The sequence below is a fragment of the Anolis carolinensis genome, chromosome 2 (genome assembly GCF_035594765.1).
Source record: "Anolis carolinensis isolate JA03-04 chromosome 2, rAnoCar3.1.pri, whole genome shotgun sequence".
Lineage (NCBI taxonomy): Eukaryota > Metazoa > Chordata > Lepidosauria > Squamata > Dactyloidae > Anolis > Anolis carolinensis.
This window is the reverse complement of record NC_085842.1, coordinates 145932887-146077065: the sequence shown is the minus strand read 5'-3', so window position 1 is coordinate 146077065 and position 144179 is coordinate 145932887. Positions and strand designations below refer to the sequence as shown.

At 42.0% G+C, this 144179-nt stretch overlaps 4 protein-coding genes across 10 annotated transcripts; 2 read left to right on the top strand and 2 right to left on the bottom strand.

Moving 5' to 3' along the window:
* The first annotated feature begins 10988 nt into the window (after positions 1 to 10988).
* On the top strand, positions 10989 to 21447 carry pcp2 (Purkinje cell protein 2). Its single transcript, XM_008104345.3, has 4 exons — positions 10989 to 11320; positions 16663 to 16789; positions 16987 to 17150; positions 21281 to 21447. Exons 1-4 carry the CDS (start codon positions 11162 to 11164, stop codon positions 21284 to 21286), a joined length of 456 nt encoding a protein of 151 aa, XP_008102552.2. The 5' UTR covers positions 10989 to 11161; the 3' UTR covers positions 21287 to 21447.
* Positions 21448 to 31891: 10444 nt separating this feature from the next.
* LOC100567767 (protein PET100 homolog, mitochondrial) lies at positions 31892 to 39845 on the bottom strand. Of its 2 annotated transcripts, none has more exons than XM_003217061.3 (4): positions 39707 to 39845; positions 37271 to 37357; positions 36736 to 36768; positions 31892 to 36658 (listed from the first exon to the last, which is right to left on the bottom strand). In XM_003217061.3, the coding sequence occupies exons 1-4, from the start codon at positions 39731 to 39733 to the stop codon at positions 36581 to 36583; spliced, it is 225 nt and encodes a 74-aa protein (XP_003217109.1). In that variant the 5' UTR covers positions 39734 to 39845; the 3' UTR covers positions 31892 to 36580. The 2 variants fall into 2 exon arrangements, with proteins under 2 accessions (XP_003217109.1, XP_016846770.2); XM_016991281.2 differs by lacking the exon at positions 39707 to 39845 and adding an exon at positions 39427 to 39675.
* Positions 39807 to 60708, top strand: xab2 (XPA binding protein 2). The gene is made up of 19 exons (XM_003217062.3): positions 39807 to 40061; positions 42066 to 42214; positions 42835 to 42958; positions 44634 to 44831; positions 47915 to 48049; positions 48190 to 48354; positions 50590 to 50734; positions 51082 to 51233; positions 51838 to 51957; positions 52255 to 52386; positions 52789 to 52920; positions 54332 to 54445; positions 55578 to 55740; positions 56139 to 56329; positions 57198 to 57320; positions 58362 to 58533; positions 58622 to 58748; positions 59405 to 59514; positions 59599 to 60708. The coding sequence occupies exons 1-19, from the start codon at positions 39807 to 39809 to the stop codon at positions 59658 to 59660; spliced, it is 2769 nt and encodes a 922-aa protein (XP_003217110.2). The 3' UTR covers positions 59661 to 60708.
* A 284-nt stretch (positions 60709 to 60992) lies between these two features.
* camsap3 (calmodulin regulated spectrin associated protein family member 3) lies at positions 60993 to 120457 on the bottom strand. Of its 6 annotated transcripts, none has more exons than XM_062970745.1 (19): positions 120325 to 120457; positions 90568 to 90833; positions 84007 to 84141; positions 81587 to 81685; positions 80884 to 80916; positions 79847 to 79894; positions 78066 to 78204; positions 77809 to 77948; positions 77177 to 77270; positions 75825 to 75873; positions 73225 to 73301; positions 71840 to 71912; positions 69168 to 70896; positions 67742 to 67878; positions 65448 to 65674; positions 64913 to 65009; positions 64514 to 64632; positions 64121 to 64239; positions 60993 to 62689 (listed from the first exon to the last, which is right to left on the bottom strand). In XM_062970745.1, the coding sequence occupies exons 2-19, from the start codon at positions 90772 to 90774 to the stop codon at positions 62387 to 62389; spliced, it is 3825 nt and encodes a 1274-aa protein (XP_062826815.1). In that variant the 5' UTR covers positions 90775 to 90833; positions 120325 to 120457; the 3' UTR covers positions 60993 to 62386. The 6 variants fall into 6 exon arrangements, with proteins under 6 accessions (XP_062826815.1, XP_008102439.1, XP_008102440.1 ...); XM_008104232.3 differs by lacking the exon at positions 120325 to 120457 and adding an exon at positions 111019 to 111475; XM_008104233.3 differs by lacking the exon at positions 120325 to 120457 and adding an exon at positions 111019 to 111475 and having other exon boundaries at positions 73225 to 73298.
* Between the last annotated feature and the right edge of the window lie 23722 nt (positions 120458 to 144179).

The window sequence follows — 144179 nt, the reverse complement described above, 5'->3', positions numbered from 1 at the left end:
CATTATTAAATAACGATTACAAAATTTATACGAAAATCCTTGCTGAAAGATTTACAATTTTTTTAAAAGACTGGATCTCAGAAGACCAAGCAGGTTTCCTACCCAACCGTAGTACTAAAGATAATATTAGAATTATTCTGGACGCTATAGAATATTATGACCAAAACCACCAAAAGGAAGTGGGATTTCTATCACTAGATGCGGAGAAAGCCTTTGATAACATTAATTGGGAATTTTTCAAATTTTTATTTGCAGAGTTAGATATGGGAGTTTTTTTTCAAAACGGGATAAATGCAATTTACTCTAATCAATTTGCAAAAATTAAAGTCAATAACATGTACACTGAAAATTTTGTAATACAAAAAGGAACAAGGCAAGGCTGTCCGCTCTCTCCCCTAATTTTCATATTTACGCTAGAAATTTTGATGAGAGCAATAAAAGAGGATAAAAACTTAATAGGCATTAAAATTGGAAATCAAGAGCTAAAACTACGCGCCTTTGCCGACGATGTTATATGCATATTAGAGAACCCTAACGAGACTATTAAGGACTGGCTAAGAAAGATTGAGGAATTCGGCGTATTAGCGGGCTTCAAAATAAATACTAATAAGACAACAATACTTACAAAAAATATGACAAAAAAGAGACAACACGAACTAAAAGAGATCGCGGGATTAGAAATCGTCAATAAAATCAAATATTTAGGCATTTGGATTTAGGCATTTGGATTACAAATAGAAATAACCAACTTTTAGAAATAAACTATAGGACAAAATGGCAAGAGATAAAAAGAGACATAGAGGGCTGGAAGCATTTAAAGATATCACTCATGGGTAGAATAGCTATTATTAAAATGAACATTCTGCCCAAAATGCTATATTTGTTTCGTAATATTCCCATTATTAGAGGGAAAAAACTATTTGTTGAATGGAACAGAGAAATAAATAAATTCATCTGGCAAAACAAAAAGCCTAGAATCAAATTCTCCACCATGATCACACCCAAAGAAAGAGGGGGCTTCGATGTACCAAGTCTACAATTATATCATGATGCCTGTGCACTAGAATGGACAATAGATTGGGTTAAATTAGAAAAAATTAAACTACTAACAATAGAAGGATTCAACTTGCGTTGGGGCTGGCATGGATACCTATGGCAAGAAAAAGAAAAAGTAGATAAACAATTTGGAAATCATTTTGTAAGATCAGCCCTAATTGGAATCTGGAAAAAATATAAGAGATATCTATATGAAAAAACCCCCCTCTGGTTTGCTCCCTTAGAAGCCACACAGCGGAGACTACTAGGGTGGCAAAAATGGCCCACGTATAGAGAAGTCATTAAAATAGGTAACATGCCGGGAATCACACCCCCCTTAAAGGACATAGAGGAAATTAAAAAACAGTACAAGAACATTACATGGCTCCAATTCTATCAATTAAAAGAGTGTTATAAAAGAGATAAGGAAATTGGCTTCAACACAAACATAATAATTCCCCCCCCCCCCCGCAGGTGCCATCTTGACGTGGTGGGGGGGCTTAACTGCTCCAATGATGACTGAGGGCTGTGCTGGCAGTAGTGTAACTACCAGCAGGTCCAACCAAGCCAGAGAGGCCTCAGCTGAGGAGCAGAACCAAGAGCACCTAACCCATTAGCATTATGGAGAATCACACCCAAACGAAGTCTATACTGGCTCGGTCGTCGCCCAGGATAAAAAGGACCGCGGTGGATGCTGCTTATTCTGGACATCCATCGACAAGTGGGCTACGGAATCATCAAAACCCAAATGAACAGTCACAGAAGCGGCAGAAATATACAATGCCAGAAAACCGCACAATTATGAAATGCTACTACAAATCTGAACCTCAAAGGCGTGGCTACCAAAAAAGGATGCATCAACTGTGGAAACAAGAGTACCCTGACTCACAGATAACAGAACCCCGACTGGCTGACCAACAAAGATTCATAATCAGAAACAAAGTGTTCAGTGAAGTTGAACTCAAAGAAATCCAGAAAATTTGCAAAGTAAATTACCATCAGACCACAGCACAGACAGCAGCAGAGACTCCAGCAACACTTGGAATGGTGGAACAGATTGAACCAGAAGAAAGGGTGGAGCTTTTGCAAGAATTTGAAGAACCAGCACTTGAAACATCTGCTGAACCACCAGGAACCTTGACAGCAAGACAACAAGAGCTCAAGGATAAGATCATGGCTCATGCTGCAGCAAATGCCATAAGAAAGCGGCTCCGAACTCTAAAAACAGTGCCCAAGAGACACCTGGTGCCTCTCATGAAAGATGTGAATACAGTACTCTCCACTATCCAAATAACATCAATTGAACAAACAAACCAGTATGCCTACAGTGCAGCAGTGATAGTAACAGAAGAGCTTGGGCTCCTACAACCAAGGCAGCCCCAAAGAAAATCGACTGGAAAACCAAAGTGGAAGGTCAGGCTAGAGTTGAAAATCAAAAAGCTTAGATCAGATGCAAGTAACCTGAAAAATATGAAAGAGAAGAAACTGAAGAATGACAAAATCAAGCAATACCTGATCCGAAAGTACTGGCTGAACACCAGAAAAATTGAAGAAGCTTTGGAAATCGTGAAAGAACAAATTACAGCAACAGCCAGAAAAATTGAAAGATATGAAGCCAGAATCATCCAGTACAGACAAAATCAACTGTTTCAATCAGACCAAAGACGGTTCTACCAGAGCCTGAACCAAACAACAGACACAGTAACCATAAAGCCAGAGAAAACTGCAACAACGAAGTTCTGGAAAGAACTTTGGGAAAATAATAAAAACTACAACAAAAATGCTGGGTGGATAAAGGAGTTCGAAGGAAAATTCTCACAGAACAAAATGAAACAGATGGAAATAACAACTGAAATGATCAGCAAACGAGTGCAAAAAGTCAAGAACTGGACATCGCCTGGTAGTGATCAACTTCATGGATTTTGGCTCAAACATCTGATTAGTTTACATGGAAAAATGGCCCAACAATTCAATGAGATGCTGCAGAAAGGAAGTATCAGTGAATGGCTAACAACTGGAAGAACATACCTGATACAAAAGGATCCAGCAAAAGGAGCAGCACCAGGAAACTACAGGCTAATAACGTGTCTGCCCACTATGTTTAAACTACTGACTGGCATCATAGCTGACAGAATTCAAGACTATCTTGAAGAAAAAAACATCTTGCCAGATGAACAGAAAGGCAACAAACGGAAAAGTAGGGGCACAAAAGACCAGTTATTGATTGACAAAATGATTCTGGAGAACTGTAAGAGCCGAAAAGCTAATCTTCACATGACGTGGATTGACTACAAAAAGGCCTTTGATTCACTCCCACACAGCTGGATCATCAAGTGCCTGGACGCCATCGGGATTAGTAAAAACGTTGGCACCTTCATTGAAAACATGGAGCACTGGAAAACTGAACTGTTTGTTGGAAATGAAAGCTATGGACTTGTCAACATCAGAAGAGGAATTTTCCAGGGAGATTCATTGTCCCCTCTGCTTTTCATTATTGCCATGATCCCTCTGTCAACAATCTTACAAAAAACAAATCTCGGCTATCAAACATCTAAGAATTCACACAAAATTTTGCATCTGATGTACATGGATGACCTGAAGCTGTATGGGAAAACGGAAACAGAAATCCAGTCTCTGACCAACACTGTCCGAATTTTTAGCACTGATATCAACATGGAGTTTGGTTTGGACAAATGTTCGACAGTGGCATTGAAGAAGGGAAAAATCATTGAAAGTGAGGGCATAAATATGCCCAATGGCCAAACAATAAGGTGTCACCAGCCAGAGGCCTATAAATATCTGGGCATATTGCAACTGGACAACATCAAGCATGAACATGTGAAAACTGTGGTCAGCAAAGAATACACACAAAGGGTCAGAAAAATTCTCAAAATCAAGCTCAATGGAGGCAACACCATCAAGGCCATAAACACCTGGGCCATACCTGTCATAAGATATACTGCTGGCATCATAAACTGGACACAGATGGAACTGGACAATTTGGACAGAAAAACAAGAAAACTCATGACCATTCATCATTCACTGCACCCTCGCAGTGATGTTGACCGGCTCTACCTGCCTAGAAGATCAGGGGGCAGAGGACTCTTGCAAGTAAAACAAGCAGTCAAAGAAGAAGAACATGCCCTGGCAGAATATGTAAAGCAAAGTGAAGAACCTGCTTTGATTGAAGTCAAAAATCAGAAACTCCTCAAAGCACAGCAGACAAAAAACCAGTACAAGAAAGCCACACTACAAACTAGAGCTGACAGCTGGCACAACAAAACACTGCATGGAAAGTTCCTTGACAAAATTGAAGGAAAAGCTGATAAGGAGAAGACCTGGCTCTAGCTCACGAATGGGACCCTGAAGAAGGCGACAGAAGGCCTGATCCTTGCAGCCCAGGAGCAAGCCATCAGAACAAATGCAATCAAGGCCAAGATCAAAAAATCAGCTGATGACCCAAAATGCAGACTGTGCAAGGAAACCGACGAAACCATTGATCATATCCTCAGCTGCTGTAAGAAAATTGCACAGACAGACTACAAACAGAGGCACAACTCTGTGGCCCAAATGATTCATTGGAACTTATGCCTCAAGTACCACCTCCCTGCAGTAAAGAACTGGTGGGATCACAAACCTGCAAAGGTTGTGGAAAATGAACACGCAAAGATACTGTGGGACTTCCGAATCCAGACTGACAAAGTTCTGGAACACAACACACCAGACATCACAGTTGTAGAAAAGAACAAGGTTTGGATCATTGATGTTGCCATCCCAGGTGACAGTCGCATTGAAGAAAAACAACAGGAAAAACTCAGCCGCTATCAGGACCTCAAGATTGAACTTCAAAGACTCTGGCACAAACCAGTGCAGGTGGTCCCGGTGGTGATGGGCACACTGGGTGCCGTGCCAAAAGATCTCAGCCGGCATTTGGAAACAATAGACATTGACAAAATTACGATCTGCCAACTGCAAAAGGCCACCCTACTGGGATCTGCACGCATCATCCGAAAATACATCACACAGTCCTAGACACTTGGGAAGTGTTCGACTTGTGATTTTGTGAAACGAAATCCAGCATATCTATCTTGTTTGCTGTGTCATACAACGTCGTTGTGTCAATAATAATAATAATAATAATAATAATAATAATAATAATAATAATAATAACAACTTTATTCTTATAGCCCACCTCCATCTCCCCGAAGGGACTCTGGGCGACTTACATTGGGACCAAGCCCGGAAAACAGTGTACAAGATATAAAAATACAACACATACAACAATACAATTAAAACAATTAAACCACAAAATAAAAACATCATAAAATACCTCAGTGAACATCAAGGAACCAAAAAGTGGGACAGATAAAATTGCAGGGGAAGGGCAGGGCTTGTGCAAAACACAGGACAGTAGGACCAAGAGTGGGAATAAATTGCTGAATAGTAGTACTTGTTCAGTACATTTCCGTAGAACTACAGAATTCTGAAATGCGATGTCATTAAAATGTTTGAGACTACAGTGATTGGAGGAAATCCTTTACAGTCAAAAACAAAAAGAAAGAATAGACTTGAAAACTGTTATTGTTATTTTTTTATTTTATATTTATTTAGATCTTATTTTTTCTCTCTCTAAAAAGAGCCAAACAGTTAACAATACTAAAAACAATACATTATACAATTTGGAACCTAAAAAACATGCAACCACTATAACAGACTACTCTACTCTACTGGGCTCTGAATCATAATCTGACAGAGGGAGGATGTCCCTAGAAAGCTAGAGTATAAATACTGTTTTTCGCCAAATCTAAGATGCACTTTCCCCACACATAAACATAAACAGGTGCTTTTATATACCCTAGTTCTACAGTTCTAAGATGCAGTTTTCCCGGATTGCATCTCAAAATCAAGGAGATCGTTCGATTGATCGATTGATCAATAGATATCCTTTTTTGTTGGTGGTACTGAAATTAGGGTGCATCTCATAATTCATGGTGTTTTAGATCAAAGAAATATGGTATAAACAAAACTTTTTCTGTTGGTAGTACTGAAATTAGAATGTGTCTTGGAAATTATGAAATCTGCTATTACAGCAGTGGTTTTGCTAAGGGTTTTTCTTTCTACGTACTTACATTGCCCTACTATGATTGCCTTTCAGTTTACCTGATCCTAGGCCATCATTTCAAGGTAATATCATTCCTGCTTAGTGTGGGAGAATGTCTATCCAGGTAAGTGTCTTTCTGTACAAAAGGTTAGTCAAGGATTTCTCCTGATATCCCAAGAACATAGTTGGAAATTGTCTCAATGCTTTGTCAGGGAACAGAAAACAGCAGCTTTGAGAAGCCCATTCCTGTGACCAGGGAGCTATGAGAGAGCCCAGATAGCTAAAGGGAAGTGTGAGAATGAAGAAGAAAAACAATTGAATAAAAGGACTAAACAGAGATAATGGGGTGTGAAAGAAAGGAGTGCAATAAGAAAAAATAGATATACATTCATTCTTTCTCCAGTGAAACCTTTAATACTTTACATTTGGGAAAAGGTATTAAAAGTGTCAACCAAAATTATTCAGGGAAAGACGCAACCCCTTAGGAAAGGTTATTATCTCTGAGGCTGTTAGCTTAGAATTCAAGTTGAATAAGAGGAAACATGATAGATGTAAACATATGCACAACATGGCAAAAATAGATAGATGCTATCTTCCCTCTCATAATGTTGTACTAAAACTCATCCAAATGGCAACAGACACAGGTCAGATAAAAGGAAATATTTTCTTTTCACAGTGGCCTACTCACTGACATAAAACATAGTGATAGCTTACAGCTTGGATGGGTTTTATAAAAGGATTGGAGGTTAGGATCTTCCATGGCTATCAGTCAGGAAGGTTCTATATTACCTCCATTAACAGAGGCATGGGTATCTCAATGCCTATTAGTAGATAACAAATGCTGTTGGGCAAAACGTTCTGATGTACGTATCCTGCTAATGGCTTTCTTGTTGGGCAACTGGTTGTATATTATGTGAACAGAACATTGGACTAGATTTGCCTGTACTTTGATCCAGCAACGTGGTTTTTCTCATGTTCTTATTTTCTTAGGTGATGATGAAGAAGAGGAGTCTTGGAAGTGCTAAGTGCCCACAGTTGTTTTGCTGCTCACTTCGGGCCTTATCTATGCCAGGTCACCAGTATCAGGCTCTGCCTAGCACCTTTCTTGGTGACTATGATTCTAGTACTCGCTATTCCAGTATCAGGACTACGAAAATGCCTCACAAAGTGAGTGAGAGTGGCACAACGCACCAGGTGCTTCCAGCCCCCTTTCATCCTGTTGGCCTACCTCACTGTAGTCTACCTTTGCTCTTGTCCCAAGAAGTGGTTGTCATTAGTGTCTGACCTTCTCCTCTGCTGCCCTTCCCAATTATAATATGTTACCCTGGAGCCTGCTGCCAAGATCCATTGGGCACATCGCCTGCTATAGCAATAGAGCTCAGCCTTAATCTAGGGCCAGGGGTTGGTGCCACAGTTGAGCTTGCAAAACTATACTAATCCCTTGGCATCTCCTATGCCCTCAAAGATTCATTTACCACCTGTTGGACTTAAAGCCTGCCAACAGTAATAGATGGGCAAGGTCAACCTTTGACACCCAACAGCCCTTCCTCGTGCCGTGACTGCGGAAGTCTTAAGCTTGGTGGTCAAAGCCTGCTTCCCAATCTACCTCCCTTTTCTTTCCTCCTGTTCTTGTCTATAAATTAGATGGACCACTATGGCCCACTATATGTTTGAATGACAACTCCTATCAACCCTAGCTAGTAAAGCCGATGGAGAAGGAACTTGGGAGTTATGGTGTACCAATATCTGTTGCCCCACAATAGTTGCTCACCTCTTCTGCAAATAGTGGGCAGTTAACAAATTTCTATGCATTAATAGATCTTCCCAACTAATAATGCCCACCTTTTCTCACAATCACTATAACAACTAGTAAGAGTTGTTGTTGACAATCCCTTCTTTAATTGCTGCACTATCAAAGGTTCTCAAGGTTTTTAAAAACCCTATAATTTCTATGTGTCAGTAGAGTGGGGAACCTTTGATGCTCCAGACATTTTTTATTTCACCTTTCAGAAAACCCAATCAGCATGACAACTAATGGGGTTATTAGTTGTGTAGCATAATACATCTGGGAGGACAAAGATTTCCCATTCCTAACAGTGGTTCTCAACCTGTGGGTCCCCAGATGTTTTGACCTTCAATTCCCAGAAATCCTAACCGCTGGTAAACTGGCTAGGATTTCTGGGAGTTGTAAGCCAAAACACCTGGGACCTACAGGTTGAGAACCACTGATCTAGAAGGTGTCTATCCTGTATTTCTGATGCTTGCTGTAAAACATATTAATTCTACACTTGGTTTTAAATGTTAGGTAAAGGTAAAGGTTTTCCCCTGACGTTAAGTCCAGTCATGTCTGACTCTGGGGGTGGGTGCTCATCTCCATTTCTAAGCCAAAGAGCCAGTGTTGTCCATAGACACCTCCAAGGTCATGTGGCTGGCATGACTGCATGGAGCGCCGTTACCTTACCACCGGAGCAGTACCTATTCATCTACTCACATTGGCATGTTTTTGAACTGCTAGGTTGGCAGGAGCTGGAGCTAACAGTGGCCGCTCCCGCCGCTCCCGGGGATTGAACCTGGGACCTTTCTGTCTCCAGCTCAGTGCTTTAACGCACTTCGCCACCAGGGAAGTGCGTTAAATGTTGGGGATCCTTTATTGCACATCTGTTAAAACTAGGAAAAAATGTTTTAAAAATGTTTTAAAAGTGTTTGTGGGGGGAAATGAGCATTATTAGTCAAGGATGCTCTGTGAAAGCAAAGAAAGTTGTTGGTAGGGAACGGTTTACTGCAAGGATAGGTAACTGTGGGTCTCTAGAAGTTGATTAATTTTACCTTCTATATTCTCTCACTACTGGCTATGTTGGCTAAATCTGATGCAATTCAAACATCTAGAAGGTCATAGCTACTCATCCCAAATTACAGAAAAGGACTGGAAAAGAGAGATGGCAGGGACGTTTCTTTGACCCATCAGGCATTTTTGACTACAGATGCCATAATCCCTTGCCACTTCATGATGCTAATAAGAGCTTCTGGGAGATTAAGTCCCAACACACCTGGAAAACGCTGGATTAAAACATACTGGAGCACTATAAGGTAGGGTGGTGAATTCCTAATTTTGCTGAACTGCAATTCCCATTCTCACTAGCCAATATAGTCAAGAGTAAGGATTAACAGGGGTTGCAGTTTAACAATATCTGGATAGCCACACCTGGTATAAGCTATTTTAGGAGATCCCATAACTTTTATACAGATATGCCCAAAAGATCTATTCTGACACCCTAAAATGTAACGTTCTTGGTCTGTGCTTCAATGCAGCCTGTTATCCAAAGAGACAATTCCTGTTTTACCCCTTGAGTCTGAAATGCAGTTCTACCCAAACTTGTCATACCTCGTTCGCTTATCCCCATATCCACCACAAATAAGTAAAATATAGATTACAGGCAGTATGAAAGGATGTTGGTTGTATTTCCCATGGCCCTTTTGCAAGGATACACAGTATATCTGAACAACAACAGAATTGTTCCCTCATTTTTTTGTATGTGGTACATATACTGAATGAGAGAGATGGGACTCTAGAATACAGAAAGAGATTAGGTCATAATCAAACCAATTGCATTCATGCTCAGATATCTGATATTGAAATAACATTTTAAGATTGCCACTTTGAGTGACTGGTAAGTTTGAGCTACATTATGCCAATGAATTTCATCTTTCATTAATATCCCAAACACTTTTTAACATAAAGGCCCATTGAAGTTCTATAGCTCTACAAAAAAGTGATAATCTGATGTTTATTATCAGTGGTTCTTAACTTGTGGGTCCCTAGATGTTTTTGCCTTCAACTCCCACAAATCCTAACAGCTGGTAGACTGGCTGGGATTTCTGGGAGTTTTAGGCCAAAACAGCTGGGGACCTACAGGTTGAGAACCACTGGTTTATGTAATATAGATAGCAGTATATTTCTAACTAGTCTAAGTTTGGTGGTACTCATCTCACCTGCTTCAACAAAAGAGCTGAGAGGTTCCCTCAGAAATTTACCATTTCTGGCTAATCTAAGAGCCAGAGCAGAGGCAGCAACTAGATCCAAGTCTGAAGGATGTAGTAGAGAAATATGGAATGTCTGGCCCTCCAGATGTTTTACAATATCAGGCCTTAGTCATCCAGGTCTACAACAAAGAGTTTGGGGGGTTGATGTCAAAAAAGCCAAAAGTTCCCTACCCAGGGTAGTGTAATATCCAACTTGCAATGGAGGCTGATGATCTTCCAAACCCATGAAACATTTGATCATTGCTGGACTAGGGCAAGGAAAGAAAGACTATGTAATATTTTTAGGAAGAGGCCAGATCCAAAGAATGCCTATATACAACTGGGATAGGTGAAATGTGTTTCTCCATGTGTTGTTGGAGTGCAATTCCTAGCATCCCCCAGCATGATTATGTTTATTGGGGCTACAGGGAGTTTCAATTCAGTGATATATGGAGTGCCACACTGTGTTTATCCCTGATGTACAACCAAACTAGGGGGGGAGGGGAGTCCACTTCCTTTGCAATACTCCTGCAGTGCCACCACTGTACATGCACACAAACACACACACACATGTGGTAAATGCCTGGCATGCATGCACATACATACACGCATACCTACTAATGAAGTGTGTGTTGGCTCTCCTGATACAATTATCCGGGATAATCTTTATGCAGATTATGGGGATCCAATGGACAGAGCAGATTGGACGCCTGTGTTTATTAAAATATGAATTTTGATCCCTGTGCGGAGTGAGGCTGTGCGGGGGAGGGGTGGCACTGAGCCGGGGAAGGGGGAACGCACGCTTAGTGTCGTGGCAAGTCTGTATAAATCACTAAGAGCAGCATCAGGGCATCAGGGCTGTCATAGTAGCCAGAGGGTGTGCAAAGTGCACAGTGCTGAGAGAGGTCCTGGGCAGCCCACTCGAGGGGGATAAACTGCTTTGTCACTCGGGCAAGGCGAAGGGACCAATTCTGAGCAGTGTGAGTACCAAAAAGGTGTCTCACGATGACAACAGTGGAAGCCAAAGCTGAAGAGGAAGAGAAAAAAGAGCCCGATTCAGAGCCTGCACCTGCTCCAGTTTCAGAAGGAGCTCCTCCGGAGGCAGCACCAGTTGCAGATCCAGAAGCAGTGCCAGCTGCACCAGCTTCTAACCCATCTAGCGGGGTAAGACTGGTTTAAGGGGTAAAGACATGAGGGAACCTTAGTGCGGGGCTTCCAGTTTGAATGGTTCCGCAACTTCCACTGTTGTGTGGTTGGGGCTAATATCTTCAGTGGCCATAACATTTGGCCCTCATATCCAGCAAAAGTAAGAAATGTAGAGGTTAGGCAGGATAATAAGTTCCATTAGATTAAAAGAGTATCAGTGGTATTTTCTATGATTCTAAGACAAGGTTGGTTGGGAGTTATATGGAGATAAATGAATTCAAAAGGTTGGGAGTTATATGGAGACAGGTGATACCTAAGATTGCTGTATACCTCTTGAAAGGAAAATGCGTCACTCACTCTGGTGGGTTCTCTTCTGCCACCTCTCTTCTGGACCTTTGGTTTAGTATTCTGTTATCACCTTCTGGTACCTTACTTAATTTTCTCTGCCTGTTCTGCTCTGTCTGTTCCTTCATTCCTTAGCAAAGGCTTGCTTTCCTACTGCACAGAGTAATTTGGATGCCATATAGAGCGGATTTGGGATGTCCTGAAAGAAGAACAAATCATTCAGTGCTTATTATTATTGCACTTGGCTCTCACTGAGAGATGCTTTTAAAGTTGTATGCCACAAGAACCAAAATTCCTTCGTCAGCTTTAAGATACTATGAAGCTTGATTTTTACAGATGGAAGGAGGGCACATTTCCTAATTCAAAGTGTTTTGGGCTGCCTGGGTGGCTTCAACGTTCCTACTATATTATGTGGGGTATTTTTAGTATGTTGTGTCCATTAATACATCAGCAGCATCTATTGGTCAGTAATAGAGTTGCCAAATTAAAAACTTGATTGGACTCCTATACCTTCAAGCGTTGTGTAGAAGAGGAAATTTCATCAGGTGTTGCTACTCATGGAACTAGGCAAGAACCAACAGCTGCTGAAAATCCCTTTTCTACACAACAACACTCTAGCAACCCTAATGCATTTGTTTCATTAGTGCCCATATTTTCTTCTAGATTTATTCATGCATGTTACTTAAACTCCCTACTTTTCAGAGACATCACCTTGATGTACTGAGACATTCATTTAACCATTTCAAAAATTAGACAAGAATTTGCTACCAAGCAAATGTGAAAAACACCATCCTATTTCCTTGTGTCCTTCAGAAATTCATTAACGCTTGCCCCTCGCTCCAGCCATCTTCTCTCAATTGTTTTAGGGTTAGAAAATAAGCAAACCTGATAGTGAGAAACTAAATAGAGAGTCTTTGGTAAGTTCATAGAAGAAAGGGAACCATTTGCATCATTTATGAGGAAAAAAGAAAATGCAAACAATCTTGTGGGTTTTGAAGGTTTAGTAAAGTATTGGGATAGTATGGAAGAATATATTATTTAAGATAGGAAATTAGCAGAATGACAGTAATATCATCATTACATGTCTTTAAAGTGGAAGGTGAGAAATCCATTTTAACATTTTATTTTATGGTTATTGTGTTTGAGTGGAGGAGGGTTGGGGAAAATTAATTTTAATGGTATTGGTAATGGTAATGGTGGCATAAGTGATGAACTGGAAAATGATTGTACAATGATAATTACATTGCTGAAAATAACATTTTTAAATAAAGCAAGTTACTTAAAGAACTAACACCAGGTTGGGACACTTGAAACCTTTAAGACAAATGTTAAATAGCTGTCCTTTTCCATCAAAAGAGGAACAGCCAAGGGCTGCCAGCATCTGTTGCCTGAGACAGTTGCCTCAATCTGCCTAATGGAAAGGGATGGCCCTGTATGCCACTGCTGGGGATTGTGTTTAACTTTGCAGATAAATCATGCCGTTATCTGTATCCAAAAACTTTGTTTTATTAGGCTTGGATTCCCTATCACTGCCTTTCCTTTTCTGCAGCAGCAGACTAGACCACATTTACTACTAGCCTTGCCCAGAGAAGATTAATGCCTTAAATCTAGACGCTTCCGGGCTTCCCTCCATCCTGAGGGACATCCTTTCCTCCCTCCCTCCCTCCTTCCCTCCCAAGTTCTATCGCTTCCTCTTCACAAGCCTAATAATTTCTGCAAATGTTTAGCAGGGTCAGTTCTTACTTGCTGATTTCCAATAGGGGTGTTTTCAATTTCGATGGAGGTGTTCTTAAATTCAGCCTCAGTAAAGTACAGGCACACATCTCAGGATTTACAACAGATTCCCCAGATAGCTTTGTCTGCTCTGTCATTGCTTCTTAATTTATTTGATGTGGGAATTGGCATTTTTTTTCTTCCAGTGTGTGCCAGGGATTGGTACCATGTTTGTACCCATAGGCTCCAAATGCTTCTTTCTTTCCTGGAAACTCTCCAACTCTCCAACGTCTGGCATTTGATGGCTCATGAACCATCACTTTGAGTAGCACTTAATTCCTAGACTAAAAATTAACTTTAAATATGTATTTTCTGTTCAAGATGGAAACATGGCTCTGGGAGGGAATTTACCTGTGAGAATGTTGCCATGGTATATTTTAATGGACTACCCGTATATACTTGAGTATAAGCCGATCCGACAATAATCCGAGGCACAAAAAGGTGGCAAAACTTATTGACTCGGATATAAGATGAGGGTGAAAAATGCAGCAGCTATTGGTAAATTTCAAAAAGAAAAATAGACACCAATAAAATTACATTAATTGAAGCATCAGTAGGTTAAATGCTGTTGAGTATTTGTATAAAACTGTAATTTAAGATAATAATAAGACTTTAATAAGGTAAGAGTGTCCAACTCTGATTACCTGTATACTCAAGTATAACCCAACCCAAATATAAGCCGTACAGGACCCTCACTCGAGTATAAGCCAAGGAGAACCTTTTCAGCCCTAAAAAAGGGCAGAAAAACTCGGTTTATACTCGAGTATATACGGTATTTTAGTATTGTACCCAATATGTTGTTGATTCAATAGAACCATTGCTTTATATGATAAATTCCCCATATAATTCTGAGGAAAGCACACAGGAAACCCTGGAGAACTTCTGCCAATCAGAGGAAATAATATTGAGCACAAGGAAGCAAAATCTGATACGGTGAGGACAGCTTCTTTAACCATCCATCATGATTTGATTATCATATATTGATTCCCACTCTCTTGTCTCTTCTTCAACCTTTTCACTCCCTCAATTTTTATGGAATATGATCTTGTTGTATAATACCCAAAGCTCTCTTTTTCCCAGACTCTGTCCCATTACTGTCCCAAATACAACCTTCATATTTCCCTTTTCAGTCGGCTTTCTGTTCATATACTTTTCTCAGGAATTTACAGAGTTTGTGGAATTTAAGATCTGGAAAGGACCAAGGATATTTGAGCTTCAGAATATAAATATTTCTTAATGTATCCATGTATATGAAGGATATATAACTTGCTTCCTAAAAAGGCCCCAGCAGTGGTTCACATATATATAATCATCACACACAAAAATGAGAAAGGCTGGAGAAACAATTTGTGGAGAGTGCAAATGGAGGCATTAGGTTCTAATGTTAAATGGCTGGTACTGTTGTGGGCATATTTCAGCCTTTAATGATGGTGTTTTGTCATGTTGAGCTGTCAAGGGAGGAGGACCAAATCGCTTAGCCAGAGGGGCAAGGCTAGCCATTATTTCTACTAGACAGGCTCCTCTCTTGGAAATGTGATACTTCTGGTTCAGAAGAGCAACCTGATTGCTTGTATAGGCATGTTGAAAAAATTAATTCTGGAGATCAAAATCAGCTAGATATATCTGCAAGTTATTTTGCCATTTTGTTTAGTCACTAAAACAGATACCCCTTCCTAATGTTGCCAAGTCAACGGTACCTCTTGTTGGAGCAGAAGCTGCTGATCTAATGCCCTCTGACTTTGAATCTTATCTATTGGCTTATGTTTGCCTAGATAATCTCCCGCCGCACTCGTCTGTGAACTGGTAAATACTTTAATACTTCTGCAACATACATTACAGTCAGAGACTAGCCAAATTATTCTGGAGAACAAGGAAAAACACGGTGATAATGTTTGTTTCTTGAGTGCATGAAGTATAAAGGTTTTTACTAATATGAAAATAAAGACACACAGGTTCAGTGCTTTCTTGAATCCTGTGCTTGCCTCCCAAAGCTTGGAAGAGCAGATGGGAAGATGATCACAACTACTTTAAAGTGGAGAGCTGAGAATATTATACTGGTATCAGGAAATCTTCAGTATTTGTGGTAACGGTTTATAAAAAGCAATTGTAGGTAATCTCCGCATGCTTGCATAAAAATATTTAATTCATGTCTACCTGTTTATATAAGTGAGCAATACAATGAAAAAAATATAATTTGCTACAATGTTGAAACAGAGACATATTAAAAAGGCTCTCCTAATAAGAGAGCTAAATGGTAATAAGCTCTGAATTAATAAAAGAAAAGAGAGATGTGAAGAATTCCTTGCAGATAGCCATAAGCAGATACAGGTATGTTGTTATCAATCCTAAAAATAAGCAGAAGAGTGCAAAAATTGCCCCAGACATTTTACCTTTGCCTAATGAAGGGCATGATGATACCTTCTCCCCAATCCACATACAGAAATGGACAGACTAGCAACTGACTCTTACCTGAACACTGGTGATAGAATAATATGCTCAACTAGCTCATACATCAGAAGCAGACATCTATTTCTTTTGAACCCCTCATCTGTTTTTATTTGTATTGGTGTTCTTCTATTGAACATGGAGAGGTAGAGGCGAAGCCAAACAATCTGTATGTACAAGTCTCCTAAAGAGCCTGCCTTGCATGCGGTGATCTCCTGCTCCCTTTTGACAGTGATGGGTTTTGGTTTTTGTTCTATTTTGTGATTTGGATCATCTGAATCTGAATTTCAGACCTCGGTGTATAAAAATACTTCTAGTGAATATTGCCTTTATTGTCCAGCCTCCTCTCGTGTTCTTGCATTGCTTTTAAGTTCAGAAGGTAGCCTTTCTGTAAACCCAAGGCAACCAGATGTATTTTGCTGAATATGTTCCTTTCTCCCCACTAGTCTCAAAGATGCTACAAGATTATCTACTAAGCCTAATGTTATTTCCAATGAAAATAGTCCTGATGAATCAATGGAAGTTTCAACTTTCTAAAGTTACAGTTGGGACTAACAATTACATTTAGGCCAGTATTTCTAACTTCTTGTTAGACAAAGAGCGAAGAAAAGCCTACTGAGGTATCAACATGTACCTCTCTTCTCCCAGTGTTTTGCCAAATTGCTTGCCAGACCAGAGAGATTCACACAGCTTTGTTTTCTCAAACTGCTGACAAGTGTTGTCAGGAGCAGTAAGGATATTGAAGACACTGGGAAGACGGTGTCAATCTTGGCTCAATTACTCTCTTTGTTTTGTAGACGGGCTCCCCAGAACAAGAGGGGTTCTTCAATCTGCTGAGCCATGTACAAGGAGGACGCATAGATGGGCAACGCTGCAACATTCAGATTGTGCACAGCAGCAAGAGTGGCTCAGATTCTCAGAAGAGTAAGTTCAACATGACTGGGATGAGAGGGACGTGTAAAGGGGGAAGTCCAGGGATATCTTGCTTGGAGAATGCATCTTTGTAAGAGAATGAGCAAATCTCTTGATCCTACCTAAACCCCAGAAAGTTTATCTGCCTTTGAAGGTCCAAGAAAGCTGGTGAAGTAAGTAACTTCTGTCTCTTTGCTTCTTTTATACAGAGGACAGCCCCAGCCCACCACCAGAGATGGACAACTTTATGGATATGCTGGCACAAACACAGAGCCGGCGTATGGATGATCAACGCGTCAGCTTTAACTACCTCCCAGGCTTCCAAAACACTGACCGCAATAGCAGCAACAAACCAGCCTCTGGAACCACAAAGGTGAGGGGAAATGAAAAGATGTGAAGGGAAAGGTGAAATTGTAATACTTCGGAGTTTAACTGAGTTACCTTTTTACCGTGTTTCCCCGAAAATAAGACAGTGTCTTATATTAATTTTTGCTCCCAAAGATGCTCTAGGTCTTATTTTCAGGAGATGTCTTATTATTCCATGAAGAAAAATTCACATTTATTGTTGAACAAAAAAATGAACATTTATTATATACTGTACAGTAGTTGTCATCATAAACCAACATAACCAGACAAACTGTGAATCCTATCAAGAATTTCTTGTTACTACCAATATTTGCATGTACAACACTTTATGGTACGTACATTTACTGATTCTGCATGATCTGGTGTTCTGTTCGGCGGGCATGCTTCCAAACAAAATCTTTGCTAGGTCTTACTTTCGGGGGAGGCCTTATATTTAGCAATTCAGCAAAACCTCTACTAGGTCTTATTTTCTGGAGATGTCTTATTTTAGGGGAAACAGGGTAGAACAGAACTGTTATGAATAATTTTTCAATAACTTTAAAGCATAGGTTCTTTTTATTGCAATTTCAGTGTGAAAGGTATATCAGAACTTTTACAGAACAACAAAGAACATTAGACATACAGACATACAGATTCTATGCAACTACATTGGATTCACAAACAACCTACTACAGTTACATTGGTTAACAAAAAAAAGAGGGGGTACATTTTCACTCAGCATTCACACACAACATGCATCCATCTTCATGCATACCAAATATTACCAAATCCTTTCTCCCTTCTTGGAGAAGCACCTGCTTAGGCCAGACCCAGCTTCCACTGCCAACATATAGTCCCAAAACGCCAAAATGACAAAACTTAAAAACTCCAAAAAGAACATCTCCAAAACGCACTCCTTTCTCTTTCCATGAGAAAATTAGCCCTAAAGGTGACCAGAATCCTGCTTTGCACTACTGTACATTTCTTCTATAAAACCAACAAGGAGACTTACATATGTGAATAAAAGACATAAAAATGCTTTTGAAATATTTAGAAAATAATAAAATTAAAATGTGTACTCACATTTTCAAACTGGTATAAAATGAAAACTACAAATAAATCCCACAAGCCATATAAACATTCACTACCTTTTCCTACCTTTGACCAGCATTGACAACACCAACAAGCTGTTTTGCGAGCATTACAAAAACCTGCAAATCTTCTTCCTTGGAGACAATAACAAAATTTTCATAAATTTCAAAATCTATTATCATTTCAATGCTCTGAAAGAGTGTTGCCTCTAGAGAAACAATTATTTCATCTGCACACACAGCAGTCAAGACTAAAAAGTAATTCTTTGGCTTGTCCCCACTAGGGGGCAGTGTTGCTTGCCTTCTCTACCTAAGCACCGCAAAAGAACTCCCAGGATGGCATCCTGGGAAGATCTATTCATCTGTCTCAGACAGGGGAAAACTCATTCCTCCAGGTGTTTAGGACTTCATCTCCCACAATTCCTAACATGCCCGATTTATCTGGAAACTTGGGGGTTATGTCCCATGGAATTCTGCAGGACAGCCTGAGCTATTTATTTTAGTGTTGCTGTCAGTGGTCTTAAAGTGAAGGTCACTACTATTTCCATTTAAAAACCAGAAACAAAAATTGTTATAAAGACCACTCAGGACATGACTAGACTCAGTGCAAACTCAGCCTCCCAAGCCAAACAGTACAATGGCCACTTTGACTTTTAACAGTAATCATTATAGTTTTCATGAGTTACAGTTTAAAAGGTACATGCAGTGCTTATGACAAACTACTCAAGCGACTCAAGTTGCTCCTGATACGAAAAATAATAATGACAAACTATGAAACAGTGTTCAGAGATCCCTATTCTCATTCATGTGCCAACAATTACCTGCATTTCATAGATCTATGGTTCTCATGCCCTCTTTTTCTGCAATAACACAGGTTTTTGAAGCCACCACTTATTATTAACTAGAGCCAATGCTGTGCAATGGTTTGAGCGTTGGGTTATGACATTGGAGAAGAGGATTCAAATCCTCACTCAGTCATGGAAACCAACTGGGTGTTCCTAAAAAGTCACACTGTTTTGGCCTCAAGGGAATACAAAGCAAACCCTTCTGAACAAATTTTGCCAAGAATCCCCTCAATAGTGTCCTTTTGGTGTCCCACCAAAACTGACTTGAAGGCACAAGAAAAATAACAATCTCAAAGACAAAAATCTCATTTTCCACAACAGTAACCATTTGTTTTCATACGTGGACTTATATCATCTTTTTCACATTTAACTCCTAACATTAATGTAAAAGCTTCCTTGACTGGGATATAGTTTCTTCTTAATTATTACTCACTTTGATGCATCCAGGTGTAATACAAAGAACTCAAAAGGCATGCCGAAATGTTTTAAAATCTAAGAGCGATGGGAATTTTCCGACATCTGCTTACAAAAAGTTACGTTAAAAGCAACAATGAGAAACCAATGATCTTGACCTTTCGGGATATGTGTTGCGGCTATGGATTATTCCCACTTTTGAAATATTATAGATCAACCCTTCCTCTATTTCCTTATCTATATTTTCCAATCCTCTGTAGCAAAATAATCAACAACTTCTTCCAATATGGAAGAAGGAACTGGGTTTTTCAGGTACAAGCACACATTTCACAGAGCAGAGCCCTTCTACTTAGAGGTCCACACATATAAATATCATGTTTATGATGCACCCTTTTTCTCCCTCTTGATGAAAATTATTAATCTTACTTGGTCTCTTCGACAGACTGTCATTAACTTTCCCCTGATAGAGGAGGTCTTAATGATTCAAGAAATTAACTTTCTGTTTCTTTCCTTTCCTGTTTTCTAACCGGATTAATCCAAGGACTTGTTTGTGCTTTGGCTGTTTCATGTTTAGGGCCTTCGAGAGAAATTTGGCAAGGCAGAACAAGACTACTTTCAGACTGGAGGATTTGGAGCGGCGGGGGGGGGGGGGGGGGGCTTCTCTCAAACAGCTAAACATGAGTCTAAAAGGACAGAGGGTGGTCAGGTATTTCCAGCCATTTCCCAGATTGCTGTTTCGATGCCCACCAAACAGAGAAATTAGGCTGGGAGGCAACCTTGTTGATATTGAAAGACGGGTCCAGATTCTATAAAGGGAAATACAGAGACAACATGTTTCACTATCATTATGACAGGAAAAATCTGGCTGAGTCGATTTGTATGCCCCAATACATGGAGGGCCAGAAGTCCCCTGCCTGTGTACTGGTGGTACTAAGGTCATATGAATTATGCATCACAGGAAGTATTTCCAGAGCCAGATGAGCTACTGGGCCACATGGAGTCTTTATGGATGGATCCACCACTCTCCATAGAAGAGTCTTCATCACTGCCCACTAAAATTATGGAAGAGACAAAGTTTCCTTGTCTATGCCCTGATTTCTCCCTCCCAACCTGATATAGGAAGAGAAGATGTCCCTAATCCAATTTTGATTTGCAGTATAAGGAATGTTCAGAGCTCTTTTATAATGTCCCAGCCTTGTAATTAGAACTCCTCATGTGACAACTCCTCAGCTGCTCCCTGTCTACTCACCTGAGTAAGGGATGGCTGGTGCCAAGCTTGGAACCTAGTAGATCACATTACTTAAAAAGCAGGATTAACTGAACTGAAACCTTTGTCTAACACTGCCCTTTACCTTAACATACATAATGCGGAATTGCAAATAATGCACTAATGCATTATAGACCTTTAGGTTTTCCAGAGGTGAGTATCAGACACATTGACAAAGGTAAGTTATGCCATTAGAAAAGTGCACTTTTAACTAAAGTAAAAGTTCCTTTAGGAAAGCAATGCCTGCCCACCTCACAAGTCATGGGCTACACCTGGTATTTGCAATTCTCTACAGTAGCAATAGACATTGACAGCCCATACTGGGAATTTCAAAATAAATTCGAGAGCAACAGGAGCCTATGTGCTACCCATGTCTTATAGTCGTGATGTGTGTCTTGTTCACTGTGTTATGTCAGTATTTGTGTGTGTGCTTGTCTCTCTCTCTCTCCATGTGTAGTAGAGCAGCTCCATTGGGAAGAAAAACACTCCCACCCTTGCTGCTCCCAACCATCGACCATCGTTTGTTTGTTCTTCTTTGCAGAAATGAATACTTCCCAACCCGGGTCAGGGAAGGCACAGACAGACATGGGCCTGATGCCGCCAAGCACTGCACTCCACCACTCGCCCTATAGCACCCCTCACTGCAGTACCTGCCCCACACATTCTCTGTAAATGTCCTGCCACTTCAATAAAGGCTCAGATGTTTTCCTCCTTGTTAATTTCATTAGCAAATGACCCTTAACAATAAACTGGGGACAGCCATGGTACGCTACTACTGCTGCATGGAATGGTCATTGCTAGTAGCACTACATCATGTTATAAGATGGGGAAAGATTGCCAAAGCAAACAGATAGACAGAGGGACAAAGTGACATATAACAACTGTACCAGCTAAGATGCACTCAACAACTCATGAAGAAGTTAAGAAAGATCCAGGTGCTCTTGGAAATCTTGGTTTGAGTAAGCATTGTTGTACGCTGCAGAAAACAAAGCCATGTTCTGGAAACATAATCCACAAGGACACATTTTTTGGTCCATACTCTCCTCAATAATTGTAACTCACATACAAGGCACACAGGCTTCCTTTCTGTATGTGAGTAAACCACACCAGTGTCAAGGAATCAGAATTGGGGCTCATCCACCCATGGATTGTGAGCAAAGTGTGTGATTGTTAGCTGCCTTGAGTCTCCATGGGAAGAAAGGTAGAGTATAAATAAAATAAAGATATAAAAACAAAAAGATGCAAAGGTTAAAATGACACATGCACACACAAATACACAATTACAGTGAAATCAAATTGTGTGATAGTTGAATCTTATTGTAAAAGGAGCAATGGCATAGCAACCAAGGGACATCATGCGCGGTTATGGTTGCAAGGCATCTTTTTCCTCCAGCACTTCCCACCCCCAACAGTCAATTCCTGGTCCAGTCTTCATGTGTTCTAATGCAAGGGCATGGACTGTATGGCTCTCCAGATGCTGGGTTGCAAGTCCCATGAGCCCTATCTGTTTCAGTCAATGTGAGTAATCATGTGGGTTATAGTCAAGCATTCCAGAGCTACAACACACTCACCTTCTGCACAGTGTAAGTTTTTATAGTGATGTCTCTTTTCTTGCAATAAAACTATGTGGGAAGAAAGATAAACAGAAGGAAGACATCCCTGGTTGTGCACATATAGAAATACACTGAGAGTTCATATAACTCAAGATCGATTTTAAGACAAAGACAAATCCAAAGGTATTCTGGCATTTGAACTCTTCCAAGTTGATCATAACTCAGACTTCTATGTGCCCAGTATTGTAGTTCCATGGAATAAAGTACAGCAATGGGAATCAAAGCACAACAGAACAAGCAACGTCAGACGTGAACAAAAGACTGCTTTTCACAGCTTCATATTAAATATTTTTTATAATTCACTCATTGCAGCCAATACAGAAAGGCACACGTCCACAGGCTGTGGACCAAACAATACTGAATATGCACGTCAAAATATACCGAGATTAGAAGAGATCTTCAGAGCTCAGTTCTGAGGGACTAGTTGAAAACAGTTTTAGAACTTTAACTCTCTAACAACATCATTTCCATTTATCTGGCCCAAACTTCCCCTGCTTCCTCAGATCCCTTTTGCCTGTTGCCTTCTGCAAGCCCATCCTGTCACAAAGCCCTGTAGGAGGCTCTTCCTTGGCCTTTGCACTTCTCTTATTCAAGTCCCTTCTCTCCTCAACTCGTCCTTTTCTGCTTACCAGACTATTACCTCGTCTGCTTCTTTCCTTCACCTTTGCCTTCTGATCTGGGCTCGGCTCCTTATCTTCTGAGACCTTTCCCAACTGTTGGAGTGGTTTACGAAGACATACTGCAAACTCACTGAGCTGTGCGAGAGTGTGCTGTCTCAAAAGGAGTGCAGGAAGCTTTAGAGCTATGAGTGGATTTAAATTTGTCTTTGTAACATCCAGGCTGAAGGATCCTGCCAAGATCATTTCATCACACACACTTCTTGGAAGCACAGAAAGAAAGAAATTGGCTAGCACTATGTACAAATGATTCCTATTGTTGAGGAGCAGTGTTCACCTACATAGTCTATTACATACCATTTTCAATGTCTTTAGGGACACATCAGTTACTTTGCTGTGTACATTTAAAGTTCATTCAGAAATATATTCTGCATCAGACTGCACATAGTTTGCACGTGAGAAAATTGTACAATAATTTGAATTTATTCTACACCATTCATATTTTGAATTGCAATGCTTTTATCAAATATTTCTTTATCCTGGTATTTGAAATGACAGAAGTAAATGCCGCTGGAATTACATTCTTCCAGCCAAAGCAGACAATCCAAATGTTCGTGTATAATACACAAATACAGAGAATTGCCCTATTTGGAAAAGTGCAGCACAAACTAACTCACAGTTTTGTATGAAGCAGAGAATATACACACACATCCAAGAAGTTGGATCTGTAAGCATATAAAGACAATATGTTGCTGTAGTTAAATCATAATATTTGAACAGAATACAGCAATTAAAACTGAAAACAGGAGCAATAGGTAACATTTGTTACAACCAAATCATACCAACTTTGGCCACAAAATACATATTCATCCAATCTATGTCTTTAAATAAAAAAAACCTAAAAAATAAAGTCCAAATTACAGAGGACAAGGAAGAGCAGTTCTCCTGTGACTGCCAGTCAGAAAGGTAGGCCCCCGCTCCCTTTGTGTCATAGCAACCTCCTAAGCCACAATGGCGCCTAGGGGACAAGAAGGGTTCACTTAGGCTTCTTCCACACTGCCTATAAAATACAGATTATCTGATTTGAACTGGATTATATAGCAGTGTAGACTCAAGGCCCTTCCACACAGCTATATAACCCAAAATGCCAAGGCAGATAATCCACAGTATCTGCTTTGAACTGGATTATTTTGAGTCCACACTGCTATATAATCCAGTTCAGTGTGGATTTTATACAGTTGTGTAGAGGGGGCCTCATATAATCCAGATCAAAGCAAATAATACAAGATTATAAATATAATATATAAAAATTACTGTGGTATAATGAAACAGAACAATATAATCTCCAAAATCATAGAATCATAGAATCGTAGGGTTGGAAGAGACCTCATGGACCATCCAGTCCAACCCCCTGCCAAGAAGCAGGAAAATCTCATTCAAAGCACCCCCGACAGATGGCCATCCAGCCTCTGCTTAAAAGCCTCCAAAGAAGGAGCCTCCACCACAGCCCGGGGGAGAGAGTTCCACTGTCGAACAGCCCTCACAGTGAGGAAGTTCTTTCTGCTGTTCAGGTGGAATCTCCTTTCCTGTAGTTTGAAGCCATTGTTCCGTGTCCTAGTCTGCAGGGCAGCAGAAAACAAGCTTGCTCCCTCCTCCCTATGACTTCCCCTCACATATTTGTACATGGTTATCATGTCTCCTCTTAGCCTTCTCTTCTGCAGGCTAAACATGCCCAGCTCTTTAAGCCACTCCTCATCGGGCTTGTTCTCCAGACCCTTAATCATTTTAGTTGCCCTCCTCTGGACGCTTTCCAGCTTGTCAACATCTCCCTTCAACTGTGGTGCCCAGAATTGGACACAGTATTCCAGGTGTGGTCTGACCAAGGCAGAATAGAGGGGGAGCATGACTTCCCTGGATCTAGATGCTATACCCCTATTTATGCAGGCCAAAATCCCACTGGCTTTTTTCGCCACCACATCACATTGTAGGCTCATGTTTAACTTGTTGTCCACGAGGACTCCAATCAGGACTAAATAAAGAGCAACATTCTGAAAACAGAGGAATTCCAGACAGAAAACAATCAGGGCCAGCTAAAACCTCCCAAGAAGTTATTTCTCCAGGCAGAAAGCTGAGGAGGGAGAGAAGTAGCGTGTATTATCAGAATAATAATAATAATAATAATAATAATAATAATAATAATAATAATAATAATACGTTGCTGTGAACCATGAAAATGAACACAATCTAGCTCCAAGTATTTAAAAAACACTAAAATGAAAACACTAAATAAAGAACACCATTCTGAAAACAGGGTAATTCCAGACAGGAGACAATCAGGACCAGCTAACACCTCCCAACACAGGATTCCCCCAGGAAGGAAGCAACCAGGCTTTGAACCTGGAAGGCTATTAAATGCCAATCATTCTGGCTAATTGCAGCATTCATACTTCACTCCAACAGACAAGATTTCTTTCTCCCACCCTGGACATTATTCCACAGGGATATAAACCCCACTTGCCTGGCTGCTTCCTACTTAAGAGAATCCATTGTTGGCCAGCACAAATAGTACTGAATAGCCTTGCATCATCAAAGCCTGGCAAATCCTCTGTTTTCTGAGGGCCACAGCCTTTCTTTTTGAATGTGTGCACTCTAGCACTGCATATGGGTACTTCTTCATCTACAAAGACAGTAGAAGAACAGAAAATATTTCAAAGAACAACACTCTGAAAACAGGGGAATTCAAGACAATCAGGGCCATCTAACACCTCCCAACAAAAGAGTCCCCCGGGGAGGAAGCAGCCAGGCTTAGAAACTGAAAGGCTATTACATGCTAATCATTATGGCTAATTGCAGCTTTCATACTTGTCTCCAACAGACAAAAAAAGGAACAACCAGAAATATTGTATATTCACAAGCTTTAGGAAATAACATACTAACTACCACCAGTTCCTCAATACTTTATTTCCCATACCACCACACTTCGCCACAGCAACGCGTGGCTGGGCACAGCTAGTTCTATAATAAATGTGATCATCATAAAGGTGCTGGAGGACCTTATTCCATTTTGAAAACACATTTCTGACAAATGTCATCTTCCAATAGCTAAAGGTTCGGCGGGAAGAGATCAAAAAAATTAAATGCCACGACCATTTAAAAAAAATAGGATGACTATTAATGAAAATAATTTTTGATTACTTGACAAAAGTAAAGCTTACTATCCAAACACATCTGCAGACTAGGAACTGTGAGACAAAGGCCAGATTTTTAGCTATGTTATTGCATTCTGTATGACCAGAAGAGTCCTATGAGCAATGTATTATTTGCAATCAGCAACCGAAAACTGTGGAGAGTGAGACTTACTCCTAAAGCCACTGGGATGATAAAGGATCAGGGCACTCTTTGTTCAATAATATTATAAATCCAATCCCTTTGATCCTTTAATTATCAAGCTGAGTCGTGACCTTCTACAGATTTTAGACCAGCTTTTCAGATAATCTGTTGAAATACCTATCCAATACCTTCTTGCTTTCCTCTCAACCAGCTTGCTTCCTGCCCATGCGATAGGGCAGGAAGGTCTATAATTTGTGTTTGACAGCAAGAAGATACCAGGTGAGATGGAAATGAATGACCAACTAACAGCTATAATAATAATAACTTTATTTTTGTATCCTGCCTCCATCTCCCCGAGGGGACTTGGGGCGGCTCACATGGGGACAAGCCCGATCAGCATGGATTAAAACACAATCAGCAAAATTAGAACATTATAACCTCATAAAACGACATGAAACAACATTAAACAGCATTGGGATTTCATTGGAGCAAGACAACTTGCTTGATTGCAATAACTCACACACGCATTTCAGATCACACCTGATCTCTATGCTAGAGCTATTTACCTTTCATATACAGGGCAGCAGGACTCCTGGTTTGCATTACAAGTAGATGAGCGAGCAGGAGGAAAATCGATCTTCAGCTGTTTCATGTTTCCCTCCTTTCTCCTTCTTTCGCTACTCATAAAATACACAAAGACACTATATGTACCAACAAAATTAAACATCTGGGATGCTCAAGGATGCACAATTTAATTCCTTGGAATAAAATTATGAATTGAGAAGAAATGGGAGTATGGGAGGTGCAGGCATAACTACCTCTCATAGCTGAGCAGTGCTATTGTTGTTTTGCCTCAGTAAATATGGGGACTCACTCCTAAGCATGGCTAAGAAGAAGCTCTGGTCTTCCCGAACATTGGAGAATGGACTACATGTGGGAATAAGGAGAATGAATGCTCACATATGAACATATAGTGATTGTGATTGTGCTGACATGCCTCCTGGAACAAACATATATTTATTAGTCCCAGTGCAACACACAGCTACCCACCAAGATCAAGAGGCTTCAGTATACAGTATGTAACTTTTTGTTAGATAGTATTAGTTCTTAATGATGGACTTCTTAGGGTCCATCAGCACTGAAGAATTAATGCAGGTTGATACCACTTTATCTATTATAGCTCAAAGCTATGGAATCATAGGAGTAGTAGTTTTATAAGGTCTTTAGCCTTCTCTGCCAAAAAGTGATAGTGCCTCACCAAACTACAATTTATTTATTTATTTGCCCTATTTATACCCTGCCTTTCTCACCCCGAAGGGGACTCAAGGCGGCTCCATGGTTCCATAGCATTGAGCAATGCCAGTTAAAGTGGGGTCAATTTAATTAATTTTGCAGTCTCACTGTGAAATCGAGCTAGAAAGAAGTGGGACCTGGAACCTCCCCATGGGTCCACTGCTTCTGGCGAGAAGGAGAGAGCCGCTGCGAATCAGAGATTCCCCAATCCCAAATAATTCTCACCAAAAGCCGAAGAAGGAGCACCGAGATGTTTAATTCAATCCAGCTGGATAGGATGTCAAACCGCAATCATTCGTCAAGCAAGTCATATCATACAACAGAAGATAGCACCCTTTATAGTGAAAAGACAGGGCGGAGAGGTTTGAATTTCCCACCCCGCCTCCCTCCGCCCGCTCTGCGTTGATTGGTTGTTGGGGTGGAGGCATGAACGTCCTGTCCAATCAGAGAGCTATCCCCGCTTCGGCTCCTCAGCCAATCAGAAGCGAGGGGGCGGTCTGAGTCTTTGACAAAGGGCGACTGAGTGAATTTGTGGGTGAATCAGTGGTTTTAATCTGTACATGATGGCACCGATAGCTTAAAAAGCTCTCAAGGTGTCCAAATATTATTTCCTGGGGTAAAAATATACATATTGGTCTGGCGTAGCTTGCCAGATTCTGGTTGTCAAATAGCTGGAGGCAGATCAGATGGGCGAGTGGTCTGTCAATATGTTGAGCCGGGTAAATAGATAAAAGGAATAATCAGGTGGGGCGATCTTGGCTTTCCAAAGGCTAAACCACCCCAGATATGAATGTGACAAGGAACCAAGTGATCAAATCCTCTCTTTTGAGCAGTCTGCTCCAAGGCTCAAAAGGGGAGACCAATGTCTATTGTCCATGCAAGGGATTTGGTGATGTCCTTTTGTGAGAGGATTTCCCTTCTCAGGAATGCGGATGATTTTCTGCCAACCTGGTCAAACAGAGGTGGCTCACAATATTTTCATACATTGGGGGACATAAAGGAAAAGGGGACACATGGGGGTACATAGAATACATTCATAAAGTCAGAAATCATATTGCCCACTCCCACCCACCCAAAGGTCCAGGGTAAATCCATAAAGTTCATAGAAAAGTTCAGAATCCAAAGGGAAAGGATAAGAGGTTTCATTGAATGTTCATAGCATGGTCAAGCTAGTCAGAGTTCAGTGCAAGGAGGGGCCGATTGGAGATTGGGGTCTCTGCCTGAGGCACAAGGAGACCCCATGGTGACCCTCTCTGTGTTCAGCATGCAGTCCGAACTTGGCGATCCACGAAATGGCAGCGTGGCAAACGGCGCACCGGAAGAGAGGCTTGAATTGACAATCAGCTGTTGTCTCTTTAAATTTTGTTACTGCGGTACTAAAGATGGTTTTCCCAGAGCGGAGAGATTCCGAATGTAAAAGCAAAGTAGCAGTTATGCTTAGGGTTAGTTCAGAAAGAAGCGGTTTGAATTTGGGGTCAATCCATTAATGCGTGGTTACGGAAACCCAGGGATCTTTGTAACCACGGTTTAAGGGAAAGCATTCCAGCTTGCCAGCAGCTTGAGAAGGGAGGGGAAACATTGTAGAAGGTTAGTCATTATTAAGAAAGGAAAGGTTCCCATGCCAGAGTCAAGAAAGGATACAAAATGACCACTATGAGAAGGGAAGGTTAGAATGAAATGATACTTTTTATTTGGGATTAGCTACATTGTTAGGGATAGGGAGGGAGGCAAAAGGAAACATGTTATAAACTGCTGCTCGAACACACATTTCATTTATTGATTGATTCAGCAGGGCTTCTTTCTGTATCTGTAGAACTCCCTGCTGCAGGTCAGATTAGGTTGAATGCAGGAAGCATTCTGTTTGACCTCAACTGGGTTCAGTTCTGACTTTAAGAAACCTGTATTCAAGGAGATGGCCCAATTGTCAGGTCAGTAATGGCCACTGTAATCCTGAATCAAATGCTACAGACACCATTTGCAAGATCGGGCTACACATGCCAAGATCTACTGCTTTCATACTGATCAAACAACTGCCAGCCTGGTGATTAAGTACCAGGCATAGCTACCTCAACCCCCATTCTTTTTCTTTCTAGCCAGGAGAGACTCAGTCTTCAACCTACTAGAGCTGGTTTGGAAGCATAAATATAAGAGTGAATCAACCAGTATTTTAAAATAAACACAAGGGGGAAAACAGAGTGTAAATAATTTGGGTTGCTATGAGTTTTCTGGTCTGTATGGCCATGTTCCAGAAACATTCTCTCCTGACATTTCACCCACACCTATGGCAGGCATCACAACCTCTGAAGATGTCTGCCATAGATGTGGGTGAAACATCAGGAGTTGAAGCCCAAAACAACACGAGGACTGGAGTTTGCCCATGCCTGGTATAGCCCCATCCAGCATTGATAATTCAGCAACAGAACAGAAATACAGGACTATAATCTTTCCCTAATGGTTATTGGTTTATTAGATGATTCTTTAATTGGATCTTCATAATCACTACAATATAAAATTATTTTGATCTACATTAATTGCTTATTTGTCACAATAGCATGATACATGTGTGTGTGTGTGTGAATAGTGCAAAAATAATGCAAATGCAGATTGTTACTCTGGGTGGACTTTCTTTCTGGGTAGACTTTCTCATGGTGCTGTTCTTAGACACTGTTCTTAGACACTAAAAGAAAGCACACAAATTGCCCCTCCTTTATTTTACAAGTGTTTACCTCTTCCTAGGGAAGATTTTATCACTTCCTGGAAAAGTGAAGCTAACGTCTGCCTCCATTTAACAACACAGCTTGAATACATTTCAAAGAACCATGAATCACTTCACTTAACAAAGGGACCCATTTTTTGCTCAGCAAAATTTTCTAAAATTAAAGCATTTATCTGAATATCTGCCATAAATCAGCAGCTTCCAGGTCTGAAAACAGGATCACAAATTTTTCCTGGAACAGTTGGAAGTGCTGAATTGTTTTACTCCTGCAGAACAGGAATGAAATAATTATCTGGAAAGTAAAATTCGAGGTTATTAGGACTGAGCCCTCCTACAGCAGATTGAATCATGGTTGGAAGAGACCATAAAGGCCATTCAGTCCAACCCCTGCCATACAGGAATATGGAATCAAAGTACACCCAACAGATGACCATCCAGCTTCTGCTTTAAAACCTCCAGGAAAGGAGACTTCACCATTCTCCAAGGGAGAATATTCCAGTACTCTTACCATCAGGAAGTTCTTCCTAATGTTTAGGTGGAATCATTTTTCCTGCGATTTCAATCCCTTGCTTCATTGTGTCCCTAGTCCCCAAAGCAACAGAAAACAAGATTGCTCCTCAATGTGACATTCTTCAAATATTCAAACATGGCTATTATGTCTCTTCTCAGCCTTCTTTTTTCCAAGCTAAACATACCCAGCTCCCTCAGCTATTCCTCATATGGCTTGGTTCCCAAACATTTGATAATTTTGGCACAGGAACACTGGTTGACCACTAGTGTGTGTTGTGGTAATCTCTGAGTGGTTAGACTCAATTTAACCCTCTCTGTGGGAGATTCCACCAAAAATCAGCAGAGTAGCAAAAACAAAGCTTTTAAATGCAGCAATTACTTACACGGGGTGAGCAAGAGAAGCCTTTGACCATTTAGGATTGCAATGGACTGCAGAGTCTCAGTAAAAGTTCAAAAAGTATTTATTCAGGTAAAAATAACTCCATTGTAGATAGAAAGGCTTGGGAGCTGTCTAGTCTACTCTAGACTAGTTTCTAAGGAAAAATAAGAAAGTAAAAATAACAAACATCTAAATAGTTACATCTTGCCAGGAGAGACAGCAAGATGCTTCTTGTTAGCTAGAAGAACAAAGGGAGAAGAGAGAACCAAAATGGTTCCAATCTCATGGTCCAGTTTATTGGGGCCATAAAAGACATTCTGACCAATGAGAAGTTACTGTCCCTAGAGATTCACATTTCTACTAACTTCAAAGTAAGGGATGTGACGTAAACAGGATAGAGTGAAAACACAGTAGAGCCTATCTAGGCATGCTTTGGAAACAGGGAAAGGATTCCCTCAATCTAACTCTATCATCTATCTAACTACATCTAGACTTGAGTAGTCCAGGATAATTCCCAACAGTGTGGTGTAATGGTTTGAGCATTGGACTACAACTCTGGAGACCAGGGTTCAAATCCAGGCTCAGCTTTGGAAACCCACTGGATGATGTCAAGCAAGTCACTCTCTCAGCTTCAGAGGAAGCAAAAGCAAAACCCTCTCTGAACAAATCGTGCCAAGAAAAACGCATGATAGGATAGTGTTAGGGTTGCCATAAGCAACAAGTTTATTGAATGAAAAAAAATAATTAAAATTGTACCTCTGGAAATAAAAGAATATAATTAACATCTGGGGGAAACACTCAGATTTATACATAGAGGAGATGCAGATTCATTTTATGAGGCAGAGATTGACAGGAAATATTAACTCTCTCCATACCCATAGCCAAAACAAATTAACAGCAATTCACTTCACAAATTAGCAAAATAATTTGAGGTACATTAAATCTTCTTGTTGGTATTGTTTACAGGCATGGTAAACAATTATTTCATTTTTCCCTAATTACATACCAGACTGGAACAATCTGTCCCCAAGTATGATCGCAGGCAAATGGCTAAAAAGGTGCATACCTCCTTATTATTCAGCAATGTTGTTGCAAAAAACGAAAATACACAAAGAACTGACGTTTCTGTTTGCTTTAACAGGAAAGTATGACCTTGGCTTTATCAGAAGGTGCTGCTTCAGATAATCCATCTGTCAACATCACACCAATGGATGATTATTTCTCTTTCATCAACCGCATCCATGAGAAGCATTTGGAAGCTGTTACAGGCCAATTAAAAAGCCCAACTTCCAAACATGCCAGTACTCAGGATCCTAGCACCTCTTCCTAAATACCTAGATCTGAAAGACCATCTCTACCAAATTTACCATGCTTGGCTTCAACCTTTCTTCACCCCAGTGCTAGAGACCAGGTTTTCTCCACCCCAAATTTACAAACATATTTTCTATCTAGAGACCTCTCCTGAAATGTATTTGGTTTCTTGCAATTCCATTAAAAGCAGAACTGCAAAAAGTTGCTTCCTGGACCCCAACTCCCAGAATTCCCTGGTCATAATGATGTCTGGGGAAGTTAGCAATTCGGATCTAAAATAAGCAACCGCAAAATAATAGACCACCCTCAAAGCCTTCTCTGAATCTGGAAATACTATTTGTGGGACTAAAACTCCCAGAATCCCTCTGCAAATGTTGCCAACAGGATTCTGGGAGTAAGTCGAAAAACCAACTTTCTGATGCTCTGAACTGAGATTATGATATGGCTTCTCTTCAAGATGTGTTGCCCTTAGAAATAAGCATGTATCTTGTTTCTCTGATCCATCTAGTGTATTAACTTCCCATTAAATATACGTACTTCTACTATATTCACTTCTACCTTTCCTAAGGACTCCCTCTTGACAAGATCTATTTCAATATATAATTGAAATAAAAAAAACCTTTTTCTTATAACTATACGTATAATGGGTGGTTATTTATGTGATGACATCTGAACAGAACTCCATGAAGTATTGATATCTATCATGAACATTATGAAGCTCGAATCTTCTATGCTTTGCATTAAGAATGAGCTGGAACCCTAGTTTAAACACAACATTCGTTTGTTTCATATACACCTTATACACACAGCCTGAAGGTAGAATTTTCAATAATTTTGTGCATGAATCAAAATTTGTTTCACTGAATTATCAGAAAACAAAGCTGCCACCATCCCAGCCATCCATGTAGATATTTGTGGTTATTTGACATCACTGTCATTTCTGACTCTGAATGTATATGCTATCAGGTAAGAAATCAATTCTTACACTTATTAATACATACTTAACAATAAAAAAATATGAGACACAATTAGCACAGTGAAAAATAAAGTGTTCAGGTAATTATGCAGCACAATAGCATCCCTAGAACACAATTTAAACAACTGTAACAAAAAACAATGATAGGAGTTTGGCCTCCACCTACAATGCTGTGTTTTGATTAAAAGTTTACTGAACAATTTTTTAAGGTGAGAAGGAATATCAGTTGAGTAATCTGGAAAGAAATACTCTAGGGACAAGGAGGCATTCTTCTGGATGGCTTTTTGAGCCCCCCCCCCCCCCCCGACATCTGCCTCAATCATAATTTTTTTGTCTTAGAATTCTTTTCAGTTTTACAAACTTTTTGTTTTTACAAATGCTTGCTGCTCAAGGCTTGTCACACATTTTTACCATGTCATTTATAGGCACTTTTTATGCAGTGTTCACTATGTCATCTTCACAATCACTATCACAATCACCCTATTTCAACTATTTCACAGTCAGCCAATGAATGAGCAACAGGACTCTAAATACCAATGCTAAAAACTTCATTACCGACTTCTTCCAACTTACTGATGGGCTTTGCTGTTATGTTTTTTGTATATGCAAGGCCAGGAGTCACTGTTTTCTCATTTGATATATAGCATCCTTCAAATTCATCAGCTTGCTCATCATCAGCACAGACGATAGTTGTGCCAGGCCTGCACAACTGTATTTCTAGTCGCTGTGTTCCAAGCATTGGTAACAACACGCACATCCTTCATACTGAACTCCTGAAAACCTTCCACACCCATGCCTTTGTTCACTGCTGCTAACATGCTGTTCAGGAAAAGGGTTTTATATTTAGTCTTCATTGATCTAAGGATACTCTGATTGCATGGCTGAATTCCTGAAGTCACATTTGAGGGGGGAAATATGGCATGAACATTGTGTTTTATTAGAATTTCAACTAGAGGAAGAGCAGAACAGCTGTTAAGGAATAACAAAATCTTGCAGTCATTGTTCAGTCCAGTTTCCCTGCAGTGAGCATGAGCTGCAGGTACACAATGTTTGTAAAACCAATCAGAAAAAATACCATTGGTGATCCAAGACTTTACGTTAGCATAGTCACGAATTGGTAAATAAGTTACTCCTTCAAAACAGTGAGGATGCAAACTTTTGCCTATCACAAGTTTACACTTGTGCCTGCCTGCTGCATTAGCACAACCCAGCACATTTATTCTATCCTTGACATCCCTAATTCCTATCTCATCAGCTGTTGTCAGTGTCTTCTTGGCGCAATAATGCCCAAACTGTGATGTTTCATCAGCATTATGGACTTGTTTGGGGGTCAGATTTTTATCAGTGATGACCTCGATAAACTTGTCAACAATTTTTTCCGGAGCTTTGTGATCAGATGTTTTACCACCCTGAATCTTTAAAAATGTAATGCCATGCCGTTTCTTAAATTTCTGCAACCAGCCCTTTGAGTATTCACAGTTCCCTTCAATTTTCAGTTCACTGTGATAGATCTTTGCTTGTTTCATGATCAGCATACCATTAAGTGGCAGGTGTTCGGTGCGACGCTGACGGATCCACTCTTTCAATACACGATCAAGATCTTCATTTTTAGCTTTATGTAGTGTTTTTCTATTTTTCATTAACTTTTCTTCATCACTTTCAGCATAGAATTTCAACAGTTTATCCTTCTGTTTCTTTAGATCATATATAGTGGTCATTCCAACACCATATTCTAGTGTAAGGTGTTTCACACTTACACCACTATCCAATTTCTCCAACAGCTTAACTTTCTGCGCTATAGATAAACACAAACGCTTCCTCTTTTTATTGGTAGAGAAAGTCCTGTTGGTCTGCACATGTGCCATTTTATTACACTTTGCGAGTGTGCTTGCGTTCCTCTCCAGATTTGGGTCTTCTTTGTTCGCTACTTGTGTTCTGGGTGAGATGTGAGGGTAGAGAATGAAGATTTGTAAGATGGCCAGAATCCAAGCAAAATGCTTAGTGTAAATCTGTACCTCTCGTTATTGCAGATTCTCTCATTTGTTCTGGTCTTGAATCTCTACCCAGCTTAGTGTCTTTCTCCAGTCTCTTCCTTGGAATTTGTCAGCCACCCACATTCAGCCTACAAACCAGCAGAACCACAACCGTTGCCTTGAAGGAGTGGGTAGGATTTTGGAAGATTTAGTGATCAAGATATTCAGCCTGTAGTTTTAAGTTCTATTCTAATTATGACTGTGGATATTTTTATAGCAACTGTACACTGGGTTGACACTTTCTTGAAGCTATCTCCTAGAACACTTTCTCTTGATCAGTCACTGACTGTTTTTCTTTCCAAATTTGAATAATATTGCCTTTGCTGACAATAAATCTGAACCTCATTTGCTATTTTGATGCCAATGCTCCCACTTCAGAGTTTTTTAGAACTACTTGAAATGATGTAAATATATTTAACAGCATTGTGCCATCAATATTGATCATATTATTATTCACCCACAACCCCAGATAGTTTAAGACACATTAAAAATCACCACTACCAATATAGCTCATGGGAGATTTTTCCCACTGTTTCAGTTTGAGGTACAAAACAGAGGCAAAGCTTGGTTTCTGGTTGCTATGCTGGCAATTGACTTGGCTGGGGTGATGGGGGCAGCCATGGTTGTGGCAGTTGTGCTGATAATGGCTGTATTGCTGGTAAACTATTTCTCATCTAATAATCCAAGTGCACATCAGAAAATACCAGGATATGCACTGCTTCAGTCTTCTTGTGTAGTGCTTTTATTCAAAGTCACTCAATAGGGAGAAGAGTCGAACTGAGGCTAAAATGTCAAAAGCTGTGCACATCAAGAGGCAGGAGGAAATGACAGAAACAGCTGACCATAATCTGTGTCCTCCTCCCACTCTCCAATATTATCCCCAAAGGCTCTAGTCACATACAGAATCATTACTGGGGAATATCATGTAGATCTGTATTGTGAGTCCCTTCATTCTGTCATCACAGTCTTTAGGAAGAACACAATCAGTTTAAACTGAAAAGGACTATAGTGATGGGAAATTTCTTGAAAGTGCTTCAAATTGTAGACAGAACAGGCCACACCATTACTCCTTTGCCATTTGCAGCAGCCGCTCCTCCCGCTTCTTCCTCATGCGCTCTTTGAAGTCTTCTAGCTCTTTTCTCTGCCAAAGAGAGAAATGTCAATTCTACTAGAAATCTGTTATCTAGATAATGCAATTCATTGTTGAGGTACATTTACCTGGTAATCATCTTCAGGTGGATAGATCTCCCTCTGTGGGAAGAAAAGAAATAAGAGTACATTGATAGCCTTGTTTTACATTTCACAAATTAATCTAAAAGTATCTATTCTGGATTATCTCAAATAGAGGAAGGGTTGGGAAGTCAGAATGTTAGGGTTCTCTAAACTTCATCAGTCTGTCACTGTCCCACCTAAGAAAGCAAGTACAAATTACAAAATGCTGTGCTCAGGTGTAAAGCTGAACAGGAAGAAAGAACAGCCATTAGTTATATGAACTATTTCCTGAGATAGAATAGACATTCTGACTCCCATGTTAAAATATTCTTATCCCTCCAAGGGCTTCTTAGAGCCTTGTCAGAGCCAAGCAAGGGTTTCAATGAAAATACAGTAAAAGAACAACAGAGGGGTTTTTTTCCAATTCCAAACTCAACGCTGAAGCCAACAGCACTACCTTAGGACAGAAAGAAAAAACTCCTGGAAATCACTATTCTAGACCACACTTTTACTCCATTTCTAATTGTAGCAGAATACTAACCTTTCGTTTGACTACATATTCTTCAAAATATTCTGCCTGGTTTGAAATCCAGAACATAGCAACAGGGAATGACAGATACAGCATCATCTAGAGAAGAAGGAGACAAGTTAGAAGGCGATAAAGATACACTGGTTATATCAGTCCATAAAGGGGTAACATGCAGTTTCATTAGACTGCATCCAACTTTCTCCATGAGGACAAAATCTCTCCCATCTCTCCTCTTCTGCTAAAGAAACTGGTTAACCCCTATGGAAGAGGGGGAAACATACCAATATTCCTAAACTTCTAAAGGTGCAGTTGTTTCTGCATAAAAGACCACCATCTGATGCCACACATATTAACCACTGGGGCCTGAACCCAATCTGCATTATCCCAGGAGGTGTGACCCCTCTTAAGCAACAAAATTTAAATAATTGTGGGTTATCATTTGGCAATTCATTCAAAGGGTTTACTGCACTTGAGAACAGCCATTCATTTGGCATGACCTTTGTAAAAGGAAGAACCAAATCAGCAAGCAACCAAGGGCAGCAGAAAGCATTGTGCCCAACAGCAAGACAGGCGATAACAAAGCACCATCCTGGGCACTAAATCAAGATTGCATTTTATTTGTCCTAAAATCATGCATATATAGGCAATGCACATATTCCAGACATTCATTTTGTGATTAAATCAGGTCAACTCTAGCAGTCTTGTGGATGCTCCTTTTACATCCTCATCCTGATTATTATATATCTTTCGCTCCCAAATTGAGACTCATAACAGACCACAATTTTAAAGAATACAATATAATTCAAAACCCATCACCCCACAGACAAAGCAACTGGATGGGAAGAGGAGTGTCCAGAACACTCCCACCATAATAAAATAATAATATTCCTTCCCCCCCCCAAAAAAAATTGAGGATCAGCGTATAAAATGAAACTGCAACAATAATATGAGAAAAGAGTTGATATAGAGAGGTCTAGAGGGTGAAGCATATGATATTATGATATCATAATATCATTGTAATTAAATTGGGATAGACCAGAGATCACCTATATCCCCCCTCTTTTTACCCTCCCTATTTTTATTTTTTCCTTTTTTAAAGAGAAGGATGTATAAAAAGAGAGGTGCATATAAAAGCAATGTTACATGGAAATGGAGTGTGTAAATATGAGCACCAATGGAAACTAAGATATTGTAATGTTGAAATAATATGAAATATTGCAAAAAAAAAATGCAATCCAGAAGCATTCTCTCCTGACGTTTCACCCACATCTATGGCAGACATCCTCAGAGGTTGTGAAGGCTGGGTGAAACTAGGCAAGTGAGGTTTATATATCTGTGGAATGCCCAGGGTGGGAGAAAGAACTCTTGTCTGATGAAGGCAAGTGTGAATGTTGCAATAAATCACATTGATTAGCACTGAATAGTCATTCAGCTTCTATGCCTGGCTGATTCCTGCCTGGGAGAATCATTTGTTGGGAGGTGTTAACTGGCCCTGATTGATTTATGCCTGGAATTCCTTTGTTTTCTGAGTGGTGTTCTTTATTTACTGTCCCAAATATGAATCAAGGAACACGGGATGCACTGCAGACTAATTCAACCAGAGAAGTCAGCCATAGAAGAGCACTTGATGAACCAACCTGGACACAGCATATGATTTGAGAACACAGAAATGCTGGACTACTTTAACAACCACCATGTCAGGCTACACAGAGAAGACATTAAAACCCAACTTCAATAGAAAGGAAGAAACAATGAAAATGAACAAGATCTGGCTACCAGTATTAAAAAGCCCTAGACTCTGGACAGTAAATAAAGAACAACATTCAAAAAGCAGGGGAATTCCGAACAGGAAACAATCAGGGCCAGCTAACACCTCCCAACAAAGGATTCCCCCAGGCAGGAAACAGCCAGACTTTGCAGTTGCCGGGCTATTCAATGCTAATCAAGCTGGTCAAATGCTACATTAACACTTGCCTTCAACAGACAAGAATTCTTTCTCGCACCCTGGACTTTCCACAGATATATAAACCCACTTGCCTGGTTTCCAACAGACCTCACAACCTCGGAGAATGCCTGCCATAGATGTGGGCGAAACGTCAGAAGAGAATGCTTCTGGAACATGGCCATACACCCGAGAAAACTCATATGATGATGGTGATGATAATTACCGTATGATCGCCATTATTTTTATCATCATCATCATCATCATCATCATCATCATCGGATTCCATCCCCCGCCCATCACTGGCGCCCAAAGGGGCTCACGATTACAAACGCATCCCTCCACAGCCGAAGCAACGCTGGAGGCAGAGAGGTGTGCCCGCCCCGCAGGTCCCCTCCCAGCCGGCTTCCTTCCCCTCGGGCCAAGAGGCCGCCAACGGACTTCCCGCAAAGGCCAGCGGGCCCACGCTTCCCTCCATCCTTCCCCGAGGAACCTGGGCCACGGACCCGGAACACCTCCAGCTTCACCCCCATCGAGGCGGCGAACAGTCCCTGAGGCGCTCACGCCCCCGGCCTCCATTAACTCCTCCCCGAAACCCTTTCCAAGATGGCGGGCGGGACTAACATGGCGGCCGTAGGAGAGCTGCGAAGAACACGCCCTCCACTCGCTGGCGGCCAATTGGATCGGGGGGGACGCCGCGCGGCCAAACCGAAGGGGGAGGGGGAGGGGGAGGCAGAGGAGAGCTGGAAGGTTGACGGCCAATACCTCGACGTCATTTTTGCGCGCCGTGTTTGGACCGAGCAGGAAGAGGCTGCGATGCCGGAGCTGGAGACCGTGCTGGGGAAGCGGGATCTTTTCTTCGTGAGTGGGCCGCGGGGAAGCTGTGAGGGGGCGGCGTGGTCGGGTTTGATCACTGCCTAGTGTCCTTTCTGGAAATTGAAACGATAGACCCGCCTGGAGTGTGTGCAGAGTACTGCCTTCTAGTTATTAAGCAGAGACGATTGGATAGCGCGAGGAGGAGACTGGTAGAAAAGTTGTGGCCTTCAGAAGCACGCTGTGTTTTCAGTTCCTCGGGAAACACGAAGTCGCAACACAAACTTTCGGTATCCCCTGGGGTTTTGCTCCAGCCCTCTGGAACCCAACATCCGTGGGTGCTCAAGGTTCATTCGATACAATGACATTATAAAACGGGGCCCCGTGTTTAAAATGGCAAAAGCAAGGTTTCCTTTTGGAATTTTTTGGAATATTTCAAACCATAGGTGGTTGAATCCGTGAATTCAGAATCCGTGGACAAATAATAATAAAGTTGTGTTGACGAAGGCTTTCATAGCCAGAATGACGGGGTTGCTGTGAGTTTTCCGGGCTGTATGGGCGTGTTCCAGAAGCATTCTCTTCTGACGTTTCTCCTGCATCTATGGCAGGCATCCTCAAAGGTTGTGAGGTCTGTTGAAAACTTGGCAAAAAGAGTTTATATATCTGTGGAAAGTCCAGGGTGGGAGAAAAAAAACAACTCTTGTCTGTTTGAGGCAAGTGTTAATGTAGTAATTGGCAACCTTGATTAGCATTGAATGGCCTTACAGCTTCAAGGACTGGGCGCTTACTGCCTGGGGGATTTCACAACAGACCTCACAATCTCTAAGAATGCCTGCAATATATGCAGGCAAAATGTCAGGAAACAATGCTTCTGGAACATGCTCATACAGCCCAGAAAACTCATAACAACCCAATCATAAAGTTTATTTATATCCCACCCCATCTCCCCAGGGGACTTGGAGCAGCTTAAAACATAAATAATACAATAAGTGCAATACAATAATATTCAGAAAATGGAATAAACATTAATAACATATCAATAAATATAAAACACAAAATACAACAAAATCAAATACAAAAATTAACAGTTAAAATCATGAACATTGAATTAAAACAGATGTTCCTAAGCTAAAAAGAGCTTCCACCATAAATCCAAAGAGGATTGACTATATTCCTGCTAAATGGCAAACAGCTGAGTGACTTAACTATAAAAAGGCTAATCACGATATAAACACCTTTATGATTTTGTATCAAAAGAGGTGGAACTGCCTATTCTCTGTAGGCCTGTTCTGTTGCAAGATTTCCTTATGAAACATATACTGAAAGATGACCAATGAGTTCTATGGCTATGGCAGTATGTTAAAGCCTCTAGCTCCTGTCAGGCAGGGATTTATCACTGTGTTGTTGCAAATTATTTAACAGCAGGGTCAGACCACTTTAAAAATGCGGTTCGAATCTAGGCAGTGGGATGAGCTCCCGCTGTTAGCCCCAGTTTCTGCCAGCCTAGCAGTTTGAAAACATGCAAATGTAAGTAGATCAATAGGTACCGGTCCCGTGGGAAGGTAACGGTGCTCCATGCAGTTATGATGGCCACATGACCTTGGAGGTGTCTACGGACAATGCCGGCGCTTCAGCTTAGAAATGGAGATGAGCACCAATCCCCAGAGTCGGACATGACTAGACAATGTCAGGGGAAAACCTTTACTTTTACCTACATTGCAAATTATTTGACAGCAGGTTCAGGCCACTTTAAAATTTTAATTTGGTGCTTAGTAACACTAGAAATAGTCCTTTAGACTGAATTGGTATAATTGTTCCATATTGTAGTTAAAGTTGGTGAGTCACAAAGGCTTACTAAAGTCTACCTAATGATTTTGTGGTTGGGATAAGATTGGTACAGTGCAATCTTCACATTCTTAACTACTTGCATGTTGAGTTATGAATTTTTCCCTTTTCCTAGCCAGGATGTAGTTCTATTGATATATCAAAGCAGTTTTTTCTTCAAATCTAATGATGTTTCCTCTTCCCCCTGCCCCCTCTTTGCACATGCAGGAGGAGGAAGACCTGCAGTATGAGGAGGAAATCCTGCGTAATCCTTTCTCTGTCAAATGCTGGATCCGCTACATTGAATTCAAGCAGAATGCTCCCAAGCATATCCTGAATCTGATTTATGAGAGAGCTCTTAAAGAATTGCCAGGGAGGTAAACAGTAGCTTCATTAATTTAGAAAAATGTGCATATTATATACGGGGATTGGAAACCTTTGCGCTCTAGTGGGTGCAGCTCTTGGTTTCCATGATCATGGTTCAAGCATAAGGGCAGGACTTGTCCAGTAGTGAGTATTTAAGTTTTAAATGTTATGCGTGGGGCCCAAGCATTCAGATAGAGCTGTTCATTGGGGCTCCTTTCTGAATAAACATCCATATAATCAAGCTATGGTGTTTGTTTCAGAATTTGTCAGATCTGATAATTTGGCCTCTTGGGATACAAAAAGGTTTCCCCCATCTATGGCAGGAGAAACTTTCTTGTTTATTTTTATTTGAAAAATAATTATTATGATAAGGAAAAAAGATAAATGAAAGGATAATTGTAACTAATCTTCAGTTGTCTGAAATTACTTAACCATAATCTAATTCTCTTTTTTGTTGGAAGGTAGTTGACAAAACCTTGAGAGACGGAGCCTCTTGTTGTCCTAATAAAATTCTTCATAGAAATTGTATTTGCATAAAGATAGTAGAAACAACCAAACCAAGCTAGGGAATAACACAACAAAATCTTTTACTCAGATATTAAGAAAGTCTTTCATCCATTGTATTTTGCAGCTACAAGCTATGGTATAATTATCTTAAGCAGCGACGGAAACAGGTGAAGAGCAGGTGTGTAACAGACCCGAGCTATGAAGAGGTGAACAATTGTCACGAACGCGCCCTGGTCTTCATGCACAAGGTACAGTGGTGTGGGATAAGCCTAGAGATGCAGTAAAGCTTTTGAAGAGCAGCAAAATGATGATGCTTTGCTTGTGTTTATATCTTATTTAGTAGGAGGCTGGAATTTTTTAAGGTACACTTTATGATCTAAAAGCCCAGTATTGCTTAGGTCCAGACTTTCCAAAAGATCCCACCTCCCTGTGTAAATATGCCAGAAGGAAGGCTTTCTCTTAGGGAGCTTCCAGACAGCACAAAAATGTGGGTTTTAAATGGAGGAGAAAAAAAAATTGGGACCTGAGAACATGTTCCTACACAGACCTGTGAATCTTGGGATTTTTTCCCCTGCCATCCTTACAGACTTCCTCTGTATTGGAACAAAATGGAGGTGGACAGGGGACATCTGGTGGAATATTTTGGGTTTTTTTAAATCACTCCATTATGCACACATGTAAATATCTTAACATAAATACAGCAGATTCACATGTGCACATATGAAGTCCAGCGCATAACTATTGGATTTTTTAAAAAAAATACTTCAGCCAGATTTCTTCTTTCCCCCAAGTATCTATTTAAGCTCTGTTTAATATTATAAAGTTTAAAATAAAGAGTTTCAGAGAGTTCTAATTGCTCTCTTTTCATGATTCCTTAAAAGCAAACACTTGGTGGAGCAGTCACCATAGATAGGAGGGAAGGAAAGCACATATTTTTCATGAGTACAGGGATACACAGTAAATGCGAATATTCACATTTTCCGACTAGAATCATGATAGAAGGAAACCTGTTTACCATGTGTTTTTTGTCCGTTGCAGCGAATTAATGCAGATTTATTGCTACTGTCATGTAGCCACCCTCACCCCTTAAACTCGGGAAATCTTGTGTTTTAAGTGCTATGTTGATGGGCCCTGAGTCCTGCTACTACTACAGGCCCCACCTGCTTAAGGACTCAGAAGATAAACTTTTCACTGTTTGTTCCCAACTAGTGCACCCACTAGGCCAGTGGCACTTTTCAATCCTTTCACTAGCTTATTTATTTATTTAAACAAGCTTTTAGTTGGTTGCAGGGAATCATTTATGGTGTATGTGTTGTATTTTTAACTAATTATGTTTTTAAAAATTAATGGTGTTTTAATGGGCTGATCATTTAATTGTGTTTTCACATTTTTGGTATCAGTTTTTAGTTTGTCTTGTTTTTAAGTTTTTTTCTATACTGGGAGAAAGGCAGCATTTAAATTAAACAAATATGGTACATTAGGGGGAATGAATTGAATGGTTTTAAAATTAATAGAAGCATAAAAGACTCCACAAAAACTATTTAATCCAGGTCCCTGCCACCCAGGAATGCAAAATGAAAGTACTATTCAAAAAATGAAGTCTTCCACTGAAACCCATTTAAAACAATAGGCTTAGGATAGCAAAAGGAATAATGGAACATACAATGACTGACAGAATTGTGTAGGGGGAATATGCAGTAGTAGTAATAAAGCTAACTGGGTTGTTGGACTGAGAATTAGATAAATTAGTGAAAGACAGATGTGTGAGTGCCCATTATACAAAACAGCTAAGAGTGGAATCTATATTCAGAAGCAGTTCCTTGTGGATGACTGCTTGCTGTGTATTTCTCAAATGGCAATATGGACTTTCAGTCAGATCAAAAAAGGATGTTGTTTCATTCTAATTATCCTGTGTGCCCATAGATGCCTCGCATATGGCTCGATTACTGCCAGTTCCTCATGGACCAATGTCGGATCACTCGTACACGCAGGACCTTTGACCGGGCACTCAGGGCCCTACCCATCACACAGCACCATCGTATCTGGCCACTTTACCTGAAATTTGTGCGCTTGTATCCATTACCTGAAACAGCTGTACGAGTCTACCGCAGATACTTGAAGGTATGAGGCCATCTTGTTTAAAGATATTTGTCTTATCTGGGAATTTTCACCTCTGTGTTATGTAGTTAGTTACACTCCTCAGGAAAGACTTGTACTCTTTGTGCTGTGACCAACTTTTCTGTTCTTTTAGACTATGTTCTTTTACTGACATTGGTAAGGAGTAAAATTTTATTTTAGTTTGTAGTTTGACACACTTAAGGGAGTATGGATATGCAGAAATATTGAATGACCTTCAGGTACTGAAGAGGATGCAGCAAGATCAGAAGAAAATGATTTCCTATATTGAGAATGAATACATGACTCACTTAGCTTCTGAAAGTAAAATGAAATGATTGTTCCAAATCAAAGTCTTTTCTTGCAGGAAGCATGACAAAAGTCTATTTGACACATTTCTAATTCTCTTGGATAAGAATGTACATTTAACAACTTTTACTTTTTAAAGTTGGACTTAAATAATTTTATGTAAGTAGATTTGTGAGTTTTAACATCAAATGTGACCCAGAACTATTTAGAACTGGTTAAATGAAGTAATGTTTGCTGAAATGGAACATTGGACTTCATCTGTAGTCTTATGATTCACATATTAGTTTTACCATTCCTGAATTGGTTTGCACCAATGGCATCTCCTAGTTTTCTATTCTTTCTCTGTATGTACAGACACTGGGAGATGAGATGCAGAGGAGGTCAGAGTTCCTAATTTTTTCAGATGCAGTAAGTCTTACAGAGAGTAGCCCTACATAAAGAGCATCATCTTCTTTAATTCCCTTTCAGTTACTGTTATTAAAGATACAGATAGGGAATTATATAATCCTCCAGATGTCGTAGGACTATAAGTCTCAATAGCTTTAACCCAGTCATTCTCAACCTATGGGTCCCCAGGTGTTTTGGCCTACAATTCCCAGAAATCCCAGCCAGTTTACCAGCTTTTAGGATTTCTGGAAGTTGAAGGCCAAAACATCTGGAGACCCACAGGCTGAGAACCACTGTTCTAACCAATATGACCACTAGTGATGAATGATGAGGCTTGCAATCCAATAACATCTACATGGTACATAATCCATTCCCCTGTCTTAAAGAGAAGAGAAATGGAAATAATATTTTACTAGATAAACAGCTCCTCTTTTGTAGATTGAGATTAAAAATTGCTTCTGGATTTCAAAATTTTGGTTGAACACACCACTTTATGAAAAATTGCTACTATAAACTCATAGTTGGCTGTCTTTTCTCTTGTGACTCTTTCAATTGGCGTAAATCTAGTTATTACTGAACTAAAAACATGACAACGTTCCATCAGTACTTAATTAACTTTGAGTGACTAACTGTAAATAAATGACTATGAGGATTCTGACAGATAGAGCACTTAGAATCAGACTAATGGTTGGATCTTTCTCACATTTCCCCCCACTTTTGTTTAGAATAGTCAGGATGCAATTGCATTTTGTAGGAAAGGAAATGAAAATATGGTTTGTAAATGGTTTTGAACTCCAGTTTTATTTATTTCGTGTCAAAAGCATTGCATAATAAATAAGTTTCAAAGTGATAAAGAAATCACAAACAGATAAATAGTTTTGGACCAAAAGCGGGCAACAGCAATTGCATTGTCCATAGCTTTAAACAACTCCTGCTTGCATGAGGCAGGGCCTTGTGGGCAAGCATACATATGAGGAGTTGTTTGTTCAGCTCCACAGTCACACAAGGTGGAGGATTCCTCCAGGTAGTGCCATCTTACCAGGTTGTCTTTTGATCTGCCCACTCCACTTCTGAGTCTCTTTAGGGACTTCCAAGTTGCCCGTTCTTGGTTTGCCCCTGGAAGCAGACCCTCATGGGGGGCCATCCAGTTGGAATTGCCTGGTTTAGCTGCCCAGAGGGATACTCTTGCTGTTGCTGGGGGAACATCAAGAGGAGTGGTGGTTCTCATGAAGCTTTTCCTTGATTTGAGTCTAGTCAGAGGGGGTTGGTAGTCGTGCAGTGGATGGCTTTCACAATGTTCGACCTTATTTCTCTCACAATTAGCAGCAACTTGCCGTCGCACATCAGGGGGCAATGCCAACTAACTTATAGAGTTTATCAACAGGTGTAGGTTTATGGCATCCTGTGATTATTCTACATGTTTTGTTCAGTGCTATGTCCACTTGCTTCTCATGGGCAGACTTGTGCTAGACAGGACAGGCATACTCAGCAGTTGAGAAAGACAAGGCCAGGGCTGATGTTCTTATTAATTGTGGGTCTGCACCCCATGCACTACCAGTAAGTTTCTGCAGGATGTTGTTGCATGCAGCTACTTTGTGCTTGGTGTTCATGCAGTGTTTCCTATATGTTAGTGGTCGTTCTAAGGTGACACCAAGATATTTAGGATGCAAAACAGTGTTTGAGCTCTAGGCCTTCCCAAGCAACTTTCAGTTTCCTGTTGGCTTCATGATTACGTGGGTGGAAAGCACACACTTGTGTCTTGGCAGGGTTAGGCTTCAGGTGGTTATCTTTGTAGTAGCTGGAGAGATCTTTCAAGGCATTAGTGAGCTGGTTTTCAACTGTTTCAAAAACTTTTGCTTGTGTTGTTAGGCCCAGGTCATCAGCATATATAAAGCTCTTTGTGCGTGATGGTTTTGGCTGATCATTTGTGAAGATGTTAAACAAGGTCGGTGCAAGAACGCTTCCTTGGGGTAAACCATTCTTTTGCCTCCTCCATCTACTTTTCCTGCCCTGAAACTCCACATAGAACCTGCGGTTTTCCAGGATTGCTTTTGAACTCCAGTGACTCTACTAATTATGTTTGTTTTGGGGTTTGTTTGGTTTTTTTTTTTTAAAAAAAAACACTGTTGGGATTAGACTTGCATAAAATCTGGGGATAACTGAGAGCAAGAACTCCTGAGTTCTTTTCTTGACTTGTCCTTGCTCTGTTATGTGCTGCTAGCAAAATGTAGGTTCTCCAACGGAAGAGTTATAGTCTGTTTGACTAGTCTGCTGTATGCAAAGAGGTACAAAGTGTTTCATGTGTTTCCAAAATCGGCACTTTCATCAGTTTGCTCTGTACTATTGTATTGGTATACCAAGGGTTCTGATAATTGGATACATTTATGTTGTAGCTAAGTCCAGAGAATGCTGAAGAATATATTGAGTATCTGCGTTCCATTGATCGCCTAGATGAGGCTGCTGTCCGTCTTGCTGCCATTGTGAATGATGAACGCTTTGTTTCCAAGGAGGGCAAATCCAATTATCAGGTGAGGCATATTATTTTAGCCTCCAAAGATATATGGAGCATCTCTCCTTTCTTCCATCTCAAGATGCCTCCTGTGATATCTTTTTTCCTGCATCTCAATGGCGTCTCGTGCTTTTTGACACTTTGTGCTCTTCTTTTCAGCTATGGCATGAGCTCTGTGACCTCATCTCACAGAATCCAGATAAAGTGAAATCTCTTAATGTGGGAGCCATCATCCGAGGTGGTCTGACTCGTTTCACTGACCAGCTGGGCAAGCTGTGGTGTTCCCTGGCTGACTACTACATTCGCAGTGGGCATTTTGAGAAGGTAGGCACCTGTACCAAGAGGTTTCCATTATATGTCTGGAACATGATTGGAGGTGGAACTTGCTGGGAAATTCATAATGGCACAGATTATACTATGCAACTTTCAAACACTTGGAACAGTCTCTTTGAGTTCTTATGAAGCTGCACAATCTCTTAGATCTTCGGGGGAGGGCCTCCTCTCGTTCCTGCCTCCATCGCAAGCACGACTTGTGGGGACAAGGGAGGGGGCCTTCTCTGTGGTGGCCCCTCAGCTCTGGAACTCCCTTCCCAGGGAGATCAGGCAAGCACCCACCCTGGCAGCCTTTAAGAAAGATTTAAAGACCTGACTCCTCCAGTATGTCTTCAATAATTGACTACAATGACAGTTCTCCCCCCCGCACACTCACACACATTATAACCGCAGTGCCCAATGTATTGTCTCTCTGCCCCTTTTGTTGATAATAATATCTCGTTTACCCTACCTCCGAATCTCCCAGCTAACACTGCAGCACTTTATTATCTACCTCATCAGGTTTTTAATTACAGTGTTCCCTCACTACTTCGCGGTTCACTTTTACCGGATTCGCTGTTTTGCGGTTTTTCAATAAACTCTAAAAGAATATTATAAATCTTTACAATTTACAGCCTAAGGGAGGGAGGAAGGAGAAGCTGAAGGGAGAGAAAAGGAGCCCAAGCGGCAACGGGAGGAGGAGGCGATTTATCTACACATGATTGGTTGATAAATATTTAAAATAGTGTATAACTACTAAAATAAAATATTAAATATTTTATTAAAATAAATATAGTGTCCCTACTTCACGGATTTTCACTTATTGCGGGTGGTCCTGGAACGTAACCCCCGCAATAAGTGAGGGAACACTGTATATGCTCCTCACACTTTTGCCCAGTCCTCTTTTATTAATTGCTGTTTCACTCTTATATGGTGGTTTTTATTTAATTACTACATTACTGTTTAGTATGGTGTTTCATTCTGTTTAATTTTTGTTGATGATGCTCGTTTTGTTCTGTATGTATTTTATCCTGTTTTATTGTGATTACCTGGGTTTGGCCCCATGTTAGCCGCCCTGAGTCCCTGTGGGAAGATGGAGGCAGGATATAAAAATTATTTTATGATGGAGGCGGGATATAAAAAGTTATTATTGAATTCCTGACCTATCTGGTCTGACCAAGTTCATTTTTGTGATCAGAACAGGGAAACATGGGGGGGGGGAATAATCTACACAAAAGGAAAAATTGTAAAAACCTGAGAGGTTGCTGAAAAAAATTAAAATGAGAAAAACTAATGAACTAAGAAGAGTCAAAGAAGAGATTAAATTTCAGCAACAGTGCCAATGAACACATGAGAAAGATTTTTTTTTTTTAAAAAAACCTCCAGCTTGGATATAATTACATTACATTATAGGTTGTTTTTTAAACACAATTTCTATTTCTTTATGGGATGCCCAGTGAATTTTTTAAAAACTTCTTGGATTTTGTTTGATGTTGAGATCATCAGAAGGGTGGGGAAAACCATAACAGATGATGAGCAGAAGTAGGCTGCCGAGAATTGGTACTGAGTAATAGAGTCTCTCTTTTGTTGATATATGGACAAAACTCCACCTGTTCCAGTTTAAACTTTGGGTAATCCTGCAATTCCTCTTAAAATGAGGATCAAAAATACAGTTTTTATCAGTGGATGTTGAATTTGGTACATGAATAAATCCATCATTTTCTCCTTTTAAATTGTTTGAACTCTGAACTCTGATCACTTTGGGAAGAGATGGGTGACCTATCCATGTCGTTCAGTCTCAGCCCAGAGGCAGTTTCCTCTTTCGGTGAATCAACACTAAAATTGATGTGGTTTGACATCACTTAACTACTATTGGGCAATGCTATGGGAACGTGGAAGCTGAAATTTTACAAGATATTAAGCCTTCTCTGCCAAAGAGTGCTGGTGCCTTTTCAAACAACAGATCCAAGGATTCCATAGTGTTGAGTCATGGCAGTTAAAGTGGTGTCAAACTGCATTTATTGTTCAGTGTAAATGAACACCCTTGGACCACTGGTTCTGTTTGGCCTCCTTAGAGACAGATGCCTATCCAAGTTGCTGACTGTGCTTCCTTAAACCCAGTTCCTTTGAAAGTTGTTGTACAAATGAAAACTGCTGAATGGTTGATGCTGAGAACAGAGGCACCTAACAAGCCCACCTTTGTGAGCTGGGCCACTAGCAGTGACTTCTTCATGCTGTCTCTCTTAGGCTCGTGATGTGTATGAAGAAGCTATTCAGACAGTGATGACGGTGCGGGATTTCACTCAAGTTTTTGACAGCTATGCCCAGTTTGAAGAGAGTATGATCGCTGCAAAGATGGAGACCACATCAGAGATGGGGCGTGAGGAAGAGGGTAAGAATGGATGGAGGCTGATGCTGCTCCTTTCCTTTAGGAAGAGAAACATGTCTCACTTTAGGGAGTGAGAGCATATGCCTGAACTAGTGAGATGTCTTGAAGTTATCCATGAGTCTTATGAAACTTTTGCATTATAGTGAATGTTTCTTCTGAAGGTGTCATCATTGAAATAATTTTCTGTTTAACAGAGAAGACTCCACCACACCCCAAAAACTACAACAATTCCTTATTCCCTTTTTCCTAGTTGGATACATGGGACTAGGGATCACTAGAATATATCTGTAAGGAAATTGATGACTTCCTACCCCTTTTCATTCCTGTTCCTTTTTTCCATGGGGAAACAGATGATGTCGACCTGGAACTGCGCCTGGCACGCTTTGAGCAGCTTATCACACGTCGGCCTCTGCTTCTCAACAGTGTCCTCCTGCGCCAGAACCCTCACAATGTGCATGAGTGGCACAAGCGAGTGAAGCTATATGAAGGCAAACCTCGTGAGGTAAGAAAACTTAGGAAAGAAGGGCCTGTGCTAGGATCCAGGAGGGGAAAGCTACAGAATCCTTTGGATAGCCAAGATTGGAGTACACAGTCCTGTTAAGTACTGGAACTTTGTATTGTATAACAAGTTAAGTTTCTGAGACTGTGGCATGAACAGTGAAATTCAGGTTTTGGTGTTGATCTGAGCTCCATCCCTGAGCTGGGAACTGCTACAACCCAAGTACAACCAGACCTAGGGAGGTATTAGCTCAGCATTTGTATTCGTGAAAAAAAAGGAGAAAAAGAGATGGAAAATAGCTGTAAATGGAACATAGCTGTACTGGGGATTTTAGTTTGAAGACTAGGCAGCCATGTTGTGGTGAGCTAGACATATAATGAACCTCTTATCCCTATTTGTTGCTGTTCTGTGATCCATGGCATGAGAGAGTGGGAGTCTCTGTCTGCAAAGAAGCAAACCCATACCTGGAAGAAATAATTGGTTACATGAGATGATCTTTCTTAATAGTAGTCTGCTGTGCTTCACAGCAAGGCCCATTGAGCTGTGGGGGAAGAAAGATGTAGATGAATGCTTATTCTCTTTTACTACTCTCTGGTTCTCCTTTCAGATCATCAACACGTACACAGAAGCAGTGCAGACCGTTGACCCGTTTAAAGCCACTGGGAAGACACACACGCTGTGGGTTTCTTTTGCCAAGTTCTATGAGGTCAATGGACAGATAGAAGATGTGAGTGATGCCTTCCCTTTGCCCTTTTTTTCAGCACCTTAGCTGTTGCCTACATTCACAACAAAAAGGAGTGGATTCTAGGCTGTAAATACTCCACAGTCTAATCTGTACATCCCTTAATAGGACCATTGGGGCTGTGGAAAGGGGAACCGTTCTTAGCGATGCAACATTACTCCAATAAAGAGCCTTACCTTTCATGTGTAACTTAGCCCAAATAAAAGAAAAGCAACCATTGGTAGGAAGGAGGCTTTTCAGGGCTGGATTTTACCCTAACCTTGCCTGCTTCACTTGTCCCAGGCCAGAACCATCTTTGAAAAGGCCACCAAGGTGAATTACAAGCAAGTAGACGAACTTGCCAGTGTGTGGTGTGAATATGGAGAGATGGAGTTGCGGCATGAGAACTATGACCAAGCGCTGCGTATCCTACGGGTAAGAAAAACAGTGAACAATGGAAACAGCCCAAAAAGTCTGATAATAATGTAGGAGAGGTTCTTTAAGCTCTTCATAGGATTAGAGTTTGGTTTGCTGTTTTGTTTTTTATTGAACATCCAATTACTTATTTAAATTTATGCATAGGACATCTCTATCCTGTGCATATCTTCCTAGAGAGAAGAATCTAGTGACTGGGTTATAGGAATGAATTTTTCTGTGCAGAAGGATAAAGCAAACCGCCTGGTCTTCCTCCTGTTGGCAGACAAATGTGTCTGTCCACAAGAACTGAGTGTGTTTTTCTAAATGAGCCCAATTCTTAGTCTTCACCATGTGCTACTAGGAATTGTTGTATCACATACTGTTTCTTGCACTTTTGCCTATTTTCTCTTGTCTCCACAGAAAGCTACAGCCATCCCAGCTAAGAAAGCAGAGTATTTTGATTCCTCAGAACCTGTGCAGAACCGTGTATACAAGTCCCTCAAAGTTTGGTCCATGTTGGCTGACTTGGAAGAAAGTCTGGGCACTTTCAAAGTAACTATGGCTTTCTTGGTTTCTATTGTTTCTAATCACTTTGTCCAGACAGTAGAAGTACAGGTTAAGTAGCTCTTGTCTAGCATTCCAAAACTGTTCATGTGTGTGAGTGAGATAGTGACACTTTTGCTTATATATATATTGTTCCATTCAAAAAATAATAGATATATTGACCGTGTATGTAAGGTAGATATAAAACATAAATTAACAATGTGTTTAGACTTGGGTCCCATCTTCAAGATATGCAAGTATTCCAATACATGAAAAAATATGAAACACTTTTGCTCCCAGGCATTTCAGATAAGGGATACTGAACCTGTATTCATTGTGTGTTCCTAACAGTATTATTGCACTACTCCATGGCTGATTTATTATTTAATAATCTTTAATCTTTTTCTGATTGTGTGTATGGAAATTGTGAGAGGAAGTAAATCCTGGAGAATAAAGATCAATATCTGGGGATTAGATTCAAGACAAATTAGAAATCTGTTTCCGGTTTAGAGTGGAAAAGAATTCATTATTGGGAGAAGCTACTGTCTGAGGGAATTACTTTGCTGCTTGAGAATTCTGAAAACTAGAAAGAGTCTTTTAAGGGATGCGTAAGCCAGGCACAAATAAAGAAATAAATTTGAACTTTATATTGTTTTTAATTTGTACTGAGTCAAAGCTTAGATGTTACAGTGACATCTTAATTTGTTAGTTACCACTAGACCAGTGGTTTTCAATCTGTGAGTCCCCAGGTGTTTTGGCCTACAACTCCCAGAAATCCCAGCCAGTTTACCAGCTGTTAGGATTTCTGGGAGTTGAAGGTCAAAACATCTGGAGACCCACAGGTTGAGAACCACTGCACTAGACATATAGCTCATATAAGCCATTCAGTGTAAGACACACTCACTGTTTTTTGCCCTCTTAAAGGCATTGAAGAGGTGTTTTCCTCTTCCTATTTCTTTTTTGGTATTGTATAGTTTTGAGATAGCTGTTGCTGAAGCACTGAGGCTATCTGCTTCTTTCAGAGGATAATGAGGAACAGAGAACTAGTGTCTATTTCCCCTTGTACCTCTGATTATATCAAACTACTTAGCATGAAGTCCACTGCCTGTGCCTTACTTACATTAATTGCTTCTAAATGCTCCCACAATCTAGCTGGGAGCTATTATGCGACCCCCTTTTGGTGTAATACAAGCCTAGGGAGTATCTACATTGACAAGTGATGAGCGGCAGTAACCTGTGATTGAAAAGATATTTGTTAGCAGGGACACAAGGATATGATAAGGTGTTTCTTCCTTCGTAGTCCCCTCACTGCCTTGGAAAATGAGAACATGACTAAGGGACCTTGCAATGCCTGTAATTCTGATATTGTAGTGATCCGGGGACCCTAGTATCAAAGCTTCTCTTGTGTTATCCTCTTTAGTCTACTAAAGCTGTGTATGATCGCATTCTGGACCTCCGCATTGCCACTCCCCAAATCATCATCAACTATGGCCTCTTCCTGGAAGAGCACAACTACTTTGAGGAGAGCTTCAAGGTGAGTTGATGGTGTCCCTCCGCTTTCCATTGCAGCCAGGATAGTAGAAGTTTACCTGGTTAGGAGCTGCTGGTGTTGCAGAGGAGAAAACTTCAAACTTGAAGCAGCTAAAATATGCTTAGCACTGTTGTTTGGATAACAGAGGAAAACCCTGCAGAACCTGTAACTCTAGTATCTTTGGACAAATTAGGAAGGAAATAGAAATCAGGTTATGCCACAAGGGCTGAGTGAAACAGAACGGCAACAAAAAACATGTATGGTTTACCATATTGACTCTAATCTAATGCTCACTCACCCTTTTTGGTTAAATTACCTTCCCAAAATTAGGGTGCGCTTTAGATTTGTGTACTATGATAATCTTAATAATGAGCTAAAGCAAAAGGGGAAACTGCTTCAGGAGCTGCACCTGGAGCTCCTCTTTGAGGGATGTAATCTGAAATTTAATTGCCTTGGCTCAGTGCTTGGATATGTAGTTTGATGAGGCATCAGCATTCTTTGGCAGCCCCCAATGACCACATAGCACTGAATCAGGGCAGTTAAAGTGGGTTCATTCTACAGCATAGATGCCCCCCAAGTTTATCTTTTCCATTGCTGAAAGTTTTGGTGCTCTAACACTTTTGTTTTTAAAGAAGAAATTCTTAATAGGCAGGCACTGTAATGTGAACCTTTTTTGGCCAAATTACAAACAGTGCACTTTTTGCCGCTGCGCATTACATTTGCCAGCAAATAGTTTTGGTTTCACGGTTTTGAAAACTGAGGTGCGCATTAGATTCAGTGGTGCATTAGACTCGAGTAAATACAGGTATATTCTACAGTATGTCACTAAAATGCTGAACAAGCTGAGACTTTTGGAAAAGAGAAGTAGAGTGTGGAGAACAGAGGCTCATAGTTATGTGCTAGAACACACAATTTGCATGCAAGCAGTTCCTGGCATCTCTGATTAAAATGCCTCTTTTATTAATAAGACTAGAAAAGGACCACTCTGTTCTAGAGACCTTGGATGGCTGCTGGTGGTCAAAGTAGATGGTACAGTGATTTGATTTAGTGTGGCACTTTTATACATGCATGCAAGTAATGGCAAGAGCTTTCTGAGACAAAACTCCCAATTCCCATTGTCCATTCTTTCTGGCAGGCATACGAGAGAGGCATTTCACTCTTCAAGTGGCCAAATGTGTATGACATATGGAATACCTACCTAACTAAATTCATCGACCGCTATGCTGGCAAGAAGCTGGAGCGTGCTCGGGACCTCTTTGAACAGGCATTGGATGGCTGTCCCCAGAAATATGCTAAAAGTATGTGATTGTGTGAACAGGATGGAGACGTTAATCCATCCCAATGAAGTGGGTGGACAGGGGTTAATATGTGATCAAAGAAGCTGAGTCTTGTGAGAGTGCAGCCAGAGTTATATCCTGTCCTGATCAATTTCATCTGGTAGCTGGCCAAAGGGGATTTTTTCTTCCTTGGGGCCTGATAAACACTTCTCTTTCAAGCGGTGTAAGTGAAAAAATGCTTCTCCATCTCCTCCTCTCTCAGGATTTGTTTATATCTTTTGCTGTAAAGGGTTCCATAACTCTACACCCATAAGCGAAAAAAGAATGATTGAAGAGTCAGCGAGGGGTAGCATTCCAAGGATGAGAGGGAATGTAACTTGACTTGCATTTCTTAGCTATCTATTCTTATCTATTCTTAGCTATCTATCTCCTGTATGCAAAGCTGGAGGAGGAATATGGCTTGGCCCGCCATGCTATGGCAGTGTATGAGCGGGCCACTCAGGCTGTGCAACCTTCAGAGCAGTATGACATGTACAATATCTACATCAAGAGAGCCGCTGAAATCTATGGTGTCACACACACCCGCAGCATCTATGAGAAGGCAATTGAGGTTAGTTTTTTCTCTCCAAACAATGCTAACTGCAGGTCAGATATCGTCCCCCCGATTATAGAGAAAGTAATTTGTCCCATAGTGTTTGAGTAGATGAGAAAGGGGGATCAGTATGCACTTCTGAGACCCATTGTGAGCTGCACACCAGCTCTAAAAATTGCCAAGAGAAGAAGAAATGGAACGGAAAGAGTCTAGAAGGTCTAGTGTTGTTAATTCCAAGGTAAAACAAATCATGGAAAAGGGATTTTTACTTTTAAAGGAGTATTGCTGCACTTGGGGCCTTCTAGGAGCAGACATTTTTATTTGGGGCAGTTCTTTCCCAACTGTATGTGGGTTGGTATCAAGAGAAAGCTAGGCACACAAAAATGACACTTGGGGGCATGGTGCCTACCTTACCTTGCAACAAAAGAGGTGTGTGCCTTGTGTCATCACCACTAACCAGCCTGAGGACATTGTGCCATGTGTTCCTGTTGTCTAATACAGTTCCAAGTGTTGGGTGCTATTTGACAAAGCCTTGTTCATTTGAGACTGCCTTTCCCTGTGAACATTGCCTTGGAGCCTTCTGTGGCCCATTCAGTGATGAGGGCAGTGGGAGCTGTGGGGAGAATTTCTTCTGTGTTGATATCCCACCATCTTGCTTTAGGCAGTCTGCCCAGGGGGCTCATTTTCTTGCTCACTTTGGGTTTTTTTTGTCACTCAAGAGCTTACCAATTTCTTAACACTGGCGCTTTTTACTGTTGATAGTGTAGTCTTACTGCTTATGTGCATGATCATTTTATCTGGGACTGCATTTAGCTGCTAGTTATTAGCTGTTCTTGAAGTAGAAAAGAGTGGGGTACAACTTTTAACAAATGACCTTGTTCTCCAGGTGCTGTCAGATGAACACGCCCGGGAGATGTGCCTGCGTTTTGCTGATATGGAGTGCAAGCTGGGTGAAATCGATCGGGCTCGGGCCATTTATTCCTACTGTTCACAGATTTCTGATCCCCGTGTAAGTAACCTGTTACAAGTATAGTAGTCTCACTTATCCAACATAAACAGGCCGGCAGAACATTGGATAGCAAAAATGTTGGATAATGAGGGATTAAGGAACAGTCTATTAAACATCAAATTAAATTATGATTTTACAAATTAAGCACCCACCAAAACGTCATGTTTTTCAACAAATTGACAGAAAAAGCAGTTCAATACATGGTAACGTTATGTAGTAATTACTGCATTTACAAATTTAGCACCAAAGCATCACAATGGATTGAAAACATTGACTACAAAAACACTGACTACTAAAAGGCAGACCGAGTTAGGTAATGCAGAATGTTGGATAAGCGAAGGTTGTATAAGCGAGACTACTGTACTAGATAGCTAGTTGGGCATCTTCACACAATTGTTCTTTATTTCCAGGAAGAAAAGAAAAATAGATGCTTTTTTGGATGAGCTAAGTTCGAATGAAACCAGGTTAGAAATAGGTGCCAGCATCATGGTGATTCTGGGAGACCAGGGTGGAATCCCTGCTTAGCCACTGAAACCAACTAAGTGGCCTTTGGGAAGCCACATTCTCTCAGTGTCAGAAGAAGGCAAATATTAGGCCCCTCTGAATAAATGCAAAGAAACCCCTGTGATATGTTCATTGTAAGATTCCCGTGAGAAAGTACTTGAAGGCACACAACAGTAACAAAGGTTAGAAATCCTAGCTCTTTATACCCTTCAGATATTGATTGGTAACAGTATTATTTTTGCAAAGATATAACCTCTGATAACTTTTTATATATTTGGGTATGAAGACTTCAAGGGGAGGGGGTTGTTCCCTCTGTAGCCTGTAGCTTAAGGATTGGCCAGATCTGATGCAGATAATATGTAGAACAGCAGCAACTGACTCTACATTTCTGCATTTAGCCCCATATTCTCTGTATTGCTTTTGCCATGATAATGCAGAGGTGAAACACATCTGAAATGGGAAAGATAGATTTTGCTCAAGCAATTAATGCCTCTTCCCCAATTGCTCCTGAAACGCCCACCTACTTCTTCTCTCTAGACCACTACCAACTTCTGGCAGACATGGAAGGAATTTGAGATCCGACATGGGAATGAAGACACTATTCGAGAGATGCTGCGCATCAAACGAAGCGTGCAGGCGACCTACAATACTCAAGTCAACTTCATGGCCTCTCAAATGCTTAAAGTTTACAGCAATGCCACAGGCACAGGTAAGCTTTGCTGTGCTACCTGACAGAAGGCAGTGACAGCTGTATCTCCTCTTCCTACTCCTCCCTTCTGCTTCTCTTCTGCTTTCAGTGTCTGACTTGGCACCTGGACAGAGTGGCATGGATGACATGAAGCTCTTAGAGCAGCGGGCAGAGCAGCTGGCAGCTGAAGCAGAAAGAGATCAGCCCCGAGCGAAGGAGAAAATCCTGTTTGTCAGGTATATATTGATGTAGGCAAGACTGCCTTCCTCCATCTTGGCAAAACATCCAGGGCAGGAACTGGGCTCTTGAAATCCCCTTGCCCAGGGCACCTCTCTGCTGATGCAAAGGTCAAGATCACAAGATCAACCTCTCACACAGCTGATGGCTTTCCTTGCACCCATAGGAGCTTATCGGGAATTCTTCCTCTGGTCCCACCTACCCTAGAGACCGTATTTTGTTGGAAGTGGATAAATAAAACTATGTGTATCAGTTCTGCAAATATGAGGGCTGTATAGTATAGCTGTTAGTAAGAGGTGCTACGAGGGAAGGATTAATGAATAAGACTTTCATTTACTTATGTTCCCATGGGCCATTTGCCTATGTAAACCACTTGGCATTGTTATTGTATTAATTGTGGTCACTCACATAGCTGTGCTTGTCATGTTAACACTTACCTAATTATTTTGTATGTTCTGATATCCAGCGTAACTTGGAGTTACATTTTGAGGTAGAGAAGAGTGATAGGAAGCTGGGTGGATAGCTTGATCTCCTTATTAGTGAAAGCCGTATGTGTGAATTTTGCTTTTAAGAACAAGTGGATCCCTGAAGAGGGAACTGTCAGAATACAGCTGTTCCTTTTGTCAGATACTAATTTTCCCCTTATTATTTCTAGGAGCGATGCTTCCCGCAGTGAATTGGCTGAACTCACCAAACAGGCTAACCCTGATGAAATTGACATTGACTTGGATGATGGAGATGAGAGTGAAGACAATGAGCCTGATGGTAAGAGAGGACTGCTACTGGGTATGGCTTAATCCTTTTTTCTCCTTGTCCTCCATACCAATTCCCATTCCTTCTTTCTTACAGAGGTTCAGCTGGAGCAGCAAAGTGTCCCTTCTGCTGTCTTTGGAGGCCTTAAGGATGACTAAGTGTTCTGCTATCTTTGGAGGTCTTAAGGATGTCCTTAGTGAATGAATTGCTTTCAATAAGACTACAGACTATGTCCTGTGAATAAACTTGCCCATAATGTAAGCAGCTACTTTCTTGCGATTGCCTATGCTACTGCTCTATTCTGTCCAAAAATGTTATTTATAAAATAATTTTGTCAAATGGCTGTTGTAGTTTTTGTGGTGAAAGATAGGAAGTGACATTACTTGCTGTGCTTTGCATATGTAAGCTTAATTGCCAATAGGTTCTGTCGGGTTTTTTGCTGCCTCTCAGTGGGAATCACAACCTCAGAATGAAGGTGCTAAGTATGCATGGAAAAGAAAGTGAGGTTATATATGAAGCTACTCTTAAGATGAGAAAAGTACTCTTTGTGAGAAGTTGAGTTCTCTTAACAGAATGTCCTTACATATTTAACAGTTTGTTTCACAGTTCTAAAGGGATAGTCTTATAACTATATATATCTTGAGGCAGTTTTTGTCCCTTCAGTGTGAACTACAGCTCCAATCATCCACAACTAGCATGCCTGTGTTTCTTGGGGGATGAAGGGAATTCTAGCATGACTGATTTTCTGTATCTGCATCAGCTTCTTCTGTTGTCACTAGTGACTTTACAAAATAGCAGTAGGTATTGGGGTCAATAAGTGTCAATTGAAGCATCAATTATGTTTTCCTTCCCAGCAGTAATAACTTAGGATAGGTGTACCTTAAATGTTACTATACCTGCTATAGTAAGTTGTGTGAAGCCTTTTTCACATCAAAAGAAAACACAATTTTATACTGTAAAAGAGAGGTACAAAACTATAGTTCTGGAGCTATGGTTGGGTTTCATTCCCATCATGCCCTGCATTTCCAGATGAAGGATAAGAACTTTGTCAGCATTGGCAGGAAACTCAATTCCAGTATGGATCAAGATAGGTCACCCCCAGGCAGATATGTATGCTACACATTGTTCTTAATAGCAAATAAAATGATGCAAGTTGAAGAAAAGGCTTGCCACCGATGACCAATTAATAAAGTGCGAAAAACATTACAGTTGTAGTGGGTATCTGTATTTATAGTGTGTGTGTAGGACTGTGTTAGGATTTCTTCCAACTCTAGGATTTTACTATTCTAAGAGTCATCCAGTCCAATCCATTTCCTTATGACATCCTTTCAAATATTTAGACATGGCTGTCCTTCCTTCTCTCTTTGGATGCCAAATTATGGAAAGAACGGATCACATTTGCTCACCATTCTTGGGCCATGCACCCTTATAAAAGTTGAGTGCTTTGCTTCTTGTTCCCCCAAATTAACCAAGTAATGACCAGAAACAAACTCATTTAAGTTACTTTATTAAGCAGCCAGGGCAAAGTCCCCACCTGCTTTTTACACCAACCCAACCCAACCCTGCACTATACTGAACTCCCAAACACCTACATGACATTCAGTCAGCAACAAGCAACCACAAAAGACCAGGAATCAAAGACAGAATTAGGACAGGGAATCCAAGTTGCATGACAGTGCCCCCCACCGCACGCTCTGCCTTGAGATTAAGCAGAGGTGGTTGGGGGAAAGAAGGGCTTGAGAAACGTGGTGATGGGACATAGCAGCACTCTGGACCAAAATGTCCTCTCTCTCAAAAGGGATTAAAGGAACAACCTACATTCACTGCCTACTAGCCTTGGAGCCACAGCTTGAGACTGGTGCCTAGCAGCTGGGGAAGGAAGGTAAATTAGGGGCGCACTGTTCCCCAGAGTGGTAGGTGTCTCCTTTCTTTTGGCAGCTTAGATTAAGATCCACAGAGGCCTGCTCTGGGACTATATCAACAATCAGCTTCCAGGCATTCAACACAAAGTGGCCAGCTAAAGCATGCTGGGCTTCACCCGAAAGACGGACTCCTTATCTCCAAATGCCTGCTTAAAAGCCACCCCAAGTTAACAACCCTTTCCCCATCCCTACGCCAAATAGCCCTTGTGCACAAGAAGGAATAGACTAAAAATGTTCAAGAGGAAAAGACATTCAGTGAAAGATACTGAAGGAAGAAACATACATACACACACCCTGCTGTGATACCCCACCATGCCAACCTCATATACAAATTATTACCCAATCCCATTGTTCGAAATGCAATTTGCTCCTTTTTATATACAAATAATTGAAAAATCATTAAATAGCTCCAATATATATATATATGTATAGTATGTATAAATATAAACAAGGACAGCCAGGGAATGAGAAATCCACCATAGAACCAGGGAGGGCCTGGGGACCTGTCCCTGGGCAAGTAGGAGTCAGAAAAAGAGCTCTGTGGTTTCTCTGGCTGTGGCCTGACATTCAGATGGTGGCTGGAGGCAGACCGCGCACGCCCACCCCCCAAGGCCTATGTAGGGCAGCGTCACTATGGCAACTCTTAGCCTCTAGCTTATCATGGGATTTGGCAGTTTCCAGAGCATCTGTCCTTCCTTCTCCGACCCCAGTGCTGATAGTCAATGGTTGCCTCATGCTGAGAGCAGGTATCAGAACTATAGAAAAGGTTCTCAGCTGGTTCTAATCCAGCCAGACAGCAGTGGTCCATGCCAAAGTGTACACCCATGCTTGGAAGCCCTGTCTACTCCAGCCACTCATCATGGAAGACCCCATGTATCTACACTGGGTGAGCAGCTTAACAGCAGCCCGAAGTTCAGGTAGAGACAGAGAAGACAGTAGACACCAAGCTTGGAAGGTCCTGGTTATTTTGGAGTACCGGGTTTCTTGGGGGTGCCTGGCTTCTTGGTCTGCCAGAGGTGGCCTTGGATGGTAAAGGCATCCACACTCATGGACATGGTCTTGCTGGGAATCTGAGTGAAGCGCTTGCGATCAGAGCTATACTTGTAGATGCCTTCGATCATGGGCAAAGTGATGGTTCGTGGACCATAGCCTGCCAAGCGCGTGAGTTCATCTGTCTCCCCTGAGAGCGTGTAGAGTGCGCGGAACTGGCAGCTTGAATCACGGAAGAGAATGAGGAAGTGATTGGCTTTGCTCTTCTCAACCTCCTAATATTGAGAGAAAGAGAGGAAAGGTGTAATTTGCAGTTTTGTAAGAGTAAAATGTAGCATTTGAAATGTACTTATTTACCACTGATATTCTGAGTATCCTTCAATAAGCTTAAAAGAAGTTGGTGGAGTTTCTCTACCTTTCCCCCCCACTTTATTTTCAGGACATCATGTGAGCTTTGTCAGGCTAAAAGAATGTGACTGCCCCAGAGTCGCTGAGCCCAATGGCTCAGCGCGATTTGAATGTGGGGTTCCCAAGTCTTAGTTTAAAACTCTACTACACACTGGCTCTCATCTGCCCTACAAGTACTAGAAGGACAGTTACAGGTTCTTATGGATAACTACAAAGCAAAACAGATGATATTTTCCTCATATTCATGAACAGAAGGAGAAACTTGTGCTACTTTAAGCTATGATGGATATGCCACCACAAAAGTGGCATCTCTTCTCTTCTGGCAGAAAGTTCAATTGCTTTCACATCTCAACCAGCATTCTGTCCAAACACCTGTTGTTTATTTTCATTATACCATACATAGGGAATGTAAGGATTTGAAAGTTACACAACATTTCTTTAAGTGATAATAGGGTCAGTGTCTCAGGCTTAACTACAAGTGTCATTGTAATTGGGATGTGGTAGTTTGTCTTGATGGTTAAGTGGTGTTTTATCTGTCCTAAACAGGGTTGTAGTCCTGTGAAAGAAGGTCTGTAGCCTGGAGGGGCTCACGGGTCCAAATGGACTTTGTGGCAGAGATGATGTTTTACCAGTTTTAGCTGGTCTACCAGCTACCACTCAGACTGAGGTGGGCATGTTGTGACCTTCCTGGTGATGATCTGGGAGCTGTAGATCAACAGCATCTGGAAAATCACAACTTGCCCCCCTGTAACCTGGTCAGAGATAGTTTGGCTGCAGTTTTCCATGCACTGCTAAATTCACATGTGGCATATGCAAACTACCTTTAAATATATGTTCCAGATGCTTCAGCTGCTGCAAGACAGAGCATCAAGACTGTTCAGCTGAGACTCCCGCACTGTTTAACTGCACCAGTTACTACTCAGTTCCTGGGCCCAATTCCAAGTGTTGGTGCTAATCTTTAAATCTCTAAAAAGCTTAGAAATAATTTAATTGACAGAGTGTCATCATATTTCTTCTTAAAATCATTCTTCGAGGCTCCAGAATACATAGTTTCTCATAGTGCTTTCTTTCACATCAGATTTGGGGGAAATGCCCTGCCAAATCTGCCTAACGTATTCATTATATACAAAGACACCATGGTAATATGTTTCTTTTATGGGAAGAGTTTCAATTCTAATTTGTTTCTTTGAAGCAAATCTTTATAGAGACCTTCAGAAAAACATACTATGTACACTACCACTCTTAGGAACAACTCCCAATTACAAACATATCCACCATCTTAGTTGCCTCCAGCTTACCTCCAGGATGCGGTTCTTCTGGGGCTCATTGACTTTGCCAGCAAGGCAGCAGTGAGACAGGGCATTGTGGATAATGTATTTATTAGACTTGGCACTGGGCTCCTTGTACAGCTTTGGCCCTGCAGAGAAAAGGGAGGGATCAGCAGTGGTAACAAAGAAAAATCTTCCCTATTCCTCAGAGGAAAAGATGTAAATGTGTATTTACAAATACCTTGGACAGCATGAAGGTGGATTTTGAATTTTTCCCAAGGCCCCTATGCCTACAACAGTAGTTAATGTCATCTGGTTTTACTGGGGCATGTTGGATTTAGCCAAGCAATGTGAGGGACAAAGGAGGAAAGCCAGGAAGCAGAGTGGTTTTGGAAAGTGAAGGATGGAACAACAGCGACTTACCAGTGTATTCTGGAATGGAAGCGGGTGAGGAAGCGGTGGAGGCATTCTCCCAGTCCCGCTCCCGACTCTGGTTCGAAATCAACCGGCTGGGGGACATTGGCCCTGAAGGGGATGCAGCTCTGTAGAAAAGATAAACATTTCACCTTTGATTCCACAAAGCTACAGCTGTACAACCAACCCAAATTTCTAAGGCATTCGACTGCTTTGTGTCTTAGTTGCAAGATAAAAGCAGAATACAAATAAAAAAAACAACAACAATAATAATAAAATAATCAGACAGAAGGCCCTCATCTCAGAACTAAAGGCTATCCACCAGCCACCTGCGTGCCAGCTGCATTGCAGGCTTCTTGCATCAGAGGAACAATATCTGAAGGCTGAAGAGGAGCACTGCATACTCACCGAGAAGATCTTTTGATGGAAAGTGAATTGCCGGGATCATTGGCTACTGTTGAAAGTGAAAGAGTTGATTGGGAGTACACCTTGCTGAGCTTGGATCCTAAGAAAAATATTGACAGATAGGTGTTGACTTAGCACCTACACCCTGAAATAAAACTCCACTGACAACCATATATTTGCCCTGCAGTAAAAGCCAAGTGCAAAATATGCCCATCTTGGCAGACAAGTAGACAGCAAAGGAAACAGATATGAAGTCACTAGGATAGCCATGAATGTTTGTGCCCTCTCTACCCCTGGAGCCTCAGAGAGGGCATCAAAGATTCCCCACTAGCACTAATGTCTTGCAGGAAGGAGATGAAAGACCATCACAACATCTCCTCTTCTCCCCCTCAGTTTTGGTTCATTCCACTTTTAAAACATCCTGTATTCATATTCCTTAAAAAGAGAGCATCCTTGTTAAAATATAAAAATAAAAATCCGGCATTCCTGTCCTGCCTTTCCCTCCACACCGCTCAAGCAAGGCGGATGCGCCCCTTACCAAGGAGTCCTTTCACTGGGCTGCGGGCGAGAGCAGAGTCATCACAGAAGACCGTCTTGGGCCGCCCTTTCTTTAGGGCACGCACTGTGGTGGGCTTCTGCCGCAGCACCTTGTCCAGGTCTTCCATCAGCTTGAGCTGATGGCGCCGCAGGTACTCCTGGCGGGTGAAGTCACCACGGCGTGTCCCAACTTCCTCCTCCTGCCGCGGACGCTCCTCTGCCTGCAGCCTGAAGAAAAGTAGACAAATGCATACTGGGGTTATAAGCACTGACAAACAAGTTCCATCCAGGGCAAGAATCTTTGTACTATTTATTTTATTTATTTTTATTTACAACATTTATATCCCGCTCTTCTCACCCGAGGGGACCCACCCCGTCAATATGCCACCATAATGTTGACCAACAATTGTTGTCATAGCTTAAGGATGTAGCTTTCAAACTAGTCTTTTAAAAATCCTGGAAATTCCTCGGCCATAAAAATCAGTTGTTTGTTTATAAAATAAACCGTTATAATTGCAATTAAAGTGGTAACTATAACAGACAAACACCTCTGCTAAAGCCCCGAACTCCTGCTGCATTAAGCAACTAAATATGTTGGTTCATTTTCATGTCATGCAGGGCAACAGCAATGCTCAAGAGGTCAGGCTAGTATCCTGCATCAACTGAGTACATGCCCTACAGTTGGCATCTTTCACCAATGCATGAAGATTTCACAAGGGATTTATGGGATTCCTCAGCAGTCTGTCTTAAAAAGGAATGCCATGCTCACTAAAAGTCAAAACAGGTTTCTCAAAAACAAGTCATGCCATACTAGTTTAGATTTTTTTTTTATACGAGTTAGAAACTTGGTAAATGAAGAAAATGCTATGGATGCAGCATATTTCAATTTCAGTAAGGCCATTCACTAAGGTTCCCTGTGACATTTCCACAAAGAAGCTAAATCAATGTGGACCAGATAATGCTACTAATTAGGTGGACTGGCAAATGGCTGACTGGCCAAACCCAATGCTGGGAATGGTTGTTCAACAACATCTGGACAACCATATGACTCCTCCCCAACATAAAAAAGAGATGACAACAGGTAATATCCATGCCTTGTTCGTATCTGTATTCTAAAGACATCAGGCACAAGTAGATGGCCTACAGTCTGGACTGATAAGCATTATTTTTACAATCAAATAATCCAGTGAAACTGCAGTTCTTCTAAGTTGCGAATTAAGACTATTGGGCAATCAATTCAGACAGAATTGCAACATGCTGCTATGGAACAGGACTGGTGGCTGCATGTGGCACAGCTGGCCAGGGGCCCACTAGCACATAAGCTTAATTTTCTGCCCAGTCTTTCTCCTAGGTCAGTGGTTCTCAACCTGGGGTCCTCAGATGTTTTTGGCCTTCAACTCCTAGAAATCCTAACAGCTGGTAAACTGGCTGGGATTTCTGGGAGTTGTAGGCCAAAAACATCTGGGGACCCCAGGTTTGTGAACCACTGCCCTAGGTTTTTTTATTTATCAAGGGATATTAAACTAAACAGCCTCGTGTAACTCAATGACACAGAATGTTCAGTAAAGGGGCTGGAATACTGATAACTGAGGAGGGAAGGTATGGAGAACTTCTCAAGGAGAAGATGACAAATAAAAGTATCAAAAGGAAAAATTGCTTTCAACATGTGCCTTGTAATGAAATTGAAGGCTATCCATAGAAATCAGTGGAAAAATCAAATCCATGAATGTCGATGAAATTCAGTAGAAATTACTACTCATCTAACAAATGAACACAAGAAGAACTAAATGCTCCCAATCAGCATGGGATATCAACTCATTTTGGGGGCAGGGGACTATGGAGGGGTACCTGTCTGTGACCCCAAACAAAATCACTCCACTCTGCCACAAGTTATTGCAGGGCCACTTGTATTACGTCAATGGGTTGAGTCTAACTAAAACTCTTTTTTGCAATAGTGAGGCAACCCCAACCAGGCTATCTACACGTGTGGTCAGGTGAACAATTTCTCCAGGGTATCACTGTACAACTGTGCCAGGCATACAAACAATTAATTTGTGTAATTAGAGCCAATTGCATGAACTTCTCCAAACCTGTTGTCAGTAAGACCAGAGGAAGGGCAGTTACAAGATGGAAAGTCCCATGCAATGTGACTGTATCTGCTTGGTCCCAATGCACACAGACTAGCTAGATGTGGACAGTGTTACAACATAGCAAAACAGTCTCTGTGCCATTTTGCTCTTATTCTAAGGTGGCCAATAATAGGGAGAATAATAGATTCGTCCCATCTCTCCTCACCTGGCCTCCTCTTTCTTCTGCTCTTTCTCCTCTTCCTGCCACTGTTTTCTGCGCCGGGCCTCATCAGTACGCCGTTGCTGTCTCTCTAGGAAGGTGGCCCGTTTCTGTGCCATCTCATCTTCAGCCTTCTCTTCATCCTACACAAACACAGCTCATCAACATGGAACAAGAGGTCCTAGCAGATAATCACCTTCAATTCCCCAGAAAGGAAGGCACCCCCCTTTCCCAGATCAGCATCAGACTGGAGCCAACCACTGTCTTCCCTTCTATACAAAGGTCTGAAACAGTAGCATCTTGCAGTGGATCCTTGCACTATTCTTGCTGGGTCTGCATTGTCCCTGCCTGCTATAAGCCCCCACTGAATTGTAGCTCATATCATTTGCAGGTGGGGCTAGTATTTCAGGAATAAACATCTGGTGTCACAGGATTATAAAGACTTGAAACAGGATTAAATTGGCCAAAGTCTCAGTAATGACCTCAACCAACCCCCAAGCAGCTCCAGCAATTGTTGGCACACACAGAAATTGAACTCTGTGATTTTCAGTCAGGCTCAGCTTTGGCTCCAGAGTTCAGGCGGCTCTCTTACAACTAGCTCAAGATGCTGCAGAAATGTGTGCCACCACTAGAGAGCAGCAGCAGCAGCAGGCTCTCCAGGTGGGATCCAAGCTGGTCAGTGGCAGAACAGGCAGAGCTTGATATACCTTTGCTTTCTTAACCCAAGAGTTTAAAAAGTGGGAGGAGATGTAGTTGTTGGTCGGACCCATGCACATAATATGCCAGGAGACTTCCTAGTACACTGCAAAGCTCTCCTCTATGCCAAACCCTCATCTGGGGCTGCTGAGAAATTGAACTGGGCTTGGGGAAAGATGCCAAATTGGGCCCTTCTTCCTAAATCTTCATACAAACCAAACATGACTCTTTTCTTTTAACAAGTTTTGAAGTGACTCACATTTTGTTATTCTTGTGGTTTATGCTGGAGTCTAGAATTTCTTGTCTCAAAGTGTTTGTTACGTATACTTTGGCATATCTGAATCATACTAATAAGTGATGGTCAGTATAAAGGACTTGGGTATGCTCCCTGGGTTGCTAAGACATCATATTGGTTCAAATAAAGGACTACAGCTGCTGTCTAGGCTGCTAAGACATCACATTTATTTTGTAAATTGTTATTTTTTTCCCCTAAGTCCAGGCTCTCCAGAGATCTGGGACCTAAGAATTTAGTATACACAAAAACACATATCCAGTCTCATTCCCATCATCTTCAGCTAAGACCTAAATCAGCCCTCCTCCCTGCAGTTGCCCGATTCCAGTTCAGGACTGGTTGGTCCCACAGAAAAAGCTATTTCAAAACCTCATTTTCTTCAGAAAAATTCTGCTCAAAGTGGAAAGTTCAGGTGTCAAAATAGTCAGAGAGTCTCGTTCTCACCTTGAAGAAGAAGCCGAGACCAGAACGGGGCTCAGAATCCAGAGTCTCAGCAATGGATTCTTCCAGAGAGTCATCGCCATCGACATCATCATCCTCTTCCCCTTTCAAGCTGGTCAAAGGGATTTCAATCAGGCTACTCCGGCGGTCACTGGGTGAGGAAACATCACTGGTGCCATCACCTGAAACACGGGGATTACCCCCCTGGGGAGGCACTGAGGCCACAGGTCGTAGATTATTCTGAGCCTCTGCTTCTGGTATAGGCAGTTCCTCATCCTCAGCAAAATGGATCGAGGAACGAGTCTGCACATTCACTTGGCTGGGTGAGAATTTGCGGAGGTGTGGAAGGGTGTCCACATTGTGGGGAGGTGTCAAAACCCGTGTGAGGGGTGGTAACTTTAGCTCTACCGGCCGAGTGTGTTTGGGGCTCTTGGGGGGAGCAGGAGCTGGAGACTTCTTGGGGGTGGGCTGAGGCGAACGAGATTTGCGGGAAGGGGATGGTGAAGGTGACGGCGAAGAGAGCTCCACAGAGGAACGGGTTGGAGCGCCCTCCCGGCTGGGCCTTGGGGCTGGGATCACCCAGGCTTGGGCACTGGGCTTCTTGTCTTGCATGAGGCGCTGTTGCTGCTCACTCAGGCGCTGCATGTCCATCTGCAGGGAACTCAGAGCCGTGTTCAGTTTGGCCACTGCCCGGTTGTAATCACCCAGATTCTCATCAAGTCCTCCCTTCATGATCTCAGGGGAAAAGGTCACCTGCTTGTTCTCCAGGCGGGTCCGGGGGCTACCAGCCTCATCCTCCGCCTCCAGTTGGGCAAGACGCTCCTCCAAGGTGAGCCGGCTGTCCTCTGACTGGGTCTGGGAGTCAGGCGCCTTTTGGAGCTGCAAGAAGGCACTCTTGCCCAAACGCTGGCGATGCCGAGTAAAGATGGCTTCGATGCGCTTCTTCTGAGCCTCAATAGCACGACGCTTCTCCTCCAGTCGGGCACCCAACTGGCTCATCTCTGAGCTAAGGGCAGGGCTTTGGGCAGGGCTTTCATCTGGTGGCACAGGTCCTGTCTCTGAGCCCTCGGAACTGATTCCACTGGACTTGCTGTCTGTTGCTGCCAACTTCTTCTTACGCTCTGCAAAGCTGGTCATGCGTACGCCAGAGGCTGACGATGCTGTGCTATCAGGCTGTGAGCTTAATGAACTCACGCAAGAGGTGGAGTCATCTGGGGCACCTGGGGGACGTGAGACCTCCTCAGCATCAGAATCCAGACTGCCATCCTGAGTTAACTCTCCACCATTAGGTGGTCCATTGTGGCAGCGGTAGACTGTGGACATGGGCACCTTCTCTGGCGCAGAGGCTTTAGGTGGCTCTGGTGAGTGCAAATAGAAGCCATCAGGCGCTCCCTCAGGGAGCAGGCGTTCACTGCTGTGAATGATTTGCAAGGCCTCCTCAATGGTGGGTAGGTCCGAGTATCCGTCAGTTAGCCCATTCTCCAAGGGAAGCCCCTCTTGGCTCTTGTGCCCACCAGCCCCATGAAGGGATGGAGTCACTAGTCCATTGGGGGTCTCAGCAACTTCACTGGCCCGTGGGCGAGGAGAACGAGGCAGCGAGGAGTAAAGGGCAGGGGCCAGGCTATCAGAACTGACAGAGCGAAGGATGCCCACAGGATTGCCCATCACAATGTCCACATCGCTGTCCAGGCCAAAGGGGATGCTGAATGAGACTGCCTGGGACAATGGATGGCTGCAAAAGGAGGGCAAGGGGAAGAACATTACATGGGAGCAATGTGGGTATCCCACGTCCACTTTCCACTCACTGGCCTTGCACTACTTCCTGCCACCACAATCCTATATTAATGTATTTCTCTGGATTTATTATTCCTCCCCTTGCTTACTGAGAATCTTGGCTCATGTTATAAATTAAAAAAGCAAAGAACAAGCATCCCGCATCTGTTTTTTCCATCCTGAAAGTCACCCACCTCACTTTTTTGTACCTGAATGATAGAGAAGGAACACAGTTCTTCTTTAAACAACACATACATTTCCCATGTACTTAGTTTTGTGTGCCCACCCAAAAAGTTTTCATAAAGATTTTGTAAAAAGCAGTAGTGAACATTTCAGGCCAATATCTGTTTCAACACAGATGGAACTATGGGTAGGGGTCTAATTATTTCTTTTATCGTTCATTCCTTTAATTGGTCCCCACATTTTTTTAAATTACCCACCGCTGCTCTAATATATGGAAACTAACTTGTGAGAGGTGTAGGCAACAATTAATCATATGTCAAGAGCCAGTGGAATAGGATAGCTGAACCTGAATGGTCATTGCCTGCCTCTTTTTCCTCCTTCACCTCCTACTTAGAGGAGGGCAGACTGGCTTTGAATATTCTTTAAACCAGTGATTCTCAACCTGTGGGTCCCCAGATGTTTTGGCCTTCAACTCCCAGATATCCTAACAACTGGTAAACTGGTTGGGATTTCTGGGAGTTGTAGGCCAAAACACCTGGGGACCCACGGGTTGAGAACCACTGGTTTAAACTATAGCCAAGAGCGTACCATAAACCTAAGCACTCCTCTTGAATTATGTAGAACCAGCCAAGGATGCTATATTCTTGCTAAGAGGCTCAGGATCTTCCTTCTTGTCTTCCCACACCACCATCCCCATGAACCCCCCAACACCTCCTCACCTGAGCTGCTTCTTGGTCCATGCTTTACCAAAACCTTCCACATGGGACATGGAGGTGGAATGATGCAGGGAGCCTATGGGAACAAAGAGACAAAAAGTCATGGAGGAAGTTCTGAGGGGGATTCTAAGAGGCAGGTGAGCAATATTCAAGGCCTGAGGCTAGAGAACTCATACGGATCACTACCTAAAGGTAGTGACATCCCATGTCAGATCAAAATAAGGCAGTGAATATACTTGGAAAAAAGAAAAGAAGAGGCGAAACAATACTCTACATTAGAAATGCACCACTTTGGCAAAAGAAGTTCTTAGCAAAGCATACATTTGCAAGAAAAAACACAAAATTGAAGGCAACCACATTTTTGCCTGCAAGCATATAAACAAGTGACACAAACTGCCATTCTTTTTTGTATTTCAAACTAATATCAGAACAATACTCTGGTTTCTCTCCAGATGGTATAAATCTTTCACCTTTTACAAAGGACAATCTTTTGAAGTCAGATTTTTATTAAAATCTAATTTCTCAGGCTGATTTTGTTTTTGCTGAAAGCCACTTGATAAGCAATCCTATTCATATCTACTAAACACTAATTCCCACCAACATCCCTGGCAGTTTCTTCCAGCCACTTACACTTTTTGGGTAATTTTTCACTCAAACCTATTAATCTCCCACATAAACATGATTCTTTTGCACACACACACCCCCCCCCCCACAAAAAAACATCATTTTATACTGAAACCCTATAAAAATGAAACACATTGGCCTATGAGGACAAAAACCAAATCCAGAATTGGCATTACTCAGGGAGGCTGTAAAGGAAAATGATAATGGACCCTTTTGGTGCTGCCTACCCTCTAATAAATTGATAGGAAACATGGGATCCCCCAGGAACCACAATTACCACAATCCCTTGTCAAAAGCCACAAACAAAAAACACACATTTTTGGAAATAATTTAATAAAAACTATGCCTTTTGAAGTAGGCTTGCTGTTACTTTTCCTGCTAGTATGGGAAAAAATGTGCAGCAATTGCTCCAGTGGACTAGTCCACTGCCACTCAGACTCCCTAATGTGGAGGACTATAGTGTTTCCTTTTCTCCCCAAATAAACAAGAAACCAATAACATATTTATGCTTATTGGCTACAATCACTTCTTTTACCCCCCCCCCCCCCGCTAGAAACATGCCAGGGACCAGCAGCCAATGGCTCAAGGACTGACACCTGTCCAGTTTAGTCAAAATAAGACCTACAAGAGATGCTGATAGGATCAAAATGCCTCAAGGGGTTTTGTTGGCTTTGCCTAATTTTGCTCTCTAACAGAATCAAGTAAATCCTTCTTCTACATCACACTGGCAGTTGCTGGGGAAAACAGAAGGTGAAACATCTCACCTAAAGACCCACAGAGTGGAGACTGCGCCTGACCCCCAGGCAGAAGTGGGTGACGGAAGTTGAACACTGGGGAGCTGCTAGGAGAACAAGAGACAAGCAGAAATCAGATCAAGACAGGGACATGGTTACAAAACTTGTAAGCACATACAGGAAGACGGTAGCTCAGTGGTTAAAGGGGCACAAGCTAAGGCCTGAGCTCAGAAAGATATAGCAAGCTTTCAAATACACAAAAGATGCTTGCAAAGAACAAGCACGTGCTGAAGCCAACCCTAAGCAAAATGCCATACTTGGCGAATAGGGCTGGTGAGAGGATCCTGGGATGAATTTACACAACACTAAAATTACTGCACGATATTAAATGTGGGATAAGAATACATATATATTTGTATGAACAGGAAAGTGTCAATCTGTTTGTTCATTTGGCAAATAAAATGAGCATCTGCTTACAGACTTGCATGAACACATTCCGCTAATGTGCTGCCTAAAGGCATTCCCATAACTTGCAAATGGAACAAGACCTGTGCTAATCTTAAGATCAGAAGCTTCCTCTGTCCCCCCATAAAGAACCATTCTCTCAACTGTCCCAGCGCAATCTGAGAGCCACAGCTCTATCAAGAAAAGTCTTCCTCTTTCCCCGCTGAGTGAAACTCAGTCCAGGTACCTCGAGGGGTTTCTCTTGATCAACAGCTACAGCTGATCAGGAAAGGGAGTGCCTCTCTCCCACTCTAGGAGACAGGACTCAAGTCCCCCCCCCCCCCCCCAAGCAGAGGAAGATCATAAGGAGGCACTAACTAAGCCACCTCAAAAATACAAGGAGCTTTATCCACCCTGATAGCAGGAATAGCTCCTTCCAGATCAGGTTGCACCAAACCATTTCTAAAGTGCAAAGGGGCCCTTGGGCAATTAAAGAAATAACCACGGCCATCGAGTAGAGTCTTGTAGCCTGGGAAACTGCCACAACCAAAGTGATGTGGAAGGACATCTAGCTTATTTATGAGGGCAGAGATTATAACATCCATGAGCAGAGAATAAAGGACCTTTAAGGAATGTTTAGTTCAGTTACCCCCAGTGGCACAGCAGATTAAACTGTTGAGCTGCTGAACTTGCTGACTGAAAGGTCAGCGGTTCAAATCCGGGGTGAGCTCCTGCTGTTAGCCCCAGCTTTAGCCAACCTAGCAGTTTGAAAATATGTAAATGTGAGTAGATCGATAGGTACCACTCTGGTGGGAAAGTAACAGCGCTCCATGCAGTCATGCCAGCCACATGACCTTGGAGTTGTCTACGGACAATGCCAGCTCTTCAGTTCAGAAATGGAGATGAGCAACAACCCCCAGAGTAGTACATGTCTAGACTTAATGTCAAGGGAAAACCTTTACCTTTGCCTAGCTCAGTATCCTATCCCATTAACTGTGTGGCTTCAGCTCTTTGGACCAGCTGAAGTTTCCAAACTCTTCTAAGCCAGCCCCAAGTAGAGCACATTGTTATAGCTGTTGTTAAATGCCATTAATTCATCTTCAACTTATGGCAACATATGAGTAAGAGACCTCTACGTCACCCTGTCATCTACAGCCTTGCTCAGGTCTTGCCAACAAAGGGCCATGGCTTCCATGATTGAGTCTATCTGCTTGGAATGCAGTCCTCCTCTTTTCCTGATGCCTTCTATCTTACCAACATTATTGTCTTTTCTAGTGAGTCATGGCTTCTCATGATATGACCGAAGCATACCAGCCTCAGTTTAGTCACCAAATGAGGTAAGGTGTAGGAACTCCGGGTATGTCCCAAACCTATTTGTCAATTTTCCATACATTTGAGGATGACTTTGAAAAGGAGAATGAAGCCACCAGCAGCTTAGCTTCAAAGGTCTGACAGTGGCTTAACGTTTTTAGTCAACATCACTATGGCCAACAGACTTGGCAGATTGTGGTCTGGGCACTGTACTCTTCCAAGCATTTGTGTAAGGGACCCATATTCAAAACCTCGGCAGACACAGATGCTGCTAACGGCATGTACCAGAAAGGCTGACTCGGGGTATTTTGTTCTTTGGACAGAAGGACAACATGATTGTCTCATTCAAAAAAGCTGACTACATTGGCTCTTGAATCTTCAATACTAATGATGGAACAACTTCCTCTAGAGTACCCAAAAACAAGCAAGGAACTTAGGGGGACACGCCCTCAGCATCTACAATTTGAAGTATCTGAGTTCTCACACCCGCATAACATTAGGTTTGGAACTGCACAATATAAGGTAATTTACTGTTATGGGCACGAACAAGAGTTACAATGCTTTTAGTTGTGAGCTGCTTTGAATCTCCGTATGGAGTGAAAAAGAGGGATACAAATAAAAATAATGATGATGATGATGATGGCATAGCAAAACTGGGGTGGGAGCAAATCAACAATAGGATACCACATCCCGGTAGACCAGCATCCTTCATTCCTACACTATACAAACTCAAACTGGGAGTCAAATCCCAAAGGGGAATGCAACCTTTGTGAAACCCTGTACAGGGAAACAATGTCTCACTCCCAACACAGGCAAAAGGGGCTGTGCCCAGCACCATCTGGAAATGGTGGTGAGACTACAAGAGGCTCACTCACCTGTTGTTCCCACTGTTTGGCGTCAAAGGATCATTCACCCCAGGGGAATCTGAAAAAGAACATCTACTTTAGTGGACAGGCAGGAGGGGGAAGAGCAGAAAAAAATTGAAGATTATGCCAACAAAAGGTCAGGAGAGAGTGGAAATGCCAGCCACATGTATCAAGGTGGAGGAGCAAAACCTGCTCCGATCTCCACTCACAGAGGAGCTCATTGTTCCTAGACTGGGACATGCCAGATCCCAGAAGGCTTTGCTGCAGCTCCATTTACACAGGGAGTCAGTGATTTGGGGGAAGTAGTAGCTGTGAAGGCTTGCTATCAAAAAATAAAGCTCCGTTATTATGAATGTGTGTGTGTGTGCACATATAAGCTGTATGCAAGGTACGTAGCTGAATACACACTCTGCTCCTTCATTACAAATTAGAAGATGAAAGAGAGGATGCATAAAAAGTCCCAACCAAACATACAAAATTCACAAGAAGATGTTCTCTATCCATAGGACAAGACTACAAAAATTCAAAGAAAGGCCAAAAATTTAAGAAATGCTGATTTGTGAAATACTGGGCAACATGAATCCAGAATTTGGTAAAAAGAAATATGAGTGCAATGAACCTCTACTGACAGAACCCACCGACAAATGAAGGAAGAAACTGAAGAAACCCTTAGTACAGACACATTAAAATAGGTGTTTTGTGGTCCATTCGCTTCACACTTGACATATCTGGAAGTGTTTGGTTTCTGCAACAAAATATCTCACTCTCCACCTTCTTGTTAGTGAGAGCAGGATACCAAATTTCTCATCATTAACTCCAGAAATCTGGAGAAACCGGATCTGATCTCTTTACCCCCTCAGGTCTGAGAAACTTAGACTTAAAAAAAATGTTTGCTTTTTTAAAAAACAGGAACTGGAACTCCAGGTTGTCAAAAGTCTGGAAAACATACAGCTACTAATAATGTCAAACAACAAGACCTGGCTTCAGTTATGATGCTTCCACACCTTTGATTATTTTCCTGGTGTTTACACTCTCTTCCCATGCCATGTTTTTTTTCCTCTACAGTACTCTAAATGCTTTAGAAATCAAAATTCTCATATTAAGAATCATACCAATAAAAATGCACACTAGCTACATTGTATCAAATGCTCAATGCCCTTATTGGGAATTACTAGTCCATAATGTACCTAATGACTGCATTAATATGCCTTCTTCCTTGGTGTATAGCAAGGACAGTAAAAGCATGATAGCCTTCTTTGCTGGGAATAGACTGCATTTTCCTCATGCTGAGGGAAATCTTCTATTCACCTCATCAGTACAAAAACTAGGCTGAGAGGAGCCATGCAGAGACATCTCCTTACCTTGAAGTCCAGGCAGTTCCTTTGGGCGCACAAAGTCTGGCTTAAGTACCTCGAAGCACAGAAACAACTCTGCCAAGAACACCCCCACATTTATCTGGAGAAGCAGAAAACTTTGTTAGGCAAGCACTTTGGAGAGAGAAAATTCCCTTTCCTGGGCCAGAGGCGGCCCTTCTCTCCCCTGCCTCTTAGTATTTCATCCTCCACCAGCCATAGGACCCTGAATCGGGTCTCTCCCTCACTGCAGCCACCACAGATGATAAGACCTCCATCCTACTACTGCCTGAATCTTTTCCCACCGACCCCCCCTCCCTGACTTGTCAGCGTCACTCTACCACCCACCACAGAAGGAGCCATTGTCTCAGGCTCTAATTAGTGCAGCTAGAGGACCCAGCCAAAGCTCATTAGGGCCATGGCAGGCTGGGCACTGGCACCAAGTTCTAATCCCCACTTGCTTCACATGAGCAGCAGTGTGGGGCAGGCGCACAGACTTTTAGCAAAGCTTGACATATTCTTGCTTCTAGGTAGATGTTGTTGCCTGAATCTGGGCCATCCTTCACTGCAGGTCCAGCATCAGTGTTCCTCCCCATTGGGAGACTCCGTATCTACTGTTCTCCCCCAGTTACAGAACTCACCCGCAGCGCAGGCGGCATGTAGAGCAAGTCTTCCAAGGAGAGGAAACAGGCACCACCCAGGTAGTCTGAAGAGAAGCCTTGGATTAGCTGCAGGTTATACAGGCTGTCTGCCACAGACATAGTCTCCTTCAGGCATACATCTGTTAGGTAGGGAGAAGGGCACAACTGTTAATGGTGACCAGGAGGAAGGAGGCAGAAAATGGTGATTCTGTTTCCCTCCCAACACATATAGATGCTCCAACCCAAAGTTGACTCACCCTCAAGGCGTATGACCTGGGGACAGTAGTAGTGGATGGTGGCCGCAACAGCACCTCCACTGGAGAGGTCCTTCATGCCCGCAATGGCAGGGAAACAGGGAGTCTGTTTGGGCAGGGCTTTGTCTTTCCGATAGCGGATCTGAGCAGAACAGAAGGATAGGAAGAAATCAATACACTGGCAGGAGCAAGCCCCACATACAGGGGGCAGCTTAAAAAATGAACCAGCTCTCACCCATGGTTCCCCAACCTCCGCTCCTCTGCCCTTAACCAATATCATTATGCAGCAGCCTTCCTGAGAATTGATACCTGGTGGAGCCAAGGACCAGCAGGGAATAGGGTCTTCCCCAATTAAATAAGAAAACCAATGTGCATACGCAATGTGATCCTTCTCTCCCTCCCTTCCCCACAATGACCCCAAGAGCAGAGTGCATGCTGGGAGGGGGAAAGGGGTATAAAGCAGGGAGGAGGGAGGCAAGCCAGAGCCTCAGCAGGAGCCCTTGGTGAAGCAGCCAAGAAGAAAGGAGAAAGGGGGTGAAGGAAGCAGCCATGACAGGAATAGCAAAGGAGACACTCTCCCTTCTATATTGCCCCTCAGAGACCCAAAAATAGCAGAAGTTCCTCTCAACCTCTGTTCCACACTTGGTCTGGGGCATTAAGCACCACAATGGCTGTAATGGAGAGGGGTGTTCGATAGGATGGGGAGAATATGCCCTGGACAGTAGAGAGGGCAAAGGTGCTGTCCATCAGTTCTCCAGCCCCAGCACTAGGCAATCATTGCATGTTATCATTTCCCCTCCAGACATGCTTGTCCTCACCCCAGGACACAGCAGACAAGACAACAAAGGCAGCCCCCACACCAGAGAGACACACACAGAGCAGGGCAGGCCGTGCGTAGGGCAGAGGGGAAGGAAAGGAGAAGGTACATACAAACACACACACGCACACACACCAACAACCAGAAGGCCAGAAAAAAAGAAAAAAAGGGAAAGGAAAGAACAAAATAAGAGGAGGCAAATGGGGCACCTCCATTCCTGCTGCAATGAGCTGGAGGGAGGATCAGAGAGGACGTGTTGCACCTCTGTGCAGGGCACAAAAGAGTTTGCCATACACAGAAAGTACTGCACAGCAAATTCTGGCCCTACCTACTGCACCCAGTAATTCTTCCCACTCCCCGATTGATAGTTGGAAAGGAAATGAGGAAAGTTTCCAAACAAAAAGAGAGAGAGAGATATAGAGACCAAAAAGTCCCCACTGCCAACACAAAAGAGCATTTTTAGGTGAACATGAATTTAACCTATGTCTGTCCTAGTGTCCATATCCACCTGATCAGAAAGAGAAAACATGAACAAAACTAAAAGTTCTGAAAAGAAAAGCAGACAGAAACTCAGACGAACATAAGTCTGGAAAAACAGGGTGCTTAACAGACGGGGAAATGCAATCTGAGATTTCATGAGTGTCTGGAAAGGCATTGACTGACTAAATGGGTCCAGACACCTTCAGGGTCATAGGAACAGCATGAAGCTCTCTCCAGAGCTGTACCCAGGCAATAGGACTCTCACACTGCTGAGTGATGTAAACATGCAAATAGGCTGGGGGAGCGGGCTGAGAAAATGTCAAAGGGAACAGGAGTTTTCCACTTGAAGCTCCAAGAAGACTGGAAAGGATGGGGCAGGCCCATTGCAGCAGGAACAGCTGGAAGTTCTAGAACAGCAACCCAAGTGGATAGAAAGGTGGTGCAGGTGGGCGGGCGGGCGAGTGCGCGCGCCGATGGGATACATTACCACAGGAGGCTTATTCCCCGACTCCTTCAAACAAAAAGCGATGGCATGCTGGATGCAATAGCAAAGAAAAGAGAGAGCCTGATCAATGCACCCGCAAGAGGGGGAGAAAGGACGGAAGGGGTGCTGCCTTGCAAGACTGGGGAAAGGGGGGCACAATATTTAAAGGGGCACTGGGGGACCCTGCGCTGACCTCATAGCCTAACTTGATGAATGCCTCCGAGCATGCACTAGGACTCTTGAGAGACCCTCTCTCTTCTGGAGCATCCCACACCTCTAAGCACTAACACACAGGGCCCCATCCAGAATTTCTAGACAAAGTATTCTTTGGTCACATCCTTGACTGCACCAAGTACTGCAGGGCAGCAAGCATAGGGAAAGGGGGGTGGAAGGCAACACATGGGGGAAAGGGGATAACGGCAAGTCATGTAAACTAGCATGCTATTCCTACTTGGCAGCTCCAGGCATGAGCTGCCCTGCTCTGGCTGTCTCTTAACCCCTCCACGCAAAAGACACATGGGGCTTCCCATAGCTCTCCCAAGGCAGCCTGTCCATCAGACCCCAAGGCGAATGTGTGATCCTGAAGGAGGCCCTTTTATCTGAGTGGGAGAAAGAGACATATTAACCTCACCGCCCCACACAACTAGCAACCTGCCCCTCAACTACCCCTGTAGGAGGAGTCACGGAGCTAAGAGAGACCAAAGCAGGCACAGATTGTGGAGGAAAGGGAGATGAGAACAAAGGATGCTGGGATATACCAGCATCCCAGCAGCTGGTGTCTCATAAGGGGACCACTCCTAAGGCCCAGGACAGGAGCCCCCTCTACCCTCAGTCTCCCAGTTCAGGGACAGTTATTCCATAACTCAAGGGAGCAGAAGGATTGCCACCCAATCCATTCCTCAAGGGGAGCCCCTCACTGCACCAGCATGCATCTCTGCTCCACGGTCCTAAACCCCCAGCATCCTTTGCTCTGGGTCCCCCTGGCATGCAGCACAGGTGCCGAGGCAGCAAGGAGATAATAAGTAAAGCCACCCACTTACAGGAACCAGTTTCCAGTACCACCTTGTGGGACACTGAAGCAGAGGAAGGAGAAAGGCCATGGGGAGAAGAGGAAAGAGATGCAGAAAAAGACAGCTCTGTCATATACCACACCTTGACAGTATAGCATTCACAGCATAGGCAGCCAGGGAGGCAGCTTGGGCTGTGAAGAGGCCATCGTGCCCATCAGAGAAGGCAACGAGATGGCTTCCCAGGTAGTCACCTCACCCCACCCCACCCCTCACCCCCAGACATTCAACAGACCCAGCCTAGCAGAGCCAGCCCCACAGAATAGCTTTGAGAACAAACAAATATTGACAGGCAGACAAATGGACTATACCCAGGGCCTGGCAGGGAGAAAGCAAACAAAAGCCATCTCACAAGAAGGTGAAGGTGGCATAGCAGTTGGTGGCATAGTGGGTGGGAGAGGTGAACCCCCAACCTTGAGCCTCAGGATTAGGAGGAAGGGAGCAATGTTTTCTAAGGCACAGGATGAAGAAAAAGGATGCAGCTTGTCCACATAATAAAGCCAGTGTGGAAAAAGCCACCCCTTTTCCCTGGCCTCCCCATAGTCCCACTTTGGTTAATGAGGCAAGGTCTGAACCACCTGCAACTCCTTCCCCAGATACTGGTCTCACCCAACACCATTCCGATGCCCCACTTCACTCCACTCAGGAGAAAGCCCTAGTGGCAATGCACACGCACCTTGGGACCGCTACTGCATGCCTGGTTCTGGCCATCTGTACCAGGAGCAGATCGCTGGGAACATTCCTGTTCAACATGTTGTTGTATCTTGTGGATGATCTGCAGGGATGCAACCAAGGAAATGTGGTGAACAGGCAGTATCAACACCTTTTCAGTCCTCACAAATTCCTGTACAGCTGAAGCATCCTTCTCTCCTCTCCTCTCACCCACAAATAGGTCACAGTACAACAACCCAGGTGTCCTCTTATTCCCAGCCCGAACAGAGTTTTAAAACTAACCCACCTTTTTTTATTTCAAAGATATCTGTTATCCCATTATTGTGAGGTCATATTCAAAATGGTCACGAATTTTCATATTTATATTCTACTAGCTGGGGCCCCGGTGGTGCCTGGGTTATTTGAAAAAGGCATTAATTGTCTTTGAATGTTAGGTATTCTCAGTTTGCAGTGGGTGAACTACAATTCCCAGAATTGTGGGTCAATCCTCCCCAAACCCTGCCAGTATTCAAAGTTGGCCATTTTGGGTCTGTATACCAAGTGTGGTACAGATCTGTCATTGGCTGGTCATTGCCTGGCTGCAGTGCTCTCTGGATGGGGGTGAACTACTACAACTTCCAGATTTCCGGGACAATTGTCCTGAAACATCTGTCAGTATCCACAGCAGGCTATGTTGTGTCTGTGTGCCAGGTTTGATCCAGATCCGCCGTTGGCTGGGTTCAGTGGTCTTTGGATACAGGTGAACTACAACTCCCCAAATCAAGGCCCATTCCCACAAATTCCTGCAGTATGTTCAGTTGGTCATGAGGCTTCTCTGTGCATTGTCGGTGGGGGTCACTGTTTCTCTGGATGCAGGTGAACTATAACTCCCTTTTCCCCAAACTTGTCCAATATGTTCTATTTGTTATGGGGACTCTGTGTGCAAGGTTTGGTCCTGGTCCATCATGGGTAGGGTTCAATTGCAGGTGAACTATTAATCACAGTACCTACTACTCCCAAATGTCCAGGTCAATTCTCCTCCAAACCCACCAGTATTCAAATCTGGGCATATCGGGTATGCAGGTTCATAGCGTTCTGGGTGTAGGTGAACTACAACTCCTATAAATTCCCCAGTAGGAGTCACAATGCTCTGACTTGATGCTCTGACAACTTCAATCCCCCAAACTCCTCCAGTAAGTTTAGTTGTTGCTCAGTTCTGCTCTGTGTGTTATGCAGAGATTTGAAAGGGAAGAGCAGGAGGTAGGGTCATGCAAATTCCCCAGCAATGGAGAACCCTGGGATGCCTGTCTGTGGTGGAAAAAGCAAAATCTAGGATGAAATGGTCCCTAAATGAAAGCATTCCTTGGGTGGTGGGCCGTAATGTTTGGGGAGGACATTGGCAAGGGTTGGGCTACATGTTCATGGAGCTCGCTGTAACCGCAATGTTAGTGGAAAAGAGTGACTTGCTGGCTTCTCAGCACTGGAAACTATAAATCCCAGTACCTACTACTCCCAAATGTCCAGGCCAATTCCCCTCCAAACCCCCCAGTATTCAAATCTGGGCATATCAGAGATGTATGGCAAGTTTGGCCCAGACCCATCATTGTTTGGGTGTAGGTGAACTACAACTCCTCTACATTCCCCAGTAGGAGTCACAGTGCTCTGACTGGATGCAGGGTGAACGAGTCAATCCCCCAAACTCCTCCTCTGCTGTGTTTGTTCAGCAGACATATTTGAAAGGGGAGGGCAGTAGGCGGGGTCATGCAAATTCCACACCAATCCTGGGATGCCTGCCTGTGGTGGAGGACAAGGCACAATCTAGGATGAAATGGTCCCCAAACAAAAGCATTCCTTGGGTGGTGGGCCATAGTGTTTGGGGAGGACATTGGCAGGGGTTAGGCCACATGTTCATGGCGCTCGCTGTAACCGCAATGTCAGTGGAAAAGAGTGACTTGGTGGCTCTTCAGCACTGGGAACTGGAGCCTGTTTGTGGAGGCTGGAGGCTGTCTATGTGAGTGGACACCTGTGCCATATACACACATACGGGTTTTCACTTTTATTATGGATATAGATATAGATATATAGATATAGAAAGAATAGAATATAGAATAGATAGATATAGATAGATATAGAATGGAATATAGAATATAAATATAGATAACTATTCTGGTAATTCAGGGCAACTTGCAGTATTTTCATCACTATCTGAAGACCTCACAATCTATTTAACTCACAGTTTCCTGAGCAGCTCATGCTTCACATGCCTGAGGTGGTACAGAATTGGCTGACCAGAGTTTAAAAATGCAGCCACAAAAGTCTTAGTCTTAATCTCTCTCACATAAGGCAGAGGTACAGGGAATTTGGGATAACCCTACAGATGTCACACTCTGAACTCCTTTCAGACAGGACTCAAGGTATGCATGACAAAGCAAATCAGTACATTACCAAATCTATCCAGTGCAGAAGTTTCTGATCCCATGAGATGGCAGCTGAATCAGTACCCGGTGCAACACTCAAGGAGCTGGTGGCTTCCACGGCATACGCGGTCATCAGTGAGTCAATCAGTGCCAGGTGTGCACCCTAAAGTTGTGGCAGGAAAGAAAATGTAATGAGGTTAAGTTAAATAAACTATAGTAGCCAAGAGGATTTCCTTTTTCACTAGATGGAGTGTCTCTCTCACATACAATATATCCAGCATTACAGAAAAATACAAGAGAAAGGAGATGTATCTTCCTACTAATATCGAGGCAGATGAAACCCATTGATTCCTTCACTCATAAGGATTATCAAGTTAAATTTGGTATTTCATACTGCTCTCCTACATTGCAACTATATAAGTAATGTGATACACTTTGGTATACTGTATACTCTTTCCCCGGGCAGAGCAGAGCTCCAAAGCATGCACTGCATGGGCTCAGTCCTGAGTGATCAACAGGAATGATTGATGCAGTTTATACTGGATGAAGCATTGGAAGAGAGGAGGATATGAAACCCTCAATAACTGAAACTCTGTCAAGATCTACTTGTATTCACAACAATATCCTCCTTTTGCATGACCAAGCAAACTCTGTCCCACCTTAACCCAGTCTTACACTACAAAAGAGCTGGATTAGTGGATATAAGCTTTTAATGCTGTTAAGATGAACCTGGATGAAAGCATCAAAGGCAACTAGCTCTTGTTGTCAATATAGGGCATTTTTTTAATTACCAGATTAACCTTAATGTATGGAAAATGCTTGTCTCCTGCACCCTTCCCAATTTTGCATGAAAGCTCTCTTAGTGCAGACACAAACTATCCAGACAGACCCAAGAATATCTCAGCCAAGATCTGCAGCCTCCTCAGCTCCTGGGCAGGCCTAATAGGATAGTCGACAAGCCAATTATATCTGTGAGGACCCTGGCATAGTAGTCTGTGCTAAGGACATACAGGTATCAAAAAGCGGCAATAGAAGATTATTTGCTGCTCATATTCTATCAGGAGATTCTGGTCAAGCAAAACCTAGAATATCGAATCTAGCCTCCTCCAGGCTGGTGTCTCCCCCCCCCCCCCCCCCACACACACACACACAGTTTCTAACTTGAACTCTCATCAACTGCAAACAACATGGGAAATGCTCTGAAATTTTGGGATTTGTATATAAAAGGCAACTTGTTGAAGAAGGAACATCTCCCTCAGTTAGCAAGCAACCTATTCTCTAATTACTATATAGAGAAATGCCCCAAACATCACAGTCAAAACCAATACATCTAACAAAGCAGCATCAAATGTTCAGGGTGTCAAAGGCCAGAAATAATACTTACTTAGAAAAATAAAATGCAAACCTTATTGCCTGCAGGAAAGTATAACCTAACATCTTAATGTTACTAAAAAGAACACTGAGTGGATTCCCCAGATAGAAGTGTAGCCTTTTAAAATAGATCTGCAGAGGGAGAGTACATCCCTTATTCATTTGAAAAGCCAGTTCAACCAGAAGAATGCAATAGTAAATCTCACAGAGTCTAGACCAGGGGTCCCCAAACTAAGGCCCGGGGGCCGGATGCGGCCCATCGAAGCCATTTTCCGGCCCCCACAAGGGCAGAAGGGGGTTGGGCTAAATTACCCAAGGGGCCTCTTACAACCATTATTATTATTATTATTATTATTATTATTATTATTATTATTACTATTAACATCGAGGCTGGGTGGACATCTGTCAGGGGCAATACTAATGGCTTTTGGTGCACAAAGGCAGAAGGGGATTGGACTAAATGGCCCAAGCAGTCTCTTCCAACCCTCTTTATTGTTGTTGTTGTTGTTGTTGTTGTTGTTGTTATTAACATTGAGGCTGGGTGGCCATCTGTCAGGGATGCTTTGCTTGTGCTTTCAGTGCACAAAGGCCGAAGGGGATTGGACTAAATGGCCCAAGGGGTTTCTTCCAACCCTCTTTATTATTATTATTATTATTATTATTATTATTATTAACATTGAGGCTGGGTGGTCACCTGTCAGGGGTGCTTTGCTTGTGCTTTCGGTGCACAAAGGCAGAAAGGGATTGAACTCTATGGCCCAAAGGGTCTCTTCCAACCCTCTTTTTATTATTATTGTTGATATTATTATTGTTGATATTATTATTATTACTACCACTATTATTAATTATTATTGCTCGGTGGTCAACTATAGTCCGGCCCTCCAACGGTCCGAAGGATCATGAACTGGCTCCCTGTTTAAAAAGTTTGGGGACCCCTGGTCTAGACTTTACTAGATGAGAGCAAGGTGAAACAAAAATTAGGCTGAATTCCTCTCCTTCAAATCCTTGTTTTTTACATGCAGAAGATATGAGAGAATGCTACTCAATAACATTCTTTTATTATTTTGTACTGAGGGCTGCATGACTTAAAACATGTCATGAAGTCTTGCTAAAACCCCTGGACAATCTCTGGGAAGACAGTCCAAACTTGTAAGGCAATCTTCTTGCATTAGGGTAGTTGATTCTTTCCATCTTTAAATATAATTCTCACTGCCACGGCCACATATACCACTAGTCTTCCACATTTTCTATCAAGTTGATCATCCAACAACCCTACCAAATGGAGTTCAGGTTTCATCTCAAATTTAACTTTAACAATTTCTCTAGAATCAGATATATTTGCACCCAGCATTTCCGTATCTTTTTACATGACTACCATACATGATATGCCGACAGTGAGGGGGCAGGGAGAGACCACTATCTTCATTCAAATAGTACATAGCATCAATGCATCAGGAAGGACTAGCTCAGAGACAGAAAGACCAGCAAGGAAGTCTGATGCAGGCTTCTGGGTACTTCTTTACCACACCCAGGCTTTCCTGGAAATTTGATATTCCACACAACAGCAGAAGGAGCTGCAGCAGCAAAAAGAAGGTGTCTATTCAGCTGTTAATAGAGACTGAGAGATGCTTAATGGGGAGTTCCTTGTTCCCTAACATCTTGTTCCCTAAATGGGAGGCTGAAGAGAATGCATGGACATGCCAAGTGAGGAAGGCAAGCCCTGAGAAGTTCTCTCTTAACGAAGTTCTGTTCCTTGCTGCTGCTTCCCTGCTTCAAAGGACAGGCCCACTCCCACTAAGAAACAGGCATAAAGGCTCCCAGCCGTCCCCCCCCCCCCCAATAATCCTACACCCAGCCAAATTACATGGACATAAATAAAAGCTCTCTGGGATAAATACATACAGGCTGTGTCAGATAAGGCCAGGGAAGTCGGATAATAGCCACTGCTCCATTCTGACTGAGGTCTGCTTTCCAATATTACTGCTGGCGATGGGCCAACAAGGCTGCCACTACCAGCTCCCTCCACAGAGCAACTAATCCACAGCTTTGCTCTCCCATCCTTTCATCTCGGGTTGGCGGCTACAATGCAGCTGCCCTCTCAGCAGAGAGCCTTCTACAATCTCTAAGCATCCTGCCCCGCAACCAGTGTTGGATTTACCAATGTGCTTAGGTGTGCTTAAGCACATGACCGGGGAGGGGGGTGCATCTTCCTGCCATTTTTTATGATGAATTTTGCTTATGTGGTGCAATTCTAAATTCAAAGGCTTTCTGTTTTGGGGTGATCCCAGACATAATGATAGAGTTGATAGCTACCGAAGTGTGTCACAAAGAAAGCAGTATAGGCCTACCGGGCCCACCTCCTTTAGGACACAAGTAAGGAGCCTCGTAACTTAACTGGCACTCATTTGGGCCTCGTTTGGCCTAAATCCAGCACTGCCAACAGACACTCTTTTCTTGAATGGCAGGGGTTGGCCCATGTGATCTCTTCCAACTCTATGAGTCTACACTTTCCTGCGACAAGGGCATAAGGGAGGCTTCCTGAAATTATACCAGAACCAAGAAAGCCACCACCATCATTTCCCTTTGGCTCAGATTAAATCCTTCCTGTTCCAAAGGACAGTATATCCCAGCATAACAGGAAGCAAAGGAGAAAAGGGCATCCCTCCCTGCAGTCAACCAGAACTCTCATCCTTCCTCTCAACCCTGGCAGACTCAGCAAAGCAAAATTAATAGCTACCAGCGAATCCCACTCAGGGCAAATCAATCCTGTCAGGTACCTGTTGGCAGAACCATCACAGCAACTGGGATCCCCCCTGGCCTCCGCCTCCGCCTCCTCCTGCTACACACACACACACACTAATGACAGAAGACCTGCAACTGCTGGGCCACAGAGAATTGAAAGCAGAAATCCCAACATGAGGTGCATTAAGAATTCCCAGCACAGGCCAGGAGGGCCTCATGGAAGCACTAGTAACTCTGGTTAACGTGGCACTATATGAACCATACCTCATCACAGCAGGAAATTCAGGGCTTCAGCGATGTTGCCATGTTATTTTGGACTTTAACCTCAAAGTTTGTTTTTCAACCTCTTACAGGAGAATGAAAGAAATCCAGCCACTGCTGCACCAACTTGTTACTCAAATATACCTACATCCCTTTTCCTGTTTGTTTGTGAATTCCTGCCCAAAAAGTCAGCCTTTTCCATGCCTCTCCGCCTACAATCTGCTACCTGCCTGCACTCAATACAGTTGTGATGGAATTGTAGCTGAGAGAAAAGAAATCAGCCATCCCCTGTCTAGTATATAGATATTTCTAAAGACAGAAGGAAATGCAGCCCTTTTGTTTGCCCCTGCTTTAAATAACAATGGTAGAAGGTAAAACGAACTTGAGGTGTATTAAGAATTCTCCAGCACAAGTCATGCTCTTGTTTTCACCTCCCCAATCCCACTAGGAACCACAACTCTGCCAGGAAGGTGAAAGTAAGCTTGAATTTTTCTGGAGTTTAGGGACCACTGGGTAGAAGAAATCTCATCTCAAACTGTGGAACCAAATTACAACAAATGGCACAGTCCTGGTAACAGATGACATGTGATATATATCACACATCATTCCAGCTCCTCAGAACATCTCGGTGCATCAGCAGAGCAGAAGCAGGCTCCTTTCTCTCCTGACAGGTAATATAAAGGCCTGGGAAAAGCTAATCTTGGGGTGACTTCAACCACACCCCAGCCCTTCCCACAGAGAGAGAGAATGAATGAAAGAGAGAATGAGGGAACGGGGTTCCCACGGGGTGGCTGGGATCTTAAAACTTTTAAAGGCCCAACCCTGAACCTGCAGCGCCACATGGGGCACTCCTACTATTAAGAGAAAGCAAGAAACAAGTAAGGCAGAAGGTTTGGGCACTACAGTATCGCCCTTAGGGCATCCACCAGTCCCCTCCTTGTCCGTTACACTCCTGAGAAATGTCTTACCTACACAAAAATCAGAAAAAGTTTTAAATTTTGCTCCTCCTCATTAACTATAGCTCTTACAAAATTCCATGGGGGAAGAGATAGGGAGAAGAAACATTTCATAAGAAAACTTCTTTCTCCCAATTCACCAAATTGGGACAACCAACACTTCTGTGTTGACAGAAACCTCACTATTATTTCAATCTGCATAATAGACCTACCATAACCAGCAACTCGAAGAGAAGATAGATGCTCCCATATTTTCATAACTTAAACATTTGGATTTGGTAGGCTAGTTTTTAGAACAGCATAAGTAGGGCTGGTTGTAATCGTGGGAAGACCAAATACACTGAACGTAGCTCTAGAGAAGAGGTGGGCAGATGCTGCCTGTGTGTCATGCATAAGCCCTCTTGGGGGTTTTTGGCACCTGCCCAAGGGACCTGATATATGTACTGTATGTATTTATTTTATGTGTTTTTCAAAATGCTGTTCTTTCCCCTGAAATGGGGTCCTCAAAGCACTACAAAAATAGAAAACTAGTTTTTTTAAAAAGCCACCAACTCTAAAACAGCATAGTAATTTAGCAAATTGCTTCCCGGTGCCCCAACAACCCAAGAGGAGGCTACAGGAGTTCTTAAAAAATAAGGGATTTCGGGAAGACTAGTGAGGCTCTCCCCTAGACCTCTTAAAGTTGCTCATCCCACTTCTAGAGAACCCAGAATTTTTGAAGAGACAAAGTCCTTCAACCAAGAAAGGAGAAAGAATGTTGTCTTCAAGAACAGAACTATTATTCTTGACCACTGGCCATCTGGACTGATGTTTATGAAGTCATGATCCAAAATGTCTGGAAGACACCAGCTTTTCTATCCTGCATTCACTATTCTCCAGCGTCCCATAATAATTTAGAAGAAACCTAGCCCTGTACTTCCAAGAAAGATGTTATTGTGCCCTTCAGCTTTATTGCTGCTTTAGCTGATAATTTGGAAAACGTTACAATGATACATTCTGTGCACCAACTGCCCTATACCATCAATTTATTCTAAATGCTTTTCTATGAGATGAATTATTTTATGTTGTCGTCCTTTCTTACGCCTTGAATGCTTCTCCCCTTCATTTAAAAACTGAGGGTAGGGAGGTTGACAAAACAGCCTGCCCTTTCTTCTCCCACACCACAACTATTTTCAGACAACTACTCTGTATTCTTCAATAAACAATACTCTTTTGAGCAACCTGAAACACATCTCCTGTTTTTCTGCTTGCAGACTTACCAGCCTGATCGGTTTGTGATGCAGGTCTGCTTCTTTTACAGGCTTGTCTTGGAAGGTGGGCACCAAGCCACGACGAGTCAAAAGTTGCAGCAAAGCAGCATTATCCTTGGGAGATGGGTTGCCATCGGGGCCTGGGGGCAAGGCCTGGCGCCAGGCACGGCAGTAGATATCAGATGAAAGCAAGAGGCGGATGAGGGGAGGTTTCATGTGCTCCTGTTCATACTGGTCCGTGTAGAAGGGTTCACGTAACTCAGCTGGGACATGCTCTGTTAAAAGGGAGAGAAAACATTTATACTATTCCTTGTGCCCGTTCAGCTTCTCAGACATACCACATCTAGTCAAGCCAGGTCTTTTGTATGGGAAATTCCAGAGCTTCCTCAATTGCTTTTTTGTCATTATCTCTGTTTCAAGTCATTGGTCAGAACACTGGCTTTCAATGCTGGAAGCACAGGTACAAACCACCACTCAGCCATGAAACTCAATAGGCATGTCAACCAGTCTAGCTTCAAGCCAAAAGAGTACTGTGTGAATAAAATGAGATGTCCAGCATACAATCCCGCCTGCTCTCCTTGGAAGAACTAAAGTAAACATACTTGCAATGAAAAATAACCTCATGCCAGGAGAAGTAATGCTACAAATTTGCTACTGCCTGGCTCACTTGGCCTTTTCTTCCCAGTACTGTAGCAACATTGGCAGCAGCTGGGAAGCTGTCAAGGGAAGGCCATCTGGGACTGGGCATTTGCAAAAAACACAGCAGGTGTATAAGGGTGCTCTGCTGGCCTGGTTGGCATTTCCCACTTCAGGGCTAGCAGCAAATCTGTCAGGAAAACTAGCCATAATTTTGGTTCTCTCACCGGGTCCAAAACATAGTCGCTTGGAACGTTGTGGAAATGAATAAATGGCAGGTAGATCCCCAAAACAGTAAAGACATGTAAACCCACAACTGGGTAGGCAAGCAAGAATGTAAAGCCCTGACATGAGCAGAGAAATGCACTACAGGACAGTTTGGCCCTCTAAGCTGGAATTTGCCATGCTGTTGTATTTGCACATGCCACATGAAACCCTAGGATCCACATACCTATTTTAACATTCAACCATTTTCCGTATTCACAAATATGCTGTGACAAGTGACCTGTTTCAGATGCTTCTCTCACATACCAACCAGATGATTATCTGAAGGCACCTGTACACTTAATCTGAAAGATATGCTGATGCAATATGAATTAATATTCTTTTTGTAATCTATTAGTTGTCCGTCTATATAAAACTAATCTTAGGAGAGAGAAAATCTCAGGAATCTGGGTCACATTCTACAATTACTATACAGTGCTGTGATTGCATTTGGCCATAACATCCCATGGGAATTCTGGCAAGGAAACTGATAATAAAACCTAAAAGATTGTATGGTGCTAAAGAGAGGGGAGATCTGGGATTTCCCAATATTGTGAGGCCATTGTTTTATGTGGCTAAACGAACTGATTTTGTTTAAAGCTGAGAAAGAATCTTGGAACTTGGAGGTCATGATTTAGGATTCGCATGGCACAATTAACTTTGGTAGGATAAAGGTAAAACTTATGCTGAATTTTTAAAGCATTGTACACCAGACTCTCAATTATTTGGAAGCCAAGCAACTGGATCTCTCAAGCAAATGGCAAAAAAATCAAAGGAATAATTCTTTAAATAAATAATTTTAGTGGACATTTTGAAATAAGTTACGTTTCTCTTTGTCTTTACTTAGTTTTGCCATATTTCAATATTAATATAAAGTCAATGCAGAAATTATGATATGATGGGGGTATAGTTAGGCTTATCTTTAATAGTGGCTCTCAAGAAACCAGAAACTACATTTATCTGGTACCTACCAATCCCATTGATGTTGATTAATTGTGAGTTTGCTGTATTAGAAAGGCCCGTCTATGAGTTTGGCATAAATAGAGCAGAGATTTTTTCCTAAGATACCATTAGCCATAATAACAAGCTTTTTTAAAGGAAAGAATAAGTTCAAAATAAGAGTTGTTCTACTGCAGTGGTTCTCAACCTGTGGGTCCCCAGATGTTTGACCTTCAATTCCCAGAAATACTAACAGCTGGTAAACTGGTTGGGATTTCTGGGAGTTGTAGGCCAAAACACCTGGGGACCCACAGGTTGAGAAACACTGTTCTATTGTGATGTTCTTTACCTTGAAAAGACAGCTCAAGAGCAACTGCTCAAGGAAGGTAAATATTTTAATTGTTTGCTTACATGAAACTTAAGGATAGTCTTAATCAGGGCAGGAGAGATTTAGCAATACAGTTTGGAGAAAATGAGTTTCATTCAGAATTGTGTAAGGATGATGGCCATGCAATTTAAAAAGTATATAAATACCTTGCAAAACTAGAGACAAAAGATAAACCAGCAAAAGATTGTACGATAAGATTTGCACCAGATTTTGGATGCAAAATTCAAATGGATATATAGGGAAAATGTGGATTAAAAATAGCAATTTCAATCTGTCTAGTATTCAAAAAGAAAACATGCATAAAATGACCTCCAGGTGTTAGCGATCAAGAATGTTTCAAATAAATGCTGGAATTGTCAAGATAAGGACTCCTTTTTCAGTATGTAGTGGACTTGTAGGAAAGCAAGTCTAAGATTTACATGTAAATTCAAAAAATTAGAAAGATAGGTTTTGCAATACCATCAGATATGTTTTTGTTGGGTGTTACCGATTAAGAACTGGCTAGTACATATGTAAATACCACTTCTCCAGTGTAGGATAACTGCAGCAAGATTAATCTATGCTCACGCTCAGGCTTGGAAATGAACCAAAGCACTGATGACACAAGCATGGACAGTTAAGATTGCAGAGTTAGCCCAAATTGCCAAACTAACATGGGTTTTAAAGGATAAACCAAACCAATAATGTATACACTTTTTAAATAAATAAGAAAGTTGACAAAATAATCATCTGTGGTTGTGGGCAATAGCAACTCTACTAAAATTACTTAGTTTAATCTGTAATAGTAGAAAAATATATTTTTCCTTTCTATTTTTTTCTTATTTCATTACTTTTTGGATTTGGGAGGGTCAGAATTATATTGTGGTTTAGTTAGCATTTAACGATTTAGTTAACTGATGTTTAGTATTGTGTATTTTAGTTTGTTTTTAGTTGCACATATACTAGTATGTGTGTATGCTTATACATTTTTTGAATGTTTTATTGCTTTAGTTGTGAATTGTATCATATACCAGTATATTTAAATAAATAAATAGCTCCAAAATGTCCTATGGGATTCTGGGATTTGCAGTTTAGAATTCTCAGCCAAACACCTCTGCTGCCTCATTAAACTACAAATCCCGTAGGATAGTGCAATGGTAATTAAATGGTATCAAAGTTCTATAACTTTCTAATGTTAAAGAGTACCTGGGCATGTACTCATGCCATCACCCTGCAGAGGACTCAACATGCTCAGAGCCTTGACTGTCATGAGTTGCTGCCTGGATATCACCAGTTGGGATTCGAAAGCAGATTAAAAGTGTAGCACACACATCCTATGGATCACAGTCCACTCCTGAGACCCTTCTGTGTGTTCCCTAGAGCCCCAGAAAGGTTCAAAAAGCCTGAAAATTTTTTAATCATTTGAGACAAAAAAAATCAGAAACCACACAAACTGCCATAAAAACTTTATGGCAGATTGGGTCCTATTAGTCCCGCAATCCAAATATTTACTGTATTTCTGTCAGATCCCAGAATTGGTGATAACATAATATGCCTTGTCAGGAGCAATGGCATGGCCCATGGGAGAATCATGGCAAGTGTCCTTCTTCCTTGACAGTTTGTCCACTCTGGACACATAAAGACATCCAAAGGGGCAATCTCTGCTTGCCCTCTACATACAGGGATAGTGGCATCACAAGTATACAGGAGAACACATATTGGCACAGCATATCCATTCCACAGGATTTAGCAATACCTATAACAAAGACCTGGGGGTTCCCCTACTTTTTTTACCTTCATATCCACTTCAGAAGCCCTGCACTATTCCACACGTTTCCCCTCCAGGATGAATGATGAAGGCAAGCAGAGACATAGCTCGGAAGTTACCAAGATGAACTACTCCCACCTGCAGGGCTATATGGTGGGGCATTTGATTAGACAGGAATAGTTCAAGAAAAGTCACAGATACATGGGGCAGAAGCCAAAAGCAGATCCCTACAAGAGTATGCTCAAAGTTTATTAATTCATTAGGGTGGTGGTATTCCAACATAAACATCGGCATGGTACATGCAAACTGATAGCTTAGGGATACTACTGCCCAAGTTGGCATCTAGCCACCAGAGAAAGACCTTAATTAACTACCCTGGTAGCATGATTGATATGCTTCAGGCCTGTCTGGCCAGTTCACATCAAAGTCTAGAAAAATGTTGACTGCAGCTCCCAAAAAGCAACTAACATGTTAGCTAGAAACTTGTGAGGGCTGTTGTCCAAAAGCAGTTCTTCTCAGCCCTGCTCCAGGAGAAAACAGGATCCAGAATCTGACATTCATTTGCTCAAAGGAGGATGGAGGAAAAGAGGTAGGAATTCTGTGCCCATTCTCCTGACTTGCAAGGAGAAAATGATGTTCAGTACATTTAGATTACCGTGTTTCCCCGAAAATAAGACAGTGTCTTATATTAATTTTTGCTCCCAAAGATGTGCTAGGTCTTATTTTCAGGGGATGTCTTAATTTTCCATAAAGAAGAATTCACTTTTATTGTTGAACAAAAGAAATTAACATTTATTATATGCTTTACAGTAGATATCATCACATACGAGCATAACCAGACAAACTGTGAATCTTATCAAGAATTTCTTGTTACTACCATTATTTTCATGTACAGCAATCTATGGTATTTACCAATCCTGCATGCTCTGGTGTTCTGTTTGGCGGGCATAATTCCAAACAAAAACTTTGCTAGGTCTTACTTTCAGGGGAGGCCTTATATTTAGCAATTCAGCAAAATCTCTACTAGGTCTTATTTTTTGGAGATGTCTTATTTTCGGGGAAACAGGGTAGAAGCCAGTGCTTCTAAATTTCACTTTCTGCTTTGACAAGGAATGGGTAATTCTGAGCTGGCCCTCCCACAGGCTCAGGAATAAACAGCTTCTTTTGGAAGGGGGCAGTGGGAAATAAGTCCTTTCCCACCAGATGTCTGACATGCTGGGCTGCAAATAGTGGGGAAAGGAAAAGGGAGGTAAAGGTACTGCCAAGGCTCACATGCATGCTCTCTGGCAGCCCATTTCCTCAAAAGGCAAGGCCACGAGATTCAAGGTCTACGTGTCAGCTCCTGCCAGTGAGTTGGCTGGGAGGGCCAGGACATTCCTGAGAGAGAGGGTGAGGAGGAAGGAGGGTGCAAGGGAAACAGGTGGTGCGGCTTCATCAGCTGATTCAGCATCACCTGATCACAACCACAACTGCACGAGACCAGACTTGTGGCTACAGCTCTAGCTCCTTCCCGCCCCATGGCTCCAAGCCCAAACAAACTTGTCCACCCACCCTGGCTGAGAGCCCATCACACCCACCTTTGCAAGTCCACAGGATGTTTAATGTTGGGGGTAGGAGCCTGTTACACTTACCTTACAAATACTACAGCTCTCACATAGCATGTCAGCCAGATATAACTGAGAAATTTAGGCAGAGCAGCTAAGAAACAACAGCTGCCTCAGGGCTAGACTGAGATGAAGCTTCTCCCTACTAACAGCATAATTAAACAAATCCTTGCTGAGGCAAGCATGCTACATAATGCACAGATTTTGTGCAGCAATGCCAATTCCAGGATGAACATTATACATTATGTTTCACCCCATTCCACAACCAGAATCAACATCTCAGAAAAGATGTGGCTAGAAATATATTCTTATGACCCCTCGCTATAAGCAAGATGGTGGGAGTATTGCTCTGCATAGCTACCAAAGTTAATGAGGCAAACTAACAATGCGGCCTTCAAGATTTTCCAAACTAATTTACCCTCTCTTATAAAAAGAAAATATGATATGGTATGCTGGACCCTTGGAAGGTAGAAAATGTGTCCTATTTAGAGATCTTCTACACACTGCCCTTTGTTCTCTACCCTCGTATCAGCCCCTTCTTCTCCCATTCCAGATGTAAGAGGGGAAAAAATTGTCTGTGTAAACTGGCTCAGGGCAAAGGTGGACAAAAGTTAGACTGGAATCTGGTATTGGTAAATCTCACTGATTTAGAGGAAATTGGCATGATTTTGGACTTATTATTTAATAAAAAGGTTACACAACTCTGATATTAAAAGAAATTCATGGACTAAATATGCACTCAGAAGCCTGTTCCTCAGTTGGAAGTTTATTCTGCTACTCCTCCCTGTTCTACCTGCTGGGCCTCAGGGTTTATGTAAAAGAAGCCCGTTGATCTAGCAAGTCCGTAGTCCACCCACCTGAGCTCAAGGAGCTAAATCCTGCCAGCACTCCAATTTATTTAACTAGGCAGGCCAAACAGGAAAGGTCTTGGTGTGGTACTGCTGCCAAAGCCTTGCCCTGAACCCAACCTCATTTAATTTAACATGAGCAAATAGAAGTTAACTCTTACAAAGGTCCAAGTGTGTCAAATCAAATTCATACCCCAGGGCTGGAAGCGCAGCTAACCCTTATGGAGGGGACATTCCAATAGATATTTGTGCCTTAGCATGGACTCTTCAATCCTGTAGAAATGTGTGTTTTTATCTAGGGGTAAGAACAACAGTGTGAACAGTTTAGTTTCTCTGGTCCAGGTTTGCCAAAATAGGGGAATTTTTCTCTTGGTTTTTTATATGTGACTCCGAAGACCTCCTGAAAGAAGAACTCTCCTGAGGTGGCCAAATTCCAAAGTGAGTTTTTCCCAGCTTTGCCCTCTTCCCCAGTTATCCATGCCAGATTAGTCATAATGGCAAATAAACTAGTGTCAGGCACCAGCCATTTGGAGGCATGATTACAATATATCTATGTGCAAACGTATGTGGCAATGGTGTTTACACTGCTGCTTTTACTGAATCCCCTTAAAGCCATCAAAAGCTGAGAAAGGAGGAAATAACCATTCCCTTCCCACATACAAAACAGGAAGGGATTCCCATACTTCCAATTAGGAAAACACTGGAAATTTTAAACGAGTGTCAGCCTGCTCCATATGCAAAACTAAATAATATCCACTGTAGGGACTTTGGAAATACAGTAGAGAAGTCTGACTATATGAGCACAGATGGTGAAGGAGGAATATTAGCAAGAGCAGCCCAAAGCAAGATTCAGCATTATAAATCCTCCAGGACCTTTTAAGGCATTATCTTTCACCAAACCAAAGATACAGCAAGCATGGAGGAGGGTCAAGAAGACATGGTAGGTAGAAATTACCACTGATACTGCCCAAAAACTCAGGAGAAAAGGATCAGAGCCTTGACCCCCTACACTCACAGAAATGGTGGAACAGATTTTCCCTCCATAAGAGACAGAGGGGTCTGGATGCTTGATGAGAAGTCTCATCACCTGCAGAGTCACACAAGGCACAAACCTTATCCTACTGTCTGTCTAGGAGACCTGTATGGGGAGAAAATAAGCGTGAACTCTTTTTCCCCTTCCCAATACCAATCGGAAATACTCACACCTTCCTTTTAGAACATAAGAAAAATGACAACTAGTACCCAAGTCTGGTTTCTTTCCACTAAAAGTAGGAGGCGACAGTAAGATTTGGTGGTTTGGAGTTTTGGACTTTGACTTTGGAGAGCAAGATCTATGTCCCCACTGAGTCCCAAAACTCACTTGGTAGCCATAGGCATGCATGTCTCTCTTGACCTAATATCATGCTTGTGCAGATTTTTTTTAAATTTGATTTATATCCTGTCCTTTTTTTTTTTTTTTTGACAAGGGAGACAAGGCAGCTTACAAACATGGAGATCTGAAAAGCCAACTACGTTGCTAGAGTTCGGAGAGCGGGGGGAAGGGAATAAGTGCAACCTAACCAGTAATTAAATAGGGCAGATTACAGGGGTTGCTTGCAAGCAGGGCAGTGATAAGGCAAAGAGTTGTTGTTGTTGCTGTAGTTGTATTTATTATTATTATTATTATTATTATTACATTTATTTATACCCCGCTTTATCTTCCCCAAAGGGGACTCAAAGCAGCTTAACATAAAAGCATCAGCATAAACATTTAAAATATAGAAATATACAAACATTAAATATAAACAGTATTTTAAAAAATCCAGTTAAAATGATTAAAACAAATTAATAGTTAAAAACCATAGCACCCCCTGAATTGATCTTAAGAACCTTCATCTTTAAAAGCCTGTCTAAATAAGTTTTTAGTCTACTGCCGGCAGGACAGCAAGGAGGAGGCCATTCTGGTTTCCCTGGGAAGAAGGGAGTTCCAAAGTCAAGGGGCAGATACCGAAAAAAAACCTCTCTCTTGTTCCCACCAACTGAGCCTGAGATAGAGGTGGGACCCAGAGAAGAGCCTCTCCTGAAGATCTCAGGGCCTGGGCAGGTTCATACAAGGGGATGCAGTCAGCCAAATAGCTTGTACCTCAGAGAAGTACCTCTTCTCTGCCACTGTCCAACTTGCTTCCTCCTGGCAAAAAATGTGGTTTTCTTTAAGTCAGTCATAGTGTTAGAAGGTAGTCAACTCAACTCCCTGAGAACCAGACAAAAAATCTAAACTAGACAAGGTACATAAAAAGCAAGCTATCCCAGCAGTAAAATTCTCAACAGTCATTCTCCATTGTCTACAATTAGCAAGTATGACATTTAACACTCAATGTATAGCAAGATTATGCTTAATATAAGCCTCTAGAGGTTGTCTTTAGCCCACTAACCTGTGATGTCTCATGGGCCATGTAGTCCCGTTCCTAGTACTATTGTGGCAGACGAAGAGGAAAACTTGGGTTTCCCACCGATTCAGCCAGAATCGGAGCCCCTGCACCTGCAGGATGTTTGCCCTCAAGAAGTCAGCCAAACAAGCCTTGGTCAGAATTCTCCCCCGTTCTCTCGTAAGGATAATTATAATAGAGATAGAGGCGCTAGGGAGGCGAAGCGCCAGAATCGCTGCCAGACAATTAGCTGATTAAGCCTGTTTCCCTTGGGAAATCCTAAGGAGTCATGCATCTGGACACAGTTTGGGTTTCACTTCTTGTTCCCCAGGGAAAGTGTTCCTTGGCGGGAAAACAAGATCCTATATAGGTGTTTTACCGCAAGGAGATCCTTGCGGAGTCAATTCGTCAGCTTGAGGAGTGAGAACGTGTGTGGACTACGCTACTCCAGTTCCTTGTTTCCAGGACCAAGTTCCAAGCTGCCTTGTTCCCCGGGCCTCGCCACGGACCTTGTTCTAGTTCCAAGCCTGCCTTGTTCCCCGGACCTCGCCACGGACCTTGTTCTTGCTTTTTGTTGCCTTGTATCAAGTCTTGTTTGCCAAGAATCTAGTTTGTTTTCCAGCCCTGTTGTCAAGCTTCAATGGACTAAAGGACCTTGTCATTTCCCCACACTTTGCTCGGCAGAGTGTGTGTTTCGGTTATTGGATTATAACTTTGGACCTTAATATCTCCTATTGGACATTATTTTCTTGGACTATATTTGACCTTTCCTGAAAGGTCTATTTCTGAACTTTATTCTTCACTTATTTTTATTGACTTTATATAATCCTTTAATAAAGATATTAGATAGATTCTGGTCTCTGCGCATGGTTATTGGTGCTCTGCAGCCTGGGTCCTGACATAACCATACATTATTTATTTATTTATTTATTTTTGTTATTTCTTTATTTTAAGGTGGCTAACAGCAGCATGGTACAATACACATTAAAAACGGGGCAAAAAAATTAAAAAGCAATTCAAATGTGGAAAAAATTAAAAAGTATAAAGGATACAAAAATATTTGAAACAATATGAGAGGCAGAGGAATTCCATGATTGCACACAGTTTTGGGCCCTGCAGGTTTTGGGGAAAATGCAGATTGAAAATGTAATAAAAAAAGGAATTCTGCTGATCCCTTCAGAAAACATCACCACAGGAGGGCACGCCACATTACAAAGCGAATACCTTTTGAAAGTCAACCTCAGCATGTTTCAGAGAGAAGTGGGAACTCCCCGGTCTGGGAAAAGAAGCTACCAGTTTTAGCTCTCAACTTCACCTCACCTGCAATAATCCTGCAGGCACTGCTGTCCTCCCTAAAACTACAAGATTAATTTGAAGTGGTAATTCAACTGATGAGTTAAGACTTCAAAGATGAGGTTCATTTAAAAGTGGGCTACCACATGGGAGGTTTTCTACTAACTCAATGCTAATTTCATTCTAATCTGCATTTGCGATCATGGGGAAAAAGCATGAACTAACATAGGACTGGTAAGAACAGGGAAACAGGTTTCAAAAAAAAAAAAAACCCTTAAACACGTATGCAGCACAGTTTACATTCAGTCCTGAAAGACCTACTTATACAGCATGAAATATAAGGGCAGCTAGTCGGATAGATCTTTTGGAACAAGCAGCTGATGATAAGATGCAGAGAAGCAATGAAGTGAGGGCACTTCCCGCCCAGAACTGCTCTGCTCCAAATTTTCTATCTGGTCTTGGGAAGAAGTGTGTGTTTCTCAGGACCCACATGGTACCAATGGAGGGGATTTCCCTTTCCCACACTAATTTCTTCTCAAACAGGATTTTATTCAGGATCACAGAAAAGAAAAATGTTTCCTCTATCACTTGATCATATTTGCATTTTTAAAAATGATTGAATACAACACCATCACCCCACAGAAGAAAGAAAATGTCAAGTGATAGAGATTGGGAGCTGAGAAGCAACAATCAGGCATGAGATCTGGGCAGCTCTCTCCATCCTGCTAATTTTTACTCTCGGCTACCACCATTGGGAGCAGTTGTTTCAATTCTAAAGGGTTTGCTGAGCCACCATTATTCATTTTGAAGTCAGTGCATAATTTGGGCCTAAGGTAGCAAAGACAATTGTGGTTAAAACACCTTGAGCAGTTACTAATCCATGTTAAGTCATGACTTAAGCATGAAGATGTGCCCTGAAGTGCTGAATGGCAATTGTGAGATAAGTGAACAGTTTGCTAGGACACCAGGACAGGTAATTATTTGTTATGAGGCAACTCAAGCCAGGAGGAGCTGGTCGAGTGCCACATGGGCATGGCTATCCAGGCTGAGATGACTAGGAAGAGGATGAGCCAAAGAATAATGTTTCATCCTCCTGTTAAAGCAACAGTTTCTCCAACCCATCATGGATCATCCCTAAGCCTTAGCAAGTCTGCCAGTGCCTGAGATAATAGGGGCTTGTTCCAAGCCACATGTAATAAAAGCATCCAAGGAACTAAGCCAGAAGAGTGAAGGCAAAACCTGCAACTTAAACTTAGCACACCTCCCAGAGAAAACAGGTCCAAACGTGCAACAGCACCCCCAGGGTGTTAAGTACTGTGGCCTGAGATGACTTCAACTGAGTAATATAAATCTTTCTTCCTGTTATCACTCAAGCCTATCCAGCAGAGGGTTATTCCTGTAAAGCAGGGGTCCTGATATGTCCCTCCAAGGTTATTTACCTGGCCCCCCATCCTAAACTTTAGACTTAGGGTCACCCTAAATCTGAAACAACTTTAAGGCACATAACAACAATACTAATGAACTTGACTATCTCATCAGCCAAAAACAGACCCACGCTTCCCACTGAAATGCTGGTACGTTTATGTTCGTAAAAATTGTGAGTCATTTTAAATATTGTATTGTTCTTTGATGGTTTTTTTGCACTACAAATAAGATATGTGCAGAACGCCATAGGAATTCATTCATAGGTTTTTTCAGACCATAGCCTGGCCCCCCAACAGCTTGAGGGACTGTGAACCGGCTCTCAGCTTTAAAGATTTGATTGAGGACCCCTGCTCTAAAGCCAAAGTGTGGAAATGTTGACTTCCTAGAACCTTTGGACTTTGCATCCCATAAGTGCTAGCCAACAGGGTCAAAGATAAAGCAGATTATAGGAACTGGGAATCCCAAAGCAACTGGAGGAACATAAGTTGCCCAAGTCTTCTCTAAATCACTCATCCAACAGCCAGACTAGTGAAATAAAGCCTAACACTGACATACCTTAGTAAATGGCAAATACCCTGTCGCAGGAAAGAGAGGCTTGAACAAGCAGAAACTCAGATAAGTAAAACACAGCATTTGGCTGCCTGAGAGGGAAAGAGACGAAACCTGAAGTCACCAGAAAGTAGACAAATATGGATCCGTCCCCTTGCCATCACAGCCACAGAATTGATTGGGGAGGGAAGAAGAGGCAAGGTGAATGCTCTTTCTCTAGAGCCCAAGGCCATGGAGTCCTGTGTTCAATGGAAAGGATGCCTCATAGCCCAAACAGATCAACAGAAAGGAGGGTAACTTAAACCAGTAGGACTCTGTCAGAGGAAGAAGGATAGGACATGGAACTCAGGGTTATTCAAATGGACCCTTTTAGAATGCACACAGGAACTGGATCCTTGAATACCTCCACTGTCCTGTTAGTAGCATGGCAGGCGAAAATCTCTTAGGCTCTCCCCGCTCCTGAATATCCTGTTTGTTTTTTAACACTGCAACATCTCTATTTGTGCTACAAAAAACTCCATGCCTTTTCAATGATTTTTTTCAAATCATTCAGATGCTCTCTTGCCTAGGGTTTCAAATAAGCGCATGCACTCCTCTCTCATGATATTGTGCCAATGGGAGATATCCCCTTCAATGCATGTATCACCTTACAGACCTCAGAGAAACACAGCAAGGTTAAATCTCTCCCTTGAACAAACACCCCCACTTGTAGATTGAAGCAATTTGGTCTACTTTAGATTCACAGTTGACTATCTATGGAAATGGGGCCTATATTTACTGAGGTCCAAAGAAGGGTCATATTTTTAAGATAACTAATGGACATGTCAAATAAGAGTATTGAGGGGTAGGAGTGCAAGGCAGCACAGAAATACTTTAACTTTCAAATACTGCTGATATGGGAAATCATATCATGGCTTGAGGACTGAAACCACTCTTGTTGAGATTCGGCTGGGAAATCTACAACCAGTCCTTTTCATACAGGGTGCCAAGGTATGGCTAAATACAGATAAATACTTTATGCAACAGAGATCAGAATACAAGTCTCATTGCTAATACAGTCATTCCCAACCTTTTTATGCTAGAGAAATCCTTGAAACGTTTTTCAGCTCTCAGGGAAACCTTGCATTAAAAATGATTAAATCTGCAGTTCAAAAAAATGTGTTTGTTTCCAATCATCATCCAACTGTGGTTGAGAATCCAGGGCTAAGAGGTTTGATTGAAGCCAGGAAACTGTTTTGAAAAATCACATGTGGGAGTCTTAGCCAAGCAGCCGGATTAGAGAGAAAAACAAGCAGGGCAGCGGTCACTTCCCCCTCCCCCTCCCTCCTGGACCGCCAAGGTCACTGCTCAGGCTGGACAGCAGGGCCTCAGCCAAGCAAAAAGGAAGGACACAAAAAGATGCCTATAGAGCAGGGCTGGAAATCCTGTGGTGATTTTGAACTGCAATTCCCAGCAGTCCTAAGGAGAACAAAGAATGCTGGCAGTTGCAGCTGGATTTCATCTGGAGGGCCAGACAGTCGCCACCCTTGTTACAGGGGCAACCTTATGAAGTCCAAAGGTTTGTCAATTGCAAGACAATATCAAGGTAAAGGAAGACTATATACAGTACCCGCAATTGTTTAAGTATTTAAGAAAACACCATCCTGATCTTATCTAGAATCTCGTGTGGGGTCAATCGGGTGCCCAAAAAATGTCCACAGGATGGACATAATAGCAAAAGCCCATTTCAGTGTTGTTCTCCAGCAATTAGTTTTTAAGGACTTATCCTCAAGACAGATGTGCACCCCTCTAATGGTTTGGGATAGCCTTATCATCCATATACATTTCTCAAATACCTTTCCAAAGCCTTCTAGTTGGTAGAAATTCCCACATTCCATGACAGTAAATTCCAGACTGGATTTTGGCCTTCCACCACTCAGCTTTAGTGGATGACATTAGTTTCTAGCATGGGATAAAAAGATAATCTTTCCCTATTCCCTTTTCAAAACACAAAGCATAACTGTAGATACCTGGCATCAGTTTCCACTTTATATGCCTTCCCTTTCTGCTAAATAAGGACATTCCAAAGTTTGTAACATTTTTCATGGGAGAGTTCCCCAACCCTGATAGTTTTGGCCAATTTTTTTCTCACAGAATGCCATGAGGAAAATAATTTTTGAGGTGTACAACAGGAGTGGAGAGCTACTGTCCCTCCATAAGTTTTTGATTGTAATTCCTACAGTGCCTTACCATTGATCATTTTGGGTGGCACTGATTGGAGATGTAGGCCAAAGCATCTGAAGTACAAAGGGTGAGGGAACATGAAATGAAAAACGAAAGGAAGAGTACCAATGCCAACTGCTACACAGAAGGAAAGAAAGCTATAAACACCTCAGTTCAGAACCTTTCCCCCTACTATTTACGATCTCTGACTCATTCCAGTCTATGGGCCAGATGGAAAGTGTTCTATAACAAGTGTAGGCATTCTGCTAGGTCTAATACAGAATTATACCAGAAAGATATCAGTGAGGCAATCCACAGCCAGGGTTACACACAGAGGTACATACTCGACCATAGAGAAGAGTCAGGATTACAAAATACTGAAAATACTGAAGGAGACTTACTCTAAGCTAAGATAGATAACGCAACAGATGAGTCTTCTACAAAAGTGTAGTAGGATGACTACCTACGACCAACATGAGAATCCAAGCAGTAGATCTTATGGTCATGTGCAAAGATATTAGTCAATAGCCAACCAACACCTATCAGGCAGTTAGAAAGTCTAAGATCTCAGAAATGTACTGATGAAAACAGACAGGTCCATTTCTATCTATAACTATAGTGACACTAGTTCAGTTACCCTTGCTAGCACTCAACTGGGGATTCAATCCATTGTGTGTGAGCCTGAGAAGAGCAAGGCATACCCCATCAAAACATGCATGAAGTCAAATGAGGCATCCAGGTCTTGGAATCCAAGTCACAACTTCATGGTTAAGGAGAGGAATTCTACAACACCACAAAGGATTGACGATTAAGGGGCAGTGGGAGGTCACACATTTCCTTCTCACTGCTTAGTACTCACTCTGCCTCATCTTCCTTACCAACAATAAATAGTGCTTGCCATTTAATTAGATCCAAGAAAGACATAGCAATGCATCCATGAGGTTAAGAGAAAATCTGACTACAAATCTGTATCTATGGTTTTACAAACTACGCCCTGAAATGCCGGAGAAACTAAAAATGCAAATCTTAAAAAACAGATAAGGTTCTAACATACTAGAAAAAATGAATATATTATTTCTATATTTATCAAAAAAACATAGAAGGGACCAAGAATTTGAGACTTCATTTCTACTTATAAAACACTGCTGGGCAAATTCAGCTTCTTTAAAAAAATGAAAAAGCATCTAAACAAAAACAAGAAAATTACCAGCAATTCAACTGGATTTTCAGCATTATTCTGTTCTGTATGTTTAGCTTCTATTCTAAAACCACACCAGCTATCCTCAACCTGGTACTCTAATTGCCTATATCTGCCAACATAGCCCATGAGCACACTGTAGCAGAATGTAATATTCCTAACAGATTATTAATAAGGGGCAATATAGGTCACAATTTTCATTAATCACTGAAATTATAAAATAAAGAATATCTTCAGTTTAGTAAGCATTGATGGGGAAAATGTGGTCCTACAGATACTACTGCACTACAACTCCCATCAGCCCTAGCCTGAATAGTCAGTAACGAGTGATGATGGGACTTGCACTACAACAATACCTGAAGGGATACACATACTCCATTCCTGTTTTAGATAACATGAATGTTGAGGTTTGGTACACCATGGAGGGTAGAATTCAAATTAATGTCAATTACAAATTGGAGCACTGAAGTGCTAGCAATAAAACATCACTAGAGGCCATATTGATATATGGCTTTTGATGTTGATGTGGATGTACATCCCATGCAGTTGTATGCGTGCAACTGGAACTGAGTCAGAAAATTACTGAACTAAAATAAAAGTCTATCAAGTAACTGGCTAACTGCTAGAGGCATTAAAGGGGGATTTAGATTGTTTTAGAGGTTTTTTTGTCCTCACTGTAAGTCAAGGAAGAGCTGACAGTGTAATGCTATTGTCATTAATGGAAGGAAGCCACAAGTTAAAAGTAAAGCATGCCATTATAGCACTGGGTAATCTTAGAGATTACTTTGTAGGAAACATAGCAAAAGCAAGATTAGAGGAATGTACTGCAAGGATAGCAAAATGTAATATACAGAAATACTGATGAAGGCAATCATGTTCAATTCATTGAAAAGGAGGCAAGACATGTTCATTATATTTTCATCCAGTCTTTCCCTCCCATCTCCCTGAAGTTCAAACAGTGCATGTGGGCAGGCTTTTATTCTGACTACCCCTTTGTCAGATTGGTAAAATCACAGATAGTAATTTTGCACAAAACAATAGGGTGTCTGTTCGGTTAAAACAGTGGTTCCCAACATTTGGTTTTCAGGTGTTTGGACTTTAGCTCCTAGAATTCCTGACAGTTGGCAAAGCTGGATGGGAGTTCTGTCACTTGAGGTACCTGAAGTAGCAAAGATTGAGACTCACTTTGTTAAGATAATTGCTTTATTCTGATATTTTTGATGGAGTAAGAACATCACACTTGAGATAAGGTGCCTAAATCGCCATGACTGTTCAACCCATAGAACAGTGACACTGAAACAGGCCAAAAAGGTTTATTTTCTGCTAATCTGCAATGCATCCATACTGTATAATTAATGCAGTTTGACATGACTTCAACTGCCATGATTCAATGCTATGGGATTATGGGAGCTATCGTTTTATAAGGCTTTTAGTGATCCTTTGCTGAAGAGGGCTGGTGCACCACCAAATTACAACTCCCCATGATTTCATAGCATTGAGCCATGGCAGTTATAGTGGTATCAAACAGCATTAATTCTGCTATACTGATGCAGCCCTAACAAAGTAGCAGGCTTGAGCACTTATTCTAGACTGGGAGCTATTGGTCCAGTCCCTCCCACACCTCCCCCACTTCCTGATCCACCCTGTGCTACAAACCCTCAAGGACAGAGACTGCCCCAATGTCTGAACCAAACCACAGGGGATCCAATTCACATAGAGGATTAACTTTGCAATTCACCTCTAATACACATAATTATTAGTAACTAATCATACTTGCACCACACAAAGGGTTAGACCAGAAACACTTTCCTGATTCAGTTACAGGCAAGTCTCCAGTTGTTGGACACATAAACCAAATGGCCCAACCCACATTGCCCAGCATTAGTGTAGAAGCCTATATCCACAAGAGAGACTGACAAAGACAGGCCACATCTCCAAGGATGTACCATGCCCCTTTCTTTAATTTTTAACTTTCAGTAGGTAAAGGCTTCTGGCAGAAGAAGAAAAATGTAGGCAATAGTGTGTAAAGCAAAGTGGCACTCATCTTTTAATAATTTAATCAAATGCAATGGAATGACCAACAAGGACAGCAACTATGTTTCAAAGTAACAAAAATGTGAAAATAGTTAATATAATTAAATTATTTTAAATGTAAACCCTTTCAGTGCATTTCACACTTATTATCAATGGTTTCCACGCTGTACCTTTAGGTGAGACTAACACTGCAATATTCCCAGTCCAGGACCTATTGATGATTTTTCACCACAACTCCAGCCATTTATTTTTGAATTGTACTTAACGGTGGCAGGTGCACTTTGTTAGGCTCAGAAAGGCTTGACTTGTAATCAGAAAGGGGCATTAACACTCCCACCCAAAGCTATGGTGGGCCTTGCAGGCAAATATCTCCACACTTCACTGGACTTTAAACCCAGCACCAGCTCAACAGGGCTATTCATTCTGGCCTCCGTCCAAGGCAAATGACAAGGCTCCCTCCCTTCCATCACAGAATACTGTTTGTGTGTCATCAGTGTGACACAGAAGGGCAAGGACAAGAGGAACCTGTTCTCCTTTGATTTGACCAGATCACATATTTGCACTAATTTCCAAGGAGGGAACTGGACACTCAGCTACAGCCTTGGGAGTCCATGGAAAAGGCACAACACAGTTCCAGTATCCACCAGTTTACTCCATTCCTTCCCTACTGTTGGTTCACAGAATAACTGTTGCATTTCACTATAGTGGCAGTCATATTTTATCAGTGGTGAGGAGAGGGCTTCTGGGCAGAAAACACTGGAAATGGGGCAGGAAGAAGAGTTGTTCATTGTCCCTTAACTTCACAAGCCATTCCCCTGTTCCAAGCTCCCAGGCTGGCTTGCAGCCCAGCAAGCTTCAAACCCTATTATGTTACTTCCAGGTCAGCAGTCTCAGAGGAATTCTCCCCACACAAACACGAATACACACACACACAAACACACACAGAAGGAGGCCTGTCAACCCTACCTGGTAGTTTACCCTGCCCGATGAAAGCCTTTATACATGTAACCCCTCATGCTTTGAGCAACAACAAGTGCTCCATCGTTGTCCAAGTCCTCCACTTCAACAGAGAGAGACAGGCAGTTCATAATGGTAATCATGCCCAGTATCAGCCCGTTGCTACTCTCTACATCCACACAAGGCTGTCTGTTGGGCAGCAACACTATGGGAAGTATGACTGGGAAGAAATACGGAGCACAGGGCCCCCATCGCCATCCTTTGAGCAGCAGAGTGAGGATGCACCCAGGCAGGCAAGACCTGGGTCAGCAGGGACACCAGACAGGGAAGACAACACCCATGTCTATGAAGCTACTGCAAACATGTCCGCCACCCCTCCTTTCCCTGCCTCCATCATGCATGGGAGAAAAGGCAATCCGCAAATCCTCACAGGACATTAATTCCAGGCCTGGCAGAGACAAAGGGAATAGACGCTCAAGAGCAGGGTTGCCAAGGTTCACGGTGCTCCTGGGCCTGGCATCACGGGAGCTGAGGAGCACCCAGTGAAGGATGAAAGTGGCCTTTCGGCAGCGCCAAGGAAAGATCAAGCCCTCGCACAGCATCCTGGTGCAAGGCTTTCTACCTCCCATCTTGGGGTTTGCTTCCAAAGCAGCCAGAAACAAGGGAAAGAAAGGAGCTTAGCAGCTGGGGTCACACTTGTCACCAATGCCCCTGAACAAAGGTTGTTTGTGTGTGTGTGTGTGTGTCAGGAGTGACTTGAGAAACTGCAAGTCGCTACTGGTGTGAGAAAATTGACTGTCTGCAAGGATATTGCCCAGAGAACGCCCAAATGTTTGATGTTTTATCATCCTTGTGGGAGGCTTCTCTCATGTCCCTGGATGGGAGCTGGAGCTGACAGACGGAGCTCACCTGCTCTCCCCAGATTTGAACCGCTGACTTGTCAGTCGGAACAAGGGTTTAACCCATGGTGCCACTGAACAAAGGTAAACACATTAGTATGAACGTCCTGTTCCCAGCATCTGCCAAGGCCATGGAGGAGGGTGGGGCAGGACCTTTGATGACAACACCTTCAGCCATCATCATCGGAGACCCAAGTGGACATCATGGGCACTCAGTAAGGAAGGCATTAGGAGCCTCTGATCTTACCTATCAGCATCCTAGTCATAACTGGGGCCCCTTCCACACAGCTTAATAATATCCCACATTTTCTGCTTTGAACTGGGATATAGGGCAGTGTGGACTCGGCTAACCCAATTCAAAGCAGACACTGTGAGATTTTCTGACTCGATATTCTGGGTTATAGGGCTGTGTGGAAGGGCCCAGCAGGGCTGGCATAACAAAAGCCAAGACAAAGCCAGGGAGAGATGGGGAGTCACTGAACGGGAGGGAAGGGGAGAATAAAGCAGGCATAAAAGAAGGCGCTGCCGAGAGGATGATTATGGCAGACCACCGCCATCCCCATCCCCGAACTGCCAACCCAAAAGGTAGCCCTGCTCAGCCATCCTCATCCTCCCAGTTGGGGGAAAGCGGGGAGAGGTGTGAGGAGGAGGAGGGGCGGGGAGGCGTCGCTGACGGAGCCAAGCCCATTGTTGGCGCCGCGGGGGGCCGAGGGGAGTTGCCAGGCAGCCCCCCCCCTCCCCGGGCCTTCCTCCTCCTCCTCCTGCTGGTGGACGAAGCAGGTCGCGGGCATCCCTGGGCGCCAAGCAAAGGGAAACCCGCAGAAAGAGAGAGAGAGGAAGGAAGGAAGGGAATGCGGCTCCTAAGCCAAGTCCAGCGCCAGGGAGAGGAAAAGAAGGGACGAGCGGTGGTGGGGGGGGGGGGGGCTGCCTCGCCTCTTTCGCCTCCCAGCTCAGGGATCAGGAAGGGAAAGAAAAGGAAAGAAAGGGACGCGGCGCCGCTCTAACCCCAGCCTCCCTCCCCCTTCCTCCTCCTCCTCCTCCCACCCTAAAGGCTTCCTCTTTGCCTGCCTACCTGCGCCCCCGTATCCCTTGGCCAGCACCCAGGCCAGGCCAGCCGCGCTGCGCGCCCGGGCGAAGTCGTATTGATCCAGAGGCTTGATCTCGGGCACCAGGAAGCCCTTCCTCATGGCCGCGGCTGCAGCGGGGGCAGCGGCCACCATGGCCCTTCCGCCGGGCGCTGGGGTTGTCGGCGTCGGCCCGCGGGGGCTTCGGAGGCGGAGGGGCTCCGGGGAGGCAAGCGGGTGGCGGCAGCGGTCCCAGCCGAGCGCATCCCCCTTCCTTCCTCCTTCGCCTCCAGCTCCAGGTGCGAGGCAGCGAGCAGGCGCCCGCCTCTTCCAGCCCCCACCCGACACGCTCACCCCCGCCCTCACACACTCCACCCACGTGACGCAGGCCGTCAATCAGCGCGGGGGCGGGGCTTGCAGACAGGTAATTGCCCCGAGGGGGGGCGGGGGCAGGAGCGGTGGGAGAGGGTTGGGTGGAAAGGAGCCGCAGGAGTCTGCGCGCCTGCGCGAAGGAGGGAAGCCACTCAGCGAGCTTCCTCATTGAAACACACGGCAGTGGGGAGGGCAGAGAGGAGGAGGAGGAGGAAAAGGAGGGAGGGGGAGGAGATTGGGATGTTCCTTCTCCGCTCTCGTTCTTTCCTCATGGCTTCTCCGGGAAGGGAAGGGGAGAGGAGGAAGGAAAGCGCGCGCGCGCACATACAAAGGAGCCGCAGCAGGCGCGCGCGTGTCTGTCTCTGTGCGCGCGCTGGCTTTCTCTCCCAAGGCAGGCACGCCTCCACCATGTTGGCAGGCGGAGAGGGTGGGAGGGAGGAGAGAAGAAAAAGATGAAGTAGAAGATGCCCCCTTCCTCCTCTGACGCTGCCCACCAGCCTCGTAGCCATGTCTCCTTTCCACTCCTTCCTGGCCCGTCCCATGTTTTTGAGAGGGAGAGTGCCAAGCAGGAAAAGGCTTGGGAGTGCCTCCCCCCCCCCCCCCAAATACAGGCACACAAACTCCACCGGCGCGCGCAAGCAAGCAAGAATATGGTGAAGCAGGGAGGGCTCTGAGGGGGAAATGCCCCCTGCTTTAACTCAGGGAGTATTCCTGTCCTTCATACTAATCAAGGTAATTGATTACAACATTCACACCTGCCTCCAACAGACAAGAGTTCTTATTCCCACCTTCCACTGATATATAAATTTTCCTTGCTTAGTTTTTTCAATATACCTCACAGCTTCTGAGGATGCCTGCCAAAGATGTGGGAAAAATGTCAGGAGAGAATGCTTCTGGAACATGGCCATACAGCCCAGAAAAATGCACAACAACTCAGAGATTCCAGCCATCAAAGCCTTCGACAACACATATTCTTGTGCTTGTTTGTTTATATTATACCAGGCTCTTTTTTTCTTCCGTGCTGGAACCCAAAGTGACTCACTGCTTTAAAAGCAATACAATTAAAAAGCCCACCAAAGGTAAATATTTAAAATAGAATTAATATAGTTTCCATGATCAAAACAATCCAGTTAACCTGCAAGGATAAAATAAGTGAAAAAAGCGGTTGGAAACATTCCCGACAAAAACAAAGCAGCAATTCCAACCCTGTCCTTTAAAATCTTTTCAGTTTTATCGAAGGCGTGTCTGGATAAAAAGGTTTTTGTCTCTTTATTTTAATATTTGCCTTTGCATTTGGAAGCCACCCTGAGTCCCTTGGGGAGAGAGGGCTGGTGGGTGGGTTAGAAATAAAATTTTGGGCTTCTGTGAGTTTTCCGGGGTGTATGGCCATGTTCCAGAAGCATTCTCTCCTTACGTTTCACCCACATCTATGGCAGGCATCCTTAGAGGTTGTGAAGTCTGTTGGAAACCAGGCAAGTGGGGTTTATATATCTGTGGAAAGACCAGTTTGGGAGAAAGAACTCATGTCTGTTGGAGGCAAGTGTGAATGTTGCAGTCAATCACCTTGATTAGCATTGAGAAACCTTGAAGCTTCAAGGTCTGGCTGATTTCTGCCTGAGGGTCCTTTGTTTAGAGATGTTAGTTGGCCCAGATTGATTCATGTCCGGAATTCCCATATTCTGAGTGTTGTTCTTTATTTACTGTCCTGATTTTAGAGTTTTTTTAATACTGGTAGCCAGATTTTGCTCATTTTCATGTTTTCCTCCTTTAATAAAATAAATTTATTATTAACAGAAGGGCAACATTTTGGTCTTCCTGGGAAGGGACTTCCAGCCTGGGGCAGCCACCCAGTGGCCTCTCCCTCACCCTCCCTCTATGGTTGTGGTGGTGGTGGGCCTGAGGTCCCATCTACATTGGCCATTTCATGCAGTTCAAAGGTGGCTTCAGATTGCGGCATCCAAACAAACGCCCACAAAACTGTGTGAAACAAAGCTCTTAGTGTGCATCAGTGCTCTGGTTTGTGTCATTGCCATCCAGGCCTCATCCTGATACAAGTTTTCCTATGTAATCACAGCAAAACCACTATCTTCAATAAAGTTTCGAAACTGCATTAAAAGGTCAATGTAAATGGGGCCTCCTTACAATCTTAAAGTCCCATCTATACTGATGCAGTTTCAAACCAGCATAGAAGAAAATGGTTTTGCTATGCAGAACCAGTTTGAGGCCCCGATGGCAATGATGTGAACCACACAGCGCTGATGGCTATTAAGAGCTTTTGCATGCTTTTCTGGGAGTTCATTGTCTGGCCACCACAGTTTAAAGGTAGCTGTGAACTGCATTAAATGGTCAATTTAGATGGGGGTCAGAGTCCAGGCCAGCTCATACTGGGAAATAGGATTTGTCAATCTGGTCTGAGCCATATTGGGCTTTCTAGGTCATGACCAGCACCTTGAACTGTGCCCGGAAACAAACTAGCAACCAATGGAGCTGTTGTAACAAGGAAGTCTTGTGATCCCTGTAGCCAACCTCAGCTGAAGCTCTTTGGACCTCTTCAAAGGTGGCCCCAGGTAGAGTGTGTTACAGTCATCCAAACAGGATGTAAACAAGGCATACCCTGAAACAGCTTATGAAGGATAGATTTGGATCTGAGAAAACAGGAAAGATGTATGGAATTATGTATGGTTATGAAAGGGGGATGATGAAGCAAGATGACAGGAAGACAATCAACCGAGATGCAACTCGCTGTTGGGGAAGGGTTCTAAAGATCTCATCGAATTTCAAAAAGACTTAAATGGTTCAAAAACAAGTCAATCCTGGAGTCTCCCTAGATTAGAAGGCTGAAATGGGACCGCCATACTTTGAATATAACATCAGACAACATGACTCATAAAAAGACTATCAAGTTCAATGAAGTCAAGGGTAGTGGGCAAAGAGACAGGCTACAACAATCAAAGAAGCCACAACCCAAAGCTTACAAGTGTTTAGCAGGGCTTTTTATAATCACAATGTTTTGAAGGTCTTTCACAGAAACTAACCATAACTCAAAGGCAGGTTGGTAGTAATTGACAACAAACGGATGATAGAGGATTTGGTGCCCAGACGTGTACCGATGGCTGAGGCTTTGGCTGAAGCTGGCCAATTTGGTATCAATTTGGTATCAGTCTGATTCCTGCTGGTTTCTGTTCAGTTGGATGGGGTTAAAATGGGAAACTACTCTCCATTTTGTTTCACCTTTTCCACCCATAAAGTGTTCTATTTTTTCTCTCTCTTGGCTGTAGTTGTCCCTCTTGGTGCTATGCACCTACCATTTCACTTCCACTCGCACATGTTGTATTGCAGTTGACTAGTCTATCCCATACCTTTCATAAGGACCTAGTGGTAAACAGTTCCACACCCATCATCTGCCAGTGCCCAGTGTGGTTGGGTACTTATGGTGACTTAAAGGGGAACAAGATAATTCATGAAAGAGGGTTTGTCTGTTAACAACTGTGACAGTTCAATGGAGCCTCTGTGTTCAGAAAGCATATACAGTGTTCCCTCACTTATCGCTGGGGTTAGGTTCCAAGACCACCCGCAATAAGTGAAAATCCGTGAAGTAGGGACACTATATTTATTTTAATATTTATACATTATTTTAGTAGTTATACACTATTTTAAGTCTTTATCAACCAATCATGTGTTGATAAATCGCCTTCTTGTCCTCCCTTTGCTGCTTGGGCTCCTTTTCTCTCCCTTTGGCTTCTCCTTCCTCCCTTCCTTAGGCTGTAAATTGTATTTTTTTATGATTTATAATAGTCTTTGAGAGTTTATTTAAAACCCGCGAAACAGCGAATCCGCAAAAAGTGAACCACGAAGTAGTGAGGGAACACTGTATCCACATTGAACTGGATTATATGGCAGTGTGGACTCAGATAACCCAGTTCAAAGCAGATATTGTGGATTATCTGCCTTGATATTCTGAGTTATATGGCTGGGTGGAAGGGCCCATAGAAAGCTTTTGCAGGCTAATCTTGTATGTATTTAAAATCTAATCCTGCTGTGTTCAGCAGTCATTTTCCCAAAATAAAATGATGGGATTATGGCTGAAGTCTCGCCCTGTTGCCCTGAGTGGTTCATATTATTTTTAAAAGTGTATCAAAAAAACTGCTTTGTATGTATCATGGTTCTGTGTGAGCGATAACATATACATTAGACATGAAATGCATATACTGTATTTCCATGTAACATTCGTTTTGGTTCCCTGCAAGTCTACGTGTATCAAAATGGCAGTGAATTGAATATAAACGTTTATCTTCTGCACAAAATGCTTTCCTCGTAAGTTTAATATAAATTATGAAATAGCTCTTATATAATCATGGAATAGCAGGCTTTAAATTTACAGCATTTGCCATCAGTGCCAGCACCCAAACCCTGGAAAATAGGTGATCATCATAGTGGATTTTATCTTTGAGCCTGAGAAAAGTACCCAAATAGTATACCTTCCAACATTTCACAGATGAAAACTGAAACACATGAAGTGGAGACACATCAGAATGGAGTCGAGAAGGTGTAGTCAGGCAAAAAGAGGACAAAAGACATTGATAGAACAGACACAATTACAATTTTTATAGGACAAAATAGAATGTATGTACAGAGCTTAGAAACAGAAAACTCCACCCCTTTGTCCTGCTTGGTTAATTCACTGCAAACAGCTTTTGCATTCTAAACTCTAGTTTTCAGCAACTGAAATAAGCCAACAATGAAGAATGGATACAAGAGGAAAGAGAAACCAGAATACCTTTAAAACAGCTGAAAAAGAGAAACAGTAAACTATGGCATTAAATGCTCCCTGGAAAACCAGGAAATTTGAGAGTATGAAAGTCATTTCTCAACTATACACAACTATAACTAGGATTAAGGGATTCTAAGCAGATCTCTGCCAGGGGTTTAAACAGATCACAGCTGATCGGAAAACTGGTCAGTACACAGCTTAAGCCAAACATGGGCAAACTTCAGCTCTCTAGGTTTTTGGACTGCAACTCCCACAATTCCTAACAGCCGGTAACCTAGCTGGGATTTCTGGAAGTTCAAGTCCAAAACACCTGGAGGCCCAAAGTTTGCCTGGCTTAAGGTATGCCATGAAGCCTCAGGTGTTGCTAAAACATCTAATAATGACAGCTGCTCAAATTTGTAGAATGCCCAGAATCCTTTCATGGTTGGCAAATGGCAGAAATTACGGTTATGGTTTTGAGTCATGACACTTTGAACATTTAAGTGTCTGGGTTGGTCTGCTTGTGTGTACATGTAGATTGATTTTATGCATAGTTTTTAATTAAATATTTCTTGACATCTGAACAAACACACCAATTTCACTCCTTTCTCCCCGCTACCTTGCCTGGAGCACTGTAGGGCCTGGCAACCTACCATGCTCACCACAAGACTCCTTGACTACTAGATGTTTAAAATGCTTTTTCAATGAGGAACATATTTTGAGACCTCCCATATTTCCACTGAATCACATTTGGTTCTTGTTTGCATCTGATAACGTGTTTGCCAGATACTTTTATAGGGAAATTCCAGATGTCAATATCCTAAAGCACAATTCACTCACCACAGGGGGGCTGGGAAATAGAAAGTCCTGTTTATTACTATGAAATCAAATTGCATCGCAACAACTTTTGGGTGAGAAAGCAAGCACCTAAAATGCCTTCTCGTCTCACGTGAACCTGAATATACTCATAGAGTCTTGCCCCATCAATATAATGAAATTTAGTTGTAAAGCAATGTCTGGAATTTAGGGAAATTTCTGAGACCAAGCTTTATTTTAAATCATTGGCCACTAGAATTAAGGCATCTAACCACAACCAAGCCCTAAACATAATTACTTGGATATACTTTGATTGGACTAGAACTTTTAAGTATGCATAGGATTGCAGGCTTAAGCAACTGGCTTGGATAAATCTGTTTAGCCAACATTTTTAATTGTAATTATTCAAACACATTTTAAGCTCATCTAGATTGATTGAAAAGTTCCCCATTTTATTTCTGTTCTTTACAATTTTGTTGTTGCGCATCATCAAGTTGTTTCTACTCATCTCCAGTTATTTTTGGCAAGATATGTTCATAGAAAGTTTACTTTTGTTTTCCTCTGAAGCTGAGAGAATGTGACATGCTCAAGGTCACCCAGTTTAACAGTCATATTCAAATGAATATGAAGTACAGGTTTAATTTTAATTAGAGAGTTGCACTTTAAAATGTAATTATTTTTCCTCATTTCTACCAAACCTATGTCAGTTTGGACCCTTCCAAATGAACTGTATAAAAAGCTGAGTTCTGGCTGCATGCTTGGTTGCAAAACTAAGATAAATGAAAGATGAATGCATAAATTGTTCAATCCTAAAAGGATGAGATTTGGGACACGCGCTTGAGCACCGAGAGGACAAAAGGCAGACCAAATATGCATCTACATTGTAGAGTTAATGTAATTCTGTGATTTGTACTTTGGTGAGTCACGGTACTCTGACAGAGAAGGCTAAAGACTTTATAAAAGTGGACCTCATCACACTAGAGCAGGGGTCCCCAAACTTTTAAAACAGGGGGCCAGTTCACGATCTTTCAGACCGTTGGAGGGCCAGACTATAGTCGGCCACCAAGCAATAATAATTAATAATAATAATAATAACAACAACAGCAACAATAATAATAACAAAGAGGGTTGGAAGAGACCCGTGGGGCCATTGAGTCCAATCCCCTTCTGCCTTTGTGCACCAAAAGCACAAGCAAAGCACCCCTGACAGATGGCCACCCAGCCTCAATGTTAATAATAATAATAATAATAATAATAATAATAATAATAATAATAATAAAGAGGGTTGGAAGAGACCCCTTGGGCCATTTAGTCCAACCCCCTTCTGCCTTTGTGGACTGAAAGCACAAGCAAAGCACCCCTGACAGATGGCCACTCAGCCTCAATGTTAATAATAATAATAATAATAATAATAATAATAATAATAATAATAAGGGTTGGAAGAGACCCCTTGGGCCATTTAGTCCAACCCCCTTCTGCCTTTGTGGACCAAAAGCACAAGCAAAGCATCCCTGACAGATGGCCACCCAGCCTCAATGTTAATAAGAATAATTAATAATAATAATAATAATAATAATAATAATAATAATAATAATAATGGTTGTAAGAGAAGAAGAGACCCTTTGAGTCATTTAGCCCAACCCACTTCTGCCCTTGTGCCGTGGGGGCCGGATAAATAGCTTCGATGGGCCGCATCCGGCCCCCGGGCCTTAGTTTGGGGACCCCTGCACTAGAGCTTCTATCCACTTTAAATCCAGGTCCTCCTGCAATATTTTGGGGTTTGTAGTTTAGAGGCAGGCCTTTAAACTGCTCAGATGGAGAGATCCTGGGCCTCACTAAACTACAAACCCCAGAATTCTGCAGGAAGCAACTACTGGGTTTAAAGTGGACCAATAATCTAGTGCAATGGTTCTCAACCTGTGGGTCCCCAGTTGTTTTGGCCTACAACTCCCAGAAATCCCAGCCAGTTTACCAGCTGTTAGGATTTCTGGGAGTTGAAGGCCAGAATATCTGGGGACTCACAGGTTGAAAACCACTGCTCTAGTGTGATGCAGTAACTCCTATTATTTCATAGCATTGAGCCAAGATAGTTAATGTGGTGTCAAGCTATATAAACTGTACAGCAGGGGTCCTCAAACTTTTTAAGGCGAGGGCCGGTCCACAATCCTTCAGACTGTTGAGGGGCCGGATTATCATTTGAAAAAAAAAAAATACAAACAAATTCCGATGCACACTGCACATGTCTTATTTGTAGTGCAATAACAACAACAACAACAACAACAACGAAAGAACAATACAATATTTGTGTTTGTGATGTATATTGTAAGCCACCCTGAGTCCCCTGATGGGTGAGAAGGGCGGGGTAGAAATGATGTAATAAAATAAATAAATAAATAAATATTTAAAAATAAAAACAATTTTAACCAACATACATTTATCAGGATTTCAATGGGAAGTGTGGTCCTGCTTCTGGCCAATGAGATAGTCAAGTTAATTAGGGTTGTTGTTGTTGTTGTTGTTGTTGTTGTTGCTCCTGCTGCTGTTGTGTGCCTTCAAGTCATTTCAGACTTTGGGCGAGCCTAAGTCTAAAATTTATTTATTTATTTACTGCATTTATTTACTACATTTGTATCACACCCTTCTCACCCCAAAGGGGACTCAGAGTGGCTTACACATTATATGTACATACAATATATTTTATTAGCATAGCACAATATTAGCATTATATATTACTATATTGAACTATACCACTATACTATAATATTATTAGTAATATTATATGTAATATAGAATATATAATTAATATTATTATATGGTATTATTATTAGTGTTATATTGTATTACATTATAATATTATTATCAATATTATACATATATACAATATATTATATTATAAAACTGAGGGCAGGGGCCAGGTAAATGACCTTGGAGGGCCGCATCCGGCCCCCGGGCCTTAGTTTGGAGACCCCTGCTGTACAGTATAAATGCACTTTCTGTCTCCAGTCACTTCCACTGTGCAATGCCAAGTTCTACAAATATTAAAGAAGGAAGTGCTACTGTGTATCAGTTTGAACCATCTAATTCAGGTACGATACAGAAAAACACAGCCAGTGTAGGCTGATCAAGTTAAGACCTTATCAAACTTGTTTCAGCCAGTGGAATGCATTGCATTTTTACAAGGGATGAGATGATTGTGATATTTTACTGTTCCTAGAGCCTTAGACTAAGCACCCTTAGTTCTTGCATGGTAAGAGAGTGGAAAAACAGGTGTTGGGGGAGAGTGTGGAAAGGTGCACCAGCTTTTTGAGGCCTGAGTCTTTCTATTTAGGTGAGCTTGCTTTAGTGGACTGAGATAATGATACTACACCTGTTTTACCTTTATCTTGGAGACATTTGAGCGATGGTCTTCTGCTCCCCCATGGCAACAGATTTCAAGTCCCCACTAGCAGAATCAGAGAAGCAGAGGCTTTCATTTCTCAGGGCAAAGTTTGACATTGCTGCTGTGGGGGAATGCAGTGCAAAGCTCCTGCCAGTTAATAATTAACCAAAGGAAATTAGCCAAAAGAAACCTTACAATACACAGTCCCTCTCACAGGTGCATTTAGGAACGCTTCACAATATGTGTCTAGGAACAGGTGGAGTAGAGCCTGTTTATTGAAAAGGAAATTGTAGAGGAAAAGATGCAGAAAAGGTTAGCCAAAACAGACTGGAACAGCTCATCAATGGGAAAAGGCCACACATTTGGCTTGTTTGCATCCCCTTGGCTGAAAGAAGAATAAAGAGGAGATAAAATGGTGGAAGTGTGCACCATTTTGAATGCTGCAAACAAAGTTGAAAGTTGAAACAGAACGCGGTGTCATCCTATTTAGTTGAAAGCTGGGAGGTTCAGGATGGATGAAAAGGCAGTACAGTGGGCCCTTGTTATCTGCTGGGGTTTGGTTGTAGGTCCACATGTAGATACAAAAATGGATGGATGCTCAAGTCTCATATAAACCCGCATGGTAAAATGATGCCCTTATATAAAATGGTAAAATTAAGGTTTGCCTTTTGGAAAAACATTTGAATATTTTCAGTCTGTGGATACAGAGGTCTGACTGTACTTCATTACAGTACATAACTAAAATGTAATCCACTAGTGTGAGATGTAGTGAAGGCCATCATTTGGATTATTTTAAAGGCATTTTAGACAAATGGATAGAGGCTGGGGATATTATGGCTGCCAGTCATGATGCCTCTGGTATCAGAGACAGTTTATCATTGAATAGAGTTCCCAGTCCTGAGGAGTAGGAGTAAAAAGTGGGCCAATGTGGTGTAGTGATTTGAGCACGGGACTATAGCTCTGGAGACCAGGGTTCAAATGCCCACTCAGCTATGGAAACCTATTGGGTGACCTTGTGCAAATCATGTTACTTGAGCTTCAAAGGAAGGCAAAGCCATTCCCCCTGTAAACAAATCTTGCCAATATAATTCTATAGTAGGGTTGCCTGAGGATCACCATAAGTCAGGAATAACTTAAAGGCACACAATAATAACATGCAGAAAGCCAACACAGGCCGTAGAATAGTTTTGTGGAGGTAGGGAACTCTCATTTTCTCAGGTAGGAGAAGTGCTAGAAAGTTCAGTTCTGCAAGAGAGAAGAGCTCCCCCTATTGATTGTGTTACCTTATAGACTTCACACATTTCTCCCTCTTATACTAGCTCAGACAGAAGCTGTTTATCCTGAGATATGAAACTGGCTTGTGGAAGACTGCCAGCTATTTGCAGAGGCAAGTACAACATGCCAAGGATTGTCTGTCTCAAATTATTATGTTATAGCTGAACATCAGCACAGCTACACCTTAAAGAAAGGAAAGAATGTGTTTAGATCAGTGTTGACAAAACACAGGAAGCAAAGGAATTTTCCTCCCAGTAATTATTAATCCAGTTCCAGATTTTAAAAATGATAATCTGTCTGCTCTATCACTTTATCTTCATTTCAGTGGCTTAGTTCCCAATGAAATTACTGTATTTCTGTCATAGTATTATCCACACATACCCTGTGACCATTATTTTTCTAAGTGATATATGCTGCCTTAATATGATTATTAATATATTCCAGCACTAATGTCTCATATTAATATCCCATCTTTTAAAATGACACGGCAGTAAGGACAACAGAAGGAAGTAATTTACAGTGACATCCTATGACATCCTATTGAGTTAAATGGTACTTCTTTTGATATATATGTATGCACTGAACTTTACCTTTAGTAACCTTTTTGTTCTTCTGGGCACTGGGTGGAGGTTGTTTCATGCCTTCTAATTTGTATGAATCAAAGGAGACAATACCTGCATACCTTTCGACTGTTCCAATATGACAAAGAAGGTTCTGATTAGTAGGGTTGTCCGATCGATGGAAAAATTGTTTCAATTCTCGTTTCTAAAGTAGGGGGTGCCGGCTCTTCGATGTAGAAATTATTTCTAAATGTTTCACCCAAAATTTTTGGATATTTACAAAAATTCGTAATGTTTCTAAAATGTTTCTAAAATGGCGGACGCGCATGCGCAATCGCCAAAAAACAGGAAACCGGGGAGGGGACTTTTCTGGGGGTCTCCCGCCCTCATTTCTTGAGCTATTCTCATCAAATTTGGTACAGTGGGAGAACACATTCCACACTCTTTGCTTTCCTTATATGGCTTGATTGCTTTATTCCAGAAAACTTTGAAAAGGAAAGGCAAAACGTCTCCCTCAGAAAGTAAAAAAGAGCCCCAAAGCTTAGCGGTTACAGGGGAGCAAGCAGTGCACCCTCCTTTGCAGTCTTGGAAAGCCTTATATGGCTTGATTGCTTTATTCCAGAAAACTTTGAAAAGGAAAGGCAAAACGTCTCCCTCAGAAAGAAAAAAGAACACCAAAGCTTAGCGGTTACAGGGAGGGATGCAGACTCCTTTGGAAAATAAAAATTTCCAACATCCACAGCAAGGACTCTGACCCAAGCCAATTTCCCCCCAACACAATATCTAACCGGCAACAACCCTCTACCCCCACTTTGCCCTCTCTGCTTCACGGCGCGCGCGAATCTCTCGTTGGTATCCCAACCCAGAATGGCTTCGCCTCCGTGCGGAGGCGATTTTTATAGCGATTCTACACGTCGACGGGAGGACGCTAGCCCCCACCTTTTTTAGCCATCATGGAAGACTCTGATTGGCAGGGAGCGGGAGCCATGTTAGGCTGCGCTAGGCCAGCATAGCTTATTACTAATAAGCCAGCATAGCTTATTACTATCAGTTCTTACTATTTCGTACTCTGCATTTTAAGATATTGGACTCCTAATTGAAAATACCATGTAACATAGTTGCTAATAAAATTAGGAATTATTCCTTATTATATTTCCTTTTGCATTCTGAGACTCACACTTGAAGAGAATGCTTTGCAGGGTTGCCTACCTCCGAAAGCACACCTGAGTAACTACCAGTAACTTTGCAGGAGCTCCTCTGGCACAAACATGCAACTGTGACCATGTCCCAATTAGTGGGTGCCAAGATAGAGCCCCCCCCCCCCCCATTCTGCCAAGCAAGATGAGGGAAACATTAGTTGCTGGCAAGTATAACTGCTGTGAGCTCATCTCCCATGTCTGCCCATCCCTTTTTACTATATGTGACTTGTCTGGACTATATTATTGTTTTTAAGACTTCTCCAACAGCAGTTAATAGTATCTCCCATAAACAGGTAAGCTCTTTGTTGGCAAATGCCTAGTAATTCTTTCCAGCATTTTAAATACAGGATTTTACCCTGAAGGCAGGGAGCAAGACAAGCCGCAGAGGTCCACTGCAACCTCCCGTGTGCTCCAGCTGCTGGACATATTTCTTCTCATTTGGAATCTGTGTCTCCGATTGCTCCTACAGACCCCTTTCTCATCAGGCACACACTGCTCCAGATTTAGCACCTTTGAATGCAGGCAACTGGACTTGGGGCAAGAAGCACATCACTCTCTATATTTAGCCACATAACCCTAAACTACACAATGGGGTACAAAAATTCCTAAACCTAGAGTCCAGACCAGGGGTCTCCAAACTAAGGCCCGGGGGCCGGTGCGGCCCTCCAAGGTCATTGACCTGGCCCCCACCCACATTTATAATATAATATTTTATATCAGTTTTAATAATATAATATATTGTATATACATATGATATTGATAATATCATTTTATACACTATAATACTAATAATAATACCATATAATAATATTAATTATATGTTATATCTTACATATAATATTACAGTATAGTGGTATAGTTCAATATAGTAATATATAATGCTAATATTGTGCTATGCTAATAATATAATATATTATACAGCTGCTCTGAGTCCCCTTTGGGATGAGAAGGGTGGGATATAAATGTAGTAAATAAATGTAGTAAATGAATAAATAAATAATTTTAGACTTAGGCTCCCCCAGAGTCTGAAATGACTTGAAGACACACAACAACAATCCTAATTAACTTGACTATCTCATTGGCTAGTAGTAGGCCCATACTTTCCATTGAAATCCTGATAGGTTTATGTTGGTTAAAATTGTTTTGATTTTTAAATATTGCATTGTTCTTTCATTGTTATTGTTGTTGTTGTTTTGCAATACAAATAAGACATGTGCAGTGTGCATCGGAATTTGTTTGTATTTTTTTTTCAAATGATAATCTGGCCCCTCAACAGTCTGAAGGATTGTGGACTGGCCCTCGGTTTAAAAAGTTTGAGGACCCCTGGTCCAGACTATGCTCATTATGCTCTTCTTTCCTTTTCACCTTTATCCAGAAGAGTAGCTCACTTCATGAGTAGCAGCAGGGTCCAGCTGTATCTATAGGGCAGGGGTCCCCAAACTAAGGCCCAGGGGCCGGATGCGGCCCTCCGTGGTCATTTACCTGGCCCCCGCCCTCAGTTTTAAACTTAGGCTCCCCCAAAGTCTGAAATGACCTGAAGGCACACAACAACAACAGTCCTACTTAACTTGACTATCTCTTTGGCCAGAAGCAGGCTCACACTTCCCATTGAAATCCTGATAGGTTTACAGTATGTTTGTTAAAATTGTTTTTATTTTTAAATATTATATTGTTTTTTCATTTACTAATATTGTGCTATGGTAATAATATAATATATTGTGTATACATATAATATTGATAATAATATTATAATGTAATACAATATAAAATTACTTATTTATTTATTTATTACTCCGCCCTTCTCACCCAATAGGAAACTCAGGACAGCTAATAATAAAAATATAATATAATAATATTGTATAATATAATAATATTAAATGTAATATTACTAATACTATTACGGTATAGTGGTATAGTACAATATAGTAATATATGCTGCTAATATTGTGCTATGCTAATAATATAATATATTGTATGTACATACAACTTGTAAGTCACTCTAAGTCCCCTTCGGGGTGAGAGAGGGTGGGGTATAAATGTAGCAAATAAATAAATAAATGTGGGGGGGTTTTCTGCATTACAAATAAGACATGTGCAGTGTGCATAGGAATTTGTTCATTTTTTTTTCAAATGATAATTCGGCCCCTCAACAATCTTGAAGTACCGTGAACTGGCCCTCCACTTAAAATGTTTGGGGACCCCTGCTATAGGGGATGGTCTGCTCTAGGCAGGTTCATATTCCCCTGTACACTCCATGACATGCAACCTGTTGTTTCTGTTACAGAGAGTACTGTTGAACTACAGTACTACTTAATAAGTTACCAAAAATACAGGAGCCTAGCTGGAGTGACCAGCTAACAATCTTCAATGATGTGTGTGTTTCCCTGGCTGCTGTTCAGTCTGATGTTTATTTGTGGCTAGAGAATACCAGTAGAGATTCCTTTTTCAAAGCTGTTTTCTTTCCCTTTGTTTGTACCCCTGCCTTTCTTTTCTTTTCTTTCTTTTTGGAGCTTGATGTGTTCAGGAGGAGCAAGCAGCAGTCTTCTTGGCTCCCTCCGGTTTCCCTAAATGGCAGCATGCTGCGTCCTTATGTGCATGAAGCCATCTGTGGGATGCAGAAAAGGGGAGAAGATATGGAGCTGACCGGGAGGTTACCTACGGTACATAGGATGTTACATAGGACAAAACTATGGTGTCACAATCCAATAATACCAGTACTTATAATACCAGCAATGGTTACAGAAACAATACTACAAGGAATATTTGAATAACTTGCTTTAAGAAAAACAGGAGCACAACTGAGGCTTCTCTGTTTCTAGAAAACCTTATCAAATCGGTTTTTTAAAAAAATCCTACATTTTCCAAAGGCTCCGCTCCTGACTAATAAATATGACTGGCCTAGATTTAGGAATGACCAGAATGAAGAGACCAGACTGCCCTATTATGACTAATCAATGGCACGTGGCTCTGTTTTCTAAACCCACTGTGAATCTAGGTTGCTGCTTACCCACCAAACATGCATATTTCACTATGATGGACATTCCTATATGTTTTCAATAAAATTTTGAGATATTCAGTGAAGTGTTGGCATTTGCAACTTGCCTAGGCTTCATGTAAATATGTGATTTTGGTATGTCCAGTTCTAGCTTATTCGGGGGCGAAGGGAGTTGATGGCCACAATCTTTGAAATTTGTAGGTATTCTTTTAAATTATTTATCCACTTCTTTGAATAATGCTCATCTGAACCCCCTTGGTGGCCAAAAGATATACCTTGCAACAAAGGAAAGAAAAGGCCCTTATAATTAAATGAATTGAGGGCCTCCAACTCTTTCAGCATTTGCACATGTAGCAATCGCACATGCATTTCATATGAGTATCAATCTGAATATTTGATGAGCCCTCATTTAAATGTAAGCACATTTTTAATTGATATTGCTTTGACTTATTGGGAAAGGGTGGAATATAACTAAAGTACCATAATTGTGTTGTCAAAGGCTTTCATGGTTGGAATCATTGGATTGCTGTGAGTTTTCCGGGCTGTATGGCCATGTTCCAGAAGGATTCTCTTCTGACATTTTGCCCACATCTATGGCAGGCATCCTACTGCAGCTTGGTCATAAAGTCGAGAGTTTGGAGGAAGAAGTAACATGACATGAAGTACTCACATAATGGATGGAATCGGCAGTAGCCTTGCTGCAGAGGGTGTTCCTGTTCTCAAAGGCCAGATCACTCCGGTGATGTAAGCTTGGGAGTGCCTCTGCCTGGAAGAAATGGGTTCCCATGGGAGCTGAAACTGCCTGATCTCAGGGTGGCCTTGAAAAGGTCCTTGCTTAATTTCACCTTTGGTGCAAGTGAAGGGCAGGCTTCAAGACCAAAATGAAAGCTGGGAAACTCAGACTTAGGATGTGAAGTCCAGGACACCACTCAGCAGAATGAATAAAAAGCAGGGTTGGGGACTTATTTGCATTTTCCTTCAGTTAGAACATTTAGCGAGTATATTACACACAAACATATAGGCACAGGGTAAGTGTTCAGAGAGCTTTGTAAACATTATTTCAGTCATCCTTTCAAAACCCCATAAAGCAGTCTGCTGTTACTACACTGCTACTGCGGGCTTAAAAGAAGGCTTGGTGAGATTTGAAAGGAGCTCCCTTTAGCTCCCATAAAATCCCACTTTCCAAACTGAGCCTTGATCATAACACAGTGCAATATGAGAAGAAGATTTAAATTTCCCTAGAACTGTGGTTTGCTGGGAAAATATGATATATGTTATCCCGTATCTTCAGCAGAAGTTCTTCATTTAGGGAAGATTAGATCCTCTCCAACAAATAAACAGTAACTGATATCTGTTGAGCTACAAACTGTTAATGTTTGTAGTGCAATTGCATACACACTTTCAAGTCTCATATTGACCTCATTATTTTCATAGGGTTTTGAAGGAATAACTAAATTTACTGTACCTGATTTTAGTTGGTAATCTCCCATCCAAGTACTGACCAGGGCAGACCCTACTTAGCTTGCAAGATCAGACTAAGAAAGACTCTAGTGTTGTTGACTGAGGTGGGTAAACTCCATTAAGTACATTTGTTCAAGTCTTCAGGACTACCAAGAATTAAAGAAGTTAGCATAATTCTGAAGCAATGTCAAATTTTGTGCTAGTCTACATGTTTATGCAACTTGAGAATACAGTTTTCATTAGGATATGCTTGTTTTGTGATTTATCTTTCCTTAGGGCTTTAGATTAAGGACGTGTTTTATCAATTGAAGCAGTTTGAGTGGCTAACTGAGTTGACAACTGAGGTAATACTGAGGCAAGACAAGAATGTTATTAGAAAGTCAGAATTCCAGTGTAGATAGGATGGTAGTGGTGGCAATGGCAAATAAACTATTTACCTAGTTGATCTTTTTAGTCTAGGCAGCAGTAGATTGTGAACAATCTACTTGTCCGAACGTATCTCCTCCTACGAGCCAGGAAGATCCCTAAGGTCATCTGGAGAGGCCCTGCTCTCGGTCCCGCCTGCCTCACAGGCACGGCTGGTGGGGACGAGGGACAGGGCCTTCTCGGTGGTGGCTCCCCGGCTGTGGAACACCCTCCCCAGAGAAATACGGCAAGCCCCAACCCTTTTGAGTTTTAGAAAAGCCCTGAAAACATGGCTATGTGCCCAGGCTTTTGAAGATTAAACGATAATGACGACCCGGACTGATTTACGGCTACAGCACGAGGATTTTGGAGGAATGGATTTTAATCATATGTTTTTATATTTTTTATATTGTTTTAATTGTTTTATTGGATTTTTATAGCTGTTTTAATTATGTATAGGCATCGAATTGTTGCCAATTTTGTACGCCGCCCTGAGTCCCTTCGGGTGAGAAGGGCGGGATATAAATGTTGGAAATAAATAAATAAATAAATAAATAAACTGCAACCAGGCACATTGTTTACACTGCATCCAGAAGTAGTATGGAGGAAACACTACAAGCTGCACTGTTCCTAACATCTTTATAATGGGGTGATCTCATCCTTGAATAGTAGTGGAACTATACAAGTCCTGTGGGGCATGTGCACTACATTCATTATTATAATCCTCCTTCTCGCAACTGCTACTATTTTTCCATCAAGAATTGGGGGAGGGGGGAATATTTGGAAAAGTGCATAGAGGGCATTTAAACTGTTATAAAGTAGAATTATGTTTCCAGAAATATCATATTTGTTTTAAATATTCCCTGCATGGCAGTTCCCAGGAGCCAGTTATAATGCCCAATCCCTCGGAAGTGTCTTAACCCCAAATTGGTTCCATAGAATTGGAAGTATCTTGTCCAACCCTATTCTATTCTACTCAGGATTAATCAAACAAAATCCCAGCTGGAAACGTCATGCTGACACCAGGAGGAAGAGACTAAGCAGTTGGATAAATGCCTGCTCTTGAGGCATTCAAGGTTCAAACATTGCATAGGCACTATTGCAGTAGTGGGCTGTCCTACAACATTTTGAATACTAATTTAAAGAGGCTTATAGCTAAAATAGTCATATTGAAATGCCATACTCGCCAACATTTCAGAGATGAGACCTAGGACACATGTGGTCAAGCAAACTCAAGAGGACTACATATATTAATAAGGATGAACTCACAAGAAGGGAGAGGCTGCAGCTGTATGTTTTTGCCTGAATCTCCAGGAAATGGTATTTTTCTGCCCTTGCCTGTCCTCTCTTCTCCTCTCCCCATCCCTGCTGAGTTAAGTGGACTGCTTTTGGACTTTGAACTTGGCTTTTAAAAACTCAGGTACGCTGAGGACAAGGAAAGTGAGAAGAGGAGAGCGAGACTGGGATGTTTTATAAACAATTGAGAGGATATGTGTTCCTGGTGCCTCAAAAGGGAGCAGGCGGAAGATCCACCAAAATGATAACTCGGAAGCTTTGCCATAGATCCTAATGTAAAGACCTCTGGCTTTAGGATGGTGCAAAAAATGGGGGGGGGGTGTTTCTGATGGGCCCGAAATGGCTCAAGGGAGCCCAGTGGTGGCCAAAATGTAAATGGGGAGAGAGGGGGACATGAGGCCTTCCTTGTTCACCTGAGGGCTAATGTTCCCCCAACATCCTCCAAAAGGTGCCTGCCTATACCTGCTTTAGGACTTACAACCGCCAGAGTTTCCAAGCCACTCAAGCAAGTCTATCCAATCTGGTTTGTAGATACTGGAAGCTGTAACATAAAAAAGTAAATTTTTCAATCTCTGCACAATCTCACTTTAAGTGAGATGGAAAAGGTGGCTTCATTAATGCAGGCCATTAAAAACAGTCTGTGCTACATACTAAAAGAAGCACAATCTAAAAAAGCTTTTGTAATGGGGGAGGACATATTAATGCAGATATACCAGTAGCAGCCCCTCGAAAGCAAAACAAGAGCATGTTGAAAAGAATGTTTAAAATGGTCCGTTTTACTCACAAACATTTAAATTCATCCAATGTCCAAAATGTTCCACAAGCCACAACCTCACAATCCAAGCTTTCCACAAAACTGAATTGCAATTATGGTTTCCCAAAGTTTCACTAGAGCTCTCCACCCCCGCCCCTACACTCTCTCTATGATTCAACACATCTGCCAGCCATAATACAACTCAGAATGCATTGCACTCCTTCCAAGGAAAACTTCACTGTGCTTGTTACAACCATATGCATAGCTAATCTGACTAGAGCCCTCAACTTATATTTCTGTAGCTGCCTGTTTGCATTGAATGGTATTGGAATGGCAAACAGATGTGACTATTGCAGTTGCTTAAATGAGGGGATGGGAAGGAGGAGTCTTTTGTTGTACTGTTTGCAAGTACGTAATGTGGAAAGCATAGCTGCATTTCTGTTCTACTTGTGGTTTGGACTTAGATATAGAGAACTCTAAAAGTGCATGTGCATCCATCCAGAGTTTTGCACATCAACAAGATGGAGCAGAACAGCACCAAATGGACCAAGGAGAAAAGGGGTAGTGTAACCATCTTGCTTTATTATTATTATTATTATTATTATTATTATTATTATTATTATTATTATTATTATTATTATTATATTTATACCCCCACTTTATCTCCTCAAAGGAGTTTAAGGCATGGGAGTCTTTACAAAGTCCATCCACGAAGCATTCATGCCATGCCTTTTATGGAGTCCTTTCTGTTTCTCAGACATTTGGTCGAATTTGCCATGTTTTGTGGCTAGAGAGCTTTACTTGGGCCTCTCTGCCTGAGAATTTGCAAGACCCTTCCCTAAATTAAAACCCAGAATTCTACAGGAGGCAGTCAGAGGATTGAAAGCAGGCACAAAATCTTCACTGACTCTTTGCTCGACTGATCATGTTGTCCGAATGCACACTCACCATCTCCCAAAGTAATTATTTTACTCACACCTCAAGAACGGAAAACAAAATGTTGATGGAGAGCAAAAGAGATGTAAAGATGGTCTTAAAGCTAACCTTGAAGCGTGGAGCAAACACCAAGCCCTGGCCCTGAGCATTTAATTGGAGGTCAGTTGTTACCAACAGTGCTGTGACTTTTACAGAGGCACAAACGGAGGAGGCATCTCAAGTAATTGTTGGGATCACCTTCCATTAGGGAATATATGTTCTCATTGCAAAATAACATACGGATCCAGAATAGATCTCTACAGTCACGGACCCACTGCCCAGACTCTATTGGAAGACAATCATGCTCAGCCACAATGGATTGTCTATGTTGTGATAACCTCCTAAATAATCAATGCAATAAAACCTGAGCTTGAAAAGATTCAGAATCTGTTCTAGGTGATCATACTGTAGCTGGGTGTGACTGTCTACAACAAAATCCCTAGCTGAGCATGCATGAACAGCAAAACATTAAAAGGGATAGAGAAAATAAGCCTGAGGCACTAACTCTATCAAGCATGTAGAAAAAGCATAGAACTATAAGTTTAAGACCAAAAAATAAAAATAAAATAGAAATCATAAGGAAAGTGGAGGTTGGTGAAGAAAAAATCAGACTGGATAAATTTTGGTAGAATCCTTCAAGTGGTCCCTAAAAAGTTCAGTATGATTTTGATCCCATCTATAGTGACTATTTAATGCAGTTTCAAATTGGTATTGAAGAAAGTGGTTTTGCCATGCAGATGATTACATACGTAGGAAATCCTGGAACCAGTGTGAAGCCCAGATGGTGGTGACACAAATCATAGAATGCTGGTGCGCATTAAGGGCTTTCTTTCATGCACTTTTGTGGGTGTTTGTTGTGCAGCCACAGCAGTTTAAAGCTAGCTGTGAATGGTGAGTGTAGATGGGACTCCAGTATACTAATGCATTGCTTATTTTAGTTGATCTAGTTATTTCATTTCACATGTGCATGTTGTACGTTTTTGAAAATGTGGGCATGTTGCATCATTGACATCTACAAAAAGAAAAAAAGATAAAATATGGGAGACATTTGCTGAAAGGCACCAGATCTGATCTTGTATGCTAAGCTGTATCAGCCCTGGTTGGATACCAGCTAATGTAGCCTCTATTTCAGAAGGAGGAATAACCAAATTGCCTCGACTAAGAAAACCTATGAAAATTAATGGACTTACCACAGTTAGATAGGGAACTTAAGGACACAGAGAGTATAAAAAATTACTTCATTTTACTTCATTAAAATAAATTTATTAAATTTTACTTTATTTTTTCATCTCCTAGTTCCAGGAGGGTTGTGAAAATCCTGTCATGGAGACTGTTTTACAATGAATCAGCTGTAGTGTTCAGTGTTGCTTGGGAGATTTATTAAGCATCATTGATGACCACTCAGTTTCTGTTGCTCTAGGTGATGACTTCCCTTTGTTGGGATACTCAAACATTGCTCACATTGCACATCAATCTCAGCATGCCTCTTTCAAGCACACTAGTATATATGAATGAAAAAAAATAATTAGGATACATCCTGACTGCTCTCAGAGTGATTTTTGTGTATGCTGCATAACCATCCCAAACATCCCCTCCAAATGAGATGAAATTCCATCCTGCTATTTATATGTAATGTGGGAACACATAGACAAACATATAACTGTATCTATTCATGGAAACATTTTTAACGTATTTGGGCGCAACTTGCCAAAATCTTTCAAATCATGTAACACATTAGTGTGTACAGCTAAAAATAACTAGAGAGGTCCTAACTTCTTAAACTGAATTCTGTATACCAATATTTTTACCATCCCATTCTCCCCACATTTTCACTGGGACAAACTCCCACTACATTAGCCAGTAAACAAGCTCCAGGTCCTTCTTCTGAACTTTGCTAGGGCCCTTAATTGAGATGCAATAATTTCTTCATATGCTCCTTTTTTCTTTCTCTCTCTCTCTCTATACACACACACACACACACACACATATCACAGTGTCAGAAAGCATCAGGACAGATGGTCTTCATGTGGCAACACCAAATCAGCCATTGATAACTGCAACACACATGCTGTTCCTTAATTGCCCATTCCTTTTCCTTATTAAGAGCACACAGTGGGCACTGTTTGTGAAGCAGGAAACAATTTGTAGACTGCCCTTGCCAACTATTCAAATTCAGCACTGAACAGAGTTACTTGTCTTCTCATTCTGGCTTGTTTTGTTTTGATTACAAGTCATGGTAAGCTTAGTCCATCAGAACATAATTGAACAAAGGCTGATCAGGCCTAGAAAGATGTTTTAATATGAATCCAGGCCTTTCGTTAAAGTGATGGGGAAGTCTATGGGCGTTCGACATGTTCAGAGATACAGACGTTCATCAGTTAACAAAGAAGCTCCTTTTCACCAAGCCTTGTTACGCTTCCCAACCCTCTCAGTCATTAGCTGTTTTCAGACAAGTGCTTCCTTGTGCCACCAATGAAAAGACTCTGCACAGCCACCCCACTTTTCCTTTTTAAAATCCATTTTCTTTGTTACGAAAAATTAAGTACGGAAGAAGTGGTGGGAAAGCAATGAATGTTTAGTGGCAGTTTACATTGTTGGGTACTCTCTGCAAAATTCTAATTTTCAGACAAGGACAACATTAACAAGATGTTTTATCATTTAGTACCAGTTGTTGCCATTTTAGGTAGGGGAAAAAACAACTCAAACAGTCTAAACATCTCAGGACTAAGAAGCTGCTTTCCTCCATGTTTGTAAAGTGAGATGGTTATAAACTGAATGAAGGGTGCTATGAATGTGGGTGGAGGGAAGGGAAGGTCACCCTCTCCACTATATGAGCAACGCTGACGTCCCTTGCCTGCTATGTCCTCCCCTCCCCTCCTCTGCTCACTCCCTACTCTGCCTACAGTCCTATCAAAAGTTGATCCTTGGAAGCAGCCACAGAGGGTAGAGGAAGTAGGAATCAGAGGAGATTTTACTGAGCCTCTCCCATCCGGATTGTAGAGGAGGAGCTGCAATCTGGATCAAATCCTCTCATATTGTCAGCTGCCTAGGTAAATCATAGTCAGAAGAGACCCCAAGGACCACCCAGGCCAACCACATTCAGCTATGGAAGAACACACAATCAAAGCACCACCCACAGATAGCCATCCAGCCTATGCTTAAAAACTTCTAGGCTCTGAGGCAACATATTCCACTTACCATCTCTTACCATCAGAAGTTCTTCCTAATGTTTTGGGAGAATCCTTTTTAATGTGGTTTGAATCCATTGCTCCTAGTCTCCAGAGCAGTAGAAAACAAGCTTGCCCATTCCTCAAGGTGATTTTTTTTTTCCAAATATTTAAGCATGGCTATTATGTCTCTTCTTCTCCAAGCAAAACATACCTAATTTATTATTATTTTATTTATTACATCACTTCTACCCCGCCCTTCTCACCCATCAGGGGACTCAGGGCGGCTTACAATATAAACATATACATCAGAAAAACAGTTTACATCAGATTTAAAAGTCTTTCAAAATTAAAAAATTACAATAAAAATTAAAATATACATTAAAACCCTACATAATTATACATTTAAATATACATTTAAGGCACCTCAGCCAATCCCATAGGGCTTGGCTTTCAAATCTTTGATCATTTTAATCACCCTTTTCTGGAGACCACTCACATTCTCCATGTCCTAGAGTCCTAAGCCAACATTTAAACCATACATCAAGATGGCTCTCTGACCCCAAAATGTGCAATTTTAAAATATGGTTTAAAATCCACAACCAGCTGTGAAAAGATTTAAACCCATCATATGAAAAGGACCCCTTTCACATTTGGTTAATATATATGGTCGGAACTCTTTCACCACAATGAATAGTTGTTTTGGCTCTTTCTTGCAGGGACGAGTATTCCTTTTCTGAAATATTCTGGATTTCAGATTTTTAAGAATTTTGGAAGACTGCATTTGCATATACCATTATGTATGTAAGATATACCTTGAAGAAGGGACCCAATTCTAAACAAAAAAATAAATTATGTTTCTGATGTATCTAGTACACATAGTCTGCAGAAAATTTAATACAATTGTTTTAATAATTTTGTGCATGAAATAATGACATTGAACCATAAGAAAGTAAACGTGTCCCTATCTTAGCCACCTGTGTGCGCAATTTTGGAGTTTGGAGTATTTGGGATTTCGGAATCCCAATAAATGAGGGTAAACCTGTAGCCACAAGAAAATAATATCTCTCCTGCATGGCCACGTGGTGATCTTCTTTGTGGAGCTGGGAAAGGCTGGCACTGCACCATTTATTTTGTGTCACTGCTGAGCTTCTGTTCTTGTTGCTGAAGGGAGATTTCAGAAGAAATGTTTCTCTCAAAAGAAAGACACTTGGCAGTGAGTTCAGGGATGTTTGTTACCGAATGACACACTTGCTAGCATGTGCAGCAACCGGTGTTCCCACCCTGGTGCACATATTCAGGCACATCCCCTCCTCGGGCTCTAGGGCTACACAGGCCCTGGCAGGTCCCAGCTGCCAGCATTTCTTCCACTTCTGAAACACATTGGCACACCCTTGGCTTGTTCCTGAAGTCTGTCTCCTTCATGGGCAATGACCTGTTTTTCTTCCCAGCAGACAGGCTCTGAAGGTGCACTCCATTGTCTTCAGGTGATCCCACTGGGAAGCAAATTTATTTTGTGTCTGCTCAGCCCCAAACAGGAACAGTAACAGCAGTGTTGTAGAGTTGCACAGATGTTCCAGGTATTTACACATCCTTGGAGCAGTTCAGGGGTGATGGTGAGGACTTTGCAAACCCCAGTCCTTTGTATTTGCATGGAGTCTCTCTAGGCATGCAAGCTGGCTCCTTCAAACTGCTAGGGCCAGTAAAGGTTAATCCCCTGGCATGGGGTTCACATTCCCCAGAGGCTCTGTACCAACCATGTGATGTACACACTCCAGTCTAGAAAGTAAGAGGATTAAATGCCCAATTACAGCACTACAAACAGGAAAAGCAAAGAGAGAGAGGGTCCTCCAGTAGTACTGTACTGTTTCTCTCCCTTTCCATGATCTTTCTCTCTCTCTCCTTCTGAACAGAGAGAGGGGAGAGGCACCAAAGTGGAGACCCTGCATAGTGCAGTGCTTTAAGCTTTGAGCATCTGGGTATGACAGAAATCCAGTCAGCCATGGACATCATGGGCATGTCAGACACTCAAAAGGAAGACAAACCCCTCTAAATAAATCTTGCCAAGAAAATCCCATGATAGGTACACCTTAGTGGCACCATAATTTGGAGATGACTTGGAAACGCACAACAACAACATGTTATGAAAAGAGTACCAGCCATGTAATCTCCCTTACGTTCTCCACTTCCTTTTTTAAAGCTACAGTATTCAATCAGTTAAAGTATTGTATTTCTTCATTCATGCTACAGAATTGGATAACACTGCCACCACCATCACCACCGGGTCCAGACACTTGTCCTATAGCAGAAAACTGTAATCTTTCCACCTCTTGTATGAGGACAAAATGTATCTGAAGCATTAAGCTATTGTACCTGTTCTTGTGTTGCTTCCAGGAGAGTCTGGCAAGGTATCTGAAAGGAGATACATGTACAGCCAGCAGGCGTTCACATGATATCATTTGCACAGTGGCTGATCCACTTGTTCTTGAGATCTGGATCTAATTCCACACAATGTAGCGGCTTACCACTGGATGTCTCAATCAGTTTTTGAAGATCCACTATGCTAAGAAGTACAACATACCACAGCTGAGGTGTTGCTGATACATAGATTTAAGAGAAGAAAGAGAACTGGATTTAAGAGGAAAGATACCAACAATGGGCTGCTAAGTATTATTACCTGTGATTCATATACAATTGCTTCAACGGGGAATTGGCTATACTTGGCACCCTAGGCATTTAAAAACGGAGATCTACGCTGCAGCAATGTGAAGAAAATACTTCGTGATCAAAATATTTGGAAATAATTCACTACAAAGAGAAAATTCAGACTTGGAAATATAAGCACCCTCTTCCCTAGAGGCCTTAATATGCATCATTACTGTTCTTTAAAACTCAAAAGTGAGTCCCCATTAAGCTAAATACAACTTACCCCAAAGTACGTAAGATAGGATTGCATTGTCCCAAGACTTTGTTTTGACCACTCTTTATCATCCAGACTGATATGCTCTGATATGCTCTCTTCTTGGGATCTTGATCTTTATTTTATTTTTTATTTCAAAGAAAAAAAGCTGATGTTGAGCTGCACCATGCATTGTTATGCATCATTTTCTCAGTACATCTCTCTTTCCTTAAAATGGTACCTGCCAGAGAGATCATCACAGTTCCCAGTGGCCAGATTATTTTCTGGCCTGATAACTTTCTATCCTGTCTCCCATATAAGCAATTATGTGTCCAGTTCTGGCAGAAGTGGTAACAATGGCTGCATCCAAAACAGCTTCAAAGGAAAACATATACAGGTTGAGTATCTCTTACCCAAAATGCTCGGGACTAGAAGTGTTCCATATTTTGGATTTTTCCAAGGTTTGGAATACTTGCTTATATATAATGAGATATCGTAAAGATGGGACCCAAATCTAAACACAATATTTATGTTTCATATACACCTTAAATACATAGCCTAGAAGTAATTTTATACACAATGTTTTTAATAATGGTATGTATTAGACATTGGTTGAATACACTGAACTATCAGAAAGCAAAAGGCATCACTCTCTCAATCACTCACATAGACAATTTTTGATTCTGGAGCATTTGGGATTTTGGAATTCCAAACAAAATATGTTCAACCTGTGTTAGCTGTAGCATAGGATAACATGAAGAAATGGAGGAAGTTTGGGCATCTCCACCAAGATCATGGATTTTTAAAGCCAACTAATAAGAGAACCATTAAGCAGGCATATTTACTACAAGAGACAATCCCATTCAGGTATATGCTGCTAAGCTGCACAATATAACCACCACATTTTGACAGAGAAGTGATGTGAAGATTTCAATTGCATGTCTATATTTAATTTTTCTTACAATTCCCCACTCCCACATCTCAATAAACTGCCTGGAGAAGAAAGGAATGGCGGATGCACTGGGCTCTTTCTTGGTTCAGTGCAGCTTTACATGGCCTGTGCGGTCAATTGGTTGGGACGAAGGTGAATTAATCAAGATTTGTGGGAGTGGTGAAGAGTTCATGTCCTCAAAGGTCCACATCCCCTTTTAATTTGGCTAACATGTTTAGCTTCAAAAGGTCTCAAGGCCTTAGAAGCAGAAGCATATCTATTGCTCCCTGGGGAACTGAGGCGAGTTGATAAAAGCCTTAATGGGGGAATTGCTTGTGGCTTGAAGTAATTCTGTATAGACTCATTATGCTGATGTACCAAAGGAAGCAGGTGGCACTTTAAGGAACAGTCGAACTGAACTGGAAAGGCTACCAGTCACATTACAGCATAACATAAGCAATGGAGTATTATATATGGGTGAGAAGGGAAAATTTGTCTAAAGGACAGCTAGTCTGATTATTTACAGAGGAAAATGCCGCTTTCCTGAGCCTGGCTGGACTGTTTTTCTCAAGTCCTATTTGCTACTGTCAGTGTTGTCCATTCGCCATACCAATTTCTTTGGGTACAACTTCTCAAAAGAAAGCTTGGAAAGGCAGTGCAAAAGGGTGGCCGCTCCTAACATCACACCTCTTACTATCTGTTTGTTCAGAGAAGGCTTGTTGGAAATGACAACCTTCTTCAAGTCTTCTCTAGTAATGTTTATCTATGATCCTGTTACTTACTGTTTCCTGTATGTATGTTCTGGTATGCAGCTTCTTTTACTGTATGGTTCCTGAGAAGTTATAAAAGGGGCTTCAGACCCCATGATCACTATATCATACTACAGACTACTTCAGACCTTAGATCACACACTTGCTGTTTTTGTTGGAAGAGATGGCCTGGCTGGATGGCACAGATAATTATCTCAAACATATCTGAAACTGGATTGATATGTTATGTACCTGAGTATGCTGAACACATGAAAATTGTGAGTAAACCAAATATGTTTTTTTTATCAAAGTCTACTTCATTTTTCTCTCTTGAGTGCATGATATAAAGCAAGTTGTTTATGGGAAAGTGTGTGTGTGTGGGGGGGGGGGGGCACTGAAAAACACTTCCAAAGCACTGTTGTTTTCATGCACTGGTAAATCTCTATTTTTGTAACAGACCAGAGATAACTGATTATTCAGTCTAACAACTGAAACCCTTGCCTTGCATAATTATATCTGGTTGTATACCACAAGAGAAAATTCTACTCCAAAGGGTTTTTGGCTTTTTTTCTGAAATATGCTTTTCTAAAAAGGTTATGATCTCCAAAAGGTGCTTTCCAAAATGTTATAAATGCCAAAAAGACTGGCCAGAGTTGGCCCTGCCATCAGGCAGAATCATTTTTCAGTGTTATTAAGAGCAGCCAAGTTGTTGGTGGCGATGTTTACATCAGTATGTTTACTGTTGGGGAAAAGTACATGCAGGATTTTTAAATTATATTTTGTATATGGGAGCCCTCAATAGTGCAGTGGGTTAAACCGCTGAGCTACTGAACTTCCTGACTGGAAGATCAGTGGTTCGAATCTGGGGAGAGGGGTAAGCTCCTGCTGTTAACCCCAGCTTCTGCCAACCTAGCAGTTCGAAAACATGCAAATATAAGTAGATCAATAGGTACCGCTCCGGTGGGAAGATAAGGGCGCCCCATGCCAAAATACTGTGTGTGATTCTGGAGTGTTGTACATCGTAATGTGTGTGAGAGGGGAAATTTGCTGTTCTGTCTTAGTAAAATGTTTTAAGCTAGCCCTGGTGCAAATTAACATTGTTGACAGATAAGCAGAAAAATAGTAATGGCAGGGCCAGTGGGCCTTATACGTTGGCACTGAGACTCCTGCTGAAGCATTGGCCTCAGGTGGCCCCCATTGATGCCAGCTCTTAATTTCAACTCATCAAGTGGAGGGAGTGACTTTTAATTCATTAACATAGGACTATATACACACAAACACACAGTGGCACAGTGAAAATTGTTTAGTATGGGGCTATATAACAAAATCAACTTCTTGTAATTGGTTAAAGGAACCTTTGAATATAAATGGTCTCCATAGCTCCAATTTCAACTGTCTTTTGTCCTCTTCTAATCTGGAGGCTTTGGTTCACTGTTTAACATTTGATTCTACATGTTACAAATCTTTGCTTTTGGAAAGATAAAGTTCTGGCTGTGTTAGACAGTTGCCACATTTGGAAGGGACTACACCAAAGGAATATGTGTATACATACCTTAAGAGCCCCAGTTTTGAAACAGATTCATATTTGATGAAATTGTTTTAAATTCACAAAAACTTCTACCATAAAAAATGTAACTCTCTTAAAGTGACAAAAAATTATACATGATTAAAGTTCTAGTCTTTCCACTTCATCTGATAGGCAAAATTGCCCTTCCGTCCTCTGTGTTTTTCTTTTACAGTATATATAATAGATCTGAGTTAGAGACTTTACTATCTCTACTGCCACACAGTGGTAAATAACTGTTGTATCAGGACCAGAAAACTAACAAGAAAGGAGGAAATAAATAAAGAGTATGAATGAGGCAGCTGGATGAATAGGGGGCCAAAAGAAAAGGCAGCGTATTGCCAGCCCCATAAGAGTATATTTCCAAATCTAGTGAGGACATCGGCTATTTCTGAGTATCTGTAGAATTAGCAATACCGTCTTCCCTAAAAAGCAGGCATTTGTATTCCCAGATCTCAAGTCTTCTCCAGTTCTCAGGTCGGGTCCTTCCCTTGAAATATGTTTGCGCATTCAGGCTTGCTATTTATTCTTCCAATAGCTCTGCAATGGTGCCTAACACAAAATGTACTGTGCTTCATGACATCTCCAAGGCTTCCTCTTGTAGCAGGATACCAGGGCTCATCCTTTGGTCCCAGGTTTTGGATAGCCCTTCCAGATGTATGCTGGAAGACCCCCAAATAAGATTCGGAAAGATGCCTTGAAATTTCCATAACAAGTACCAAGATTATTTGCTCAACATTTAAAGGAACCACATGTACAACATCTACAAAACAGTGTGCGTGATTCAGTCTCAAGAAAGCCACCAGCACCCATTTATTCCTGGAATCACTCTTGCTCCTTTTCTGGTAGAATGGCTTCTTCAGAAGTGCCCAGTAGAGATGGATGGAGGGTGCAGTGGGGTTTTAGGATGCCTACGAACAGGCCGGCATTAGGGCTCCAGTAGCACAGTTAAGGATCTCCTCAGCTTGATCTTCCTGTCAGAAGTAACACAATTTAGCCTAAATCTCATTGGCTGTAAGTCTATTGAATTAATGAGATTTATGCGAACTGTGACCAACTTTACAATGTTCTACAAAAAGGAATAGGGGTGTTCCTCAAAATTTACCCATGGTCTTAGAGACCTCCTTCCAATACTATGTCTGTGTCAGTGAAAGGAAGGTTGAAGCTCACTTTTGGAGAACAAACAGCAACTTTACACAAGATAAATTTTGATAAAATTAGGTTTATAAGACAAAATCTACAAACTTGTTTCTTCTGCAAAATTGGATGCTATCTTGGGAGCTGGAAATTGGGGTCTTTTTGTACACAAACACATAAGCCCATACTACAACTCTGGTAATGAGCTGTATTTTAAAGGAATAGTAGAATGTCTTAGGTTTTCTTGATCAGATATTCCTTAAATCTATTATTTAATATTTACGGTGACAGAAGCTCCATCATCTCAACTAGAGAAAGCAAACTGGGGGCAAAATTGTGAGAGGCTGTTGCTGTGCACTTTCTTGCTGACTCAGAATTCAAAGAGCCGTGAAACATGAAGAGGCATGGGCACCCTGATACTTGCTGGCTTCTCATTTTCTACTCTTGTTGCTTTTAACATACTTTGCAGGTCTGTAAATGAAGAAAGGTTAAGCAATGGATACCAAAATGCTGCAAAATGCTTACTACTAGCATTATTTCTTATGTTCCCATTCTCAGATACTTGTTCTTTTTGTACAATGCATGCTTCCAAACTATTTAGGCAGTCCTTTTGGGTGATGAACGGTTTGGGACCTGCCTATCTTCACGATTGCATCTTCCCCTATGAGCCCACGCAGGCTCTAAGATCTGCAGGTGAAGCCCTTCCTTTGCTCCCACCTTCATCTCAAGCACTTTTGGTGGGGACGAGGGAGAGGGCCTTCTCTGTGGTGGCCCCCCGGGTCTGGAACTCTCTTCCCAGGGAGACTAGACTGGCACCCACACGGTCCACTTTCTGTAAAGAGCTAAAAACGTGGATATTCCATTGTGCTTTTGATTAAGCTATTCACAAGATATTCGGCCCCCAACTATATCTACCAGCAGTTCCCGCACTTTTTCCCTATCCTTCCTCCTATAGATTTAGCATTTTAAACTGACATTGCTCTCTTACTTCTAATTTATTATTGGCCTTTGCATTTTTGTCCACCAGCCCTGTTCTGAAATTCTATTGCACAATTCCCTTCCCCCCGAATTTCAGTACTCACTACTGCTCTGACTATTGGCTGTTGATGATGCTGTTTTTATGTTATTGTCTTGTTGCAATGTTGTTGATTTTATTGAGATATGTTTTAAACTATGTTTGGTTTTAATTTTTGTTTAATTTTTGTTGGATCGGGCTTGTCCCCATGTAAGCTGCCCAGAGTCCCTCCGAGGAGATGGAGGCGGGATATAAAAATAAAGTTATTCTTCTTCTTAATATGAATGTTTGCATAGCATTTTTGTTAATTATATGTAAAAAATACATATATCTCGTCCTGAGATATCATTGTAATTCTGGTAGCTATGGACTAGGATTTAATTGTGCAATCAACCCACCTCAATCACATAACCAACTCAGACACTGCAGTTATTGGAGGAGGCCCTACTCTCGGCTCCAGCCCCGTTGCAAGTATGGCTGGTGGGAACGAGAGAAAGGGCCTTCTCCATGGCTGCCCCCCACCTCTGGAACTGCCTTCTTAAGGAATTAAAGATAGCCCCTTCCTCCCCGCCTTAAAGAAACAGCTGAAGACATACCTTTGTTCACTGGCTTATGAGGAGGAGGAGGAGGAGAAATAAATGGTAATGCTATTATTCCTTGGATTAATAGCTACCATCTGTATCCGTGCCCTGTTCGCCCCACCAGCTCAATAGACATCTGGAGCAATGACCAATCTATTTGTCCCCAAGGAACTGGGAAGGCTTCTGTTCAATATTTGATGTTTTGCTTTTTGTCCAATGTAACAGGTTGTTTTTAATTTTAGTTAAGCCATAATTTGTTTTTATATGTTGTGTTGTCAATTTTCATTATTATGGGTGTATTGTTGTTGTGTTTGGGCATTGAATGTTTGCCTTTTATCCTTGGAATCTGCCCCGAGTCCCTCCGGGGAGATAGGGTGGAAATAAATAAATTATAATTATAATTATTACCATCATCATCACTTTTAAATTGGTAGGCACAGCTTCTTTCCCCACTGCTGCTGCTTTTTTCTTACCAGAAAAATCAGGTAAGTCAGAGTTGCACAATGTCTTTTGATTAGAAAAGCCATGAACCCTTTCTTTGGAAGCTCCTTGTGTCTTTGAAAAAACAAAATTGGCACCTTAACTGGCAACTGGCATAGGAATGCAAATGAATAATGGGGGAAAGAACCAGGTAGAAAAGCAAGATATTCAGCTGTGTGGGTCATCTCGTGAAGGATAAAACCAAGCAAGCAAGCAAGCAAGATGTGGACACAGAACACAATTGCCCACAGCACCCCCAATAAGAGGCATAATTCAAGCATATCTAAAATTAAAGCTTTCGTATATTGAATCTATTTCCTTAGATGTCTGTTGAAGGAAATCTATTTGATGAAAGAGATTCAGTCTATGACAGTTTATGTTTTTATCTCTAATTTCCTTTCCCTTTGCA

Coding starts and splice junctions, on each gene's coding strand:
- LOC100567767 (XM_016991281.2), bottom strand. CDS start 39,489: ATGGAATCCGATGATGATGATGATGATGATGATGATGATGATAAAAAT. Junction 37,358..39,426: donor AAAATAATGGCGATCATACG/GTAATTATCATC, acceptor CTTCTTCTCTAG/ATGATGCTGTATCTGTCATT. Junction 36,659..36,735: donor CACCTGAAGATGATTACCAG/GTAAATGTACCT, acceptor TCTCTTTGGCAG/AGAAAAGAGCTAGAAGACTT.
- xab2 (XM_003217062.3), top strand. CDS start 39,807: ATGGCGGGCGGGACTAACATGGCGGCCGTAGGAGAGCTGCGAAGAACA. Junction 42,959..44,633: donor CCCTGGTCTTCATGCACAAG/GTACAGTGGTGT, acceptor GTGTGCCCATAG/ATGCCTCGCATATGGCTCGA. Junction 51,234..51,837: donor ATGAAGGCAAACCTCGTGAG/GTAAGAAAACTT, acceptor TTCTCCTTTCAG/ATCATCAACACGTACACAGA.
- camsap3 (XM_008104232.3), bottom strand. CDS start 111,166: ATGGTGGCCGCTGCCCCCGCTGCAGCCGCGGCCATGAGGAAGGGCTTC. Junction 79,895..80,883: donor GGTACTGGAAACTGGTTCCT/GTAAGTGGGTGG, acceptor TATTGCATCCAG/CATGCCATCGCTTTTTGTTT. Junction 67,879..69,167: donor GTCTCGGCTTCTTCTTCAAG/GTGAGAACGAGA, acceptor GTGTTTGTGTAG/GATGAAGAGAAGGCTGAAGA.
- pcp2 (XM_008104345.3), top strand. CDS start 11,162: ATGACAACAGTGGAAGCCAAAGCTGAAGAGGAAGAGAAAAAAGAGCCC. Junction 11,321..16,662: donor CTTCTAACCCATCTAGCGGG/GTAAGACTGGTT, acceptor TTTGTTTTGTAG/ACGGGCTCCCCAGAACAAGA. Junction 16,790..16,986: donor TGGCTCAGATTCTCAGAAGA/GTAAGTTCAACA, acceptor TCTTTTATACAG/AGGACAGCCCCAGCCCACCA.